The sequence below is a fragment of the Siniperca chuatsi genome, linkage group LG15, assembly GCF_020085105.1.
Source record: "Siniperca chuatsi isolate FFG_IHB_CAS linkage group LG15, ASM2008510v1, whole genome shotgun sequence".
NCBI classification, from domain to species: Eukaryota; Metazoa; Chordata; class Actinopteri; order Centrarchiformes; family Sinipercidae; genus Siniperca; species Siniperca chuatsi.
In genome coordinates, this window is record NC_058056.1 from 16,529,638 (window position 1) to 16,673,816 (window position 144,179).

The window sequence follows — 144,179 nt, forward strand, 5'->3', positions numbered from 1 at the left end:
ATCAGGATGAACTGTAATTTATTGATCCCCTGATATTTCCTCTATAGCACCATAATCAGGTCAAAATTTCAATTTATCCAATGCTTTAGTTTATGACCAAATACCTTCAAAACTAACAACATTTCCATCGGCCTCAGTTGTACTGTTGAGAGCTAATTAGTAATTGTTAGCATGCTAACACACTCAACTATGATTGTGACCATGGTAAACATTATACCTTCTAAACATCAGCATGTCATTGTCAGTGTGAGCATGTTAGCATGCTGATGTTAGCATTTAGCTTAGCTCAGAGCACCGCTGTGCAGCCTCATTGAGCTGCTACCCTGGCCGTTGTCACATATCTGTCATATATCTGGACAACATAATGTTCTAGTTGTTCACATGTAACAAGTGTCTCATTATTAAGATGCTCTCAACTGAAAGGCTGCATGGCTCCAACAATAAACCAATTGTAAACCCAGCAATAGACTGGCAGCTGTTTACATGCCAGCTGATATTGGCAAATCCAGGCTAGCTTTTTTGTTTGTGAATTGTCATATTTGGCTTATGGCTCCTCCTGGTTATAGTAAACAGAATACACTGTTTTCATGTGCCAACTCATAAACAGAATGCTTGAATGCCTGGAATGTATAATTTACATGTAAATGCACTCAGTGAATGCTTGGGTGTTGCCTAGAAATTAGCTTTGAGGCAAAAGCGGGGGAAGCCATTTAAAGATATCTCTGTATATTTTATTATATATTCATGGGGATGGTTAGACAAACACTTAGGTAGCTGAAAATGTGTGTTGGGGGTCTGTATGTGCTGATTTTCAGATGGCTTAACTGAGCTTTGTGAGAATAATGAAAAATTCACAATAAACATACAGCATGATCAGCATGCAAAAGCAGGTTTACAAAATATTATCTAGGCTATACACATATTAATTTTAACAGGTATTTTTGGTTTGAAGTGATAGTGTTCTAACAGGAAAGCAACAAGTGAGTGTAATTTACATGTTTGAGCGAAGCTAAATGCTTTCAGGACTTCAGGACCAGGCTTTAAATTTGTAAGCCTCAGAGAATCGCAGTAAAGTAGTTTTCCATTGGCTGATTCTTTTGCTTTCATTTAGCTATGCTATTTTAATCAATCAGACAGAAGCATTTGGTAGGTTGGAGAGCCAGTGATGATAATGATGTCTACTTTGTTTTTTAACAATGCCACAGTTCTCTGTATTAGCCAAGGTGATAACAGCAAGGTTACAGCACAAATACTTTTTCACAAAAATAAATAAAGTATTTTTTAAAGTTTCATTCATCTACAGTAATCTCAGTTTTTGAGAAGAAAGGTTTAACTTTTTAAGAGATTTTGATTTATAACACAAAAGTTGATGCTGCTTTCATTCAGCCTTTCAGGATAAACTTCTAGTTTCCACTTAAAAGCAGAGGGGCAGAGAAATTTAAATCAGCAATAGCTTCACTATTTTTAAGCAAGTTTATTTGTATTGCAGCTAATACAGAGTCATTTCAAAGTGCTTTACAGTACATAAGGCATTAGTATGACAAAAATAATGAAATAATATTAATATATAAAAATATATTTAAAAAAGAAATAAAATAAAATACATAAGGTCAAAGAAAATATTTTTCTACTAATTCTATTTTTGCAAGTATGAAATCCACTTTGACTGTATATAAATGCCTAAATGTATTGACAATGACATGAATTAATATTTACTGATGCCTTCATTAGTTCATTAACTTCTTTTTTCACATACAACAAAACTAGTATATCCTTTTTGTTTGTTACTTATGTCATTTCTGCGAAGCGGGAAAAGGAATGCTGCGGTTTTCCTTCTGCTGATATACACTATTCAGGAAACAGAAACACAAAATAAAGATACAATAGCATGCTGCGAACAGTAAAACGAGTAAAGACAAAGTATTTGGTATGACATTGGTCATAAATGAGCTGCAAACATGTATTCAATATGCTTGTAAAACACACATAACAAATGTTAGCATAACAACTTTAAACGATTTTGGAAATTTTGGCTGCTGAAGAACAGACTGCTTGAAGAAGCTGTGGACAGTAGACAAGCACACACACACACACACACACACACACACACACACACACACACACACACACACACATATAAATGCTAAATCATGAGTGACTCAGTTTAGACCAAATACAAACTGCTTAAACTTCAGCCACCTGTGAGATAAACCCAGCGGAATTAAAGGAGTGGAGCAGCACTGGACAGAGTAATGCTCAGACTGTGCTGAAAGGCCTCCAGCTCTTTTACTTCTGGCATTGTTAACAGGTCAAAGTAGACAAGATGTCTGCGGGAGCTGCAAACCCAGAGGAATACCAGACGTGCAGCTTTACTTTATGTGTAACAGAGGGTGTGAAAGGAGAACTCAGGGGCGACTTACCTTTTCTTTTTTTGTCCCGTTCCATGATATCGGTAGCCGTCTGCCCTCAAATACATAAAGAGAGCGCTAAAGAGCATCCAAAGCTAAATAACAGGCGCTAGACTGAGACCACACATGAAAAGAAAACAGAGGTATGCACACTTTTATACTCTGGTTAGTAAGTTAAATATCAGCAACAGGACATGACATTTCAAGTTATGTGCTCTGCACATACACCACAGGCTACTTGTCTTCCCATCTCCTCAGCTGGCTTTGCATTGACCTATAAGCCGAGAGGTCAAACTGACTCTTTCATTGCTATTCTTGTGTCTTGGCTGCTTGGCAGGGCAAATAATTATGTACGTGCATAAAACCTTTTCATTATCTTCTGTATGAACAATAGATAGCAGAATGCAATTACTTTTTCATTAAGAGAACAAACAACGAGCACTAATATTCATAGCAATTTTGTTTACAACTTTTGGTGATGAGTACAACAAAGTTTTTATCCTTTGTTTAAAAAAGTACTGATCCAGAAAAAACTACAGCAAAATATATTTTCAGGCAAAGTTTATAAAATGTAACCTCAAGTTGGAGAGATGTGAAAAGGAGCTGGAGAGATGTTTGGGGTCACGGAGAAAGGTCACAGTCTTTTGGCAGCTCCACTTGACATGTGCATGAGGTCTGACCCCGGTAACCCCGAACACACACACACACACACACACACACACACACACACACACACACACACACACACACACACACAGCCAAACATTACACATAGTATCACAGATCCCTCCTGCCATACAAAGAGTAGCTGTATTTTCATGTCAGGTCCATATGTTCATGTGGTTAAGACTCCTTATGTCCCTAATCCACCTGCAATAAAGCTCACACTCAAGAGACAGAAATGATGTGTGTTGTTCAGACTATACATTCTCTTTCAACTGCAATCATATGATCTTATGTAACTTAAATTATATGACAGGCAGCATGCAGCATGTGTGTTATTTATATCAAAAATATAAATCGGCCAGACGTGACATATCTACATTAAATATGGTTTCTTCCTTAATTTCATTTTTAAAATTCTGTTTCTGCCATCAGCTGACTAACAGCAGGCTGCCAAAACAGTTTTTAGCACCAAAGCAAATGTTACCTAAAGTTAATGTTAAATAAAGTTACTTTCCAAACATGATTGCAATGGGATTAACCTATATCTTTTCACCCTCTGAACCTGAGGCACAACTGCACTGGAGGTGAATTTAAAAGGGCTTTAACCTGGGAAGTAAAACAGGAAATATATTTTTGTTTATTTACAGGACCACCAGTGTCACAAAGTGACTGGAGGCAAGCATGTCAAATATTAATATTGATTCTTGAGCGGATGATTATTTGCATTTATTTTGTTGTAATCTGGCTTGTCATTATGCAGGCATAGAGCACAGTGTTTGAACTGTCAGTCATGCTTACAAGCCAAGAATTACAGCTTTCTCTGGAGTCTTTTACAAGCCTCACATCTATAAAGCTTGACAACTTAATACAGCTGTGCTCCCAAACACACAGAGATTTACACAGAGGGTAGTAATTCCTTAAGAGGAGATAACAGATTTCTGAAACTGTTAAGAGTCGAAGATAAATGACTGACTCTATTAAATCAACTAATAAAAAAAACACTATGACCTATTTTTTTTTAATAAATCAAGCCAAGAGATAGCCAGAGGTTTGCATTTTAAAGCTGCTATACAATAAAAAGATGTACTGTAATTGTGTGACTGGCTGTAGACACAGATACACAACAGACATTAAGCTCTGCATCATTCAATAAATGTTTAACAGAGAGAGAGACGGGGGAACAGGAGGGGGGCAGCTACAACTTTCATGTGGCTTTTCGATGTGAACTGATGCAGAACAATTCTATTGCATTTATGAGTGCTGATTCAACCTGGAGTTTATTTACCATGGTGAGGCATTATAGAAGAATGATTTTATGCTGTTTAAAATGTAATTCATATGGACTGATTGGCCTTGTGGTGAATACTAAAAAAGGAGCCAATTTATGATATATATGCATAATTTTTAGATCCTCAAAGGAGGAAAAATATGTAATAAATCACACACAAATTCACACACTGCTCGGTAATAAGGTATTACTGCATAAATAAATAGGACAGAACCACATTGGCAGGATGCCTGGCAGCACATTCACAGGAGATAATAGCTGCTGATTTGATGAGCATGCTGTCATCAAAAGTCAGCAGAGCAGCGTTCAGTAGAGACATAAAGATATACCAATAACATGAAGATGATTACTGTGGGGATTAAAGATATTTGCATTTCCCACCTGATTGACTCAAACTTTGGTTTACCATGAGGTGAATACCTTCTGATGTATTATGTTAATAACTATTTTGCTAGATGTTTAATTAACTCTCTGCTCAGTGTGTGCATTACATCTTAAAGAACCGCCAAACTGCTCTCTCTGATGTGTGAGGCAAAGCAATCTCCTGGTAACCTGTTTATTTGTTTTGTTTTGCCCTAAGCAATCAGTAGTAAATGACGTATCCATCCCACCAACGTCATTTACTTTACACTGAAATGGATCTGCGATTGCTTGGAGCAGTAACTCAAACTGGATATAACCTGCGGAAACAATTTGTGAACACAACACTAGGTCCGTTTCCATCAACCTGTTCTTATGTGCATTTTCAATTTGTGTTTAAGTACATTGAGAGCAAGTTAATTCCTTGTATGTTTACACATACTTGGCCAATAAAGCTGATTCTGATTCTGATCTCAGAAAAGAATCGGAGAATCGAAGAGATGTGGGCAGCAATTCAGAGGTCTGAAAGCAGACAAGGAGTCGTCCGTGTTGCCTTGGAGGATGGGCATGTAGGTTCATTCTTGGCCTTGGGGATGGTGATTCTGTGGGGCAGTCCCAGTTTGGGGTTGTGTATCACTGTGTGAGAACTCTTGAGAGAGATATTGTGTGGACCTTTAGTTGGAATGATCCTTTCTGTCAATCGTCTCATCAATTAATATACAAATCATTTCAGCACAACTAAATTTCTTCACTACTTGCTTTTGAAACCATACTTGACAATACGGTGTGTATGGGTTACTGTGGCCCTGTCCTGCCTGTCTAATGCTAAGAAACGCCACATTGCTATATCTGCCTCAAGGTGAAACATTTGCTGAATCAACAACATCACATTTGATAGAAGCTTTTCACTCACTTTCATTGTTCAGTGCTTCAGGAGGTGATGTACATTGGGCTTAACATCTTGACATGACCATTTACGGCTTCGGATTTTGATATTAAACCTCTGAGATTTTAAACTTTAAGTCTTTGCTGGGATTTCATTAATGTCAGGTTTTCATGTCATCTCTTTTTCTGTAGAGTTGTGCAGTGATCTTCCCCAGTGCCACCCCTGGTCTGTCAACCACATTTAATAGTAGCTGTAAGCTCATGTAGTCATTCTTCTGATCGGTATCCCACTGATGTTGCAGGGAGCAAAGCAGCCTCACAGGCAGAGAAACCCACAGAGCCGTGAAAAGAGATGGAGACCACCATAGGTGGCCTCACACACTTGAATGATGACAGGTGTAGTGAGTGGGAGCATGAACACGAACAAATGTATGCACACACACACACACAGGTTGGTGGGGATTGAGTTGACAGATTGCCTCCAGAGTCTAAGACAGTAAGCAAAATACACTTTCCATGTCTTCCATCTCATTGCTGGGAGATTACAGAAGGACTGGGGAAACACAATCAACTGCTTTCTGACAAGGATAAGAGGTGGAAAAGAAGAGAAAAAAGACAAAAACTGCTGATCTTTCATGCATAAAATTCAAAAACACATGACGATCAATCAGGGAAAGGCTCTCTGTCTGACTTTTTGCAGTGAGGTTTTTAAGAGGAAAACATGTTGAAACAGGAACATACACATCAATGTTGGTGAGGTGCTGACTGCGGCAGGTTAGTAATAGAAAAACTAATGATGGAAGTGTACTGGGTTGGAGTTTATGTGACCTTGAACGGGATGGCGGTTTGAAGTTTCACCTCATTCCCAACTCAACTCATTTCATACTTCCTCCAAATCTACTTTCCAAGTTGACCTAAGTTCAGTGTAGAAATGTCACAATGGGATAAAAAATAAAAAGTTTTTGTCAACTCCTTCTCGGACCAACCACAAAAATGCAACCTAAGTGTATTGGTGGCGTATGGGGAATCGCAACAGGAGAGCAATCAGAGTGGGCAAACAAGTCCAATGGGGCAAAGCGGGAAAGCAGGTCAGGAACAGGCAGTAGGTAAAAACCGATCATGGACATATTTACAGAACAGGATGCAGGCAGGCAGGTACAGTTATGGGCAGATGTGGCTTAAAGCAATGACAAACAGTAGCATTGCCGATTTGGCAGAAGATTGGTGTAAGTGGTCAAGTATAAATACTGGGTGGCTGACTGGAGGAGAAGAGGGAAAGTGTATTGACAATGATGGCGCCATAGTTATTCATTAATTGATTCGTCAAATAAAAATTATTATGGGTACTGTAGAATCTGATTCGAGAATGAATCATAAAAACACTCTTGCAACTTTGTCTATTTTTCACCAACCAAAAGGCTTCTCTTTTCTACTACTTTTTTATTTCCCGCATATTGGCTCATTCAAGAAAAATTTGGAGATACAGTCCTATACAGCCACACAGTAGAGGTTATTATTATTTGTCCTATAATATCAGTCTGAGCCTGAAAAGGATGTCAAACTTACTGTAGCTGTGGTCTTTCACAAACTAATTGAAATGTTTATACAACAGCTGTTTTTATTGCTCCCTCATGTCCATTCAGTTATAAGCATATTTTAATTGTCTGTTGGTGTTATTTCTATTAGCCACATTCTGTGACGTCATGAAATAAATCTATAATCAGTGTTGGAGCAAGAGTCATCACGTGCCAGGTGTTTCTCTTTTAAACTGTTACTGTTACTTAATCATTTATACACTGTGTGTCATGAGTATATGTGTATCCCCACTGGGATGTGGGGAAAGCGAGAAGTCTCGTTAGCCGAATGGAAAGCACCCAGAATGTGTCCTCATGACTTTAAGGCCACGTTCACATAGACAACAGCACTGAGTAAAAAAAAAACCCACAGCCCATCATTCATTTCAGTGAGGCTGCTGCTTTGATGTCGCAAAAGGCTCCAGCAAAAAAAAGCAGGGTCGTCCTGGTGTAGCCTTTGCAACAATGCAATGCAATCATGAGGCAAGGCGCTGTTAGCACACATTTGTGGTTGATTACTTTGTAACATGAAAGGTGCATTGCTAACTTTTCATTGGCAATCATCATTACATTACTTTACATTTATTCAGCTGACACTTTTATCCAAATCAACTTACAATAAGTGCATTGAACTATGTGGATACAATCCAGAAATTACAAGAATCATGCAAGTACATCAACTTCATCAAATATGCTGAACTGCTTCAAGTACTACATTTAGAAACAATAAGAGAAAGAGAAAGAGTTTGAACAGATGAGTTTTCAGTCTGCGACGGAAGATGTGTAGAGTTTCTGCTGTCCTGATGTCAATGGGGAGCTTGTTCCACCATTGTGGAGCCAGGACAGTAAGATAGAGCGGTATTTTGTAGAGCTGTAGCTGGGCTCCCTCGTAGTGAGGGAGTCGTAAGCAAGCCAGTAGTGGATGGGCTGGGGTGTATGGTTTGACCATGTCCTGGAGGTCATTTTCATGAGAAAGAGCAGGAAATGATTATCACCATGACAACTAAAACTCTATAAACTCATGGATCTGTTACTCAAATCATATTTACCTGAAGCAAAACCCCCATTAACAGTATTTTAATGCATTGCTGTTTTCGATTTGAACACCTGGTAACAAGCAGCAACATGCTCTGATGGTGAGGCACTGAGATGATGCTAGTGTACCATCACTATAGTCATTCAGACTTGCAGAGATTAAAACCATAGGCTTTCATCTGGATGGCACTGAGAAGTCAGTCATTGCATTTTTGGATTGTATAGATAGCACCTAAATGGCGTAAAGACCTTTATGTTGAAGTGCACAAAACAAATCTTGGCTTATGCACAAGTCTGATAGTAGTATTAGTATTTATAAGCCAGAGGAATCAGCTTCAGTATTCCCAAAGACATATCAGTCATCACCACTCAACACCAAACATAGTTCTGATGGATTGAAGCAAGTTGTCCCGCTGGAACAGAAAGTCCCTGAGGCAGAGCATCAGAGGGCGGCCTTTGAGAAGAACTTCACACAGTATGAGTTTCTGGTCAGTGACTGCTGCCACAGCAGCTGGAGTCATGGATTCATGCCATTTGGGGTTAATGCAGGGGCTTTGCAGTCCACTCCATCTCTGCAGCCTTAAGCAGGCTTCATTATTGTGGGGGAGATGGAAAAAAAGCCAACTGAGGCGTTAAGAGAAGCACAGCCAGAAGAGCAGTTAGCCACCTCGACACAAGCTGAGGCCTGATGAAACCTCAGCTGGTTCACCTGGGGGAGGATTTTCTGAAGAGCAAAGACCAGAAACAGGAACACCACTGATCAAGTGTATATGTATATAAGAATGCATTAAAGGTTTAGACATCAATATATTGATATGTTGCACTGGCATAAGATGAAACAAGACCAGGAACAGTACATTTTGCCCCCCCACCTCTCTGGAATTATGCAGAGCACTATATGTGCTGTAAGTGGAGGAGTGGACATACAGTGGGTGAACATATACACTGCATATCTGCAGCTTCTGATTCAGTTTACTGCATGCATGAGCAAATTAGAAATATGTGGAGGAGTTTGCCCTTTGCTCAACACTCGTCTCCTCACCCCACTTGCTGTCAAATATACTGTACATAAACTGGAATGAAGCTACATTATGTGAAGTAAGGTATGGAAATCTGTGGAGTTGTATGGGGTCATTTGCTCCCTTCTTTCCCAACTCTCGATCCCCTGAATCTTCATTTAGCGCCATCATCAGGTCAAATTTTTTATTTTGTCCAATACTTTGGTTTTTGACCAAATACCTGCAAAACTCATGACATTCCCATCAGCCTCCGTTTTACTTTGAGTTTAGCGCTACTTAGCAAATGTTAGCATGCTAACACACTAAACTAAGATGGTTAAAATGGTTAACATTATGCCTGCTAAAAAGCAGCATGTTAGCATTGTCATTGTGAGCACGTTGGCATGCAGACGTTAGCATTTAGCTCAAATCCCCGCTGTGCCTATGTTCAGCCACAGAGCTGCTAGGGTGGCTGTAGACTCTTGTTCAACTATAAAATGTCTTGATCACAATTAATTAAAACAAAATTTAAGGAGTCCTTTATTATCCTCTCCTGTCTCTACTATCACTAAACACATTAAATGCCTGAAAAATACTATAAAAAAACCCCCAAATGCATAAATGGAGATATATCTCTATCTGATTTCTTTAAACTTTCACATATCAGCATTGGTTGGGTTCTAATTATAAGCACTCAATTAGTTACTTAATTAAGAAGCTCTTTTATGTACTTGTTTGTACTTCCTTGAGTATAGTCTAAATTCAGTGATTCTAGATGCACTTAAACAGAATTTTTATGCACTACTCAACTACTGTAACTAACCTGGAAATGCCAGAATAAGGCTTAATAAGTCTGGGTGTTATGGCATAAAAAGGGGAATATTCCATTTAATTTGGTTTTGAAAGCATTGTCCTTAATAAGGCAACCTTTGTGACAGCATTGTTGTAAAGATGGTCACCAAGTTGGAGATCATTACTGAGCTGGAGAGAGAGTGGTTGGTAAGACGTTTTCATATTAAATGGTTACCATCAAGATGCCACATTTGCTCTATCACTGAGATGACATGGTTCTCAAGTAACTGTTACTGAGAGCGGGCTTCAAAAGAACCACTTTTATACAGCTGACTAGCTTTCAGCACAATTTTACTTCTACCTAAGAAATATTTAAATAAAGTAGTTGCCATTTTATCCACATCTAAGTGTAAGTAATCTTATAGAGATTGAAAAGCTACTTGATGCGGAGTGCTGAAAAAGCCAGCAGCAGCAGATAGTCAGAGTAGTGTGACGAGTGGACAGGTTTGCAAAGAACTTACCTCATTTAATTTTAAAGAAAATGAGAAAAGACTATGTGTCCTTCAATGATAAAGAATATTTCTGGGTGAAGAGGCAAAAAGTGACAGCATATCTGTCACCAACCATGAATAGTATTTCTAAGATAAATACGATTGGAAGAATCTTGTGTACGTCAGTTCACACTGTTTTGAGCTTCATGTCAAACTAAAGTGACATCTGCAGAAGGCATGTTGAGCCTTTAGGCAGGACCATTCAAGAGTGGATGAAGACTGCAGCTCAAATAACATGTTGTAAAATTTATGTAGCATCTGTACCCTCATATCCTGTACAGCTTAATTATACATACGCTTTTCCCACCCTGACTCCACCATGAAAAAGCATACAATACAAGAACCTTGGAGTTGTCAAGTCAAAAGAGATTTAAATGTATGTTGAGAGTGGGAATGTGGCAACAGGGCAGCTTTCTATCATTTTGTGGTCACATCATCTATGCAACATATGAACTTTTAGGGACACCTTTTAATGCAGTCACAGAGATAAACTGGGATATGCTATATCTACAACATGGTAAACCCATGTGACCAAAAAGATTATCGTTACTAATTTGGCTTTTTATTTGCCATTAAATTTGGTACAGACATTCATGGTTCACAAAGAATAGATCCTACTGACTTTGGTGATCCCCTGACCTTTTCTCTATAGGGACAACTAATGGATGGATTGTCATGTTATTTGGTACACACATTATTTTACCTCTCAGGATGAATTGTAATAACTTTGGTGACAAATTTTTGAATTGTCCAACACCAATACCTGTAAAACTAATGACATTCCCATCAGCCACAGCTCTCCTTTATGTAATTAGCAAATTCTAACATTCTAAGATGGCAAACACTTCCTGCTAAACATCAGCATGTTAGAATTGTCATTGTGAGCATATTAACATGCTAATGTTAGCATTTAGCACAGTCTCACAGAGTGGCTTGCATGGCTGTAGACTCTGTAGAGTCTTAAATTTGATTTAGGCATTTACTGACTTTCACTTTTATTCTACAACTGTGGAAGAAATGAATTAAACAGACAGGAGGAGAGTCTTTCTCTGTGCACTGTATAACTTTCATTTAGTTGGATAAGTGACACTTTTTTTCTCCTATGAAAGATGCACTACAAAATGTGGGAATGTGAAACCACACCCCTTATCTTTGCAGTTATCTTAACTGGAGTAGCAGCTGGGGTGACAACAGCTATTCATTAAATAGATTTAAGCACAAGATAAAGCATAACACTATAATGTTATCTGCGAGAAAGTATAGATTATGTAATAAGTAAACTGAAGAATGACCTTGGTCTCCCACACATACTGCCATCATCTACGAGGTCATCCCTCCAGATCATGCATGCATGAAGCTGGATGGTCTATTACTCACATCTGACTTTCATTTAAGACAAGCATCTCTATGATGTACTGCAGCTCAGAATAAATGATATGGTGTGGTTTTCAGCTGTTGGTCGTGGCAATGGTGCAGTTTAAAAGAAGATATTAGTCAGTGTAAGAATTCATATCAACTGTGGTGTTTGGCTCAGGGCAGTCTAATCACCATTTACATATTATGGACATCGTTTGGTTAAAGGAATCAAAGGGGGAGGTACTGTGATGTCTCACTGCTTGAGAGCTGCTCCTCTGGCGAAGAACACAGGTTTGACTTTGTGGGCTTATATCGTACAATAATTGTATGCAACATCTATTTATACAAGAAATAAAATGTATGTTATGATAATATCAGTGAATCTGAAGCAGAAACCTGTCCTGGGCCCTGATCCCAAAGCCATCTCAAGGCTAAGATGATTGTAAAATCCATTTTACAAACCTTCCTAAGCTTAAAGCATTGTATTTTAACACACTCGTAGAAATGGTGGTTGATTAACAAGTGCCTCCTACCCACTCTTTGAAGCTCTGGAACATGCGGGAGGAACTGAAAACTATGCGTTTCACTGAAATTTTGAAATGTATTCAGCATCCTCTTTAGCACCACGGAAAGCTGACGTTAAGAAGTTCTTAACCGCATACACTAACTCTTAAACGCTTTGGGAAACATGTAAAAAATGAACACTATTAACTTCTAAGATCAATCAATATCAGGACATGGGGGCCCCGGCATTGTTACAGTTAAATTCTTGTTTGTTCTTTTTGGTGCCGTACACTAAGAAGACTACAGGATGTCTCCATCTTTTTTCTGACCAATACAGACCAAACTGCGACTTAAGAATAAAGTATTTCTGCTAAAAGCTGCCGTTTACTAGTAAATGTGATTGGTTCCTCTAATGATGATGCAACAGAGGGAGAATTGCTGAAGTGTTATGGTCCACCATGACAACTGTGACAGGTTTTTATGACAGGCCCCATGAGTAATAATTCAAACTCACATACAACATCATATGCTCACATGTACATCTCTCTCTCTCTGAGGGGATGCAGACATGTTGTTCTTAATTATTAGATGACTACAGGCTATATAGAAGAGGAAAAAATGGTGAAAAATAAAAAACTTCAAATTTAAAGATATTCAATATAGAACAAGAAGTTGACTGGTTTGGATCTGAACACAGCTTTTGTAGAAATCCATTTGTAGCCCTCCTCATCTTTGAGGCCTGGAAACAACTTTGAAGCTTTTAATAATGATGAGTCTTCTGTGTGGGTGATGGTGATGTGGTATTCCTGGGTTACTGAGCACTCAACGCTAAATCTTCTTTCCCTCCTGTACTGATGGATTTATGACCGATGTGAAAAATGAAAAAAAGAAAAAAATGAAAAAAAGACACATTGGAAGTTGTCGATTAATTTCCTTATGATTTATGAGAGGCAGTCAGAAAATGTGGACCTTTGGTTCTCTTTTATATTAACAATCTCAAATGATATGTATAATATGAAAGGAATCGCTCGTAGTGAAAGAATTATTATCCTACTTTGCAGTTCCCCTCAACTCTTTGGAGAGCTTCGGCATTTTTTCAGCTCATTCTTTTGGTTTTATGGCCCACAACTTTATGGTTTTGGTTCACTCTCACCGCTCTCAAAGTGTTGTTTTCAGCAACACAGCAAGCACATTTGGAGCCTGCAGAGCCTGGGGTGCTTTGCACATGGGCACCATTTCAGTTGTGAAAAAGTCCCTCAAATTCAGCTTGAACCGCCCCTTCCTGCGTATTTAAAAAATGCAAACAGAGAAATGGGAGGGGGGAGGAGCGAATGACCAGCTATGACCAGCTTAAGTCGGGCTCTCTGTCTCTCTGCTGGGAAGACAGAGAGTCCGCCGGTGCTTTTACACTAGATATCTAGCTCACATATACGCCCCCTTTGAGATAGTTGCTGTGAAGGCTGGCTAACGCTACCAGATAGGGCTAAGGTAAATTACTGCATTTTATGTAGCGTTTTTATCCAAAGTGCTTTACAATTTTTTTGCCATTCACACACACACTCACACACCAATAGCAGTGAGCTACCATGCAAGGGATCAATTTGGGGTTCAGTGTCTTGCCCAAGGACACTTCAACACGTGGACAGGAGGAGCGGGGGCAGCCAGCCAGAGTTTTGCTATTTATACTTTGCACAGCAACTGCTACCACAGTCCGGGGAGTAACCATCTGAAATCTACCTTGGAGCGTGGAGTTCCTCTTTAAGCAACTTAGTGCATTGAAATCTTTCAAAGCAGGCCTTAATTCTTTTTTGCCAGTTCATCATCAAGCTCAACTTGTAAGTTAACATCGATCAGAAGTCCTAGAGTTGTTCAGAAAAACATCTACACTTCCTTGTCAACTGAGCAAACTCCATCTGCTGATGAAGACAATGTGATATGGCCAGAAGCTCCAGAAGAAGTGCGTAAGTAGAACTTGAGTTGGAACTTTGTCAACTGCTGTTTTAAAGGTCAAGGTTGTGATTTATTTCTACTAGATATATCAGAGCAGCATCCAAAGAAGTGGGTATAACTAGGTCATTATTTCCACTTTTCCCACACCACTGTATATTACTGACATGACCAAAGAGTGTCTATCTATTAATAAAACCCTCTTGGCACCTGTTATTATATTTTTTTCTCACAAAATATTTATTCAGAGGTGAAGACAAGCATATCCAGACTGCATCTAAACCAAAAACACTTCCCCACAAATTACTGTGGTACCTTCTGAAAGGTGCCACTAAGGGTTCTGTCATTGCTGTAATGGAGGTATTGTTATCTCAGGCTTCAGGCGATCAAGCAAAGGAGATGGTTTTTCGATCCTGGAATCTTCAATCAGATCAGAGGACACTGAAATTAAAAAAGTACTCTTCAGGGCACAAGGTTTCCAGCCTTGGTGGATTAGCTTCACAGATGAAGCACCTACAGTAATTTACACTTGAATATGATGATGCAAGAGGCTATTTGCTTGTACAAAGCTATTTTCAAGGGTTTCTGTGCATCATAACTTTAATTTGCATAAATTTAATAGAGAATGAGATAACAGCACTTTTAGTTTGAACAACTGAATAGCAAACATATGTGCAAATTGTCCCTGCTGCACAAATGTACACTGGTTGACTGCTTGACAACATAAGTGTTTCATAACATAAAAGGACATAAAATATTATTAAAGATGGGTTTTGGTGGGCTAAAACAGCACACAGGGCAATTTTACCAGCAACATAATTTGTAGGATGGTTCCTAAATAAACTGCTTATAATTACAGTGAAATCTAATTAAAGGTTGCCTAATAGCTTCCTGCAGACCTACGGTATAGACCACTTCCAATATTTTTCAGATCTCTCTTTGATCCTTATTAAAGCTTACTGTAATTGCTGCCCAGTCAACTGTTAATATTCAATTACTGATAATAATTTTTGCAGTTTCTCTCACATTGTCACTGAAAGACTCCAACGGGCCGATCGGTTATTTTTTAAAACATTCAAACTTGAAAATGCACATGTTCTCAGATTACAACAACAAGCACTTCCAATCAAATTAATGTATACTGCATCCTAGTGAAGAATGGAGCCTAAAGCCGAAGTGATCTGTATTCATTGAATCGCACAACTCAATTCCCCCGAGAGCCGATGAGTGGACAGGCTCTTATATGGTTCAGGGTCAGTCTTTTGATCTTGAAATGACTCTCCAATACAGCTCACTATTGACATTTCTCAGTGGCTCCTGGCAGGGACTTAGATAGCATAGACAGATAAAGGCAGGACCAAGTGTTACTGTACACGTGTGTGAATTCTGCTGAAAGCTAGAAGATTTTCAGAACGATAACTTAAAAGGATTTTCGACAAGCACAATAGAGATGTCTGCCGTGTATCTACTGTGGTCTGGTTGAGAATAAATATTAAGCTCTCTATTTTAACAGTCATGCAGAGGAATAATGGCTTCATAAAAACCTTCCTATTAATGGGCTATCTGATTAATCTTTTGTTGATCTGAAAAATCATCTTGGTTCACAAAAGACTCTGGAGACTGCAGTTCAGTTCCTGTCTCGCACCAACCTTTGCTACTTTTAGATATGAAGTTGAACTTAATCATGACTAAAAACCTTAATCAAGTAGTTTTACTTTCCTAGATCAGAAAACACTCACATCAGTTGTTGACAAAACAATGTGTGTATGTAGTAGTAGTTTTCCTTCATCTTGGAAAACAGCAGTTGACAAAACATCTCACCACAAGGTCCATTTAGTAGCTGTTTAAATAGGAAAACTCCATCTGCTAAGGAAGATTGTGTAACACAAAACCTCCGGAACAGCTACTAAATGGACCTTGTGGTGAGATTGTTTTGTCAGCTACTGTTTCCAAGCTCAAGAATGAACTTTCAGTCATTTATATCATATGAGTTATTTTTGGAGCATGGTGAAAAGGACTGAAAAACTATTTTGCTTTCTTATTATGAGCACTTTTGGTTAATCATTCTAAAGGTCTCAGTATACTTCAAACAAAGTGGTTGTTGGATCATCTAACAGCATCTGAAACCCCCTTTCCAATGCGGGACACAGGTAATCAACACTTTCCAAAGCAGTTGGCCAGGTGTGTGGAGGTGCGAAAGTAAGTTGTCTTTCAGGAGACAAGGTGTGTCTTTCACAGCTAACCTGTTTGGTGCAATTCAAATACACTCTGATGAATTTGCCTGTTTGGTTCAGTTAGTTAAGGCTGGTGTGGAAGCTGTCAATCAAACTCTAGTGTGGATTAAACAACTGGACAACATACATGGTTTTTCCCAATGCGGGTCCATGTAGAGCTGATGATGCAAAACAACAGTTGCCAAAACAATCATTGAGTTACCCGTCAGTCCATGATGTCATGTTTACTGTTTGTAAAAGGTCAGTATGAACACGAAAAATTGATTATCTTCCTTCGTCCGGACCAAATAACCCAACTATGTGTGAAAGCTACCTTAAGGTCTCTTTGTTCATTCTTTACCCAAATCTTCAAGTCACTTGTTTAACAACAAATGCCTCTGAGGAGAAACTGTCCGAAAGTGTGCGCCGTTATCCCAATTTGTATTATTCATTGCATCTAGACTTCAAAGACAAGCAAAAGAACAGAATACTTGAAGAGAAGGAGGAGAATGATTTTATCTCCATTGCCCAGTTGGACTTCTTGCTTTTAACTGAGACTTGGCTGAAACCTGGTGATCAGGCCCAGCTGCTGGAATTATGTCCCCCTTGCTATGACTCTCTTAGCTCCCATACAACCTCTGGCCATGGGGGAGGACTTGCTGTCATTTGAAAAAAAACTTTTTTGATTTTGCTTAATTGCTTTTACATACTTAACTTCAACTGAGACTCTTATGTTCAAAATCTGCGCCTCAGAGCCAATCCTGTGTGTAGTTGTTTACCGCCCTCCTTACCCAAATGCGGATTTACTGCCTGAATTTTCTGATCTTATGTCCTTCATTGTGCTGAACTATGACAAAGTTATTATAGTTGGAGGTTTTAACATCCATATTGATGATTCCTCAAACAAATTTGCTTCTGAGTTTTTAAATATTACAGAGAAAATGGAAGAAAGACAAGCTCCAAATCTCCTACGAGATGCTTAAAAACCACCTGACTCAATACCAGGACACTGTTATAGCAGCGAGAATGAAATACTTTTCAGACTTAATATCAAACTACCATAGACCTAAAGTCCTTTTTACCACTATAAATGCTGTTATTAACCCAATTGGTAATACTATTCCTGATCCCTCTATAGCAACCTGTGAAAACTTTCTCAACTTCTTTGTTGACAAAATAGTTGATATTAGAAAGCAAATCGTATCCTCCTCTGTGGTACCTCCTGATCCTCCTGTAGCCCTGTCTGATTTTAATGAGGTTGAATCTGCATGTCTCTCCCTTCAGCGGGAAGTAGTTTCTCTGAAGCCCACAACATGCCCATCTAACTGCATTCTCTCACTCCTACTAAAAGAGGTGTTTGATATTGTGGGCCTCAGCATCCTGTCTGTCATTAATTGTTGCCTTTCCACAGGTTATTTTCCCTCTTGTTTTAAACACACAGTGGTTCAGTCGCTCCTAAAAAAACAACTTTTTGTTTGAATGGTTCCCATAAGTGTGAGCATATTCCCCCGTACTTGCCTCCCTCCACTGGCTTCCTGTCAGTTTTAGAGGTCATTTTAAAACTTTACTCTTTGTCTACAAAGCAATTCATGGACTGGCTCCCCCTTACCTATCTGACCTCCTTTCACTCAGGTCCGCTGACCAGTCATTTCTGGATCGCCCCTCAGGCTTGGCGGAAGCTCAGGGGTGACCGTGCCTTCTCAGTTGTGGGCCCCAGTCCGTGGAACAAACTGCCCCACCACATCAGATCTGCCACCTCTACTGAGTCATTCAAAGCACAGCTAAAGGCCCACCTCTTTTCTTGGGCTTTTAAATGTACCTTAATTGCTATTATTTAATCTTCTCTCTGCCTGGGTATATGCATGATATGTTGTTTATTGTTGCTCTGTTGACCTGTTTTCTTCTGCATATGTTTATAAAGCACTTTGGTTAGCCCATGTTGTTTTAAAGGTGGGGTATGCGATTCAAATCCATTACACGTCTTTTTGTCAAATTCAGCGAATATCTCCTCACTGTCCTTTAGCTGTCCATTCAGTGTATGTGCTGAAAAACACACAAGTGTTTGTACACAGCCCTGGCTCTGTAAATGGGAAACAAACAAAGTGGCTCAGACCGTGCCACACAACACTATTCCAGCCATGATTTGTGTGTCAGGTAACGCTAAATGACTTGCGGACATTGAGCTTACTGTCTAGTTTGCCAAGATATGCTGTTGTTGTGATGTTATAGTACACCTATAGTACACCTATACTGCTATAGTAGCAGGATAGGTGTGAGTATCTCTGTCTGGAGCTGGTTTGCTAGCTGGGAAATTGACTCTTCCTCCCTGGCTGTTAGCTTTGCAGCAGCAACTGTAGTGACAGTTTGCTAACCCACAACCTAGCTAACGTTAGTTACATTACTTGCTGTGTTGTTGTTCGCTCTATATCAGGGTATTTGTCATGGTATTGGATTTCTCCAGAGTCGCATACCCCACCTTTAAGTAAGGATTACACTGATTTTCAGAGAAATTCAAGTGGGAATATTAAACAGCTCATGAGTACTTGGTATGGTAAATTATAGAGGTGTGGTGAAGCTTATTTTTAATGTGAAGCAAACAGTATTGTGCATACCACTACAAATTCATACTAGTAACAGCAGCATCATACATTCAGATCGTGTGCTTTTCACACACGAGCCGTCACCAATGCAGCGTGTCAAAATGAACAGCTGTCAGAACAACAACACAAGTGTGTTTTCTATTTCATCATTGGTTCAGAAGAGTAAGACACTGCTTGTTTGCAAGGGAGAGAAAGGAGACAAACCATTCGCACCATCGCACATCCTTTTTCTTTCCCAAATCTGCACTTTCTTAGTATTGAAATGGACAGGTTGCAGTTTCCTGCTCAAAGTGTTCTGTAACTGTTCCCAGCTGCTCCTGGTTTTATGTTTGCCACTCCTCATTCTTCTCTGCAGTCACACTGAGAGAAAATTCACTGTGGTTTAATATTTTATTCTCACTGCAACATTAATAACATGTTTAATAATGTGCTGAAAGCCAGCGTTCACGTAAATTATGGGCCGTTGGGATGAAATGGCATGTTGGAGTGAAAGATAACAGTGATGCTCCAACTTTCAAAAGGGCCAATCAGAAAGGATTCATAGGCTGCAGTGTGGCAGTTAGCTTAACACTGGACACTAAGAAGACTTAAATTTTGGAGTGACACACAGCGAAAATGAGCGGGAACAAATATTGTGGAAGTGGAATCTTCCATTCGCTAGTTCATTCAAGTTTGTCTTTTGCTTGAATTGCTTTCTTAGCTTTTCCTCTGGTTGAGAAATTTCAGGCATGATTTAATTCATGTTCTTCTAAATCTTCCATATGCTCAGCAGCAAGAGTTGGAGTGGGTATACTGTATCCGTTGGTTTCACACAACCAGCTGCAGAGTCAGCTGTTTTGGATTGCTCTGTGAATTGAGGCTCAGCTACAGACTTGAAGTCCCATTCGTTTTAGACTGACTATGCAGGAGAAACAAAACCAGCTGGGATTAATATGTTGCATATCCGTTTTTATTTTGTTTGATAAATGTCTGTCTTGCTATGGTTTAAAACAAATTACAGGAGCTTGAATATAAATCAGACTAGTAAACTGATTCAAAAGTTCTATCAAATTTATCACCCTTTCAAAATTTTGTATGTAATTTCATTATCATAACCTGCTTTGCTGTTGTCAGCTTCACCTCTGGGGCACACTCTGGTGATGATATTGAGGACATGAATTGTGAGCCGTTATGCCTCCTCCTGCAGTAATATCAAGCTCCGTAACATCTCTTGTCACTTAAGGAGGCAGCTGTCTTCACTGCCGTCAGCTCAGCCTCAGCTCCAGGTCTCAGTCAACTTCTAGTGATGATGTTGAGCACACAGGGTGGGAGTCTTATCCCTCAACCTGCCAGCAGTAACTCCAACCTCTCCCGTATTTCTCATTTCTGGAGTGTTGGGCATAGCATAGCATGGTAGAGTACATGGCTAAGCACAGGACTGTGTTACATTTGTGAACGTACATGTATTGATTTATTTAGTTTTATTGTTGTGATGTGCTTCCCCCTGTTATGATGCGGCCTCAGCATAGCCGCCATTTTGGATCCAAGCAGCCATCTTGGATCTCAACCCCCCCCACACACATACCCTTTTGTTCTGTAGTTTAGTGTATTTAGAGACATTGTGTGGTTTTGTTTCTATTATCTGTTAATCAATGCTTGTGTATAATTATGCTGGTTTATTTAATGTTGCACAAGAGTGAATAATTAACTCCAAATCCTTCAACCTAATAGCTATTAATGGTAATTTTGGTTATAGTTATTAATTTAACTATTAATCAAAGTTCCAAACTGATAGTTTAGTATATTATATGAGACTCAATCAATTAATTGGCTATCATTTCTCTTCAGGACTTTATTTATTACAGTTATTATTTTTGATTATCTTTGATAATTCTGATAACACATACACAAGTTGCTGCCCCTTTAACCATTGTAAATCCCAACAGGAGGAAACCTCCAAACCGACTTCACCGCCCTCAGCCACAACTGAGGAGCTCTGTCATTCTCCTGCTGCAGCTCTGAGGGGACAGAGGCGCTCAAGAGAGAGGAAAATGGAGACTAAAGGGGAGGGAAGAGGAGAGGTTTTTTTTACAGTAACAAGCCCTCAGAAAAAGAAACTTTGAAGACTGATCAGCATAGAACTGGAGGATGATACCTTTCCACAGAGGTTTAAGACCCAACATTCTCTGTTTTAAATATACATGTAAGACATTAAGGTAAGTAGATGTGATTATAAATTGAATCCTCCGCACTCAACCGCATTGCATAATTTGTCATTGCCTTCTAAAAAAACACAAATGATTCATATGACTGTTATCTGATGTGGTTATGGTATGGTTTGTTTTAAGCACAAAAACTACTTGGTTATGGTTAGGGAAAAGAAACAAACATTGACTGCTGGTGGAAAAAGGGAAACAAATCAAAGTCATACCTTTTGTTGGCCCATCCATCCCAATCTAACTCCCTAAGAGATTTTGAGGCTTTATAACAAAGTCCCACTACTTCCACTTTTGGGAAATACTTTGGGCAAATAAATGCGCTATGTCCCAGTCACACTGATTTGAATCTGTGATGAAAAACCTGAATATTTGGTTTAGAAATTAGATTTAGAGTTGCATGCTAATGATTTCTGAAAATTAAAACATAAATTCAGCAGATATCTAATTAGACTTTTTGAAGCTGTCTGACTAACTTGGTTGTCTGGCTTTTTGAATTTCCCCTCAGGCCTTTTCCTGTTGCAGTGATGCTCCTTTGGTTTAATTTTTAGTGATCCCTTTTAAATCACCCTTCTTTATTTAAATTTCAGTGTTGTTGTAAACAGTGTTCATCTGTCGCATCACTTTCTTTCACATGTTATCATTATGCTGATTATATTTAAAAAACTGAACATCATAACCTTCATGAAGATTTGTTGCAGGCCTGCTGTATCAGACTGCATTCATTTTAGCTGCTGAACCTCATAAACTAGCAACTGCAGATTTTGGTGGGATACTGTGGTTTAGCTTTACTTTAATAGAGTTAGACTAGTTTAAAGATAACTCTGTGTTTACTTTGTGTTCTGAGGAATCTTTGCTACCACCATGATTCACAAGCTGCTCCATCTGGCATCGACACCAACAAACACACCTGCAGTCACAGTGAGTATGTATGGTACTTAACTTGCATTGTGTGATTCAAAATGTGAAATATGCTGCAGCCTCTAAATATCATTATATACAGTATAAATAAATGTGGGTATTTATGACAAACAGGAGGAGGAGGTGTGTTTAAGTCGCTCTCTGTAAACTTTTGTTGAATTATGGGTGCAAACAAACTAATCTGTCTGAAAACAATAATTTGTGATAGTTGAGGAATGGGTGAAAGGTTGAAACTGCTCGACAATGACAGGCATCAAACCATCTGCAGCTCTGCCTGCTGAACTGACATACTGCTGCTGACTAGCAGAGGGTGTCATTGTTATAAATGGGCCCTGAGTGGATAACCTTTGATCTCACTGAATTAGTGATCAGACTCGCAGAGCGAGTGCACACCTGCCTGTGGTGGAGGACTCTGCCTCCCACAACCACTCTCACTGAAAACTGGATGCATCGAGGAAGAAGGTGAGAACAGAAAGTGATAATGTGTGAAATGTGTGCGAGGTGCATAGTTGGCAGAAGTTGGCATAAATGCATAAAAATCTGATATACTTTTCAGTCAGTACTTAAAATGTCATCCCTTTTATGCTTTTTAGTTGCATGGCTCTGTGGATGACAATGTCAGTCTGTTGATCGGTCCACCGCTTTGGTGCAGACTGAACTATCTGAACAAATACTCTATGGATTGATATGAAATTTTGTACAAACATTCATGGTCCCCAGTGGATGACTCCTAATGACTTTGGTGATCCACTGACTTTTCCTCTAGCGCCACCATAAGGTTGACATTTCTGATTTTGTGTGAAATGTCTTGACAGCTATTGGATGAGTTGCCATGACAATTGGTACAAACATTCATGTCCCTTGTCAGGTTCAAGATACCTAGAACATTTAAATCATATACAAGGAAAGAAAGACAAAGGCATTAACTTAAGTTTTACTCGAGGAGAGTAAGCATAGATGCATTCAGTTACATCTCCTACTCACTCTGAAGTGCATCCATGCAGCCTCCTCTTTTTTATTCAGTTTAGGAGATTCCCTGTTACATAGTTTTCTAAGGGGTGGGGGAAGTATATACTGCTACAATAAGAAAAGAAACAAAGTGGTGTTGTCAGGTCTATCTCGTGAGAGCGGCCTTGGTGGCAGCCACAACTCATGAGACCATCTGGTGCGGTGTCAACCTGCCCTGTCGGTCATGGGATGGCAGGGTGCATTCCTGTTATTCTCACAGACACAAGTTTAATAACACACATACACACACAGCATTGCTGTGTACTTTAAAGGCTACTAAGAACAAAACATAAATGGGATAACTTATGTACATTTTTATTCTAACATCCCTCTCAGGATGAATTGTAATAATTTTGGTGATCCCTTAACTTTTCACCAAGCACCATCATCAGGTCTACATGTATGACCATATAGTTGATTGGACTGTCATCAGTAAAACTAATGACATTTTGTGTTTAGTGCTAATTAGGAAATGTTAGCGTGCTAACACGCCAAGCTAAGGTGAACATGGTAAAATTATACCTGCTAAACATCAGCATGTTAGCATTGCCACTGTGGGCATGCCCTGCTAGCGTTAGCACTTAGGTCAGAGCACCACCTGTTCCTACTTGTTTAATTAATGGAAAATACAGTGAAAAGGTGATTTTTAAACAAAAATAACCCTAAGGGGGACTTTTTTTACAGAAATTAGGAGGGCTGCTGATAGTATTTGACGGCTCAGAGAACCAAACCAAATAACCAGTGACGTGTACCCCACTCTCTGAGATTTAAATAAATTCCATCACAGCATGCAAAGCAGCATTAAAGTCAGATTGCGAATTACAGAAATTACCTGCTGTGTACTAAAACCTGTAATCTGCGTTCTATGGCACAAAATGACAAGTTTTATTACCTTCTCAAGTCATTTGAAGGAGACAATTTGACAGTGAAATTAAACTAATTCTGCTACTAATTGTTGTAGCACTAAGTCTAACCTTCAAGACAGCCCGGCTAATGGCAGACTGTTGGAAATATGGAGATTCCTGACGTAAGGCACATGACTGAGCTGACTTACTGATGTGATATGACGCTTCAACCCACTCCAGTGAGCCTCAATGCAGTGCAGGTATAGAGATAAAGAGGAAGAAAGAGAGAAAAGATTGAATTACACAGGAACAGAGAAATCTAAAAAATACAAAAACAAAGAAACAAGATGAGAAGAAACAGTGAGAGCACGGGAGGGTGTAGCAAAGGAGAAAGAAGAAGGAGGTATTAAAAAACTGTAAGCACTAAAGAGTGTGTCAGATGCGAGAAATAAACTTCCTGATGAAATAGAGCTGTGACCTTTTCACTTTTCCTCAGTCTGTTAGTCAAATGTCAACTATAACATGGGGGAGTGAAAATTCAAAGTAATGAAACTTTGAGAAACAGTATTTTGAACCTTGAATCAAATCTGATTCTGCTTACTTAAAGGTTTTGAATTAGAAACATATCAAGAAACTCTAGCACATAATTTTTTACTTGCAATGAAAAAATGCTAAAGATTAGGGTACAGACAGAGACATATCCCCTTCAGCAGGAGAGGATAAAACAATATTTTTGCTTTAGTCTTTGTATTTTTTAAAGAAGTTTCAAAAAAGTAATTTAAGTAATTTTATTATTATTGAACCAGCAAAGGACTCAGGAAGGTTGGAGAAGGGCTGCTCCTGCACTCTCACCCCTGGCTCCCTGTGGTGACTCAGTTCAAGATCCTGATGCCAGCCTATAGAGCCACAGCACTAACAATCGTCAATGTTCAGGATATGGTGAAACCATGATCTCTTTAATCCTCCAGAATCGCCCTCACTCACGCCCACTCAAACCGGTAGAGAAACTGCAGAATCTCTTGCTACATCTTCTCATGCAGAGTAAACTATCACTTCTTCAAAAATTATGTGGACAGAGACCAGGACTTAATTTTTGCCAGAACACGATTTGGACCCTGCCCAAATTGGGACCAGCACCAACAACATTTTGTAGAACCTGGCACTTCCTCTGTTAAAATCTGTGAATTTATTTTCTAAAAATATAGTTCTGCATTCTGATTTTCCAAATTAAGCACTGACTGGGACTAATATTTTGGCGAGCCTGTGTGGTAAGCACCAGTTCAGAGTTATATTTTACCTACTGTGGTCAGTAGTACTTTTTACAGCTGTAAAATGGAAGCTAAAATCTACAATAATTACCACTTGTCATTTTTCTACAGTATGGAACATGTAAATGTAAATGTTACTGTATGTAAATGTTATGGCCCTCTAGTCACAAACAATATTGGAAGCGCTAAGGACTGCTTGGTGAAACAGATGCTCGCTAGCTGAGGCTGAACACCTTTTCCTGTTTCATAATTTGCATGAAGTCAATAAGTGAAATCTTGCAGCAGGTGTTTAGGAATACATGTAGGAATACATAAAAAACATAGTTTAGAATCAACTGTTGCAGCAGTTTTGCGGCTCCATATGAACAGGCATCTGCCCTGAATGTAGCCCCACTTTCAGTTTTACATGCACATGAACAGATTACTGTAAATCCGGATCAATATCTACAGTACATGTTAATGGACATAGATAACTTTGTTCTGCTTGACCTAAATATTAAAAGGATGGCAATGTTTTAGTATTGAATGAATATATGACAGGCAGCAGGTTCTTCCATACCACCTTCAGGGCTTCATACCTCAAGTCTAACAACAATTTCATATAAATGCATTAACTGTCACTTATTTCTTAATTTGCAGTTACCGGTCGTTCAGACTGCACAGTGATTTATAAGGCTAGTTGTTTCAATTAAACTATTCTATGTTTTCTTTTTATTTAAGATTTAAATCTCTGGCTTTTAACTGCTTTTATGATAAGTCTCTGAAGTATAGTGCTCCCTGATGAAACATGCCATTATTTCCTCATGCCATCCATTAATCTGTCACTTACTGTTGCATTTTATCTTTCTTATGCTTTCACTCTATCACTCTCTCTCTAGTGATTGTAAGATTGGATAGAATAAACTCATGAAGCATATGCTGATTTATTCGCCTACCCCTGCTGTTAGCTGCATGCTGTGCCAACAGCACATTACCAGGGAATTACAATATACAGTTATTGCTCATTCACGTTCTTAAAATTCAAATATCCCTTTCTCCCTCTGTTTGAGTTTACACCTATGACACTGCGAGTGTGGATTTCTTAACTGGGATGTCTGAACATCCAAATCATTTTAACATAAATAAGATGTGTAATAATGATCCCAAAATTGCATACTGTTTTATCTGAACACATAACATATCATTGAAAAGCCTAGCTGTGAACTTATTGCGGAATTTGCAACTGGTAGGATGCAATGGTCGGGAAACAAGACATCATGAAAGACAAGTTAGACAGAATTTTTACAAATCAAATCTTTTCAATATACAACTTTTCAATTACAATATCTGATGTTTGACATAGCAGTGAACTTTTGCATGTAGTATCACTGAACAGGTGGTAGTTTTAAGTTTACACTAACACAGATAATAGAGTGTTGTTCATATGTATAGGAGTTTAAACTTTTCATGGGAGCTGCATTTCTTTCATCGGTCTCTCTGAAAAAATGTGTGTTCCCAGGGTTTACTTTCCATATTCTAAGACAAATCGGCATCCACTACGGCACCGAATATTAGACATTGAAACCTTAGTGATTTTAACAAAGGTAAACAACGATTACTTTGTGAGCACAGAAAAAACTATAGCTCCCATGAAAAAACTACAAGTGTGGCAGTGTGGGTACTTATTGTAACTTGGTTTTGTCCATATCCGGCTTAGTTTGCTTCAGCTCTCTAATGGCAGTTTGCCAGTTGGCTAGCATAAAAAGCTACCTTGATTAGCCAACTGGTTTCCACATACAGTAAGTACACCCATATATGCAGTTAGCTTCAATAACTAATTCAGTGTTTCTGTTACTTTCATTTGGACTCAGTGACAAGCATTTTAAATGATTTATGTGAACATTTAAGTTAATGTGGAAAACTTTAGGAGGCTTGCGCTGCTTGCCTCAATAAATGTTGTTTTGCCACAGTTGCGTTTGACGTATCTCTCCGGAATTTCCCTTTAAATTCACATTATGCTCAATTGTGAGCTACAAGGAGGAAGCACTAGAGATTGCTGGATGCACCATCCATAAATTTACAAACAGAAAAAACACATTCACTACTTCCCGTTTGTTGCCCTCAAGTGAAAATATTGTACTCTTATTAAAGCAGCACCAAAATGAGATTGTAAACCTGCAGCCTCCTCTCTTATACTCAACCTGTAACAGCACTGACACCACAGTGAGTCTGATGAGTAGAAACAGAAGAAAAAGTGTTCCAGGCCAGTAACGTCAAGACGGACCTGTAATTTCACCTTGATGAGATTTAATGTGTGTATATATATATATACATATATATATATATATATGTATACACCTCTCACAAGGCATTTTTACAAACCACCAGAAGTTCCCCAGGTGTCTACTACTACTACAGACTCAATCCTCTTCTCTTGTTTAGGTTAATTTTAGTGTAAGAGTTGAGATAAGACATCCCATCTAAAGACTAACTTCCACATTTAGAATTCTTTGAGTAATTTACTTTATTACAGTAACTGTTGATCCTGGTGCCGGTTTTTTCCATTTTCCAGAGAAAATCCAATAAGTCTGTCCTCTAGACCACGAAAAAACATCTGTGAAAAATCTATGATGTACCCTGGGACACTCCACCCCAAAACTATGAGGCGATGTCACATTCACCCCCCACACAAAGTAAACGAGTAGAGTTGACGGGACGTGACGTGTGTATCAAGGTTCAAATGCATTTTTTTAATTTGTGAAGGAAGCCTCCTGCCACTAGAATATACCTCTGCATCAATGCATCATGTTCCTAAATATACAGCTTTCTCTGTCAACCTAGAAATAATGTGATTATTATTTGTTGTTTGTTTGTGTGGTATTTTATATTGAAGTTTGTCTATTCGCAATGCTGCTACACTGTGAACAGAGCCGTGTTACCGAGCTGTACCAAAAAACAGTATATTCCACAGACCAGTCATCTGGTCATTAGAGTGAAGTGATAGTTAAGTTTAGGTTTGGTAATGCAGGTAAGCTAGGTAATGCATTATATCTGTCCAGGTCCTCACAAGTAAAAGTACAAACGTGTGTGTGCTTGCATGTCAGCTTCAATTATTTGAAATAGTCTGCCTGGGCATTACCACTGATTTACCTATGCACTTAGTGATCCCGGCTACACACACACACACACACACACACACACACACACACACACACACACACACACACACACACACACACATTCACCTCTGCTGCTCTATAACAGCCTGCAGTGAATATTATAGCAACTGCTGAACAATTATAACACAGCAGCATGAAAGTGCGGTGTGGTTTTTCACGGAATCGCCAAACTAATTAAAGCATTTTTATCTCACAGGAAAGAGGTGAAGTGAAAATTAAGAAACACTATTAACTGTATTAATTTGAACTCACACTCAGTCAGAGGTTGTGTCGTAGGTCTGCTAATGAAAACAGGAGGGGAAACCTTTCTACTTTGGCTAATCTCATTTTGCTGACATGAACGTTTGCACAGGCTGTTAACACAACCTGAACTAAAGCTACAATGAAAAACACAAGGATGAAAGGCAACGCCTACATTTTGACCAAATACTGTATTAAAATCAACTGTATCTTTCACATTATATTGTAACCAACAGATTTTCTTCACTCAGTATGGATTTTTGTCTTGTTATATTGTCTTATCTTGACTGTAAAGGATGAGGAGTACTTTTTCCCGAGTTAATCAGATGTTTTGGCGGCAGGAATATCCTGGGGGAGATTATAGGCTTTCCCAACTACAGTAAGTGGTAATACACTTTAAATGCACTGAACTCTGAACAGAGGATGATTTATAAAGAGCCTGTCACATATACGCTTACTCACCATGTAGCCAGTCTCTTCGTCTGTCTTGGTTTTCTTGTCACTAAAACAAAGTAGTAATGAGGAAAGATGGGATTTAAACTCAGAGTGTCTTTTGCTTGAATAATCCTCCAAATTAAGAGGATGTTGGAAGATAATGAGGTTAAAAACAAATGGGATATTGGTAGTATTGAATCCTCCCCCACCCAGTAAAATCAATGCCTTTGTACTTCTACATACTGTACATCAATCAGGTTCTGTTTAACATTGCTATTTTTATTAGCATAGCCGTGCTCAATACTGATTAGCATGATAAAAGCATGATGTTTACAGCTGCAGGAAAATCATTTGTTGACATGTACACTAGTTCAGCTCTGATCTGCTGCCTAGTGAAACTATACTGTATTCTCCCAAAGCATACTCAAGCCTTGCATTATCCTTATCTTAATTAATAATACATATTAAAATGAAGCATGGAATGCTACTTTGATATACATTTATTGCTGCTGACTAATGGATGAGAAAAAGGATTCACAAATTAGGCTACAGGATGTTTTAGTGGAAAGCTTGTTTGATTGCAGTTAGATGGTGTTTAGTGTTTGCAGTAACAGACTGACACTGAAATTAAAGTCAGACTGAAATTACACAGTGGTAAAAACAGTGGTGGAAAGTAACTAAGTACATTTACTCAATTACTAAGTACAATTTTGAGGTAGTTGTACTTTACTTGAGTTTTTTTCCCATTTTATGTTACTTTATACTTCGACTCCACTACGTTTTGAAGGCAAACATTTTACTTTTCACTCCACTACATTTATTTGACAGCTATAGATACAAATAAATATATATACAAATAAATCATGATATATAATAGATTAAGCTACCCAGCAGTATATAAGTAGTAGTAGTAGTTTAAATTAGTCCCACCTTTACCAAATGAAAAAAAAATTGGGATTTTTACAAACTAATGCATCACAAATTATAATCCAGTAATATTATATACACAATTCTGAAATGGGACATTCTGCATAATGTGTACTTTCACTTTTGGTACTATAGGTATATTTTATCCTAAAACGTATGTACATTTACTTAAGTAAGATTTAACCATTTTAATACAGTGATTTTCAATGTTTATTGCTAATTTCTTCCGCTAATTTCTACTTTTGAAAATGTAATATACAAATGTAGCTAATATAAAAGTTACCTTGTTTTTTATGTGAATGAACGTAAGATGAAATTTTAATAAAAGTGTGTAGTGAAAAAAATGGGAATAAATCTTTAATCTGTCCTTAAGCCACACATGCACTTTGGGAACCACTAGTCCACACTATGAACGTACAATGTTTTTTTCTCTTTTTCCAGTCCACACAGCAGGTGGCAGGCAACCATTATTCTCTCTTTACAACATTCTCATTTGAGAAAACCCGTCTTGCTGTTGAAATCGGAAAGTGGAAGCTAGTTAGTTTAGCTTGCTAACTTTAGCACTGATTCCCACCAGATATTACTTTTTGTTCATGTTATTTTAACACTTGCTGAGTGCCATAAACTCCTGCACGCACTCAGCGTGGTGTTCACCCCACATTATAGGAAGGAGGGTGTCTGGCTACCAATAGCTGTCTCTCTTTCATGGTTTGAGATGTGATGATGGCAAATAACGTTACCAGACTGTCAAAATCCACAGCAGTGGGTAGTCCTGTGACCTCAGCACTCTAAACAATAATGGAGTAATGCAGGGAAGGATGAAATCACAGATGGACAGAACTGCCTGTTAGGTTGTTGGAACTGAAGATATATAACAAACTAATTTCAGTGCCAACCCAAACAGATATTGCACCAATCAAATTAGGTCAGTTGATACCAAAGATTCACGTCACCTGTTGAACACTAATGTAGGAGGCGTTGTCACTGTAGAAAAATAAATTAAATTTTAATTGATTCTTTTTGGTAATCACAATTTTGACAAAATAAATGAAACAAGTCAATACAAACACCAATGATATGATTATTGATATCTTTACGAAAATGAATTTTAATTTTAGTTTGACTAAATTTAATATCTAATTGCACTGGTGGGGAATTTAGTTCCATTCCATTTCATTTGTAATATAAGAAAAAACACTAGTATGATGTCAAAAAATTCCAAGTGTTCAAATTGTTTTAAACCTTTACCTTCCTAGAGAGCCACATAGTTCCTCGACATCTGGCATTTAAATGATTGTAGATTGCACACATACTGTACATGGCTAACATAATGTGGATTTCAACAAAAAGTAACACATCACCCACAAGTTCTCAAAAATCCATCTAACCCAACGGACTGAATACACTGACTGGATAGATGGAAATGCAGCCTAAACAGCGACTAATTCAGGCTCATTTGTATCTTTGGAGAGGCACAAAACACCAACAGCAGAGTGTTTACTGACAGCAGATTGTCTCTGTAAATGTCCTGCACCCACAGCTCAGCCCAGTGCTGTTCACTGACATAATGAACAGCTGCTGACAAAGGCCTCATTTGACACACACGCACACACACACACACACACATGCATAAACACACCAGCAGCCAGTGATGAAAACACCCAAAATCACCATTACAGCACACACCCATCCAGGAGACAGAACATGAACAACTCAGCTGTGACAACTTGTGTTTACACTTATTGTTAAGTAACATATTAATCTAATTGTGCCTTATCAAAGTTGTAATACAGTAATTGTCTGACACAATTGACTGTCCTGCCTTCCTTACTATTGCTACGTTTGTCAATCGTTCCATTCTTGCACATTGCATTAGCAGTTTACAACGATAACGATGGCAGATTTACCATCCAAATTTATAGTAATTCTTGAAACAATAGGTCCTTGATTTCAAACAGAGGTAGACAAAAACAGGTTTGTCATTTATCAATGATCAATTTTGCCGGCTGAAATGACACCTATTTGGCAGATTTTATCAGCTGCAGCTAGCTAGCTAATTAATGTTAGTAACCTAAGTTGGTGGAAAATGTCTCCAGCTGACTTGTTTTAAAATGAGAAACTTGTAAAAGGGGTTTTAAGAAATCACTTGATCCTGTTTCAAACAGTATGGATTGGGATGAGGAGTAAGCAATGTGTTTGGTAAACGTAATGCTACCTTGGATGAGGGGTTTGGCCGAGGTTGCAGGAGTTTGTAATGGACAGAGCTGCTAATGTGACCCTAAATGGTAACAACATCCAGGACTTGTTCCCTCACTGTGGGGAAATATCACACAGTGGAAGTGCTAGTGTGAAAGGGGCTTTTGTTTAAGGTATTTTTTGGGCATGGTATGTCTTTATTAGACAGACAACATAAAAGAGATGGCAGGAAAAGAGGAAGAGATATGGAGAACAATATGCAATTAAGGTCCCAAGTCAGATTCAAACAGGGGGATGTTGCGTTTTAGGGTTGGTGCCTTATCCCCTAGGCCACCAGGGCGCCTCGAACGGGGCTTTTTTATGTAACCTGTAACCCTACAAACTAATGTAGTTAATGATGCTCCTTGGCCTTAGAAGTAACGCTCAGTTACCACTGTAGGCAGTAATCTTGTTAGTCAGGCATGCTAATGATTGCAGCTGACTGAAGATTGACAGACCTGGCATGCCTAGTTAGGGTTGCTAAGCTATGATTAGACAATTGCTGTTTGGGGAGGGGTTTGCGAATCGTTAAGGGCGGGAGTGACCTATAACATTTGCCTATTTGTTGATTCTTTATATACAATGTACAAATATGTGTCCAGATATGCAGGTGCCTAGTATCTACGGGTTACCACAGAACAATGTGTGGTTCCTGATCGAATACTCTAAAAATAATTTAAATCAAATTGTTGAAATGACAGAATTGACAGGAAAATGTTGACTTTTTGTATGCTGTGCAAGGTGATGTTGAAGCGGAGGTGTTTTGATCACTAAGATGGGTTCAAGAAGCTGCTTTGTGTTAGCTCTGAGAAAGCTGTGTTATTTGTTAACAACTGCAGCTCAGGCACAAAAGACAATCCCTGTAGCTCTCTGGCTCACAGTCCCTCACATGGTTTTCAGCTCGGCTCAGCAACACATTCCACAAGGATGGATCTTAGCAAGAACTCTCGGCCGTGCTGGCGTCCAAACCCTTGTCTAGTCAGCATTTAAAGGTCGGTCTGCTTGGTGAGATTTGAACTGACAGACCTTGGGTGAGGAGCCAAGTTCCTGGCGCTTTCAGTGGCAGCTGGCATAAGCATTAATGAGCTGATCCTGATTCCATCATTTCCACTACACAACACAACTGTAAGGAGCAGGAGCTTGACTTGACTTAATGCCTAAGTGTAGTGTGTGTGAGTGCAGGTGTGCATATGTATGGGCATGTGACTGAGTGGACTCACCAGCGTTAACTGCATCTGACAGATGAGTCATGTGGATAAAACATTATCCTGGGGCAAACTGAGGGGGGAAGAATCCCATTGGGATTTAGACTCATGCATAATTTAGAGAGGAAAGTTTCTAGCACACACAGGTGTCTATCTCTGTGTGTGTGTGAGACTCCCCAAAATACACCCTAAATAGTTTTGTGCTGTTTTAATTTTCACATCTCGCTCTGGCTCTCAACCATTCTTCATTATTTCAGAGGGGTTTAGTTAATGGGACACATTACAGTTATTTGTAATCCATTTGGTGAAAGAATGCTCATTAGTGGCTTGCCATAGGAAACAGATTCCACAGTAAACTCCATTTACTGTTGATGTATTGATCTCAGAACACAGCACAGTTTTCCTCTGATTGCATTCATCAGGGTACAACTCCTAACGGCATCAGGGATCACACAGGCTAATTTTTATTATTTAAAAATTGATTGGTAGTCTATTACTGAGCTGCTGAACGAACACTGCTGCTGTGGCAGAAGGTTCTGCATAACCTGATGAAGTGTTTGTATATTTTTATGTGGATGCACATGTGTGCAACCAAAACAATAGACATTTTGTGAAGAGATGTAACTGATGTAAGTGATACTCTGAACCCTTCCTCAAACTTAACAATCAGTTCACAAAGTCAACCAACCGTGTCTCCTACTAGTATATACTATTAATTTGTTTTTCCAATTACGTTTTGATGGGAAATATAATATATGGCAACCTTTATCCTAGTGAAGGAAGTGTCACATTTGTGTAATACGCACTACTCGTAGGGAGGTGGTCAGGGTGGGTCGTAGTTGCTACGAGTGGATATTGTAAGAAAACAAATGAAATGTGTTGTCAGTGAACATTTTGTTGATCATCACTGATCATCAATGATCATCATTTTGCCACACAGATTGAATTACATTGACAATATTTTCTTATTATGCCGAAACGTAATTCAGGTGGCACTATGTTTAAATTAATAGTAAATAAATGTGATTTCTAGAAGACAGGGTTGACTAGTCATTCACGTTGCAGATAAGGTCATTTTGTATCTTTTTTTACTTCACACTCAGCTTCAATGATGACCCAGTCACTCTGCTTTAACAGGCCCAACTAGAGAGCAAGGTGACAATCAAGCACATTTTGCACACACCTCCACTGTCCCGAGAGCAGGTGTGACCAGGCAAATAAGGAAAAACACCAGTGTGAGTGGACTGTGGGTGTGTAGTGCCTTTTTAATTTTATTATCAATGATCTATTAATGTACCTACAGTGTGTGTGGAGGTTCAGACATACATGTTGACAGATAAGAGCTTACCACACTGTACAGCTGTCACTGTATATGTGCTGTGTGCTGCACTTCTTGACAGCTGGAGTGCGACATCAGGATTTTGTTTTGTTTGAAATGTTTTCGCCAGTGTTTTTGCCAGTGCCATAAAACTAACTCTCACAACTGTTTGGATGGGCATCGCTGCACAGTTATGGTGTCTGTAATTTCCTTTCACCTCTAGCTTTTTTCTGATCTGAACATTCAGTCTTGTACGTGACACAGGCAACAATGTCTGCACTGTGGCTCACATTCTCCAACATTCTTTTACTGCCGGCATGTTTCCTCATCGTTTGGTCCTGCATTTGAAACAGCTCTGACACAAGTAGCTATCAGAGCTGAGTGCATTGGCAAACATTTCCCAGGAGCAGACATGTTTTGTTTTAAGTTCGATTAGAGGTTGTTTTATTTTTTTGCTGTTCAAGAATGGATGAAGCACTGATTTATCCAACAATTTCATCTCATTTATTCCTATTTGTTCTTCACTCAGCTGTTGTTACATAGAAATGTGTTCTTGCACTAGCATAAAAGGGAAGTGTATGCTCACTGGTTCACATGCAATATGCTGCCCTGTACACATTAAATATGATGTGATGATTAAGATCCATTCTATACTGAAATGAATAGTACAGTCATATCCATAGCATTGTGCATATATAGTATCTACCAGTGCAGAGTTTATTCTGGTTAAACTGCCCTCCCCATCAGAGTAATCTGCGCCCAGTATGCAGGTTCTGTTTAGGACATTCAGAAACTGTCTTAACAAGTCATTTAGTCTCAAATTCATCCTTCAAAACGTAATTGTGATAGAATACAGTGGGATGAAATAATTATCCTTGGCCCCAGTGCGGTTCCTCTTGTTTTAAGAATTTTGAGAAATGAGTGCCAATATCTTTTAAACAAGACAGAATACATCATTCTGCACTCGAACCCTGATTCTTAAAACAATTTGATTTGTGAAACACAAAATAGCGATGCAATTTGAATGCAAGTTAATTAGTTTGCAGAAATATAGCCTTCTCCATAAATATTGACAACATTATATCAACATTGAACCAGCTCTGAAATAGTTTTATGTCTATGCAGGCAGGTATCAAGGGGCATCATTACCATTAATATCGCAACAACAAGGCCATGGTTAACAGCTGAAGTGAAAGCCCAGCATATGAAGAGGTGAGACGCTGTGAAAAGACACAGATGAATTGAACTGTTATTGTTTCTGGTTTTGAAATCTTGAATCTACAAAATATGACTGTGGACACTGATGGTTTGGTTTTTAGTGGATCATTATAGTTACTTGATTTGAAACAAAATGCTGGCAATTTTTTATCAACATATTAGGACCGAATGCAATCCTGTTACATTCATTTTGATCACATCCGAACATTGTTAACTGTCTGTTTGTGATTCCTACTCTATATGCTCATAGCAAATACGAATGGTTAAGATATAGTTAAGTTTAGGCAACTAAAACAACTTGGTTAGGGTAATTGAAAGGTTGTAGCCGGTTAAATATTTCAAATGTCAAGTCAGGTGTCAAAGTTACTCACCGTGTAGTTCTTTCATCATGACTAGAGGTAAACAACTATAATATGTCTAAATTGACTGTAGGACATCCCTAGAATTTCACAATAAATTAGTCTAAACTGAGCATTTTGAGAAAAATTAACATACATAATTCTAAATTGTTTATGTTATAATCATCCCATTTTTTTCTGACTGTTTTGAGTACAGTATTTCCAGTTTTGTGTTCTATTTTTCTTTTTTACAACAGTCAGCTCTGCAGCCAAATTGCCTTTGGGTTATCTTTACACAAGAAGCAACTTCTTTTTTATTTCTTTTGTGTTGTGTCATAATTGATAAATTATGAAACGTTCTTGCATTCTTGGGAAAACACGGCCTTTGCAGATAAAAAAATGACATGGTGGCATTAGCATTGTGTGAAGAATCCACTGGGAACTTCTTTTTGCAAGCAAATGAGCTCCTTTGAGCTCTCAGTGACAAATAGTGACCCATGCGGCTGACATGCTGCCATCAGTCTGATATCTGTTGTTGTAGCTGCTCCAGAGGGCGTGTTGTTTTCAACAAACAAAGGCAGTGTACTCATACAGTCAGTGAGACATTGGTGCGTTCAAGGCTCCACTATTAGTTTATGCCTAAAGGATAAGGCTGGCATTATTCTATATTTTTCTTATTGTCAAGAAATCCCATGAAAAGACAAAAACCAACATTGTGTTAGTCTATCTCTTGATACTTTCTGACTTTCTGACTCATGCCACATTTATGTCATATTGGAGTTATCATAATTACCACTTTCTGACTTTCATGTTCATGTCAACAATCAAGTCATGATTATGACTAGGCAACTTGGATTTTTCTTAAAGTTCCAACATGTCCAAGTTGATATTAAATAATACGGAAGTGCCTGAATACCAAAACAGAGAAGGACACCTCACATCACCAAAAGTCTGTTACTCAAGGTAATTAAACCCAAATTTAATGGATATAATGTTGAGCCCCGTTTAATCTGACAGCAATTTAACATGTCGGTCTCATGTCTGAATAAGCATGTCAGTATAAAATGGCCTGTCATTCAATGCGTGTGCACTGTTGGATATTATAAAACAGGCATCAGAATTCACCCTCTAATAACTTTAATGATGAATGATGATAGATTAATGTAAGAGGGTCGAGCATCCACCACACTCATTAATTAAGGCTTCATCTGCAAAATACGTTTTAAACTCCATCAGTGATGCAGCCTGTGACTGAACAAAAAACAATCTTCCTCCTTGCTTTAACATTTTTAACTCACCATTCTCTCTCTCTCTCTCTCTCTCTCTCTCAAGTTGTTTCGACAACGTGAACACTTGCAAGTCATAAACATAGAAATCTTTCCCCCTGCCAACCATTCTTTTTTGGCGAGGGGCGAGTGGAAAACACAGCTGGATGATGAATACTGAAATCTTTCTCTCATCATGGTAAGTGCCCGGTGAACTTAAACAAACAAACAAACAAAAAATACTCTATTGATCCTTAGAAAATGTAAACAGGTATCCATGTTTTTAAGATCAATACTAATATATATATGTGCTATTAAAAAATGTTGTTGCATTGATCCATTTGAACTGCAGGTTTCAGAGGGAGACAACGTTTGGAACGTTATGAATTTCAGTTAAAGTTGAATGAAACATATTATGTTGTTATATTATGTTATGTTATGCTGTAAGGTTTTAAGGTTATTAAAAAAAATTAAAACCTTTCATCCCCCCCATCCATTTAGCAGCTTGGCTTGATGGATATGTTTCTGCCTTAATATGATAATAATACAATAATGCCTTTGTTCTGTGCTTTACAAACAGGGAAGGGTTTTAAGTGTTTAAATTGGAGAGGCAATAAAGATATCTGGTTCCTTCTTGGTAAATCTCCAGGACACTACAATGTGCACACTCATCCTGCTTCATTTCCCACTAAGTCGTTTATCACTCTGTCAAATAAAGACGTGACAGGATTTATTGGAGTCTCACTGTTATGGTGCTACTGTAACAGCCCACAAGTCACTGAGAGGCAAATTAGGATTCATTGAATGTTTTCAGACTGAGTCCATTGTTTGAGTTTATAAGTTTTGTTTGCATTTTTCATGCGTTGAATGCATTTCTTTTTCATAAAGATGACTAAGTTCTTTAGTGATTTTCATCCACTTGTTCAAACACTTAGATAAGAATCAGTGGTGGTCTAGGATGTAAAATAATAAAAACAATTTGAAGATCTATATGCCAGCCAAAATGTTTGCTGTCTCTTTGTCTCACAGAAGAACCTACCAACCCACTCAGTCCTGTTGACAGATGTAATATGGAGTTACGTATTGGATTTAGGAGCCAACCATAAATTGTAATGTGTCATGTTCTGCCTCTCTGTCCCCCTCTTCAGCTGCATTCCCACTTCCTCAAAACCATAAATTGTCATTCCCTACCTGTCCACCAGATGCCTCAGACTTTTTCACCAGACTTCCTCATTCACCTGCTCACCTGTTCTCACTTCCCTCCGTCACTCACTACTCATACCAGCCCAGATCCTTTGTTCCTTTGCTAGTTCATCATACTTGCCATGTGCTCTGTACTTTGGGTTTCGAGCAACCTGAACCCGACTCTTACTCTACTCCTTTACCTGGACCTGAATTTGAATCTGCCTGCCTGTCAGCTTGTCAACCAGTACCAGAACTTGTACCTGACTGCCTATCAACAGCCCTGTACAAAGAACCCAGCCCAGCTCTTAGTTTTTGCACTGTACAAAGAGCCTAGCTCTTTGTAAAGTGTACTCTTTGTTTTGTACCAAAACCCCAATAAACAGAAGTTGAAATTTTTACTGGTCCACCACAGCTTTCACCAGTTGTTATTTGTCTATATTATTGTAGTAATGTCGTGATATTATTTCAGCCCTATCATCCAGCCCTACATGACAAATGTAGTATGACTTAGCTAGAGGTAGTACAAAATTCAAGTTGTCCAAATACAGGATGTTGCCCCTTTCTCTCTATTTTTGTGTTCTCAGCTTGTTTCTGTTTCTGTCATAAATGAAATACAACACAATCAGTCTGTCATTTTAAAAAAGGACTTAAACGATGCAATGAATTCATAATTCTGTATCAAACAGCTGTATGGAGGTAGCTGGCAGGTTTAAAAAAAAGGATCAAACCACATGGGACATATTTAATCTTTTCGTATCAGTGATGCCACACTCACCAGTTGACCTGTCCAGTGTCTACTGGGGAGAGAAAAATATGGCCTCTTCTCCACCCTTCAAGATGAAGCATTGTAGTTCCTCAAAGTGTTGTAAAAGCCGAAATTTTCAGATAAATAAGAACAAGATCAAAAATAACTCGCAAACTCATCAATTGAGCCTTTAACTGAAATCTCAGAACATCCCACCACTGCCAGAAAAACTCAACACAAACACACTTTTGACCCTTCATTTAAAGAGAAGTATTTCAAAGGGCTAAACCGAAAAACAAGCCTGCACTGTATTTCATTCCCACGTGGTCGCTCCGTTTCCCCAGGATTGAGATGATGGGATCAAAGACAAGTCTGTCCTTTTAAAGCTCTGCAGTTTTTATTTCCACTTAAAACAGCCCATAAAGTGTGTGTGTGTGTGTGTGTGTGTGTGTGTGTCTATACTGTATATGTGTGCCTACATGTGTGCAAGTGACGCGCTCCATTTCTTCATTAACATTTCTATATTTCAAGAGCATTCTAATTAGCTTTCAAGGAGCTGGTATCGATTCAATTAAGATAAAATATACAGAAGATGGGCGAGAGAAACAGCAGTTCAATCACAAGTATTTAATGAACTAACAAGACTGCTCTCTCTGTGAATTAGTATAGATCATGTAATATCATTTTAAGAGACTTTATTCATACTTAAAAGTAGAGCTTTTCAGAGAACTCTCTTGAGATGAATTCTCTAATATAACTGAGCAGCAAATGTAGTTAACGAAAAATATCAGTTTAAAGGGAGGTGCTGCTGACAGACATATACATGTTTAACCGTATTGTAAATAACAGCCAGAATTGTGCATGTTTAAAATGTATTTGGGGAAAACAGGAGAAACATGGCGATGGTGAACACTGCACACTTCCTAAGGCAATGGCGTTATTTAGGGGATTATTTTTGTCATTTTCCCTCTGATTCAACTGGTGTTATTCTCTTGCCAGTTTATGTTAGAGATATGTAATATACGTTCTTAAACTTTGATATTCGATGTCCAATCCCTAACCCTCAATGTCGGTCATGTTTTCACATGGGACATATTTAATCTTTTCGTATCAGTGATGCCACACTCACTCTCATGTTTTCAAGAAGAAGCTGTCAAGTTCCACATCACACAGGCTTCTCTTAATGTATGTGGGCTCTATGGCTGTGAAATATCTGCACATGTATTTTGTTTGTGCCCTTTCCATTCCCTCCATCCATCCAAACTGAAGCTTCCCCAGGGGTCAAAAGTTTTCTTATGGCAGCTACTTATTCTCTGTGACTGCTCATTATTGCCACCCCTGCAGAATCTCACTAAGTATCTCTGCAGTGTGGTATAGTTAATACAAGAATGGCTGAGATGTGGGTTTATCATCCAAGACATTTTCAAGATTTTTCTCTGCAGGTAGTTCCCTCATCTTTTGGAAATAAGTAGAATTCATCGCAGTAGCCGTCAACAACCAAGCTTCTGCAACCTCATAACTAAACAGCCCCCTCTTCAAGAGGTGGAGGAGGACATATCAGCTGAAAGTTGCAGTTTTCGACATTATTCTGCTTGAATATGTGACGTCTGTGACATAAAACTGCTCAAACACCCTGAGCAGAGTTAGTATTAACTAAGACTATTGTTGTGCCAGGAACTACTTAATTAACTTAGAAACTTAATTTGTTTGTCATTTTGTGGGTTTTGCCTTCCTTTAAAGATACAACATTACTGCTGCATTGCAACAGTGAATATGCGTTACTGACACATACAGTTTCACTGTAAAACTAGTACAAATCCACTGCTGCATCAGCATTACAGTGCATATTATATCAACACTGTATCAACCTAAGAGTAGGCTAATGTGTGTGTGGATGGAGGCTTTAGAAATCATGAAATTTTGATGAAACCAATGCATGCAACTACTCTCAAGTTCAACAAGGTTGTTGGTGCATCATACGGAGTATGAGGGACTACACCGTCATACGGAGTATGGACACTATGCTGTAGGAATGGTTTGAGAAGTTTCTTTAGATGTTGTCATAAAATCTACACCAAGTCAGTGTTTGATACTCAATAGGCAGATTTAGGGTGCAATATCCCTTTAAAATTAGGAAAAAATTAATTACAATAAGAAGTCTGGGATTCTCTCAGTCACAGCACCCGATCTAGAGAGCCTCTGGGCCCGGGGGGGCGGCGCACAGATGAGGCTCTGCCGTTCAGTCCCATCAAGCCCTCCAAGAAACGCAGATTTGAATGCAACTTGTTGACGTTTCTGTAATCGGAGAGCAGAGTGGATCGCATCAGCACCGGGAAGCCCCCGTGTCGCTCCCCGGGGGTTTAATTGTTGATGGAGACACAATGAGCTGCGCCTTGATGCATCAGATGGAGCTCCGCACTTTTTACACTTTTCACAGCTTCTGGCGATTGAACTCTGGAAAAAAACATTTTTGATGTAGGCTAACTGTTGTCAACTCGTTTAGTGAGCACTGTCATAAATTCGAATCGCTCAAGTTTTTAATGCTTAACTGTGTTTATAGCAGATAGATGAGATGTGAAGCAGTCTCAGCACTTAGAGCAGCAACACCTACAGAAGCTGTCCGCTGGTGGTACCCTATTGAATGTAACCAGTCCGTATTTGTTTGTACTGGACGTGCGTAAAGGAAGGACACCGCTGACGGGATTCCCTGATTGCTTTTGTGCTCCGCTTTTATCAAAGAGAAAGAGAGAGGAATTCACTAAATTAAGGAAAACGTGGTAAGTTTTACGATCTTTTCATTTTTTAAATAACCACACCACCAGTCCGTGTTTGTTGCCATTACGCACGGATCTGAGGTCGCAGAACAAATGACATTCGTAGCGGAGTCCACAGTGAAGTAGAATCTTTTTACTTACAAAAAGAGCTGAACTAACGCAAATAACACATGTAAAAATATCAAAGAAAGACCAACCAGCTGCGCAGATAGTCCTGAAATAGTCCCATACACAAGAGATGCAACAGAGCATGATAAGGTCACTTGTGATTACTCCTGGCATCGTGTAAGTCCCGATAGGACTATTTTAGTGACACCATAGTAGATGAAGATGTCACAAAGTAGGCAATGATAAGGTCACTATAAGCTGTAGAGCACCACAGACACAATATATGAGTCCCTATGGGAAGTAACAAGAGCTTTACATGGGTTTAAGGGTGTTATGGAGTGCGAGACACGGGGGGGTGGATTAAGTCCACATGGATAAAACCTACATGAAGGTCCAGTGTGTCGAGTAAACAGCTGGAAGATGCTGGCTTCAAAGGAAGGACATAGCGAGAAAAAGCTAAAAAAAACCCGCACCCATTTCAGTTCTTCAAGGTCATTGATTGCAGCTTTGTCAAACTTTACAGAAATGTCCTTTAGCTAACAGAGTAATTTCTATGAAAATAATGATAATATGAAGATTATTGTGACTTTTTCTGACTTGTTGTCTTCTTAGAGCTGTTTGGACCTCTTAGTTAACAGCTTAAGGTTAGGCTGATGGCAGGTGAGGGGTTAATAATGTCATAAAGCTTATTTTCATTTCACCATGAGGTTTACATTTCTGTGTAATAGAGTATAATATGCTACGGTATGAAAGAGAGAAACCACTGGTTGACCGGCCATGATGCTGACATTATGTAGAAGGTGTTTACCTCCAGTTGTGGCATATGCTGCTGAATTCATTAAACAAATGTAGGGCAGGAGAGTGGAGTTACATGGTGATATTGTTTGTGGGAGACATTAAAACATGTATGTTGTGGTAACTTGGCACTATGAAAATAAATATAATTTTTATATCATTCTCAAATTGGCTGTTTGTGGACAAGAATGACAAAAATCATAATTTTTCAGCCCCTTTCTGTCTGATCATCCTCAGTTTTGAAGAAGAAATTTAAATATTTGAATAACATGAGAAGATGCTTCTGTTGCCATTAGGAGCTGCTGGTGAGGAGGAGAGGTGAGCAGCCCCAGCATTAAGTACATTTCAAGTTAGAAAAAATAGACCTGTCCTCTGTGCTCTCAAGCTTTTCAGAAACCTGCCTCAGGCTCTCGTCGCAGAGAGAGCGTTGCATTTTTGCTTTAAGTAGCCAACTGATGTGAGAGATAAAATGAAAGAGAATCAGCATCATGGTGCTCTGATGAAAAGTATTTTTCAGCACACAATGTCTCTCACACACATGTGGGGTTTCCTCTCTCGCTCCCCCTTTTCTCCCCCATCCTCTCACACTCAAGCACACCTGCTACACACACACTCAGAGATGCACACACACACACACACACACACACATACACACCCACGGCTGCGCACATGCACCTTAACTATCAGGGTGTGACTGATCTGAAGACAGAAAACTGAATCGACAACCCATTAAAATGACCCCTATTCATATCATGCCATCCTCCTCTCCCTATGTAATAATGACACTGAATCAAAAAATTGGATACAATGGATCTGGGATTATGATAATGTTGAATATGTCATTTTCTTATATAATGATGGAGGAGTTTTCTCCCCTCATCTGGGGCACGAGAGAGCATATCACAAAGAGGACTAATTTGTAGCTCATTAGGCAAAATATAAAAATCTGGTTTAATAATTGATGTAGAAAGAGGCAATTAATGCCTGATGGTTTCAAGAGTGCAGCACACTCTCTAATAATATATTTTTACATGTAGAGGTTGTAGGGGTTAAAAAAAATCACCATCGCTCGCTCTCTCTCTCTCACTTGCCTGGAGTTATATTGTTTTTTCACCTATAGGAAATCGGGCTGAAACTGAAATCCATACCTCTGCCAGGACAAGTGGAGTGATGCTGAGAGTCAGGGGTGTATAAGATGAGTGAAATATAAGGAAAATTAAAACTCAATTTCATCACTTTTAAACTGACCTGAACAGATACACCTACAAACACATAGGCTACTGACACCTAGTTATTTAGTAAATGACTTAATTGTTAAACCCCTCCGCAGAACAGTGTTATATAAACAGGTATAAAAAGAATTTGGAGGGTAGTGTATTTTTTTTCTTTACGGGGAGGCCTTTCCAAAACCAAAAATACAAGGGCATAAGTGTAAGCAATGGCTTAAACTGTTTGTTTATCTGCTCTAACCTAAGCTGCAATCGTTAGAATGTGTGGCTACCTAGCTTACTACTTACAGTTGTAACGCTAGCGTTAAACGTTGCATCCAAGGCCAAGGAAGGCGCATGTCATACTACATTATTTTGTGTTAGGTTACATTTTTAAAAAAGCCCTGTTCATAATAGCACATCCACTGTGTGGAAGCTGGTCATGGATGCTACTATATCAGTGTTTAGGCTAACGTTAGTGGGTCTGTCGTGTTCTTTATTGGATTTGGGCAAGTTTACACTCCAGCAACCCCAGCTTAACCCCCAGCTAAACTTGATACACCAGATTACTAAACACATTGATTAGTCCTCATCCTAAAAGCTTTTTCTCCTATAACATTAAAAGTGAAACATATGTCTTAATGTAAGCTAAGCAGCCAAAAATCAAGCCTGAAATCAAGGGCCAATTGTTTAAAAAATTACAAAGACTTTTGACTGGTAAATCTGCCACTATTATCACTGTAAACTGCATGATGTGCCGTGGGAACGGAACAGTAACAGTAGTAACAGTAACTATGGGGGGCAGATCTTAGCGACCGGTCAATTGTAAAATCATGATTTATATCATAGATATGATGGTCAGTGCTGAGGCTCCCAATGAGGCATATACTGTAGCTTCCATTCCTCTCCATAGATATACACAGCACACACTATAATGTATTGCATGTTTGCTTGGGTCTGGCATTGCATGACAGGAGTTTAATGTGTCTCAAGACTTAGAGATAATTCACTTGCAGGACTGAGTTGAAACTGAGAGAAGAAAAAGCAGATGCATCCAGTTGAGTTACAGCTTTATTCCACTATTTTAGCATTTGTCACTACTTGTGTAAACTGTGTACCTTCAAAATGTCACGTTTTCAGGATCTGTTGCGAGACACAACATTGCAAACACACTAAAACACTTGAGTTCATTTAACACAGAATCATCATTACATTGTTTGTCCTGCAGAATGGCTCTACTGTTTACAGTGCAGCTGAGTTTGCTGAGTAGCAGCTGAGCAGATGGTGGGGCAGCGTCTATGAAGAAGACTTTACCATTCAGCTGTAAAACACCTAGCCTGACTACATATCTTTGTCGCAACTCTTTGAAGTATCAGAGAAAGCTATACTCGTGTGGTGGGAATGTAAATATTAGAATAATGACCAGGAGTTACTGGAAGTGCAATGAGGAAGATGAGATGAACACAGACACCATACTCATTAACTGGCCCAACTGCTGACATGAGAGAAAGCTAAGTACCTTCAGACAAACTAGATTTCCTAAAGTCAGTGTGAAGCTATCAGACAGTGTGACAGCAGGTCTCAGTGCAACATTACTTACAACTCCCACAACTACTATAACTGAAACCAATATGTTAGCAGTAATAATACTCATGGCAAATAGATAAACTTGGCAAGCTGTAGGCAGTGTCTTCCACTGAAAGTAAGATCAAGTAAACAAGTCAAGTTAAAGTAAACATGCAAAAGGGTTAGGAAGCTGTGGCATCAAAGGCTGAAACTAAACAGTACGGGAAGAGCAAATGGAAGAAATAATCATCACATAACACCAATCATCAGTGGCATCCAGAACAGGAACCAGTCACCCTCACAGTATCAGATATCCAACTATGAGCAACTATGAGCATAAAAACAGCAGTACCAAGGCCTAACATGATCCACAAAAAAATAAAGGCACTAATGAACATGTAGCAGTGTGAACAAGTTACTAAAGTCAGGCTAAAGACTTGCTAAAATAGCACCATTACACTCCTGACCCCCAACATGGAAACTCCTGCCGGCATTTCAATCAGGCGAGAATAGTTGAAAGAAGGGCTGAAAGAGTTGTTAAGATATGAGTTTATGTGATATAGTGTGCACAATTGGAAAAGGAAGAGTGGACAACTTTAAACTGTGAGTCAAGAATGACCAGGATCTACTGCCATAATATCAGGATGTCGTTCTGACTGGAAACGTGGACAGATGGAACCAAAGCCAGGGGTTAAATGAGTAGTAGCCCAGAAATGCCAGTCACAACATCCAGGGTTTCCTGCAGTGGAGGCCTCACCGGAAATAAAAAGCATCAGAGGAAAACATTTTTATGAAATATATTAGGCTTGCGAAGCATGAGGGAAACCATCACACAGCAAAGGCCATGTATTTAAACTAGGGCTGCAACTAACAGTTATTTGCATTATCAATTCAGATTATTTTCTCAATATAAAGATTAATCGTTTGATCTATAAAATGTCAGAAAATGGTGAAAAATTCCAATCACAGTTTCCTAAAGACCTAAGCTGGCATCTTTAAACTGCTTGTTTTGTCCGACCAACAATCCAAAAGAGTCTGTATTATCAATGACTTGTGTCATGAATAACTGTGATTAGACCGGGGGCCAGTTTCCTTTACTTCTAATATTTCAATTTATCAGACCCAAAAATCCAATATGTTGACTTCACATGTTGGCTTTCACATGCATTGTTAAAGTTTTCTATTTGAGTTTCACAAGCATGAGCTTCAAAATATAAAAAAATACTCAAACTGGGAGTAACAAGGTTTTTTAAGTGACAGTTGGTTCTATATAGTATAGAATATAGACAATTTGCAAATGCATGTGAATGTGCACACAGATACACACATTGCCTAGTTCAATCAACCCAGTCTCTGTTTCATGGCATGCTTCACTTCTTTCATCAAATCCTCTTGTCACTGTTTATGCTGCTGATTTTTCTCTTTGCTCTGGAATCACAGCAATCCAGAAAATTGAGACTGTATCAGAGATAATCCCATCGGATTTACAGGCAGGATTATTCGCAAGGGATTGGACTGTGTGAGAACACAGTCTTCCACTCACAAAACAACATCCCTCTACCAGTCTCCCCATCTCTCTCTCTCTGTCTCTTTTCATCATCATTTACTACACCATTGTTTCAGCAGAGGGGGCAATCAACCACATCGCACTGTCTCAGGGCAATGTTAATCATGCTTTGTTTTTATTCTGGATGATTTTAACGTCAGAGACCTTTGCGTTTTCGTCTTCCTCGATCGAATGTTTGTTGCATTTCTCAGTGTCGTCCTTTTCTGGTCTTGTCTCTTTTTCTTTCCCCACCCTCTTTTTATTCCCGTTCCTAACACATCTCCTAGTCTTGTTTTTTTCATTGCCGTATCCCTCCATCTCTGACCAATCTACGGTCAGGCTCCCCATATAATTAGAGCTGAATCCTAAGATGGGGCCCTCCAGTTGTAATTATAGATCATGACAATTTGTCACCATGAAAATGACTGCAGGGGTCATATCAGAATCCATACAAGTCTGTACTCCCTACTTTCACAGTAGCAGCTCTGCCTCTCAGGCCATTAGTGGTCAATATTTCAAAATTGACTACTTGTTGAAAGATGCCTGTTTCCATTACTTGAAGCCAGTTGAGGGAGGTAGCTCTCTCGCCTCATCCAAGAGTCTGTGATTTGCTGACTGAAAGCCTGTAGGGAGAAATGTTGGAGAAGTGGAAAATACCACAACACAGTACAGAAAAATACAGTGTCTGTACTGTAGCACTCACTTGGATTTGCACAATTTCCCTGCTTCTACTTGAACCACGATACAGCATCAACTGTACAGAAAAAAGTTAAGAAAAGAAGAAAATACCTACATACTATAGACCATTATTATTATTCAAAACTTTGCAGTTCCAGCCCTCATACTGTAGCTCTTTTGCTATAAAATATATATACTATACTCCTATAAAATATAGTAATGATATAAGTAGCATTTCATTTAACAAAATAGAAGACTTGCCTCATGCAGGAACCACTCATACAAACAGATTTGTTCTTAAGTGGCACATATGAGTAATATGTGGCATTCGAACGCCTGCCTTCGCTCCACAGTGGAAAAAAATATTTGACCAGAAATCATAATGCCTTAATTTGGAGTTGGAATATGATACCAAAAAATTACTATTACTACTTATAAACCTGTAATATAAACTTAATGTAAAATGTATATTCTGTTAACAATATTATTATTATCTTGGCTTTCCAATTTATTGAGGCGTTTCTTAGATCTTATGATTTTATTGCCATATTTTGGCACACAAACTTATACATTCCAGTAGCTGCTAGAAAAATGCTCAGTCTGACAGCTGCCTCAGGGTCTTTATGCAGGTCTCTGTCCAGTATCAGCCTCTGTTGTCTGTAACATCACCTACTGTGAATGAAACTTGCCCACACACAGAGTGGAACAGCTAGCCTTATATTGCAATTTTAGGGCCGTCAGTTGTACCAATGAAGAAATCTCACAAACATGCAAATTATAGTCTTCTGTAAACCAGTTAGTGCACTACTAAGAGTTGTGAAACAGGTACAGTCTTTGAGCTTTGGAACAAGACACATACATTATGTAAAATGAAGCTGTAATGTTCTCTGCACCTTCATCCTCTACTTGTGAGGTTCAAGGGAGGTTTAAAGTTTGCTTAAAAGATGGGTTGCCCCTGTGTTATGGTGTTGAAATGTGTGCTCCTGTGTTTTAAGACTTAAGGTCGAAAGGTTGCAGGTAAAGGTTACATTCCATATACAGTATTGAGCTGAGCCAAGTTGGTTGGAAATTTGTTAGGACTATGGTCATGTCTCTTTGTTTAGCACATTAGCATATAACAGAGGTTTCAAAGCCTCCAGCATCGTTTCTAGAGGTTGATTTCAGACAATCATCTACACACAAAGTTGATAGCACCCCTTTGTCACTTGTTAGTAGTTCATTGTGTTAACTGACAGACCCTTCTTCCTGTCAGAAACTTGATTCTAATTTTGTTCAACACTTTATCCAAACTCAGATTCAAGATGTCAGAGCTCTTGTTTTTACTTACAAATGGGCTTCCACACAATTTCTCTGGGGTTCTGCAATGCTATATGGATCCATCCTGCTTAATTGACAATACAATCAATACACCATCTCCATGAAAGTTACAGCTGTCTGTGCAGTACTCACCAACTAGCCTTTCCTGTCCATTTGCATAAATATTCAAAACTGGTTAAAGATACATGTTTTGTTGTATCTTTTGACTAAGCTTCTAATAAGAATTGTGACAGTTTACACTTTTAATAAATTCAACAACGCCATTAACTCTTTTCCCAGAAAAGGACCGTAGTTTTAAATTGTTTTGAATCTAATTTCATGTCAGAAAGAAGTTTATTTGCATAGAACGTTTCAACCACAAAGGCATCTATTTCAAAGAGCTTTACATAAGGAATAGAACTGCATAAGAAAAACATTTGAAATCACAGTGAAGAGGAAAATAAAATAAAACAACAATCAATGCAGTTTCAGTGTAGTTTCAGTGCATAAAGAATAGACAATTTAATAAAGGAAATAAAAGTGGGTGTTAATATGTTGGTCCCAATAATTCATTTAGTCCATCATACATCTTTTTGGCCACTTTGTACTCTTCACTTTAAGCCATTTTTAAAAAACAGTAATTCATATGTGTATCCTTAACAGTGTCTCTAAACTGATATTTATATGAAAAACCCTAAAAAGAGTATTTCTTATCCAGCTGATATTGCTTTTTAACAACAGTTCTGAGTAATTCAAGTCTAGTAGAGCTTTAAATAGCGCAGAGAAGACAACTTTTAAAGTAACTCATTACCCTTTGATGTCAGTAAATGCTGGCTTATTGTTTAATGTTAATCGTTTGACAATACTCCAATTTTAATTGAATGCCTGGAGTTATAACCATCATGTTTACGCTACACAAAACACATTAGTGTTTTACTTGGCACGAACCATACAATGGGTTGGGAAGATTGTGCACAAGCTGCACAAGATCAAATCAACCCACATGTGAGCGTCTCTGCTAAGATCACTCTACACTGGATCATCCACTGCTGTAGCAACAGAACAATCAGCAGTTCACCCTCCTCACAACATGCACGGTGCTGCAGGGCTCAATTCTTGGTCCAATTTCAGCGTATATGCTAACCCTCTGCCATATGAATCTTGAAATGAAATTGTTTTATTTCACTGCCATGTTGAAGACAAGAAACAATTTCTCCTGTAAAAGCTTCTCTCTGTATTACCAAGTCTGACTTCTGAGGATCAGGAAAGTAACTTCATCAGTGCCACTCATTTTGAATCAGGAGAACACATGTCTGACTGTAGTATCTTTACATGCGTTGCATGCCAGTTTTAAATGTCCAGACTATCTACTTACAAGTGCATGAAAATGAACAGGCACATAATTATTTGCATTTAACTCTGGTTGTCTTAAGGGTAAAAAATGACCCTTTCTTGGGTTTAACAGTAGAAAACGGCCTAAATATTGTACATTTTTCAGCAAGCAATTTGACGACTTTTCCTGATCTAACCATATTAGAAAGAGAGGATGTGTGTGCCTTTGCTTGAGCAAACGAAAATGTTCTTATGCATATGTAGCATCTCCGGGACAGGTAGTATTCCAGTATGGGAGTACTGGTTGGTTTCTGGGTCTCAAAATATCAGAAATACTTTATTGATCCCCAAAGGGAAACTCTTATAATGAAGCTACCATCTATAGTATGCCGTGTGCACTGTACTTGATGGAGCCACAGTGATCAGGGAACTGAATCTCCTGACTAATATACGCACATCTCAACAAACTCCCAGAAAAACTCTCTTTACATCTAATTTTCTTTTTAATGAAACAGTACATCAGCAATGGATCCACTGGCCATTAGTGGAACTAGTTTATGACACATCTGATGTGGCTTTAGTATTCAATTGTAATGGTCATTGCTTATTCTCTGTCTTCTTGTATTTCTTTGGGTCCCTTGACATATTCACTTTTTCACTCATGTATCCCATGTCTTTAGTGTCTATGTAAAACAGTTTATTTTTAGTCATGTGCTATCTTTATTCTTCTTCTCTACATTCTTTTTCCCCCACTATCATTACTTTCTGTCAATCTGGGAAAACTAAACCTCTAATAGGCTTTCATGTTGTCCTCTTCAGCACTCTCAAAACAAACCTCCACTGTTGCCTCCTGGATGGATCATTGTTTTCCAGCCTCTGTTGTATCACTGCCCCTTCACTTTTATGACTCATACACACATTCAAACATAGGAGATAGATAAAGATAAGATAAAAGCCCTCCTGTTCGTCATTATCCATTCATATGAATTCCAACTGCAGAGCTTCTTCACTTACACACATAAAATTTTAGATATATTGATATTGTTGGTCAAGTGTCATGTCTAGAACTTGTTCTTTCTTTTTTTTGTTTTTATAAGATTTTGACAAAACCTGGTTAATTGATGCATATCACCACTGTAGTATTGAATTGTTTGTTTTTATCCCTGCACATTATTTCAGACACCGCACGGCTTTGGTGAACAGGTGCTAACATCTGTTAGGGATGGTAACTCTGCTTATTGTTATTGTCATTTAAACCATATTTAGGCTCTGGGACAGACTGAATAGTTTGAAAAAACAGTAGGACAAAGAAAGAAACAGAGAGAGAGAAGGAGGGACAGACAGAGACTGCATGAGTGGGCAAACTTATTTTATGTAATGTAATTCTATGTGAGTATGTGTAATTCAGCAGTGATGCTTACAATTTTAGACTTGAGTCTGTAAACAGTGATGACCGGTGACAAACGTCTCTTTTGCAGGGTTAAATGTGGGTTGAATGTGTGTTCAGTAGCGCCTGTAATTGTTCCATGTCATCTACTGTAAGAAATGGGTATTAGATATATATGTACATTGACCATTTGATCTTAAGGCGAATTCTAATGCAAGGCAGTTATGCCATTGTGCAGTGCCCAGGGACCAACTCAAGTTCTAAACCTGTGTCTTGGTCAAGGACTCGGTCAATTAAATGTCTATCATCTCTTTATAGTCGTGTGCATTGTCAGTGGCAGAGTCAGTGTATGGTTGCGATGAACATGAAGTGATTCATTTGAAGTGGTGTATTTCTGGCAACTGCCCCTAAACATTTTTGAATGAATAATTACCTCAGTCATGTAAACAGGATTAATGTGAGAAGCTCCAGCACAGACATTGTAGTTGACATTGTAGCCTGAAACAACTGAATCTGCAACAACTTTTACGAAAATTTGCATTCCATTTTATGTTATTTTGCAGCACTGTTAACATTTCTGAAGTTTTTGCATAGTTTTACTTTGTAAATGTGAGGTATACTGTACAGATTCTGTAGCTAGTTAGGCAGCTTACAGTCTGTGTTTCACTCCAAAAAAATGGGCAATTTAAGGTTAGATATAAGGTTAGTTATAGGTATAAATTTGGGTATAAGGTTAGATGGCTCAGTATAGGTACAAGAATAAAAATGGTTTGCTGAGACAGGACTTGGTGGAGCTTGTTGTAGGTGATACAGCACCTGAGAGTAAGCACACGTCAGTGAAGATGACATTGGGGGAAAGAAAGTTTCCAGGTATTCATGTGTTTGCAAGGAATTTGGTTTGTTAGAGGTGAGGTTTCATTTTATTTGTGCTCACACAAGTGGGTGAAAATTGGATTATTTTATATGGAAAATTGCAATTTTATTGTACTGGAGCAATTTCCTATATTTTGCAAAAATACTGCGAGGATTGGAAAAATTGTAAACTCACACAAATAATGCAGACTGGTTGATTCTGCATTGACTCCTGTGATCCTGCACAAGACCACACATTTTAGGAGGGACTACCTCTTTTGTTTTGTTAATACTCAGTTAGCACTAACAACGTGCTAATTGCAAGCTTTTTTTTCATCACTCCAGATTTAAACCAGATCTCTAAATGTCCTGTCTGTTTCTCTCTGTCTCCTCCTAACACACACACTCACACATACACACACACATTTGCACATAGCCGGCTGTGATAATCTCTGCATCAGCTCATCCCAGGCCCACTCTCAATGAAGGGCCTCTCAGGTGTTCTAGATTTGCACTGGACCTGTTCCACTTTCTAGGGGTCATGTACATACAGTGAGGAGTGTATTACTGTGGAGTGGTGCAAAAGACACTGGTGGGAAGGTTGTCTCTGCAGTAGGAGGCTTTGATGTGTTGGTAACATTTTTTTTAGGCAGAAATGGAAACAGGAAAAAGATGTTAAGAGCTGCATTTGAAACTGTTTTAACATGCTGCTACATGTTAATAAATTGGGGGGTTTTATTAACAGAAAAATCTTAATTTTCCTGGTAAGAAGTGAAATTGTCCCATTTTCAACAATCAGTCTTCAACAATCCCTTTCTATTGGCTTACAGAGGAGCTGAGATTATCCCTCTCAGCCTCTATAATGAGTCCTGAGGTTTGTACCCAGAGGTTTGAGCAGACCACTGTCACTGTATCACTGGTTAACTTGAACTCCCTTACACACTCTCTGTAATTAATTTGCTAGCACAGGAATCAGTCACCATAAATCAATATGAACCTGTGAAGCCCCTTCAGTGTCCTCCAGTGCCAGTTCCTGTAAGGATTAATTGTTTGGTATTTTACATTTGTTTATGCTTACATTTATGTGTGTGTGTGTGTGCATGTGTGTGTGTAGGTGGATGGTTGGAGGGTGTTGCAAGTGGTGCATGTGTGATTGTACATGTGCATGCTTGTGCACACGTGCAGCCCACGCAGCTTGAGAAAAAACACCCACTCTTCATGCTCCCAGGCACCTGCAAACAATGGAGATAAGAAAAACCCTCGAGAAATAATGCGATTTAATTTGCTATTTCCTGAATTGCAGTGCGACATACCAGCATGCTGCAATCCATACATGCCAGCCATTCATGAAATGTGTTCCCATCATTCTGCAAAGCTCACTGGTATTGCTGTTGTTGAATCTGATTTTATAGGCACCTCCCCATTGTCTGTTTTGACTGTACTGTATGTACTTTAACCTTTAGGCTGACAGATATCAGTTCTGAAGTCACGCTGACTGTTCAAACATTCCTACTAATCTATATTTTATAGTTTCATTTTTCCACACATGATGCAGCCCAGCTATCTATAATTCAGTATTCTCATGGTGCTAAGCAAACTACGTTGTAAAAATGTATTTATGTTGCTTAATCAAACAACAGCATGCTGGACCGCATACTGATTGTAATAATAAGCAAAATGAGCCAAAGACTTTGGCAGTGAATGCTTGGCAATGGAACAGTTAAAAGGCAGTTCACCTACCAATTGAACATAATTTTTGTTTGCAGCCAGGATGCATCGGTTTGGTTTCAGAAGTGGGGACACCATTTCTATTAATATAATGGTATGTAAATCTCTGTATTGTTAATGCACTAAATAATTTGTTAGTTTCCTTTAGATCATAATTTCTGAGATAATGTATTTGTATCTTTACTATAGAAGCAGTGTAGGGATTTCTGGCACAACTTCGCCCACTTCCAAGGTGCATGAATAGGTTAAAACTCCAGCAACACTTGTAGTATATAGAACAACTTTATTATCAAACCAACGCATTTCAGCTTGTGGCATTCATCAGGGTCATCGATCCATCCATCCACAAGCCGAAACGAGTTGGTCTGACAATAAAGTCAGAGTTTTGACCCCTTTAGATTACTACAAAGAGTATTGTGCTTTACTATCTTATATTTGACCGATGTACAATTCTAACATCTTTTTAGGAGAATATTAACTGTAAATAATATAGATTTAATATTTTTTAACCCAAAAAAAACCAACCTTTTTTAGCCCTGCGTAGTGTCTGCAGGCATTGCTTTCACACTGCATACAGCCCCTACAATGTTCACCAATAAGGTAGAGCAGCCTGTATGTAGCCTGAGAGGCAAAACCAAGGGTAATAAAAGTCTGCACTTGCACCACCAGCCACTGCTCATTATGCTAATTGCTTTGAGCACGTGGTAGGCTGATAGCGATATCAACTCAGATCTCTCATCTGGACTGTAGCGGCAGGACAGTAAAAGAACAATGTTCAGAGAAACTTTATTAAGAAAATCAATCAGAAACAATAAAAGTGAGGGGGACAATAAAAGGGTTTTGAAAAGTGAGATGGGCATGTCCCCAGTGGAAATGATGCCCTTGTTTGTAGCTGTACTGGTTACAAAATGGTTCACAACCTGATTCTTTGAAAAGCTGCAACTTAACAGATACTCTGACTCATTCTTCCATTTACCCCACCACCAATCCCCAACCTCTCTCTACAGTGATGTAAACTTCCTAACCCCACCCCCACACACACAAACACAGTACATCCTTGCTCATCACTACTGTTTAGAGCACGCTTGAGTAAACACCAGGCATTAGCTGACAGCAGAGGTAGCGATGGCTCTACCTCCTCTGAGCTAAATCAATTAGCCTATCTCCAGTGGGGCCATGCGGTGTTTGCAGGCCTCCCAGGTTCAAAGGGTATTACTGTTTCACCCAGACCAACAAACAGGCTGCTGCACATGCTGCAGCATCTGCTTGAATTAATTGGATTTGTAGTGAATGGGGTGTGATGCACCGGGACCAACTGGGCAAAGCTGTGATACTGTATAGGGCTCCAGTTCTGCTCTTCATCAAACCCACATGAACACATTTAAAAAATGTTTTATTGTGATCTTGCTTTGTTGTACCTACTTTTCCCTTGTTTTAAGGATGATAAATGCACGGCTCACCTGATTGTTCTGAGACATCCCTCGCTGTATTAGATCTTCCATTTCAAAGCCAGATGTAGCTAATATAGTTCATACAAACAGTATACAGTCCAATTTAGGCAAAGCCTGTTCTTGATCGAAAATCTTTTCCTCTCACTCATTCATTATGGAACTCATTACCTCATTGTGCTGTAAACCAGACCCTTAGGAGATAAGCTGTGTCCTTGACTTGTTTGATGTGTAAACAGATAAGCTATTCAGCCATCTATCAAACATGCTACCATATGTGTGTGTGTGTGGGGGGGGGATGACATGCACCAGGAACATATCAAAGTATGGCAGCTTGCAAAAGAGACAAGTAAATGAAGTCCACACTGTCCACGACAATCTTATTACTTAGATCACTGTGTGGTGCATTCAATATTACAACACTAGGACTGAGCACAGTGCTTAGCAATCTCTTCTCCACTGATGCAATGAAGCGTGACTGTAAGGTAGTCATGCTGTGTGATGCTTCACCTGTCAGTAGTTACAGCTATCTCTAATACATCTGCACATTATGTTTTGTTCTTAGAATCCAGAAGTACATGCAAAACAAAAATATTCCTAACTAGAAGAGTGTTTTAAAGGGGCACTCCGCCGATTTTATACATGAAGTTCAGTTTACTCGTCATGAGGAGTACTATGCAGCCTGTGAAAACAGTTGTATAACGTCTCCTGGTTCTGGAGAGAGCTTTCTAAAGTCTGAGAAAATAACCCTGATGATGTCATTGTGATGTCATCAGAGTTATCTCTGTTTTGGCTTGAGACTTCAAATTTGTAACACAAAGTCGACATTACAAACTGGGGATGTGGAGTTTGAAGGCATTTACCAGGCAGGGAGGGTCAAACAAAAGATGTTATTCAGTTGCATTTTGGGCAATGTAGGATCCAGGTTTTTTGGGGCGAGACTCATAGTAGGGACTTAAGGTCAGGATATCTTGGCCTCTAGTGCTTCGATTTAGACCCCCTGTCTTTATTTAAGTACTCCTTTAACTTCTGCCTGGTGTTCAGGAACGAACAGCACAAAAGATTCAGAATTTTAAATCAAACAGACACTTACCTTTACTGTGTCGTTTACTATGGATTAATGTGATTAGCTTACGGTACTTGACGTCTTTGAATATAAAAAGTAACATGCATAGCCAGGGAGGTCTCATGGAGTGTATCCTTCACACTCTCACTATGGATCGATTGAATTAACTGAATGATACTGCGGATGTCATCCAGTTCATAAAAACTTAGCTGCAAGATTCTGTAGCACTTGTCATTAATATCTGACTGAATGTGCTGCGGAAAAGGCGCTTTTCGCTTATTTGATTATAACAAGTTTTTTGTTTTTTTTTTAACAGGAAAAATGAGGCAACATATTTTTAGCAAAAGCTACATTTTGTTACTTTATGTTGCATGTTTCCTTGACCACTCCACAATGATTGAACGATACACAGAATGTAAATGTATGTCAGAATTGCACATAGTTAACAAAAAGTAACAGCAAAAAATACTTCTTTATAGCACAAATGGCTATTACAATGAGCATAAACCTATCAGGAACCTCAGCCTAATCATCAATGGTTCTCAATATAATCCTATACAATGTAAATAACAAACTGTAAACATAACTCTTCTTCCACTGTTTCCACATACAGAGTTTGAAGGAATGTGTCTTGATCCTTCATAACAACCTCCTTTGCTTTTAAATTGTCCTACATGAGGAGAACAAGGCATTTGACCCGGTTTTTGGGCACATTTACAGAGCAGTATAGGACTAGCACATGGTTTTGGAAACAGCAGGTGATACTCACACACTGTAAGACAGTTACACTATAAGATTCAGAGCTATTCCTGTTTTGCAACATTATTAAAATTCATAAAAGCTGTACTGCAGATCATCGGGGCTCAGTTAGACCATAACTTGTGTGTTTCAGTCTGTGTGGATGTTAAGCACGTGTTTGCCTGGGTGGGTACGATCAATACTCAGTGCCCTTTTCTTTGCTGTTAAACAGTATGTACGGGCCTTTGATGGAGGGCAGCCAGTAGTCGACTTGAATGTCATGGTGCAGGAGAGGCAAAACAAATGCTTACATACATATCGTATATATGTATATATGATGTGAGGAAGCTTTAAATGAATGGTTTTCACATGTGCTTGGGTTCTGTTGGTTTTCTATCTTATTAGAAAGTTAAGAGCATGTCACCGGCATCTAAGGTTTAATTTGTCCCTTTTGGACAGCTATTATCCCTCTATATAAACAGTTTATTAGAGATGGGACCTGAACAGACATTCATGGTTCCCAGATGATAATTTCTGATGTTGGTGATCCTCTGACTAGCACCAACATGAGGTTGAAGTTTGTGGTTTTGAGTAAAATGTCTCAGCAACTGTTAGATGGACTGCCTTGAAATTTGGTACACACATTCATGTTCCCCTCAGGATGAATTGTAATAATTTGATGATCCCTCATCTAGCGCTATCATCAGGTCAAAATTTTATTTTGTCCAGTACTTTGGTTTTTGAGAGATTAATGTTTCCCCCAGGATGAATTGTAATAACTGGTGAATCCTTAACTTTTCATCTAGCCCCAACATCAGGTCAAATTTGTCCTTATTCCAGTATTTTGGTGTATGACCAAATACCTGCAAAACTAATGACATTCCCATCAGCCTCAGTTGTACTTTGTGTTTAGTGCTAATTAACAAATGTTAGCATGCTAACAAGCTAAAACTAGATGGTGTACATGGTAAACATTATACCTACTAAACATCAGAATGATAGCACTGTCATTGTGAGCATGTTAGCACACTGACATTAGCATTTAGCTCAAATCACCACCGTGCCTAAGTACAGTCTCACAGTCTAAGTACAGGAAGGAATCTGCCTGAGTATCTGTTAATAGCTAGTTTACAGATACTCAGGCAGATTCCTTCCTGAGGGCAGGGCTTATGTAACACAGAGTAGCTTAAATTTCTAGTTCCCGTCCCATTTTTTTCACAATTGAGAATGACTTCCGGATGGGAGCCGAAACGTCTTGATTCTGAAAACAGTGTCCAGATGACTACGACTGAAACCTTTTCTACAATAGAACACTCCTGGACGAATGAGGGAGTACACCGTCTCATTGCACATAAAGAATACACAGGGCTCCAAACCGATCAACTAAGTTTGGTTCATAAAAATGTTCATGCTCACCTGAGAATCTGTAAATGGATGCGCTAAGCAGACAAAGCTGTTTTCATCTACTATTTAATATGCCTATATATTGTCACAGCTGAAGCACAATAATCGCCCTCAAGAGCCCAGCTGCCAAACAACACTTCAGTTAATGGAGAATTTGCAGAGTTGTATCGGGAACAAACATGCACTTGGAAATCAGTCTTGACACTCGTAATGTGCCGGCAGAAGGATGTGTTAACTGTGAAAAAGCAAACATTTGTAATTACTGTGGCAAACACCATTGTTTGTTTTTCTGCAGCTTTGTTTCTTAATTTTCCTACATCACTTCATAGCTTGTTGATGTGTGAAATACAAAATAGTCCTAAGAAAATAATTAACAACTATACAAATCTTATTCCAATAAACAAACCTTGTATATTTCTCTTCCTAATCCGTTCCCATTTTAATTGAGCAAAATCCATCTCTTGTAAACACAGTAAACATCAGTCACTTTGGCTTTTGTAAGGCAGAACATTTTACAGTGCACATACATTTTGAAAAAACTACATTTTAGTAAAACATTTACCATTTGTTACAAAGTTCATTAAGGTGTATATTTAAGTCTCTGTTAAGACTACTGTTAAGCAATATTTGCTCTGTGGGTTGTGATACAGTGACAAGTGGTTTCAACAGTCATAACTTGAAAGTGAAAGTAAGTCTAAAATTTTCTAATCCAATTTCTGAGCACCATTACATTAACATGTGTCTTCTCTGTGAGGAGTTCCACAAGGTTCTGTGCTTGGACCGATTCCATTCACCTTATATATGCTTCCTTTAGGCAATATTATTATGAAACATTCCATAAACTTCCATTGTTATGCAGATGACACCCAATCATGTTTATCGATCAAGCCAAATGAAACTAATCAGCTAGCTAAACTTCAAGCATGCCGTAAGGACATAAAAACCTGGATTTTCTGATGTTAAACTCTGACAGAAGTGAAGTTATTGTATATGGCCCCAAACACCACCGAGACACATTATCTAAAGATATAGTTACTCTAGATGGCATTGCCCTGGTCTCCAGCCCCACCGTAAGGAACCTTGGAGTTATCTTTGATCAGGATTTATCCTTTAACTCTCACATGAAACAAACTTCAAGGACTGCCTTCTTTCACCTAAGTAACATTGCAAAATTCAGGCACATCCTGTCTCAAAATGATGCTGAAAATCTAGTCCATGCATTTGTTACTTCTAGGCTGGATTATTGCAATTCCTTATTATCCCGTAAGTCCCTTAAGATAAAGAGATCATATTTTTCCAATATTAGCTTCTCTGCACTGGCTCCCTGTAAAATCCAGAATAGAATTGAAAATCCTTCTCCTCACCTACAAAGCACTTAATGGTCAAGCACCATTGTATCTTAAAGATCTCATAATACCATATTACCTGACTAGAACACTGCGCTCCCAGAATGCAGGGTTACTTGTGGTTCCTAGAGTCTCCAAAAGTAAAATGGGAGCCAGAGCCTTCAGTTATCAAGCTCCTCTCCTGTGGAATCAGGTCCCAGTTTGGGTTCGGGAGGCAGACACCATCTCCACATTTAAGTGAAGGCTTAAGGCTTTCTTCTTTGATAAAGCATATAGTTAGGGCTGGCTCAGGTGCGTCCTGAACTATCCCTTAGTTATGCTGCTATAGGCCTAGACTGCCGGGAGACTTCCTATGATGCACTGAGCTCCTCTCTCCTCCTCTCCCTCTGTATGCATTTTTATCCCATTGTTGCATGTTACTAACTCGACATCTTCTCTCTCCCGTAGTTTTGTGCTTTCTCGTGTCTCTCCTTCTGTCACTTTCCGCAGGTATTTCTACCTCCGGAGCTGCAGAGTCTGGATCTGTGGCTGTGGGCCACTAGGTGGAATTTGTATTGTGCTTCCCCCTCCCCCTTCTCAAAGGAAGTTTTTCCTTGCCACTGTCACCTAGTGCTTGCTCATAGTTGTGTTTGTTGGGTCTCTGTAAATAATATTATTAAATTATTTAATTATTATTAAAGAGTACGGTTTAGACCTGCTCTAGGAAAAGTGCAATGAGATAACTTCTGTTGTGAATTGGTGCTATATAAATACAATTGAACTCAATTAACAGTGATGTGAAACAAGTAGTTTATATGTCACAAGACCAAAAGTCTATCTGGGTTAGGGTCTAAGTGAGAGGAAAAAGTTGTTACTGTCATGTTTTAGACAAAGAAAAGTATTAAATAAATTGGTCTTCTGGTATTTTTTTTATATTTACAGTCAATCCAAATGAAATCCAGAGGGAGTCAGACTGAGATGGAAAGGTGTGAATCAATTGCACATTTTTCCTAAAGTGTTTTTTTGGAGATGACATTTTTTAGTGACAGAAGAGACAGGAAATGAGGGGAAAAGAGACAGGAAATGACAATGCAACAAATGCCTCCAGCCAGTTTCAAACCAGGGATGTTGCAATTACATGGTCACCATCTCAAACCACTAGGCAACCAGGATGCTGCAAAATTATACATTTTTAGTGTAAAGTATTATATATGGGAAAGCATACAGTTGATAAAATGAACTGCCAGACAGATAGTCTAAACAATTTCTATGGCAGAAAATATTAATTTACACCAAAATAATCTGAAAGAATATTAGTAGTATTAATTGCTTTTATGTTGAGAATTTACGTACATTGGATACCTGCGTAAAGCACCACTGATTATATTATATATGTTTCATATAGTGTGACTAGCAAAGCAAGCTGGTTATAACTTTGGTGAAATGTTTTATATTTACCTCTCCTGGAGATTTCAATGTCAGTCTTACAACAAATGTAATAAATTAACAGAATGGCTGGAGGTGTGTGGGTGTTAATGTATCAAGTCATAATGCTCCGTTTACAGGTCAAGGTTGAGTTTATGGGTTATTCATGTGCATTTATTGCCCCTTATGTGTGGGACTTGTCATGTACGTGGTTTCCTTGTTTATGCATGTATACAGTATGGGGGAGGGGATGTCGGTAAAGTTGAAAATAACTAATCTTCCTTCTTATTTTTCCCTTTCATTTATCTCACCTAGGATGAACATGCTCCAGAGAGGGATTCATGAAAATCTGACAAACCCTTCTTAGCTATATGGACACGACAACTGAAAGTTTATCTGACTGACAATGCTGTGAAGAGGAAAAGCTAACACAAGCATTTAACACTGGGAACCTGAAAAAAAACGTTGCTGATCACAGAATTTGAGCAAACTTCTATATAACTTCCAAAAGCTATATGGATATCAAAAAATCACCTACAAGCGGACTGGATAACTGGTCCTCGTCTGGTTTTGATGTGGATCACGTAACTGTCATGTTCTGGCTTTCCAATATCATCAAAGACATGAGGCACAGCTAAGTTTCAGTACAAACCTCTATTTAGAAGGCTTCATGTGGACTTGAGAATAGATAAGAGAGGCAACAAGTGAACCTGTGTATTTGTCGTCATCTTCCTACATGCAGCTCCCCGCTTAGCTTTATTGAAAAGGAGGAGCCCATTAAAGCATTTGATAGATAGGAAGGCTTGGTCTGAGGGTGTTGTTGCTGGCTGGTTGCTGGTTGGAGATGAGATAAGAGCACTGGGAAGAGAGAAAAGAAGTGCCTGTCTGACAGGAGCTGAATACAAATTGGGAATCGTCTCTCCTACAGTTACACCAGTGAGGCGAATCAATATTGGAGAAGCGAAATGGACAAATTAGTTGGCTTCAATTACAGGAGCATTAGTTGTTAACTGAAATGATGGAATTAGATGTTTTCTAAAGGTTGATATGAAATCGCATTGCAATACAAGGGATGGGAAATGAGGGAAAATAAGAACCTTTTTTTTTTCTGCAGCTAAAACCAGCAGTGCCATGCCACTGTACAGCCTTCCTCAGTGCCATGCCTGAACTGATCCATGTGCAATTTTAGATAACATTGATGAGGCTAGTCTGAACCTTGGAGAAAATAAGGTTTAAAAGGAGAAGAGGCGAGATGGAGCTGGATAATAGCTCACTGGACTACTTTCCTAGCAACTTCACAGAGATTCCTGACACCACTACAACTCCACCCTGGAGTGAGGCCAGGCTGCTCGGCCTCCAGATCTCCCTGTCTGCGCTGTTAGCTGTTGTCACACTGGCTACTGTGCTTTCAAATGCCTTTGTCATCGCCACCATCTTTCTGACCAGGAAGCTCCACACACCTGCCAACTTCCTGATTGGCTCCCTCGCCGTCACAGACCTGCTGGTGTCTATTTTAGTCATGCCAATAAGCATAGTCTACACCGTCAGCAAGACCTGGTCACTCGGGCAGATTGTTTGTGACATTTGGCTGTCGTCCGATATCACGTTCTGCACGGCCTCCATCTTGCACCTGTGTGTGATCGCATTGGACCGCTACTGGGCCATCACAGATGCGCTGGAGTACTCAAAACGCCGCACCATGCGCCGAGCTGGGATCATGGTCGGGGTGGTGTGGGTGATCTCCATATCGATTTCCTTGCCTCCACTTTTCTGGCGGCAGGCCAAAGCCCATGAGGAACTGACAGAGTGCATGGTGAATACAGATCAGATCTCTTACACCCTATATTCCACCTTTGGCGCCTTCTACGTTCCCACAGTGCTTCTCATCATCCTATACGGACGGATCTATCTTGCTGCCCGCTCCCGCATCTTTAAGACGCCATCATCCTCGGGGAAACGTTTCACGACAGCACAGCTCATCCAGACCTCTGCAGGCTCCTCTCTCTGTTCTCTTAATTCTGCCTCCAACCAGGAAGCACACCTACACTCTGGCAACGTGGGAGGTGGAGGAGGAGGAGGGGGATCATCACCTCTGTTCATGAATAGTGTGAAAGTGAAGCTGGCAGACAGCGTGCTGGAGAGGAAACGTCTGTGTGCAGCTCGGGAGAGGAAAGCGACCAAGACATTGGGCATCATCCTGGGCGCATTCATTGTCTGTTGGCTCCCGTTCTTCGTTGGCACGCTTGTCATGGCCATATGCAAAGAGTGCTGGTTTGATCCAGTGCTTTTTGATATATTCACCTGGCTGGGATACCTGAACTCCCTCATCAATCCTGTTATCTACACCGCATTCAATGATGAGTTCAAACAGGCTTTCCAAAAACTCATCAAATTCAGGCGGTGCTCCTGAAAAACCTTACAGTGGATTAAAACTCTATTGGAAAACAGGGAGTGAAAAAGACAAAGAAAAAACAAGATAATGATATTAAAAGTACAGCACACTTAAATGTTCCATCTTGTAAACACATGCTAATTGTGATATGTTTTTTATATCAAACAGCTTTGTGCCATAGTTCTTTAGATTCCTACAGCATATCCTTCATGTAGACTTATGCATGCATGCAAAAGAAAAAGAGACAAATCTTGACCCCCAAGAATTGTGGAACTCATCTTAAAAAAATAAAGAAAGGGGATTTGAAGTCTATTTCATTTCACAGGGGTACCACTATTATTTCTTGGACAAAAGCAAAGAGGATTGGTGTAACTATATGGAACGAGCAAACTCAGAGTGACTGGATTTAATCCAGCGGAAATGAAAAGCCATGAAATATATGTTGTCTTAATCTCTGTGTCATACTGTATGCTGCTGCTCCCACATGTTTCTGTGGAACAGTAAAGTACTTAGAAAGACTACAAACTCTAGAGATTCAGTAAAACTGTCGACCATATATGCAATTATATTTGAAAGTGGTGTGTGTGTGTGTGTATCTGTATAAGTGTGTATGTGCGTGTATGAGGAAGGGAGGATCGTCAAGTGTTTTACATTTATACATTATATTCTCCGGTGAGGCTCGTCTCGTCATTACAGAGGGTGAAATGGAAACAGAATTTTCACTCTGAATTTTAAGTAACACCCAATGCCATAGCAACAAATAAACCCCTCCAAAAATCTTGTGAAATGCTGTGCTCGAGCAGAAAGGACAAGTTAAGGGCAATTTCAGTGTCTTTAATAGTGTCGTCATGAAACTGCTGTCTGTAATTTTATTCCTCTATTGATATGCTCATTCCTGACAAAAATGGGCTCACAGGATGCAAAAGTGCACTAACATCTATGAGTTGACAGTAAAATTGGCAGAAGACACAAACGATTTGATAAAAACAAGTTTGATTTTATAAACATAGCCATCACACTGTGTATGCCATTTACCATTCGAGAGTTACATTTGACATGCAGTGACTAATTTGGCCACATCTCTGACCCCTCAGTGTTCTTTACTCTCCTCTTCCAAAAGGTCCTGACATGTATCTTAAACACACTGAAAACACTGGTCATGTTTATTTTCTCAGGTGCCACATTTCATCCACTTTTGTGTATACAGCATTAACAGCATAAATAATTTAGCACCTTAACGTGAGTTTCTTTATTGAATTCTACATCAGATACAAAGAGCAATTTTTAATGTAAGAGACATTCAATGTCAAATTACCAATTAGTCATTCTGATTGTCAGACAAAACACGAGGAATGCAAATTCAAAGCAATTTCTTAAATGAATGTCAGAAAAGATGAGAAACTGTATCATATCCACCATATTTCATTGAAGATATTATGGTAACATGAAAGCTGTGGTTGTGTTTCCCAGTTAACTTTTTATGTGTGACAGGCAAAGGGAAATTCCATCAAATTATGTAATACAAGCTGGTGAAAAAAAGAAGTGATGGGTAAATGGATTTTACCTCAGTTTGAGGTAGAATATAGAAGAACAAGTAAAAGAAAACAAAATAAAATATAAACTTAAAAGACAGCTCCCTGATATTACATCAAACATGACCTTTGCTTGACAGTGAAAGTAATAACAAGAGACCTCATTGGTGGAGAGTGGGAAATTTGTGACCTTAATTTCTATTATATTTGCTGCAGGTCGATTTAGCATCTATTGGAGCCCTGTCTCCTAGAAATTACGTTTATATACAAGTTATTTGCAACAGTAAATACGTTTTGAGGGAAACATAATTTTGACCGAGTTTTCTAATAATATTAAGAGGAAATGTTGTTAATGAACGTACCTGGCAAGTAGCAAAAATGTTGATCCTGACCGTATCAGTAAAATGTTCACTGACAACAACTTTTATTTGTTATCCGCCAAAATACGCAAACTTGCAATACACTATCCACTCAGTGGCTACAGCATTATTCAACTTTTTCATGGTTTAGGCACTGGCACTAATACAGAAAAAGTCAGCAGTGACTTGAGACAAGACCTTTTATTAACATTTAACCAAAATCACAATCTTTCCTTAACCTTAACCAAAGTGCTTTTGTTGCCTAAACGTCTGGTTGCGAACCCTGGATTCTGGTGTCACAGTCTTGTACTTTGTATCTCTGCCATTTTTGTCTGTGCAAGTGACTCAGTCCACAGATGCACATCAGAGCAGAGTCAACCATCACCACCTCTGGAGCAACAACACAGAGTGACTTAATGGACCTCCACCTGTTTCTGCCATCAATTCTTTATGTCCGTCTCTCCGAGTGTCTTCTGTGTATACATATATACATCTCCGAGATAGCATAACCTGCAGTGCTCTCACTCTCTCTCCACTGGTCTGAAAACGACTGGCTGGATGAAGCACTAGAGTGGAGAGTCTTTGATACAGTCAGTCCAATCATGCTGGATGAGACCAAATTTAGTCCACAGGAAACTGAACTGAAGACCAGCTTAGACACTTACAATACATGTATTATTAATGTGCAATTTATTTGTTTACATTTCCAAAGAGAGCTGCGGTTGAACCACTGTCCCTCTATACCAAACAGTACGGCTCTCATAAGATGTTATAGATGTCAGAAATCCAGTGAATTGGTTGATTTTTAGCCATGCTAGCAGCATCTATGGATGACAATGTCGGTCAGTCCGTCCACCGCTTTGGTCTAGACTGAAATATCTCAACAACTACAGGATGGATTGTCATGAAATTTTGTACAAACATTCATGGTCCCCAGATGATGTATTCTACTGACTTTGGTGATCCCCTGATTTTTCCTCTAGCGCCACCATGAGGTTGACATATGTGGTTTTGAGTGAAATGTCTTGTCTTTGGCTGGATTGCCATGAAATCTGCTACAAACATTCATGTTCCCCTCAGGATGAATCGTAATAACTTTGGTGATCCCTTATCTTTTCATCTAGTGTCATCTTCAGATTATTTCAATTTGTACAAGTACTTTGCAAAACTAATGACATACCCATCAGCCTCAGCTGTACTTTGTAATTTGTGCTAATTAGCAAATGCTAACACGCTAAACTAAGATGGTAAACAACACATTAACAACCTGCTAAATATCAGCATGTTAGTATTGTCATTGTGATCATGTTTGCATGCTGATGTTAGCATTTAGCTCAAAGAATCCCGTGCCTCAGTACAGCCACACAGAGCTGCTAGCATGGCTATAGACTCTTACGCCGTGTCCCAAATCTATATTACAACTGATTCTAAGCAAAGCAGACAGAATGTGTACTCAAAAATATTTTTGAGTGTGCTGTTGATGGACACTGTTTTCCCACAATGAAATGCACAAAGTGGAAATGGAGGAGCAGCTCACAGCTGGAAAGAATTAAAATCAACTGTGGTTGATGGTGAAACAGCTCCCAAAAATTGTGGAAAACAAACAAAAATAAGTCGTAAATCTCAAGAAAAACATTCAAATGTTTATTTGTAAAGTTTAACTGGCAGTGACATTGCAGTTTGCAAGTCACAGTTTGATTGACAACTGACGTCTCCCATATTGTATCATTTCCTAGAATAAGATGGTAAAGTATGTTGATATTTTTGTAAACTAACTTCTAAAACAGTATACTATGACAATTAGTATGTAATACATACTCAGTAAAGTAATTTCCATACTAGGTGAACATTAACATGTAAAGTATGTCCTTTTAATGTAATTTTTAGGTTCAATTGTCTAAGAAAATTAAAACAGCCTTTGGTCGGAGTTGTCACTAGACTGCTAAGTAGGACAGAAGTAAGAAGGGGGACAATATGCATTCATACTTTTCCTTTTAACATACCAGCAGCTTTAAATAAATAATCAATTGTTATAGAAGCTAATGGCTAATGTAACCTTCACAGTGTCAAATGAATTACACTGTGAATATACCAAGCTTAGTGAAGAGAGCCCACATTACGCTCGCGATGTAACAAAATGAATGTTCTCTCCCAATGCATAGGTGGGTCACATTTAACAGTGTTAGACAAATAAAACCTAATTATTCAGGATACAGTGTTAAAGATACCACAATTAGACCACCAGCTGTTGATTTATGCAATTGGGAATCACTGAGGCATACAAATGTGTCTTAATTTTTAGTATGAAGAGAACAAATTGATAGAAATTACAATAAAGGAATACGTCCCAAGATACTGTAAGACACAAAAAAAGCATCCTGAGTTGGTTAAGCAAATGCCACGCAATCGCTACATCTTGGGTTTAAATCAGGCTGCATGTGTCTCTCCACTGTGAACTATTAAATAAAGGCTAAAATGCCAAAAAATTGTACGCTTAAAAAAGAAAGGGGGCCAAAAGTAGTTCTGTCACTCTGGATCAGCGTGGATAGGAGATGACTTCAGATAATGTTAGGCTGCCTTGAGCAGTGAAACCAAAAGGCCAGGATGCACTTAACCTCATGGGATGGGGACTGTCACTTTTCGACTCATATAAGGAGTAAAGCTGAAAGGGACCACAGAGGAAAACAGTTGGAGGACGGGAAGTGAATGGAAAGAGAGCGACAGCCCTGCTAACAAACAAAATTACCCCCCTGAGACCAACAGGCACTGTTAACTAAGGAAGGCCAAAGGGCCATATACATCACAAACTTAGCCAGCTAAAAATATCAAGTCCAATAGATATTTCAACTCCACATCAGCTGCTTTTTTATAAAATGTCCATGGGATTTGTTTTTGTGCTGCTATTTATGAATGAATTGTGCACTGTGTCACCTCAGTCTATCTCTGTAGTTGAAGCAATGCAGGTCACTAAAGTAGAGGTATGTCAAAATGGTAGTAGGGCTGGCACCTTTAAAAAAAGATTAGGTTGAGACGAATGAAACCTAACACATAATTAATTAGAATGAATGTGAATGCAACCAAAGCAGCCTGATTCTAAACTATAGTGCATAATTGGCATGGTTTGTTTATTCATAGAGCCTCCACTGCCTTCAGATTTGTTGTTGTGGCAATGTCACTGTAAGGCAGTTGCATTTTAAAAAGTCAGCATGCAAGCATTTTTCCATGTATGTATGGTGTTGAATCCAAAATTCCTTCCACATTAATTTTCAGATGGTTTGGTGTCACGATTACTGTTTTTACAATTTTCTGCAATTTGCTTTAACAATTGGAACAACAGCCTAGTTTACAGAAAGGGCAACAGGGTGTGCAATAGATCAGAGTGACAGTGTATTTGACGAACGTTCTCTGCTGAAGCACGAGGCACGGTCTGTTGCACTTATACACAGTATATTTGGGATTTCAGTTAGATCCTTACAGATTGAATATTTAATTTTTTCCCACGTTCAAACAATAGTTCACATTTCAAATAACAACACTAAGAGCTATGCTAGTGGCTCTGTGAGGCTGTACTCATGCACAGTGGTGCTTTGAGCTAAACGTCACCATGCTAACATATGCTCACAATGTCAATGCTAACAGGCTGACGTTTAGTAGGTATAATGTTTATCATGTTTACCAATACAAAGTGCAGCTGAAGCTGATGGGAATGTCATTAGTTTTGCAGGTATTTGGTCATAAACCAAAGTATTGGAGAAATTAAAATGTATCCTGATGGTGGCGCTAGATGAAAAGTTAGGGATGACCAAAGTTGTTACAGTTAATCCTGGGGGGTACATGCATGTCTGTACCAAATGTAATGGCAATCCATCCGATAGTTCAAGAAGTTAAAACCACAAATGTGAACCTCATGGTGGCATTAGGGGAAACGTCAAAGGATCACCAAAGTCATTATGATTTATCCTCTGGGGACCAAGAATGTCTGGACAAACTTATACATTTTATATTATTAGAAATACATTTTATAATTGTTGAGCTATTTCAGTCTAGACCAAAGTGGTGTGCTGACCGACCAATCGACCAACTGACAGACATTACAATCCCTAGAGCTAGCCGCTAGCATGGCTAAAGAAAGTGACAGCCCTTAGAGATCTAATATTCTCACTTCAAATTTCTGCATTTTTTGAAAGATTTGGCTGTCAAAATGAATCTTTAACCTGACAATATCCTTACCAAAAACCCAAATATCTAAACCCTGTCTAAAAGTGTCAACATCCTTAGAGAGACACACTGTCAAATGCTCCTTTCTTACTTTCTCCAGTGTGAGAAAAAGAGTTGCAGTTGGCTAGAAAGAGAGGATACAGTATATAAATTATGCAATCGTTCTCAAAATGAGAATGAGAATGCTGTCCACAACTGGCTCACATTTTGATTAACAAGCACATATGCAATCCGACAAGCTTCTCACCACCAACACACATGCACAGTCACTTAGAGAATAATTAAAACTGCCCTTGCAACATAAACTGAATGAAGTGAACAATCACAAGATATTTGAATCCTAGCTGGGATTCAAATTGAATAAACTTAGTCAATACAGAGATCAGTGTCACCTGGGTATACTTGTATATCCAGGTGACACTTTCTTGCACTTTCTTGCAGTATTTAGAAAACAAATGAATAAATAATGCTGATAGATTGTTTCAAAGATTACTTTGTTCTTTTACCCTCTCCAGCATGTGTACATACACGGCCAACAGTCTTTCCACACAAGCCGAGAATTCATATTTTATGTATGGAGCCGGAGCAGCAGGAGTCCTTAAAAACATTTGTTTAAAACATGTATGAGCTTCAGACACATTGCTGTAGATCTCTGTCATATGGCACGGGGTTAGTCTGAGTTTCTTTTAAGGTGTCATGGTTTATCTCATCTACAACATGACAGTGTGATGTAAAGTATACTGCAATGTCATCACTACAGTAAGTTGTATGTACAGCAAGCTTCTTGCCAGTTACGCAACTTACAATCTTGACTGAGGCTTTGATTTTGACAGGATGGTGGTGTAGGATACTGTAAGAAAGAGTTAAAATCAAGGAGTACGGGGCGAGCACTGTGTATTTGCTGATTCCACAAGAAGCTACAGATTGGACTGAAGGCTAACCAAGCAAGAAAACTGACTCAGAGGCAACAGTGTTGTGCAGCAGGAGGAGCTTACTTGGGAGGCTGAGGGACTAAAAGCATGATAAATAGCTGTAGGGGCAGAATTCATAAGTGAGTAAATCAGTGTACTAAGTACAACTCAAACCATCTCTCTCTCTAGTTATCTTCGAGCAATGCAGAACTCACTTTTACCAGATCAGTTGTTGATATTGGTTGTTTGGATGTTGGAAAAACATCCACCAAGAATCAAATAAACCCAGAAGAAGGAAGCTGGAGTTAGTGAAGTATGGTGTGTAGTTTAGGTATTTATGACACCCAGTAACCAAACATTTTGATTTAAATGGAGCACTGTATTTGGTTTGAGGCTCTGAATAATTACAGGTTGATTCAATTGCCTGCAAAAGATTTTGGTCTGTACCCACCAAAGATGCCCCAAAAGCAATAGTTAGATAGCCAGACCAAACGACTTTTGTAAAATTTATTGGTCATCTTTCGTTATGTTTTTCAGTCCCAGCTATACCTGCCTGAGAGGATGCACATACTAAATAGAGCAGTAGTGGCTTGCCCATTCATTAATGTTCCTAAAAAGGTGAAGTATTTGTAGGGGAAACACCATTCATGATCTGGGTGGCAACATGTTTTCTGATGTTCAAATGACAATCCTGAAGATTTCTGTTTTGTTGGATTTCATCCTTCACTAAGGTGAGACATTTTTAAATATTTCTGTGCTTTGAGTTTCAATAAGTCATTATTGTTCTACTTTCAATATGAAACCACTATGTGTGAAGACAATTGGGAACACAGGGCCCTATGCAAGAGCATTTTCATATTGGTATCCTAAATCTCTCTTACTTTTTTCTTTAAGGTTTGCTTATATGACTGTTCCAAGTCAGATTCACAAAACTATCTTACACTGGACAAAGTTGTTGTAAATCGCTCATTTCAGCCTGATAATAATAATAAACTTTATTTATACAGCACTTTTCAAAACAAGGTTACAAAGTCCTTTACATGGTAAAGCCAGGAGCAAAAACAACTCAGGACTGCAATGAAATCAAATCAGGCAATTACAACAATACAAAATAAAATGGAAACAAAATACCCAAAAGTAATATAAAAAATAAAAAGCAGAACATTTAAATAAAAGAACAAGACATGTTGGAAGTAAAATGGTGTGCTTGCATTAATAAATAATGAATACCAGCTGTTAATGAGGAGGCTGGTATTTGTGAGATTTGATCATTAGCATAATTGCAATATAAGGCTGCCTGTACCGCTCCCTGTGGGGGCAAATTTCATTCACAAAAATGTTGCCAAAGAGTAAAAAAAAGATTTCCACATTTGCGACGCTTAGTTATATATTTTATTGTAGTTAATTTCAGTATATCATATTAAAACTGCAAATTCAGATTAAGGAATTAAGATTGGTCTGGACCACTTGTGAAATTCTAAGTACGAGACAATTAGTGAACATCACAAATTCTCTCAAATCACTTGTACGTGCCACAGAACAAATCTGTTCGTAAGAGTAGTTCTTGCATGAGGCCCACTGTCTTTCTAAATTAACTGCAATGAAGTGCAGTTAACCCCTGCATATAAGCAGAAGGTTTCTGAGAATATAGTGTTTGTAGAGCACTGTTACACAGAAGTGATATGCATAAGAGGCTTCTCATCTCTTCTCTCTATTTTAAACCTCTGATACTTTCAACACTCAAAAAGCAAAACTGTCTAGGCCCATTTGCAATCAATTTGGACCTGTTATCCTTTAAAATAGTTTCCATAAAAGCCGCAAATCTTCGAGTAAACATTCAGAAAGCACTCCCTCAGAGAGCTGCCTCTTTCTCCTCCTTCAAAAGGATTTGTGATGCAGCAGTTTAGTCTCATGTACTTTCCACAGTCAGTGAGAAGTCTCATGATTATGTTTAGAAATTTTTAAAGCAAGAGGATATTAGAAAGAACACAAGAATGAGAAACAGATACATAAAATAAGCATATGGGTTAGGAAATAGGGATTATTAGTGAATAATTTAAAATATCAACAATACTTAAAATCTCATTTTGAAACAAAAGTTTAAATTAGGACTAACAGATAATATCTTACAGACTTTCCCGAAATTTTACTTTTGTGGGATTAGTCTCAGATTTTGGTGAAGTTAGTTGCCAACCGCAAATGCTAGAAATCCAGTTCATGATTGTCAAAACTCCAACACAACTGAGCTGCCCAAAATTGAAGCTGCATTCAAGTTGTACTGTATAATGTCAGCCTTGCAGTTTATGTTGCCATGACACAATTAGCCTTTGATATTCTCTTCTTTGGGCAACGGTGAGGTGCTGTACAGGAAAAGGTCAGGATATTAAAGGTGACTAAAGGTCCCTGTAACATTTTGGTCACTAAGGCTTCAGCAATTAGTCAACACATGGCAGGTAAAGCCTTTCATAAGGGAAATGGGCAGTCACTATGGAAGAACAGATTACCCATATAGACCCTTTTGCACATTCACCTGTTTACTCAGTAAGGGCAGGTGGGGGATTGGTTTGGGGGAAAAAATGCTGTCAGCTGTAATAGCAGCTACCATAACAAGAGCGAAAGATCCTGAAACTGAATATATCTTTGGCCATACCTGTACATCTTTACATGCACTGACCCAAGAAGATGAGCTTGCATGCACAGGTCACAGATACAGACACACAAAGACAGACTGATGCACAAACATAAGCAAATAATAAAATAGCTGCCCTAACAACTCCGCAGTGACAATGTATACTGCTCACAACAATGTTAAATCATGCTGAGGAGCTCCTGGCAGAGAAAATGCAAAGTTTTAAAGTGAGGGGAGAAGAGCGAGAAAGGGGGGAGGGTGAAGGAAAGACACACACACGCACACACACGCACAGCCCAGAGGTTGTCTGTTCCAGTCAGTGATCTGTCAATTTTAGAGCAGATGAACCACAGTTGAACCCAAATGGAATGAGGCATGGCAATCATCTTTATTTAATGAAGAATTCATTGTTCAAATTATTTAAAGCAGATGTTTTCAAACTCTGTGGATCCAGAGTTGGGCAATGAAACAAATTTAATAATCTTCCAATTCCTTTTTAACAATATTTTTAATTCTTTTTTTTATTTGACTGGAGATGATGAGCAATGGAAGAACTATCATTTTAATTATGACCTCCAGGTAATTTCAATAACATTTTGCACAAAGTTAGAATCAGTGCCTTATATAAATAGCCACACTAAAATACTACTATTACCCTTAACTTGCTGCTCATATACCAGATGTAAAACACTAAACACCTGGGACTGCAACAAAGCAAATACATGGCTGCCTTAATGTTTTTTTGTAATACACATTGTGAAAATGAGACATCAGACCTATGATCCTTATCTCATAAAGACAAGAAAAGATCCTGTAATAAGGAGAAAAGATTTTATTAATTATTCAGAGGCAATTTAATTATAGACAGATCCTTTCTCACAACATCAAAAGATCTCTATGATCTCAACTATGTTGATACAACATGATCTTGATATAAAATATATAGATCTCATACTAAGACCTGGCAATATTTTTACAAAGATGATTGTATTCACCCCTTCCAATTCCCCTTTAAAAGTAGTAATACATCAATAATAATATTTTATAGGAATATTGGGTAACACTTTATATTAAGGTACACATATTCACCATAAACTAGTTACTTATTAGTATTATTAGCATGCATATTTGTAGCATATTGGCTCTTTATTAGTCAGTATAAAGCACCTATTAATGCCTTATTCTGCATGACCATATTCTACAACTACTAGGCCATTAAGTATGGGCCTTATAAGGTGGTAGTACTACAAGAATAGTCATTCTCCCTTAATAACAATAAATATGGTCTATTCTTACGTAACAAAACACAAAACTACAAGTGTTAATAGTGTCCAAATAACTCTAAATTAAGTAATTGTAACTCAGAATATGTTCCCCATTCTAAAGTGAGGTCTTGCTAATAACTAATTCACTAGTAGTTTGACACTTACTAAAGTTGCCTCCTCTTCACACTTTTACACATTATAGTACACAACTACTGCAATTAAGAGACCTTGTTCTTAAAGGTCCCATATTGTAGAAAGTGAGATTTCCATGTCTTTTTTGATTATAAAGCAGGTAGCTAGGTGCTATATAAAAACTGTGAAAGTATCAAAGCGTTCAACTATACAGTCACCGCCAAGCGGTCATTCCGTCACTGAGCTAGAGCTGGAGGTTGTTTAGTATGTCTTGCAGAAAGTACTTTTTTGGTTGTGAAGGAAAGTTAAATATTTTCTGGTTTTCCCTCGGCTGCTCTGCCTCAACTCTCTGTGATTTACGACATTTTCTGATGGGCAGTTAGCGGTTACTTTAGCCACTAACTGCTGCTAGCTGTAGCTTCCGTTAGGTAATTAGCTCAGTAAGCAGTGTAGCTAGCTGTGCTATTGGCTGACTCTAATAGGACGGCTAGCTGCACGGCTAACTGAGCTAACGGAAGCTACAGTTAGCAGTAGTTAGTGGTTACTTTTGCAACAAGGAAGGCTATGAATACGCACCTGAATATGGGTTGTGTGCATTTCTCTGTGAATAGAGCGTTTTGATACTTTCACAGTAGGCTATTTATATAGCACCTAGACCTGCTTTTTAATAAAAAAAAGTCAAGGAAATCTCACTTTCTACAATATGGCATCTTTATGAACAGGGTCTGTTAATTGCAGTAGTTGTGTTTTCCCAACTGTAAAACTTATTTGGAGATTGTGGAATACATGTTTTTTGGTAGTCTTTACTATGGAGTTCTCTTTATGGACACTGGCAATAGCTGCTTCAGTTGCAGCTCGAAATTAAATTACAATAGGATGTATGCCATCAGTGGTGGGCGGCAACTGCACTGCTGAGTGGACAACCCAACCACAGTGATTCTCCTACGCTGTCCAGTGACATCTCCAATAAATACTTCAGAGCTCCTGCTCCTTCAGGAATAAAAAATAAAGGCTTGTTTTTCAGACCTACACTGCAGTAGTTTTGTCAATCGAAATTCACAACAATGCCAATGGAGTTTTGTTTCTTTTGCTATATATATATATATTTTAACAGTTAACAAGTTGGCTGGTACAATCAAGTTAGAACATAGGAAGGTACTGTATGTGGTAAGGAATGTTAAAAGCTGGAGAAAAATCTACTTTATTGCGTTAATGACACATTTGTCTTAGTATAAAACATTTTAAAAATATGATTAAGAGTCTATATGAGCATGCTAGCAGCTCTATAGTGTGTACTTAGCATGGATGTATTAAGAAGAACTGGATACTGCATTCAAAGATTATATAGATTCCTATAAAAGTTGCTCACTGGGCAGATACACTGAAAAAGCCTCCATGGGCTCCCTACACTTCCGCATTTTGGGGTCCAAATAGCATGCTCACTAGAGTCCTTCTCCAGCTGAGCCTGTTGAGAGCATGTGCGTTCAAGACTTCTGCTGGCAGAGCTGGCTGACTTCTTGTTGACTTCCTGCACACATGAATGGGATGAAATAATTTAATCATACTTCTTAACTTTCCAAATGTTATTGGGCCAAATGGAATTCTGACAATAAAAAGTCATTTGGGGGTGTTTGTGAAGCTCCAAAAAATGTATTAACTGTTTTACAGTCGCTCATTTGCCAGTGTGCGTCACACAATCAACGCAGAAGTTGCAATACCCCACTACGCCAGAATCACTTCACAGCCCAGCTCCATTCACAGCGGTGCTTTGAGCTAAGTGCTAATGCCAGTGTGCTAACATGCTCACTATAACCATGCAAACATGCTAATGTTTTGCAGGTATAATGTTTACCATGTTCAACATCTTAGTTTAGCACATTAGCATGCTAACATTTGCTAATTAGCGCTAAACATAACGTACAGCTGAGGCTGATGGGAATGTCATTAGATTTGCAGTAATTTGGTCATACACCAAAATACTGGAATAAGGACAAATTTGACCTGATGTTGGGGCTAGACGAAAAGTTAAGGATTCACCAGTTATTACAATTCATCCTGGGGGAAACATTAATCTCTCTACCAAATCTTATGACAATCCATCCAATAACTCACTCAAAACCACAAATGTCAACCTCATAGTGGGGCTAGAGGAAAGTCAGGGGATCACCAAAGTCACTAGGATACATCGTCTGGGAAGAAATAATGTCTGTACAAAATTTTGTGCCAATCCATTAAGTAGATATTTCACAGGATCCGTGACAATTTCACCAGTGAAAAGTCACCACAGTCATTAGGGTTCATCCTCTGGCCAATTTTTTTGGAAATCCATCAAATAGTTGTTGAGATATTTCAATCTGGACCAAAGTGGTGGACTGACAAACTGACAAACCGTTATTGCCATCTACATGGCTAAAAACTACTTGTTCACTGGCATATACACACGTTACAGTACATAGACATACACAGTCAACTTTTAGGACTGAACTATCCTGAAGATCTTGTGTTCCTTTCCAGCCAAGTTGTGCACACACACTAGAAAAAACACACACAGGCAGCCACCAGATCATTGCTCTACCTAAAGGGCACCAGAAATCCTCCAAGAATTCTGTCTCTGCCTAACTTTGCCAGAGTGAGATAAAATGGTTCAGCAATTTCCATACTTGCTATAATGCCTGCAAAGTAACAGTGGGAGGAATGGCAAAATGAAAAGTCTGGTTTTCTGCACATTTTGAAATACCTCATTAGGGCTAATTATGTGAATCCATACTTGGCAAGAATCACATTTTACATTTCTGAATCTCTGCCTTAAGCTGAGACGCAGAGCCCAAAGAAATGTTCAGTGCAGTGATAAAAGGTTTTAAACATGAATTAACAAAACCCTCATTAGCAATCTACAACTCCCACACATACAGAAACGTGCAATTATGTAATTACCCATTCAAAAAGCTGTTTATTTACAGACACATGATGGATGTAAAAATGCTTCATATTATTATTTTTATCCTCAACACTGCCAATACACAGCATCATCTTTTCCATCACTCTGAGGTCCTAATGTCAAATTTAAATTTCAGCTTCAGCAGGGTGATTTTGAACTTCATTCAGGCGATGAAGCCGCTCCAGACATGAAGTTGCATTTCTTTTTCTGCGGCGGTCGAGTACATTTATAGGTCAAGTTGGATGGTATCTGATTTGAGACACGAGCACAGCCTTTTATCAATGTGGAAAAGCTGGCCTTTCTGTCAACCTCTGTCTGGGTCTCCAGCCGCCTGTATTCCCCAGATTAGTCCGCACAACTGGCTCATTTTCTGACCCGAGTAACTCACAAGTAGAGAGCAACTGAGATGAGGCTGAGAGAGAATGCAGAGGATACAGTGAGGAATAGATAGGATGACGAATTGTCAATAGGACAGAGAGAGACGAGAAACGGTCAGAGATAATCACAGGTGCAGAAGAGAGGGGTCAGAACGACCGCTGACTGACAGAAGCACGTAGGAAGTTATCTCTAATGAAATGTGGTGAAAACACCAGAAAATGTGCATTTTTAAAAGCTACCATCATAATCCAATATTTTCCCCACTCACTCGTGATATTGGTAAAATAGAAGAATGAATTTATAAGGAATGCTGCTTTTAGTTAAAAAAAAATAGAGTACAAGAAGATTAGCATCCACAACATCCGCCTTATAGTCAGAAGCAAGTTTTATAGTCCTGCTATCTTTCTTTGGCAGCACAACCCTCAACAAAGTCTTACATTTGACATCAGCACAGCAGACACAGCTATGCCATCACAAGCTGTCTCTAGGGAAGTGACTGGCAATGCACATACTGACTAGGACAGAGATCTTTTTAGTTTGCTGCTGTGTAAATATGGGTCTTTATGTGTGCATTCTTTTATAAAAATTGGGTAAAGCTAAATGCTAGCTGTCTCTCTTTATTCGGATGCTCATGGGTTACTATTAAAATGTGTAAATTTTAATTCTTCAAAAGTTGAACCATAGAACAAGTTTAAGAACCATTAAAGCGTCAGTATGTTTCAACCGTAGTGCTTGTTAGATGGTCGAACAGCGTCAGAAATTCCCTACCCATACATCTTTCTTTTCTTTCTTCCAAGAAAGAAATTTTAATATTCTCTGAGATTCTAAAGTCATAAATCTGCGAGAAATAGGTTTGTTAGTTAGTGGATGAATTGAACACAGATGCTAGGCTCAAGCAAACTTTTTGGGCTCAACCCGCAACCCTCCGCGTCCAGCTAGCGCATTACAACTTGTATCCCCCTTGGCCATGCTGGAAGGAGACAGTGATTTCACTACCCCACCCCTCCCCCAGGGCTTAATTTGTGCCGGATCCTGTTCCCAGACTGGGACCGGCACCTATTTGATTGGATCCAGCATCTCTTTTGTCACTATTTAATCTGCAAGCCTCACATATACCGGTAGATGCACTGTATGCTGGCAAGTGGTTTAATGCTTTTTGGTGTCTAAATATTTTGGCATATGACTACTGTAAACCCCACAGCTAAGCAAGTGGGTGTTTATGCTGTGAAATGAGTATGGATAAATTAGGGGGTGCGTGTGCAGTACTGTCCATAGCACTGAAACTGAGCGGAGGAGATCAATAGACTGATAGACAGACAGAACAAGTCACTTAGTTCGGTTTCTTAACCTGCAAGATTTTTGTGGTTGTAAATAGAACTTTCAGCCCTAATTCCATTGTCCCCCCATTGTAGCAGCGATCCACAGACATGTAGGGACAGAAGGTGGGGGGCTGCAAACTGTAAACAGCTGTTTCAACACCCCCTGCTGACTAATTTTGAGTGATTATTGTGAATGCTCTGATTAATAAATGTAAATAAATAATGCTTTGTTTGTGATGACACTTTTGTTTAGTTTCAACAGCTAGCACCTATGCATTGTCCAATGTACTCCTGGCACTGTGGCTCCTCCTAAATGTTACACACTTGACCTTTAATCGCAGAGAATTTCTGAGTTTTTTCTTGTAAATTTACCACTTAAATCTCAGAAAATATCTGTGTGGATGTTAGGACAGCTAAAACACTCATGACTAGATGTGGTTGGACAAGACGACATACGAACTGGTTCGTTTTGTGCATATCCCAGCCTTAACCGGTCACAAGCCTTCTTCCAAACAGCTTTTCCCAGAAGTCAAATGAGACATAGAATGAATTCCTCAAAGGGGAACTCCACCAATTTAACCCATCAAAGTCTGGTAACAGTCATGGGGAGTACAACTGCATATGTAAAAAAAGTTGTATAAAGCCTTTTGGGGAGCTGCACAAAATCTGAATGCCTCAATTGTGATGTCACTTGAGGCACATCGATTGGGGCTGAAGACTACAAGTCTGAAAATGAAAAAAATATTGGGTGGTGGAGTTAGAAAGAAGTGAGTTCCTCATCTCTGCTGGAGGCTAGATGAGGAACCAACTCACCAGCTGAACTGTCGAACTGTCTTGCATGGTGGGTAATGTAGGCACCAGGAGTTTGAAGAAAAAGAAGAATGGAGTAAAAAAGACGATATATCTGGTTCTGCTGCATCCTTTTTTAAAATGTCCAGAAATTGACTGATGTGTTCTCAGAGCCTACATAAAAGTGTTTCTTCCCAATCATGTAAGACAAAATTCCAGTGAGTAAACAAGCAACAACAAATACGCGTGGGAAAAACACAGAAATTCTCTGTGGGGTGTCAACCAATCAATCACAGCGACAAAATATACAAAAAGACTATACAAAGCAAATAAGCTTTTATATGACAACATTGCTATTCTTTTGTAATCTGAATTTATAGACTATTGTATTAAAACTAATTAAAATTAATCAAAATAGAAATGGATCTTTGCAATGTTTGCAGCTAAATCGGATTACTAATGTAGAGCCTCTCTCAAGTCTGAGCCATTCCCTCTTTCAGCCTTTCCTCTCTTGCTTTCCCTCCCCGTACTCCTTCTTTTAATGTACTGACAGCTGCAGCTGTGACAGGCCTTTGCATTCCCCTTTCCTACTTTTTTATGATAGATAAAGGGAGGTAAGGACAAAAAAATAACTAAAAAGAAAGGTCTGACCCACACACAGAGGGGATTCAGTTACATTATTGACATGTCCCCCATGGTGTTAGAGGACCCTGCAGATTTCATCTATAAGAGTGATCCATTCACAAGAAATAAGTCAGGAACTTAAACTCCTGAGCTTGTCTCCTTCATAACAACCCAAGACTGATAAACCAGTGTTAGAACAAACATCGCAGTGAGATGACAGCTGTAGCTGCAGACTGCCCTCCCAGCAGAAAGAGCCAGTTAAAAACAGATGACAGCAGGTACTGTATGAGGTAACTTATAGAGGGTTTACCCTGACCTTGTACATTTTGCACTGTACAGTAACTAGGGCTTGTCAAAGGGATTATGTGTGTTTGAGAGGATGTTTGTGGGTGCATGTGCTGATCCATGTCTGTCCGTGTAGGCATGCGTGGGTGTGCTGATGCTATTATAAAAGCAAAAGACATTTGATCTATCTTGGTGTGTATAATCGTCACGGTTAACATTTGAATAAAATAAGCTCTTGAAATACCAACAACTTGGCTCAAGTTATCTTACAATTTTTTTCACAAAATGAAGGTTGTTTATTTTTTTTACAACTTAGACCTCATTCGTCAACATGGCGTAGTGGTGAGATCCACTATTATGATGAAGCCATGTTCCTGATATAAAGCTGTTGAATTTAAGGTTTAAAGAGATAGTACAACATTTTGGGAAATACGCTTTTTTGCCCAGAGTGAGATGAGAATATGGACCACTTCTCATATCCGTCCGTTCAATATGAAGCTGGAGCCTGAAATTGGTTAGTTTAGCTTAGCATAAAGACTGGAAGCAAGGGGGAAAAAGCTAACCTGGTTCTGTACGAAGGTAACAAAATCTGCCTACCAGCAACTCTAAAGCTCACTAATTAACCCATTATATCTCGTTTGTTTAATCCATACACAAACTGAAGTCTAAAAACGACAATTTGTGGTTTTATAGGGGGTTGTGTGTGGATCCCCAGAGCCAGACCGTGTTTCCTAACCAGCTGCTGACTTCAGCTTTACATTAAACTGAAAGATAAGAGAATGGTATGATTTTCTCATCTAACTCTTGGCAAGAAAGCAAATAAGTGTACTTCCCCAAATGTCGAACATTTCCTTTAAATAGTGATGCAGAGCACAAGTGGTCCTACTGTAGTCTTTTAAATTGCAAACCCTGAGATTAAAAATAACGTAACTGCAACCAAAACCCTTTTAGTGGAAACACAACTATTATGATGCGGTCATGATTCAAATGTGTGTTTGTGTGCGTTTTTCCCCTTGTATCACATATACATTTAAAGCCTGTGTATGTTTTTGTGCATGTATATGTGTGCAAGCAGGTGGGGAATCCATGTGTGTGATGACAGTCCCTTTAACCACCTGACAGAAAACAGAACTCTTTCAGGCTTTTCTTCATTCCTGCAATCTCTGACATGCCTTCGTATAGAGCCCTTACAGACAAAAGGCAAGCAGTAAAATCATATTATCAAATCAGTCCCAGCTCAGGGGAAAAGCTGAAATCTCAGGTTTCCTCACAAAGACTTAGCTGTGCAACAAGGATTCAGCCAAAGTATACGGTTTCATTCAACACCGATTCAGTATAAGCTGACGACCTGGGCTTTTGTGGTTCTCACAGAAACTTCAAGAACTGAATTTGTTTCTTATATTCTACTACATATTGACTTTTATACAACATTTAAAATCAACAAAGTTTTGTAGCAAATGTTTAATATCGTGCACGGTGGCAGAGCGGCTACAGCTCCTGCCTCCCAATAAGGAGATTGTGGGTTCGTGGGTTCGATTCCCGGACCGGACCAACATCACACAATCTCTCTGGGTGGAGTCTGCATGTCCTCCCCGTGTTACCGTGGGTTCTCTCCGGGTTCTCCGGCTTCCTCCCACCGTCCAAAGACATGCATGTGTAGGTTAATTGATAACTCTAAATTGCCCGTATTGAATGAATGTGTGAGTGAATGGTTGTCTGTCCTTGTCTGTGTCTGTGTTCGCCCTGCGACGAGTTGGCCACTGTCCAGGGTGTGCCCTGCCTATGTCACCCGCGACCCCCTAACGGGGACCAAGCGGTAGAAAATGGATGGATGGATGTTTAATATCTAGAATTCCTTAGTTCAATGACTGTACAATGCTACTTAATGCTTTAAATTAAATCACAAATGCAGAATTGTGTTGAATAAATCAATTACATTTATGTACACATGCAGAAGAATTTCTGAAAGGTGAGACTTTCTGTTGAGATTTTCTCTTTTCAATTTTAAGATTGCCAAATAAATCAAAATAAATTCCCATTTCAGACCTTTATAATACATTCTATAGCCCACACTGTGAGTCTCTTAACTTTTTCTGGTGCTGAAATAAATGAGGAGGTCAGGTACTGGCGCCTAAGCAAATGTACGTTCTGATTCTGAAAAGGCCTTTAATTGCTACAGCGAGACAGAGGTGAGTGTGGTGGTATAACTCTACTGAAACAAAGTGTAGCAAGTCAGCCAATCAATAGCCATTATGTCTGTTTCCGAGCTGAATGGTTGGCGTAATTGTTATTAATGAAGTTCTGGAATAGAGGCGACTTGTCCATATAATGGATGGGAGAAAAAAAGCAAACTTCCACTCTGAGTCCTTTGAAAACAGCTTAAAATGTAATTTACATTCAGTACAATATAGGTTTAATTATCCATATTTTAGTTAAAATAATAATTCAAATATCTTCACTATGGCAACTTTGTTTTGTGTGTATATGTGTGTAGGTTGTGGTTACAAACTTTGTTGCCATACTGGTCAGAGTATCACCATTGCTTAAAGTCATTTTTGAACATATAAATTTAGAGTTATATTAACATACATAAGCCAGCATTTTGTGTATTTCTTAAATTCTCATAATTCAAAGTATTGTTGTGTTTTATTCCAAGGAATACAAAACAAAATATGTTGACATTTGCATTAAAAGATCTGTCAGTTAATCTGACAGTTAAAATATGTCCTGCCTTTAAATTTTGGTATCAAGATGAGAGTCAACATTTCAAAATTAAGCTTTTGAAAAAAAAAAAAAAAAAGATTTTTTTTCGTGAAAGCTAAATGTGCTGAGATGCGGTCAACCTAAATCTTTTCAGGTTGAATGATAAAAGGTGTGTGAAAGTACAACATCTCTGGAAAAGGCAGAAATCAGGCTGCAACACAAATGCAAAGGGTAGAGCCCAGGGAAGAGCTTTCTGGGGAGCACTCCAACACCCCAGGGAAAGGAAAAGAGGTTGACGCTGGTGCAGCATGAGCCGTAGGCTGCACAACACGAGGTGAGATCCAGTAGAGTTGGCATGAAACAGCAAGGTGACTGTAGAAAGTAGCTACAGGCGAAAAGACTATAAGGTCACCTTGGAGAAACTGGAAAGTTGAATCCCAGAGGAGGATGTTCCTGAAGCAGGCGGTACATGATGTTCTTCCAAGCCCATCAAACAAGCCATCTGCTGGGGCAAGGTGAGGGCATCAGGATGCTATCTCTGCACACAGAGTGAGAACGCTCCATCATGCTAAACATAAGCATGTCAACATCCGCTGCTAATGTGCATGTTAACATGCTAATGGTAGCATGCTGGTAACAAGAATGGCTTTTCCTCTTGGCCCATCCTGATGGCCAAATTACATTTTTGCTCCACTAGTTGTAAGGAACTAAGCAAATACTTTCAACGTGTATTAATCATAAAGTAAACATAAAATAATTTAAGTATTTAAAAGAATAATTGTAATTTCATCTGCTGATGAAAATTGTGTGATATGATGAATGTGATATGTGATATGAAATCTCCAGAACAGCTACTAAACAGTCCTTGAGGCCAGATTGTTTTGTCAACTGTTTCCAAGGACCAAAATTAACTTTGAAACTAAACTTTTAAACTAACATGGATGAGAAGTCCTTGAAGTGCTCAGAACAAAAAGAAAATTTGAACATCTACAATTCACTGACAACTGATAAAGGTCCATCTGCTGATGAATATCATGTGATATGATTTAAAGCTCCAGAACAGCTACTAAATGGACCTTGAGGTGAGATTGTTTTGTCAGAAAAAAGAGCAAAGTTGTTGTTAATCATCTATCCAACAATTTAGTTTGTTTGTGTACTCAGAGCTGACAGGGCTGCAAGCATTCTTAATCCCGCCTACTAAGCTCTGATTGGCCAACTGTTTCTCCAACCGGCAGAAACAGCTGTCACTGGACGCAACATTAACCAACAAAAAATAAATCTGAGATATGGAACCAGGCTAAGTAAGGATCTAAGTATAAATTAATTAGAAGTCATTGTATAATGTGGATTTTTCTTTCCTTTTTCATGGCTTCAGATTTAATCAACATACTTAAGCTTTGCAGAACGGACACCTCCGATATCACTGCTCACATTCACTTGTTTTTACACCCTGAACATTTGAATATATTTGTTAGTTTTAGAGGTATCTGGGTCATGAACTGAATTGTTGAACAAGTGGAAATTTCAACCTGTTGGTGGCACTTGATGAAATCAGAGGATCACCAAAATTGAAAACATGAAAACATGAATTACCCTCTAAATCAAACTGCCAGGCAATGACGGTTCCCTTTCACAATGAAAACAGGTAAACAGACAGGCATGCAAGTGTGAGCTTGTGTGTAAAATGTCGAGTCACAATCAATGCACATTTATGTGTTATCACTGGGGATCGTGCACCTGCGATACAACACAGTGATTACAGTCAACGAAGTCATCTTTCCTCTATTACCCCCTGGTTCTCCTTTGTTCTCTCCAGCAATCTTCTTTCATCACAACAAGCTGTCCATTTCTCTCTCCCTTTACCACTTTCCCTCTCCTGGAAAAGTAAACAAGCTGCTGTTGAGCAGCCCACTCATTAGCCCCATGGCTGGACAACTGTCTCATAAAACAAGATGGTGTTATGGCAACTCACACTTGACTGCCTGCTGCACAGCACTGGTGTAAAATAGGTTCAACTGTTGTAGCAAAGGTTAAAGAATTTAAACCAGGTAATTCTCAAAGAAAGCTAAAAACCCAAGATAATGAAAATATTAAATAAATATCTGAGAGAGAAAATTGTTCTCAGCCTGAAGTCAATAAATAAGAATAGGCTTTTGGGCAGATTTATGTGAAAAATTCATTTATTGAAGAGTGGTAAAAATACAAATCTTCCCTCATATCACTAGTATTCCTCATTACACCAGCTGCCTGTAAAATACCAGTTATTGCATTTCTTTGTGAAAAAAAAGGATATATTATGCTGTCTCACGCACAGTCATCCATCCACCCAACCATGTACGCACACATGCACGCACAAAAAAAGCAAACCCTCCTCCCCCCATGTTGTTGCATTCACTGCTGTTGCTGAAACAGGAAATGAAGGGAGCCGTATCACCCAGTAACACCACCATGTTGACGATGAAGCTCTGACCATGGATTGAGATAGAGATGGAAACACAATGATTCAAAGAACAGAACACTCTCACATCCTGATCAATACACACCAGTGTACTGCATCGACAACCAGAAGAGAAAACAATCCTACTCTGTTTGCAGCCCACGCATGCATTCATTGCTCATGTCAATCTGTACTTTCTTCTCCAATTAGTCATGATAAAACACGTGTCCTGTGTCAAAAAGGACAGGTAAACTGTAGTTTAGACTCTCTGGATTAAGTAGGAGTTTTTTCAACCTACAGGCTGAAGTAAAGACATTCAAGAAGAATACCTCTCATTGAGGTTGTTTTAATGTAATGTTTTAATTAAATTAGTATTAAAGGATCATGGGTGGTTTAGGTTTTCACCCTGTTTTACTGAAAAGAAAATCTGATTTGGGGCTGTCAAAGTTACATTATCATTGCATGGCTAATCTCTATATGACAGAATTTCCTACAAACTCCTTGGCCCCAAATGTAAGATTTATCAATTTCTTAATGTACACCTGCCTTTAGGTTAATGAAAACCACTAGGAATAAATGTTACATGAAGTTCAGAATCACGCAACACTGCCACCATATGGACTGAGTTATGTATTACAACAACATAACAAAAATACATGGGGAATACAAGCACAAGCAATAAGACAACTATATCCCATTGCTGTGTCCATGGAAAGACAGCTCAACTAAAGGAGCCAAATAAATAAAATCACACTTGAATAAATCAAATATGGATTTGTAGGTTCCATATATGGGATTTCATCTTTGCAATGCTATTTGGTTACTTGGGTGGTGTTTATATTCAGCGTAAGCTAGTTGGAGACTTGAGGCTCTCAAGACCATATTTATTGCCAAAATCTTGTAGCATTAAAGTATAAAAAGTTTTCAAAGACTTGAAAATTGCATCAGGATAGACAGGAAACATGAATTTGTTTTGTGAAAGTTTCTGCATTTTCATTTATTCATTTCCCCCTATTTAAGCTTTTCAGCTATCTGTTACAATGCTATTGTTATGACACCACCATGCTCCATAAGCCAAAGGTAGGCTGCAAATCAAACAAATGTTACCTTACAAGCTTTAAATCCATATGACACATTATTAGCCAAGATAGATGTTAATTTGAAGGTGACGCCATGATAAAGTTTGTACTGTTTGAAAAATTCTACATATTGCGGTAGTTAGCCTCTTTGTATCTTAACATTACCCATCATTCAGTGAAGTTTTAGCCACACAACAAGTCCTGCTTCTTGGTGCCTTCACCAACAACTGCCACAAAAAATGTGAATTGAATGAATTGGTTAATTTGCAAAGCACAGCAGGCCAGAACATATTAGCTAGATTTTACAGTAACTTTAGCTTAGCTGTATATGGTATGTGGTTGACGTTTGCCTGCCAACTGGTAACATTAGTGTATTTGGTCAAGAAAGGTGACAGAACTTTATGTTTCTTCAAATGTTCCCTTTCTTTTTTTCTGTGTGTACACTGCAAAAGAACATATAACTTATGCTAACTTCAGCGTAGTCCTGATATTGATCTATTGATCTATTGATCTTTATCTGTCTAGTAAATTGAGAAGCCACTAAGGGTTAACGGTAGATGAACTACGGGAAGAAAGGCGAATTTAATATCTATCAGGAGTAAATAAAAAGTCAATGTAAAATTAAAGTTGGCGCACACGAACCGTTGAAATAGAGCTAACTTACCGCCCATGCTTGAAGCACTGACGACAACTCTGTTCAAAACCGTGAGCGAGAAAGAAAGTATGCGCCATCTTGGATTTTACGTGCATTTTAAAGTAGCTATTACAAAGACTCACACCCCATCGGAATAAGCTGCGTTTTTTCTACTTTACACTCGCCTGACATCGACATTTTTACTCATGGTAGGTTGCTGAGAAGTCCACTTCCATTTTGGTGAATCCATATGTAAAATATCTGTTGTTACGTTACTTAAATGAGTTGTGAACGCCTGAAATGAGTGGGTCACTAGCATAGCAATCCAGGACCCCGATGACATAGCGTGACGGCCGTGAGTCAGAGCTAGACATCCCGGTCATCCCCTCACCTTTGCAGTGATACCTCTACCTCATCCTTTCGAAATACAATACTGCCCTCCTGTGGCACTTACCAAATATTACAACCGGCATAGGACACACGTCTCTCGCTTAGGCAGGAGGATACACCGGGTACCAGAAAGTGTAGCCACGGCAGCAGTAAGTTAAGTTGGACGTTGATAGCGAACATAATCGGTATTTTCTTCAATATATGAACTATATGTTTTTAACAACGCATGACTTGTGGTATGCAGCCAGCGCGGAAATAAGATGACATCTTGCTGTGGCTCTGTCTCTGTCACATGGTGTTTGGGTGGCCAGTCGTGAAAGCCACATCAGTGTGGACAGACGTGTTAACCAGGCATCTGCTGTCAGTGTGTGACCAGTTTCACCGCCGACCTGCTGACACTGGGGATCCCCATCTCAGCATGCCTCACAAGAGCAAAAAAGAGAAGGTACAGTGGATTCTTAATGCAAATGTACTTTATTAAATGTTAGCATAATATACTTTATGTTTTATTTTGTTTGATTGATTCCTCGCTTTTTAGGAATCCTCTAAATCTGGAAAACCTAAAAAATCTGGAAGTAAAAATGGGCCTGCAGACGACCAAGATGTAAGTATTTTTGAACTTTTCACTGTCCAGAGAAGACTTGCATTGGCTACTTTATAAAAATGTACAATACATATAACAAATGCATTACTGGCATGTAGAAAAAATATAAACTAAACTGCACAAAGTGTGATCAGTATGATTATTGTAAAGATACCACAGGATACGACAATAAATACCTCAAAATAAGGTCAGTGTAAACTAAGTATTGAGTATTTCACTGGAAACTTCTTTTGGCCTTTGCGTAGCCAATTTTTAGATACCAGCTTCACTGTCATGTTACACACACCCACACCCACACGCATTTTTAAAAATATCACATGCTCATGCAGGGATATTACACAGATTTGCATTAATTCTCACATTTTTTACACAACCTTAACCTTAACAATTGCTTTTACACATGCTTTCTATCGCCAATTCTTCCCTAGAAACTCACTATTCATCCATTGTTTTTAAGTTTAATGACCTTTTGTCCTTATGAAATGAAGGCAAGGTTGCTCATGTGACGTCACAGCATGATCTTATGACTTTATTTTCTCTGAAAATACTTGCTTTCAATCCCTAGTTCTCCCCATCATGACTTGTTTGGCCTCTGAGTATAATACCAGGCATTGTAGCAGCTATTTTTGTCCTTATCATTTCTGGCATACACCAGTGATGTTGAGTATAGTACACTGACATTGAAAGAGACCTGATTGATTGACTGCTGGACCTGCTGTTTGTTCCCATTGACAGCTTTATCAGCTCCATCTGTGCTCAATTATTCTGTCCACTGAGGTCCATCCCGAACTCTGTCAGCAGATGCAGTACAGTACACCGCCGACTGTGATCAGGTTGCTACACTGAGAATCACCTGATCTGATTTGGAAAGGAACTTGACCCTTAACCACAACACCCTCACCCCTTCTCCTCTCCTCTCCCCTCACCTCCTCTCTTCCCCTCCTTTGAACTCCACAGTGACACTTGAATAAAGTGATTCCTGTGCCATTTCCTTTTGGGCAGGAACTACCTTGCCCTACCGTGCTCCAGTAACGGGAGCCCTTCCTCTGCGACTCTTGTTTCTGCAGGGCTCCAGTAAGAAAGTGCCTCCCGCAACTCAGCTGATGAGGGTAAAGCAGCCAGGGTCGCACTCGGCCGTGAAGAGGGAGAAGAGGTTCAGCACTTCGTCTTTCCCCCTCAGTGCTAACAGGGAGCTACAAAAACTACCTGCACTGACAGGTATGCCTCCCTCAATATACAGTATCTCCATGCAACTCCTCTACATTCTGTAATAACTCATACACATAGATAAGCTTTTACTCCTGGAAAATACTGGATGACCTTTATCTAAGATTGCATGTTTGGCCTATATGGATGAAGGGAATCATATTAACAATTCATAGCCTTGGTGGATCCTCATAACCGCCTTTTTAACCTTGAGATCTCTGCTAACTACATAATTTATAGCTAAGCAGACTGCCCATCAGCTTTATCTGTAATGCAAATGATGTGCAATCAGCTGTATCTCCAGCCCTACCTGGAAGAAACAGATACTGTATAACCCCCGGAGGGCTCGCTCATGTAAGACAACTCTGATTCAGTGGTGGAATCTAGGCCATCCAACAATAACTCAAAATGTAAGCCCAAATCAAACATAAACTGTAAACTCCGACATATCTTGAAGCATCAGGCATCTTAGAGTCCTATAAATAATCTCTTCTGCACTTTAGCATAAGCTTGTAATAGAGCCAAGCAGTATGAATAACTGTGATTGGAGATTTGAACTTGTTTCAAAGTTATTCTAGTTATCACCAATTAGCAAACTAACCATAATAACTATAGCAAGCTAGCTGGTCGCACTGTCAGTCTTTTAATTTACCGTACTGATTGACTTTATTAGTATGTATCACACTGATGCCGATTCTGAGATGAAACAGTGAGATTGAGGTTTGAACATTTACATCAATCTTTCATGGCTTCTTTGTTTACACACAGCATTACAGGCAGTATCTGGCCTAAGTGGTTTCCTGTAAACTATACCCAGCTATGCTTTGTCCTCATACCAGGATGAGCTGGGTGACACTACGGAAAAACAATAAAGGCGTACAGACCAGAGGATTTGCAAGTTTGTGGGAGACACAGCCACAGTTGGGAACGTGTGACAATTCAATCAAACAAATACTGATTAGCTTGGTGTTTCATTTGAAGAAACACTCTATTTCTGTGAGTTTTGAGAAGAAGCTGAGGGAAAAGGGAGTGGAAGGAATAAGAAAATAATCTCCCTGACCTGTCAGTTGATGGTAGTGACCTGAAGAAACATGCAGATCATCACAAATTACACTCCTGACAGTTCAAGGACTGCTCTGTGATTTTAGGCTCTAGAGTTAGTGGTCAGATGCAGTCAACATAACTACTTTGCTCAGTCACACGTGAACATATCTGAACTAGAGCTATTTTGATAATCAATGAATTGGTTAGAATTATCTTTTAAAGCAGAAATGCCAAATATTACCCAGTTTCAGCTTCTTTTAGGTGCTTTTCTCTGTTTGATATGACTGTAAATTGAAGATCTCTGGGTTTTGGACTGTTGGTTGGAAAAAACAAGACATTTGAAGATGTCACCTTGGACCTAATGAAATTGTAATGGCCATTTTTCTGACACTTTATAGACCAAACAATTTATTGATTAGTTTCAACCCTAATTTGAAAAAAAAAAGATATTTAATTCAGACATTTTGCATGGGCATCCATGTACTAGCGAAATCTTTATTTTGTATGATTAATTTATTTTTAACTTTTTAAAAACGAGTTTCAGTGCAACATTCTTGACACTCATGTCTCATAAAAAACAACTATAGTGTAGAGCCTTGTGTAAAAATCACAGTTACATTCAGTTACAGTACTAAAAGCTATAAACACATATAGTCTTCCTGAAAAGGAAAGGAGTTGCTTGTTATGTGGTTATGGTAAAATTGAATATGAAGTCCATTATATGTTTTTTTTCTCCTTATATGATGACCTAATGACTGACTATACGTTTTATGACTATACTGTACATTTCTGCTGAGTTTGTCTGGTTGGACTTGAGTTGTGTTTTAGGGAGGCTATTTTGTGGCAGATTTTATTTGTAGAGTTTGGGAGATGAGAGAAAATTCTTTACTTTCAATGTAAAGTTATATTTTATGTTGTTTTCTAACAAATTTTGCTTCACCCCTTCCCCATGGTAAATTTGGTGTGGGCTTGGCACTTGTGTGCGCATGGACATGCATAACAAAGAAAACTACTAAAAAATATTATAAAATATCACATCTCACTGAGTAGTACTTGGAGACCAGAATCAGGGCACAGACAGAGACGTCAGATATTTGTAAATGGATTTTGTTTCTAGCTACAAGAGATATCCATGTGTACACAGACATCCTAAAATGGTCACTCAGTGCCACAGGCTTCTCTCTGTATCTGTGTGTGTGTATGAGAGAGAGGAAATGTAGGTCTATAAATCATCGTATCAAATTAAATGTCACAAATATCTTGATTATGGATCAAATATGAGACATTTTATCTCACTTTTTTGTCTGTAATATCAAGTGAATACAGTTGACAGAGTCTTACTTGCTGGTGTGGACACAATTTTGTCAGTAGGACAGTAGGTTTTGTCAGTAGGTAACAATGCATGTTTGATGAAGAAGAGTAAACAGTATGTTGTTCCAAGTGTTAGTAAAACATTTAGTGATGGGTTTGTGTTACATATAGCCACAAATGGCCCAGCCTGTGCTGCCATCTTCTGGCTGAAAATGGGAACTGTTGTTTCCTCGGCCAAATCAGTCAATTTTATAGTAAAATTGTTGTTGAGAATTTTCACTTTATTTTAATATGATGTCTAGCCTTTTATTTGAGTTAAGCTGTTGCCATATGGCACTCTGTTTAAAGAATACGGTTGGCTGTGTTATTCTGTGTATGTATGTTTCTTAGTGTCAACAAAACCCTTGGAAAGACCAAAACCAAAAATGTGGTAGTCCAACTCTCAGTATCTTCTGACTTTCTGACCCTACCCTGTCTGTGGCACTCAGCTGCAAGACTATATACTCCTAGTGTAAAAACGGGTCACATGTATATGGTTTCCTTTTAAAAAAGGGCTCAGTAATTTGGTCAGCTCAACTGGTTACTCAAACTAAACTAAATTGTGTTTTCGTTTGGGACTATTTTCAACTGCAGATTAATATACATTTGGTGAGTTAGTCAGTATTTACGGCATCAGGATGGTGTGTGTGGGCCTGACTGAAAATAAACTACAGTGTGTGTGTTCATGGACATGAAGGAAACATGTCACCCACTGCAACACTGTGGCTCACTGATGTGTCTTTAATTGTTTCTGGACAACAATGGAGGTGTTTGGCACAGAGGAATAATGTATATCATGCTACACAGATAATACTTCTTAGTAGGATCAGTTATTGTTGGTTTTGGTCTTTTCATGGGATTCCAGAGTTATTTTTTGTCTAATAAAAATCCAGAAGGAGTCCTGGGGTATTTCTGAACCTGTACACACTCCTGCCCAGCCTGTCTAACCAGTAGGAAATAAGTGGCAGCTTTCAGAAAATACCAGCGCCCGTTGTCATGGCTGTGGAATGTAATGGCATCTCTTGGAGAGGTTTTGGCCCCTCAGTGAGAGAATGCCAATAGTGAGAACTGCTTAGTGATACACTTGGCCTTCCTCTCCTCTCCTCTCCTCTCCTCTCCTCTCCTCTCCTCTCCTCTCCTCTCCTCTCCTCTCCTCTCCTCTCCTCTCCTCTCCTCTCCTCTCCACTCCTGCGACACATATTTTTGGGTCATATATCTTTAAAATATATGCTATTTTGTTTTAGAATTAGATATGCATTTAAACAAGGTGTTCAGACCTCAAAATGTTTTTAGGATTTGCTGCTTAGTAAGTGGTAGGACAACTGTGACATGACTATAAATCCTAGTAAAACCCGCCTCCCTAATTGGTGGAAAACAGCCCAATCCCTTTGTTATTAAATGACTGTGAAATCACTGTGAAAATGGTGTTGAACCCCACTGATATGCAAACTCTGGTCAGCCTTGTGGTGTGAATGTGATTTCACTTCTTGTGTTCTCTAATAAATCACATGAAACGAGGGAAAGCTACTTCATTATGCAAAGATGAAATGCATTTGCCACCTTGGAGTTGGACTTATTTTGGTGTGCAGACTCATGAAATAATTATTCACTAAAGGGTTAGTCTAAATATACATAACCTATATAATTGGAAGTGTGATACACTATGATGTTCAACTTGTATGATGTATATATTTTTAAACAGATGTTTAAGTCACTAGATAAACTTGCAGACAGGCAGCAAAATGCTGCTTGGAGCTGCAGCAGTTTCCTGCGTTGGGTGCATTTAATTTTCTCTCCTCTCGCTTTCATTTCCTGTTTACAGCTAATTTTGCTAAGCACATGTATGTCACCCAGAATAACATAATGCAGCAAATTCTGCCATTGCCCCGAATAGTGTGTGAGTCATAAAACCCTCTCACCAGATTATATAATGTAAAGCCACTGAAGATGGTAGCTTCATTTTGTTCTTATTGGAGAGTACAAAGTGTGTGGACATCATTTTTATATCTTTTTAAACTGTCTTACAGGACTGCATCTAATCATTTATTTGATTTCACATTATTTTTGTATATTCAGGATGACACTACACCGTACATTTACATGGTCTTTCATCTTGTGTAGTGAATAATCACACCACAGCTTTCTACTGAATTTCTTTGGTTTTTCTTGCTAGAGAGCTGGAGTTTGAGTCCCCAAGAGTCCTGTCCTCATCCCCCAAGTGGTTTCTTCGTGCCTGCTTCTGTTCCTCATTGAATCCAAAGATCTGAGGCCCCCTCTGACCCTCTCCTCCACCTCCCTTTGATAAAGAACCAAGCAGAGATGACAGGAGGAAAACAATGAGAGACTTTGAAGATTCAGCCAGGGCTTCTCTCTCTAAGAACACAGAGTAAGTTAGTTCCAGCTGCTTATCCAAAGTCAGATAATGTTGAAAACCCTGCCAATAGTTAAACTCTGGAAAGGACTTAAGTCAATCTGATCTAAGATCTGTAGCAGGGCCTGCCTTGCAGAGCGTCACCAGGGACCAGTGAGTGGGGAGGAGGAGCCGGACCAAAAATTCCAATGCATGTCCCGCCCCCTGTGGATCCTCCCAGCCAATCACGCTCCCTCTCTCCCCGGCAGCCTTTGCTCTCATTGCTCCAGAGCAGTCAGAGCTCAGCCAATCAGCTGGCTCCTTCACTGCTTACATCACTAACTAGCCAGTTCCCTCCAGCAGCGGAGAGCTTCATTTTCTGATCTGCTTTTGTGCTAAAATGGAGGCTGGCCTCTCGCCCTGAGTGGATCGCCTTCCTGGTTGAGGTTTAGATGTTGACATGCAATAAATCTGGAGACAGGATGGTTGTGGATGCACCTAACTCCAATGGGCCTTTTCAGCCGGTGGCTCTTATGCACTTCAGAGGTACGTAAGGACACATTATTCTTGCTGTATTGTCCTAGGGAATGAAGGAGAGAGAGCTGTGTTGCTGTGCTCCTGTTCCCCTCCACTGGTTACTGCTTGGTTAGTCAGCATTCAGACGTTTGAGATAAGATCATTGTTTCTGTGGTTTGGAAAGCAGCTCTATTGTGTCTGAAAGGGAACTGAGGAATTGTTGTTTGTAAGGCGTGCGTGCATTACTGTGAGACACGGGAGCTACATAAAAATCTGGTTTTACCAGCTAGCTGCTCTCTCTGCCCATCCCCCCGCCAAGCTTGTGATGTCAAAGGAAGTGAGGTCATAGCCTAGGGAAGGGTCTTCTCCTTAGTTTTTCGTGTTTGATTGTGAGTTTCTGGATTTATGTGTGCAATTATTAATTGTAGCCTTTTGAGGTAAAGCTCAAGAGGGATCAAATATTGTCTTCCCTCTTCCCTTCTTGGCTGTTCTACCCAGCCCAGCATTTTTGTCACACTCCAGTTCATCTGAGCACAAATTGGTCATAGTGTGGAGGCTGTAGACAGCCACTGCTCTGCAGCAAGCACCAGCCCCCTTCTCCATCTCCCCACCCTTTCCCCCTCGTTATCCTCCTGTGAGAGACATGGCAACACACACTAATATATATATATATATATATATATATATATATATATATATATATATATATATATATATATATATATATTATATGTGTGTGTGTATATATGTATGTATATTAGAGTGTGTGTGTATATGTATGTATGTATATGTATGTGTATCAACAAAGCACCACTGTCATTATGACCCAGCCATTTTTTTTGTCAGTGCATAGTAGTAATGTTTTAGGATTACAACATCGAGCTCAACCTCTTAATGTGTGAACAATGTACCCAGTCATGTTTGAAAGGCCCAGCCTGTTACCACTGTACTGGGGTGCAGCCCAGCGTTAGATGAAGCCTCTGGCAATTATTGATTACACTCTATTGAGCCACAGAGGCGACTGCCTTGAATGACAACTCAGTGTTTGGGAACAATCAGACTCTCTCTGCCTCTTTCTCTTTCCTCTCTTTGTGTGTGTTTATCATTCTGACCCTATTCAGACCAAATGTCTTGTATCCAGATCTTTCCAGATTGTGTGTAGCTTCAATTGAAGCAGATTACAGTTTATACCTAGCATCTGAATGTGTCTCAATTTAATGTTTAAGTGACCACTTATGAGCAGTTTTCACTTCCCTTCTCACACCAAATATTTTACATGGGAAACTGAAACTACTACTAAACCAAACAATGTATATATGTTCATTTGCACATGCACATGTATATGTACAGGATTGTGACATCCCACCTTTAGGTATAGACTTAAAAACCAGCATCCATGTTTGTTTAGTTTTGACAAATTAGCTGTGTTTTGGGATATTTTTCTGAGCTTCACACAAACACTATAAAACGGATTTAGGTGGACCTTAAGCGTTGTCAGGAATGCATTTGCATTCACTACCCATTTTGACACATGAATCCATGACCAACCCTGAATCAGGGTCCACATCCAAACATTTCCTCAGTATGTTTTAGGTACATTCATGCCTGTATTTAGAGCCGTGTTATCAGACAAAATGTGTCACTAAACATGCCTTTGGGTCTCTGAATCTCTTTTTTTATTTATGTCTGTTTCTTTGAGATGCACGACATCACCTTAATAACTAGCAGTGCAAAGCACTTCTTATTAGTCACAAGGGAGCCTCCAAATTGCAGATATGAATGTGTCTCAAGGGTGTCAATCATGCATACTTTTTCAACTACACACAACTATTTCCAAAGAACACATGGGCGATGATCCATGAACTGTACTCTACTGTATATATCCTGGATGCATTCTCAGGTGTTGCTTACAATGCAGCCAAAATGACTTTCATAAATGAATGTGTCCAACCTAGTTGCCTTCAAAACTGCAACACACTCTCCCTCTACATAGCTATAAATAGTAATCAGTCAATGTTTGCATTGATCATAACATACTGTCGATAAAGCAGATTGCCAAACCAGTCCTAACTCCAGACTAGCAGCTGTTCATTTGACCCATTTACAGAGAAAAAGTAGAGACTGTGGTTCCACTGTGACTCCAGTTATTTATTATCTTCGTTTTGAACATGGGGCTATTAGAATAAATCCTTCTCTGTTCTCCACAAGACACACTACGTGTGTGTGTGTGTGTGTGTGTGTGTGTGCATGCACATGCTTATTTCCCTCCTAAGGCTTCTGTTAGTTACATTGATAGAGGTCACATTGTGGTTAGCATCAATTTTGGGATCACAACACTGGTCCTTTATCTGTTACACAACAACCCGTTGGGTATTTTAGGAGTGTACAGAAACTTTATAACACAGGCAGACAGACTTATGTAATAGGAGCAACGCAAGTCTGACACGGTCAGGGGTGCAAGGCATGGCAACACATTCCAGTCCAGCTTCATGTCCCAGTGCAAGCAGCACAAATGACTAAATATGTTACAACATAAACCTTATGCCAAGGAGAGAGATGGTTCACTAACAGAGTTTAGTGTTGAAAATTGAAATAAACACTAATAAGTAAATGGTCATCTAATCCTTCTTCTTACTGTTGCTTTTCCAGCTGTCTCTACCAGTCTTCTGGCTTTTAACTGGTGCACCTCAGTTGACCTAACAGGCCTCATTCTGAAATGTGCTATGTCCACTTTGGAGACGAGTCTTAGTTGTTTTTGACTGCATAATAATAATGAACATCTTGGATGAACCTCTCTCTCTTATGTGTTTTTAATCAGGAGTACTGGCACTCGCAGTGTTTTCCCCTTGTGACAGTGACAGCGCTTTTGGCTGTCAATCCTGTATGGAAATGGCTGATAATGGCTGCTCACACACTTACCCTCTCTCCTCTGGAATTCCCAACTTCTCACCGTCATCAAGATAAATTGGCTGACTTGAAACTGACACTGCAGAAGTGTGTGTGTGTCAGAGCCAAGTCTCCATTATGTCTGAATAGGATATCTCTCTTCTTACCTAGAATCTGCCTATTTGCAAGAATGTCAAGCACTTGTGTGTGTGCCCTTCTCTATTCTGTGGTACGGCCTTTGTGTCACTCTTCGTGTACATTCATTGGAATTAGGGCAGGAGTGAATAGGTTTAGCTGCCTAATATTTACAGTGGTAAAAGTATTCAGATCTTTTACTTTACTAAGAAGTAACAATACTACAGTGCAAAAATACTCAATCAAGTTCTGCAATCAAAATCTTGTGTGTGTGTGTGTGTATATATATATATATAAATAAATACATTTTTTTTTTTCTGGGTTGTAAGTAGTGATGTATTAATATTAATGTGTGCGTCACTTCAATGTTGCAGTTGGTAAGGTGGAGCTAATTTGAATTACTTTATATACTGTTTGACTTCATCAATTGGTTATTATTCATCCTTTTTCCTTATCTAAACCCTGTGCCAAATTCATAAATCATAATTTGTGTCTCAACCTAATTTGCTTATCTCAGTAATTGGAAGCATTCTGTCCACAGGTACTGACAGTCATGGAGGAAGAATGGGATCCATCTATTGTGTTTCCCTTATATGCCATGTATATAACTGATCTAATTCGGTTCACCCGTGGCGTCAACATCCTCATCATGTTCAGACAGCCTCAGAGCCTCAATGCTAGCCCATTGCCAATGCCACACCCTTTACTGATTAGTAATTATGGGGTATAGGAAACACAGCTTTTGCCACACTGGTATGATTTGTTGAGGTTTAACACTGTAGACGATGGATATGCTGTAATCTGTACTCTTACGTCCTTCTATTGCATTGTAACTATAGATATCCTTGTACACCTAGAGTATAATTTCCTCTTCAAATGAGGCCATTCTGGTTGCAGAAATACAGCAAAATCTTACTGTAAAGCTTACTGTACTGTAGGTGTCAGGTGCTGTGTGTATGGGCATAGGCAGTGATTGCCATAACCCCTCATCTACCGATCAGATACAGAACGTAGGTTACCAGCGGAGACAGTAACGAAAGCATAAATTTAGGCTAAGTCTAGCACAACCATAATTTAAGTATGTTTTGTTGGTGCATTGTTAATCACTAGCAACCAAATGAGAGCACCTTGATCTGACAGACCTCTTGTCTACATCGCGTGAAGCTCTTTCTGTCACTTAAATTAATTCACCTGACTTTAGTGAAGGAATACGTTGACATTATGAATTTGCCTATTTTACTACAGCTGCTGCTGGGCTTATACAGAATCAAAATTAGATCAGTGAGTCGGGGATGAAACATGAGATAACAATCTTTTAAAAAAAACGTGTCTGTTATTTTATTGAGAACTATCTTAATCTCTTAAGGGAAGCAGAGGCTAATGTGAAATGTAATTTCATTTAACTATGAATCATAATGCCTTATTTGCATATTATTCTACAACACCACAAACCTGCAGATTGAAGCCTTAAACGGAGCTTCTTCCCCAAAGCTGTAAATAAATACACAAAAGGCGGCCTAATTGTATGTGGAGTTGTGTACTGTATGTTTTTTTTTTTTTTTTTTTCTTTTTGCATTTATGTCCTTTATGTTTGCACTTATGTTGTATGTGGTGTACTGTCACAGCCATTCCATCTGAACTGAAATTAATTCCACCAGCCTAGCCGTGTGGTAATAAAAGAAACTTGAACTTGTATCTGCAGGACACAAAACTTTTTATTTGGATAAATATGCTTATTTAGCAAACATAAGGACAGACGTGAGAGACATAAAAGACATAAAAACTGGAAATAGGAGGAAACGACTAGCATGGCTCAGTCCTGTGATGAGACGACGAACAACAAGGTATCATGTGTTAATTAGTGAGCTTTCAAGGTGTTGGTAGTACCTTTTTGGACAGAGCCAGGAAAGCTGTTTCCACCTATTTCCAGTCTTTATGCTAAGCTAAGCTAACCAGCTGCTGTTCATAGCTTCATATTTAAAGGATAGCGAGTGTTGTTGATCTTCTCATCTAACTTGGCAAGAAAGATTTCCCAAAATGTTCAACTCTCCCTTTAAGCACTTTATAGCATCATATAAACTAACTAAAATAAAATCAGCCTTTTGTATTTTAGATGTCCAGATCCTGATTTCATTTTTTAAATAAATGAATCGTGCCATAATAGTGATTATTTAGGTAGCTGAGGAACATGTGTAGATTTTCCTCGAATGTGAAACCAAACAGCATAAAAGAGAAATAAGCTACATTAAAGTTGTGTCACATAACTACATAATTATGGTGTCACTGTGTGTCATTACTGCACCACATGAGCAGGTAGGAATATAGCGTCACTGAAATGGATGTGTCCTCTTTGTGTTGTCATGTGTGAAGTGTTGACTCTGGCAGAGATTGTTTGTTTGTTTTACAAGCCTGTGCTCTTGAGTGCTTGGGTGGAAATAAAGCAAAATAGGAAGTCCTCAAACCACCATGGACAAATATAATGACAGACTTAACAGACAGACCTAGGGTAGGCAACATTGGAGAAACTAGCAAAAGACAGCTAGTTTTTGAAAGTATCCAACCAAACAAATCCCATCCCCTCGCTTCAGGTCTCCCTCCAAAGCCACTAACCTGAAACACATTTTTATGGGCAACGAATGCACACTGGTAAGCAGGCAGGTAGGCCTGTCTACCTAAGCCAGAGCATTTGATTTATTGACTGCTGTCAGGATGTAAAGAGAACTTCAACAAATATAACAGAAAATGCTTCTGAAATACGTCACCTACCCTAGCTTTAAATAGCTAGCTTCCCTATTATAATTTTTTTTTTTTCTCAGCATGTGTCAAATGGCGAGACTGTGACTGTTCACCTACTTCCCAAATCCTTCATCCTCTTCTTCATCCCATCTTTTCTCGTCCACTCTGCTATGTACTTATCCTCCCCCTGGGCTCTAACCATTTCAGCCTTTCTCTCAATGCACTTTAGTCTTCATGACTCATTTGCCAGTCTTCATCACTCTCTTGCTGATTTGTATTTCTTTTTCTATCACATTGCTGTTTTGTCATCCTTGACAGTTAAACTGCCCCCTGCTTTCTCTTGTGACCCCCCTCTCTATGAACATGGCTCCATTTTCCTATATTTTCAACCGCCTCATTTCATCACCACTGCGTAGCCTTGTTAAGCATTCAACTTTCTTTCGGTCATCCCTGGACTCTCTTTTTTTTTTTCTCTCCTCCTTTTCTTCCCTTCACCCACCTCACTTTCTTTCCTCTTTGTCTCCTCAGATGTTGCCCCCGCAGAGCAGGAGAAGCTCTTCATCCAGAAGCTACGACAGTGCTGTGTTCTTTTTGACTTCCTGTCCGACCCGCTGAGCGACCTGAAATGGAAGGAAGTGAAGCGGGCGGCGCTGAGCGAAATGGTGGAGTACATCACCCACAACAGGAATGTCATCACAGAGCCCATCTACCCGGAGGTGGTGCACATGGTCAGTATAACCCGAGGGGTTAACTTTGCGGTTAAAGCTGAAGATGAGAGTGAAACTTAGGCTGAGAATAGAGGCAGGCTGTAACTGCGGGACAGAGCTGGTAGGAGTTGAGCACAGATTATATGATTGAACAGTGGGTTCATGTCCCAGCTGATGTTTGTGATCATGTTTTAATGAGGCTTTTTGCTTAGGGCGGAAGATCTGGTTTTCTTGAGGCGTGAACTTGATAATCTATTCATTCACTTTTTTTTTTTTTTTTTTTTAAAAAATGATTTGTGCAGTAAGTACGTTTGCTATTGCCTTTCAAATTATTTTTCAAAAATAAAGTGGGCTAAAGTCAAAGAGGAGAGGGAAAACACGTAAGATACATTTCCCTTCCATCATCTCATTTATTTCTTGCAAAAGCTGTAATGATCCACAAGATTTTGTGCATACAAATGTTAGATTTTAGCCATGCTAGTGACATGGCTCTATTGAACTGGACTTAACTTTTCATCTATAGCCATCATCAGGTCAAAATTAAATTTGTCCAATACTTTCGTTTATGACTAAATACCTGCCAGTTTAGCAAGTAATAGGTTACTTGCTAAACATCAGGATGTTAGCATAGTCATTGAGAGCATATTAGCATGCCGATGTTAGCATTTAGCGCAAAGCACCGTTGTGTCTAGTACAGCCTCACGGAGGCTATAATCCTAAATAACTAATTAACAAATGATGATCCCACCTGCCTTTTCACCTCAAGTAAAATCAAACAGATTTTGAACAAGGGGTGTTTACACTATTTGTACTGGACCAGTCTTGTTTATACTCTGCATTGACAGTTGATTCAAGTAATCCTCTGTACATGAAAGCTTTTATATTATAAGTTAGTCTTTCCCAGAAAAGTCTTTCCAATGGTACAAGGGATGTGATGAATGTTTCTTTTTCAGCATAAGCAATAGAGATTTGTTTGTTTGTGAAATTAGAGGAAATTGTGCCTTATCTATGATTTACAACTAAACTTCACCAGCAGATAATCCAAACAAACCAAAATGATCATGATGATAGATGTTCTGCATACCATCTCATCACAACCTTTAGTGTGCAGAGATACAGAAGTGGAGCTATAAACATGATGGAAACACTGAATCTAGTGAGATACTCTTCCTTCACCACTAATACCAAACTCTTTTCATCATCAAAGCCAACAACAGAATTGCTATAATTGCAGTTATGACATTTCCATTTACGGTTTCCATTGTGGAGTTAATGCTTCATCATCTTCACAGCCTTTTCTGGGTTGAAGTGCAGCACAGCCCAGACAGCCTATCTACCTTGTAGCCTGTCTTTTCAAACAAGGCTCCCAGTGTTTTAGTAGGCCACCTGCACTGTCCCATGATCTGCCTGGCAGAGAACAGCAGCCCACAGGGGAGTCACTTGACACTGTGAGAGACCAGAAACACAACACACTTGGATTATTGTGGGCCAAACCCTTGGAGGCCAGTTGCATGGACAAAGTTAACATTAACCCAAAAAGAACAAATATTTTAGAATACCTAAAATGCATTTACAAACACGGCTAAAATTTAATTAAATGTATTATAGACTTTGGCATCAAGACAGTTATGCTTTTGTTTTTGTTTTGTATTTCCTTACTGATTATTATTATTTTTTCTTTTTTTGAGCAGTGAGAAATCAAGACAGAAAATTGGAAAATAAATCATGAAACGTGACACTAACACATATTCCTAATCATTTAACACTAGGGCTAGGAACTGAGTGAATGCAATGTACTCCTCATGATACCAGCATTTATAATTGACCTTTAAACAAACTTAACGTGTGTCAGACTGTGTGGAGACTTGTCCCAAAGGAGGCTGTGCTGTGGGCCTTGGTAACAGAAGTGCTGCTGTTACATTGCTTGAACAATGCACTGTTTTAAAACAATCTATGCAATGAAAGTAGAGTGAAATCTAACAGAGTTTATGAAAGTAATTAAAAGATCTATTGTATTGAAAATGTTCTCCAAAGTCAAGATGCAGGCTTTGTGGTTTCACTGTGTCATGAAGGTAAACATTCAGTCAAGAGTGGGAAACCTCTGACAGGAAGTAAAGTTCTAGCTGTGTATTAAAATCTTTTGTAACCTATTCTGGGTAGAGCTAATGGCATTGATATTGTCGCAACATGAACTATGACTACGGGTTATTAAAACAACAAAAGGAAGTTAACTTAAATAGCACCCTGTCCAGTGGAATAAACATGGCATCACTTTCATTTCTCTTCCAGTTTGCAGTGAATATGTTCAGAACATTGCCCCCATCGTCCAACCCTACTGGAGCGGAGTTTGATCCAGAAGAAGACGAGCCAACACTTGAAGCTGCATGGCCACACCTCCAGGTTGATATTTAAATCATTTAATTGCCTGCAAAACAGTGAGAAGTTTATAACTGGTTTTTCTCAACCTAGAAGAGCCTGAAGCATGCAATTCTGTAGTGATTAATTTTATGTACATGTAAAAAGAACAGAATGGCCAACAATCTTAATAGTAATGCCCACGAAGAGTGAAAAGAAGAATTCAGAGCAAGTTTACAAAACAGCATGTCTGTATCAGATTTTAAATTGTGTATTTGGTGTTTGAGCATTTGTGAACTACCTCAGCATTGAGCAGCTCCCCATTTATCTTGAATTTCTTCCCAGCATTCATTCCTGTTTTTTTTTTTTTTTTGTTTCTGTTACAGCTCGTCTATGAATTTTTTCTTAGGTTTTTAGAATCGCCCGACTTTCAGCCTAACATAGCGAAGAAATACATCGACCAGAAATTTGTTATGCAGGTAAGAAAATAATATTCTGGCAAACTCTGACTGTATAATAGGAAAAACAAAATTACAAGGCACAATTTGCACTGTGACTATCATTATGGTAACATTACTCTTGTTTTGCATTGTAGCTCCTAGAACTATTTGACAGTGAGGATCCCCGAGAGAGAGACTTCCTCAAAACTACCCTCCACAGGATCTATGGAAAGTTCCTGGGGCTGAGAGCGTACATCAGAAAACAGATCAATAACATTTTCTATAGGTCAGTGCAGTTCTCCCACTGCTCTGCTCATTTTAAAAAATGTATACCGAGATAAATGGTCAACATATGAAAAGTCTGTGTTGCCTCTGAAAAAAAGTCCCTGTTTGTTCTTACAGGTTTATCTATGAGACAGAGCACCATAATGGTATAGCTGAACTACTGGAAATACTTGGAAGGTACGGCCCTTAGCTAAAGTTTTAAGCTTTGGTGAATGCAGCTGTAACTGTCCTTGTGGTTTTTATACAACTTTTACATGACATTCAATGCTTAATTGCATTTCATTTCTGTCCTAAATGTAAAAGCTTCCTAGTTATCAGCAGTTTTAAGTCCATACTAGCTATTCAATCATGACAGACTACTTTTCAGGTGTCCTGATAGTAATTTTGTGTTTATTTTGTAGCATAATCAATGGATTTGCCTTACCACTAAAGGAAGAGCACAAGATTTTCCTGTTGAAGGTTTTATTGCCTCTGCACAAAGTCAAATCACTTAGTGTCTACCATCCACAGGTATGTTTGTTCAACACAAAATGAAACATGAGAAGCTTGATTTGCTTTTGGGTTGTTTTTTTTTTCCAACTGTCAAGCTGTATGAAATTATGGAAATTATTTACAGGTCACATTTTTTTGAAAATGTATTTAGATTTTCAAACCAGCTTTGAATAAGCTCCTCTTTTTGTGAGAGCAGCAGGTCATTCTGCAGGTTTAGTTAAAAACTGGTGTTAGATCCAGTCTGTCCCTCGGGCATCACATGTCCTCTGCCGTGTTACCTTTAGTTTGCATGTGTGTAAATTCAAATACTTTGACACTTTAATGATTGTATTTGTTTGTGTTTTGCAGCTGGCCTACTGCGTGGTGCAGTTTTTAGAAAAGGACAGCACTCTAACTGAGCCGGTAAGTCAAAAATACCTCATCTCTTTGCATAATAGTGCTTGCTGAAACTCCTTATTTGATGCTCAAATTTATTTTAAAATTTGAAGTTGTAAAGCCTTTTTTGGATTGATTATAAATTATTATGCCAAATATTTTTTTTTTTTTAGCCAGTTCATTAACTGATACTTCTTTTTACCCCCAAAGCTGCTATCCCTTTATCCTCCCTGATTGGTCAGTCAACAGTATCATTATCTTTCTTCACTATCCCAACAGGTGGTAATGGCTCTACTAAAGTACTGGCCAAAGACTCACAGTCCCAAGGAGGTGATGTTCCTCAATGAGCTGGAGGAGATCCTGGACGTTATCGAGCCCTCTGAGTTCGTTAAAGTGCAGGAGCCTCTTTTCAGACAGCTGGCCAAGTGTGTGTCCAGCCCGCACTTCCAGGTAATTGATGGGTGATCACAATCATACCTTCATAACTCAAGGTTGTTCAGGTGAAGTGGTGGTGGGTGTCATTATGTGCCTGACTGAGGTGTTTTGTTTTCTGTAGGTGGCAGAGAGAGCTCTGTACTACTGGAACAACGAGTACATCATGAGTCTGATCAGCGACAACGCAGCAAAGATTCTGCCAATTATGTTCCCTGCTCTTTACCGCAACTCTAAGACCCACTGGAACAAGTAAGATACTCAAATGTAGTTTCCCCACACCGGCTGTACTAATATCATAAAAGCTCTATACTTCACACCGCATGTAACACCAGTCTGACATAATAGCTCACATAGTGATATCTCTCAAGAGTGTGTAGATATTTCAGCTTGGTCACAGAATGTACTCTCCTGCACGTCAGACACTAGATGTGTTTATCATAAAGAACCTCTAACAGGCTGTTTATCATAACCTATGATCCATTTATTTATTGTATCTATTGCTGCACATCACCTTTTTATACATGATTTTAAATTTGCTGCTTTCAGTGAACACAATACTTTCAATTATCTCTAATATCTAATATGTTGAAAATAAAGCTGAAACAATTAGTCAATGAATCGATTAGCTGATGAACAAACAAGTAATCTGCAACTATTTTTATAATCTATTAATCGATAAAGTAATTTTTCAAGTAGAAATGCCAAAAAATCAATCAAAATCAAATCAATGTAAACTGAATATCTTTTAGGTTTTGGACTGTTGGATGGACAAAATGAGACATTTGAAAATGTTGCTTTTAACTCAAGTTGCTTTACATTAAACATAAAATGTGCTTAAAAGTGTCACAACCAACATTCCATAGCTTTATTTTTTGTAATAATTTTGTCAGTAATTTGCAAGTGCTCGAGCTGTTAACTGTCAGGCATAATTTTTTAACTATATTGTCAATCTGTGATATTAATTTAGGTTTGGCCTTTACAGTGTGTGTTTGTAAAGATTTGACTCTTGACCGACTTCTCTGTGTGTGTGTGTGTGTGTGTGTGTGTGTGTGTGTGTGTGTGTGTGTGTGTGTGTGTGTGTGTGTGTGTGTGTGTGTGTGTGTGTGCATGTGTGCATGTGTGTGTGCATGTGTGTGTGTGTGTGCGCGCTCACAGGACCATCCACGGCCTCATCTACAACGCTCTGAAGCTTTTCATGGAGATGAATCAGAAGCTCTTTGATGATTGCACTCAGCAGTTCAGGGCTGAGAAAAACAAGTATGCACCACAGACTCTTCTCCCACTCACTCAGTATTTTTTTTAAATGATGTTTGAGTGACATAATTACAATCAGCCACAGTGCAGCTAAAGTAGTGTTGAGTGGGACAGATTAATGACATGAGGTTTGGTGCTTTGTTCGACAGAGAGAAGGCAAAGTCAAAAGAACGCGAAGAGGCTTGGATCAAGATCGAGAACCTCGCCAAGTCAAATCCACAGGTGAGCAGTGTGTACAATCATTTAACCACACCTATTTTTCCATTACTACCAAAGTGTGTGTGTGTGTGTGTGTGTAGAACTTATATTTATATATAAGTGTCTTGTGTTTTCTGTAAGCCAGTTTTGTTGTTGAATTGTAGTTCCCTTTCCATCTTATCCCATTTACGTTTGCTTAGACTCTGTTTGTTCGTACTCTGACTTGGTAGTTAATTACACTGCTGGTAAAGATGGAAAGATCTTGATGAGTGGCCCTGCTCTAAGAATGTGCTTAATTGTGGTGTGTGGTTGAATCAGACATCTCTAAAAGTCTCTCTGAAGTATTTGATTAATTTAAATAAAGTAACTATGTACAGGTTGAAAAGCCTGCTTTTGAAATTCCAGTCCTATCCTCAAAGCTGATTTTAGCATTTCACTGTAGGACAATATTACTTCAGTGTTGGACATCTAAGGAATAGTTCAACATTTTGGGAAATATGCTTATTGACTTTGTTGGGGTTTTTTTTAAGCTACAGCCAGCTGTCCGTTAGCTTAGCTTAGCACAAAGACTGGAAGGTGGGGATGGTGGGGGATGACTAGCCTGGCTCTGTCTAAAGGTCACAAATCCTGTTAAATCCTAATTCTTGGCTGGGCGCAGTAACTTCCTGGAGTCTAGTGGTCACTGTGAGGTTGCCGGCAACCAGTGGAGACTCTAAGAAGTCTCTGCACCCAGCTTTGTTTTTTGTATGGATTAAACAAACAAGATATAATGTTTTAATTAGTGAGCTTTAGAGATGCTGGTAGACAGATTTTGTTATTGTTGGACAGAGCCATGCTAGCTGTTTCCCTCTGTTTCCAGTCTTTGTGCTAAGCTAGCCGCCTGCTTGCTCTAGCCACATTGAGTATTTACAATGCAGACATGAGAGTGGTGTTAGAATCTTCTTTTCTAACTCTCAGCAATAAAGCAAAGTTGAACTATTCTTTTAAATGTGCAACAAAATTAAAACTTTCAACCCAAAGAGATCAGTGCAGTAATGTTGGTATGCCGTAAAAGATTTTTGTTTGGAGTTGGTTTTTAATTTATATTCAAGTGTTACTGGCAACTGATGATCTCTTAACATCATTTGACACAGTTGCTTTTTCATAATCAACACTTGTAAATCCCAATAAATAATGAATGAAAATGTTTTCAATCATTTTGATTCTAAGGCATATTAAATTAACTGCAATAGATCAGAGTTGCTTGTTTTAATAAGTTCAGAGTCTCTTGATTCATTCTTCTTTGCATGCGACTGAAAGTCTTTTCTCCATCCTTTTTGTGTTTTTGTTTTTGTTTTCAACATAGTTCTCTATGTATGTTGATTCCTCTGACCTCAATAGTCCTGTAGCAATGGAGACGGATATCCCTTTGATAGAAGATGTTCAGAGGTTAAAAAAGACAGTTGAGGAGGGCGCGACTCAGGTAAACCTGACTTTCTCTCTGTCTCTCTATTCATCTTTCCTCTTATAATCACTCACTTATATTAATAGATTTGATACCAAAGCTTGCAAAGTCTTCTAATTGAAGCTACTTGCACTACAGTAATTATCAATAGGCGTTTTTTATAGTTCTAAGAACAGTTTACTGTGTCCGCACTGAACAAAACATGAGCAAATGGACCAACAGTGAAGTCGCGCAGAAGTGACGTTGCTATACCAACCGCTAGTTGGCTCACGTCACTTCAGCGTTCCTATTGGCTGTGCAAATGCAAAGAGAAATAAAGCCCTTGAAGGTATATAGTTCTCGGGAGCTCCCCTGTGGGCAGTTCCTCTCAGGGAGTCCCCAGAACTGTTTTGTCTGAAAACGCCCATTGTATACTTTCTGTGTAAATTATACTCTGGGGGGTTTCTTCTTCTTTTTTTTCTTTCTTTTTTTTCAAATCAACCTACCAATAAAACAACAACAAAACAACAACAACGCAGGAACAAATCTGGCTATGGACTAAACACTGGAATCAAGAGCTTTCTTTTTTGTGTGCCTACTTCCCCTTGCATGTTGTCTAAGTAGTATGGAGCCCCAAAGCTCAATATTCTAGAAATAAATAAGTAATTATGAAATGAATAACCGCATAAATTGTGTAAAATATATATGAATGAACCAATCATTTGTAGTAATAAGATGATAAATTATTAAAACTCTTAATTGTGAAATGTTATTTCATCATTTTATTAATGAAAAATGTCATTATGAAATAAAAACCTCTATAATAAAATTCAAATTTACTCCAATAAAACTCTATTACTATGAAAATGAGAATTTTAAAAAATATTTCATAATAATCAGTTGAGTTTTAATCATTTCTTAAATTATTTAACAATTTATTGGTTCATAGATATTTGACACAATTTATTCATATAATTATTTATCTTACAATGTCTTATTTATTTAATATTGAACACTTTGGGGCTCCATAAATGTAGTGCAGGACATCTGATGTTGTATATTTAAAGTTGTCGTTATAATATTTTTGTCCAGGTACGGCTGGCTCAGAATACCATACCTGCAATGCCATTTTAATTCAGTGTTGGTTTTCCTCTGTAAATTAGATTTTGAACTGAATTGTGCTTCATCTCAAAGATATGATCAGAACAGGGACAATTTGACATGACAGATGATGATGACATGAAATGTTGTAATTAAGCCTAACTTGTCTGTTCTCCTCTCAGTTGCAGCATGACCAGCGGAAAGAGCGGCCTATGGTGCGACGCAAATCTGAGTTGCCTCAGGATATCTACACCACAAAAGCCTTGGAGTCCCACCGCAGAGCTGAAGACATGTTGACCACCCACGATGGACTCTAGGTCCCGCCATCTGCCGGCTCTTGGTTCAACTGCCCCTTTTACCCTCGACAGCCATGGACATTCTTTTCGCCCAGGCGCCAGAATTACACTGACGACCCATGTTGGGCTCTCCATCCCTCCTCCCACCATCACTTTACCCAGAATCCTTAGTTCTCCTTCATTCCTGCTGCCCCAGTGCAGAAGCCCTGTATCCGCCTCCCTCAGATTTCTGCTTTCTCAGGTTTTAATCTTTATTTGGAGAGGAGCTGGAGTGTGTTTGTGTGTCTTTTAGCCCTCACCACATTCAGTGTGTTCTCAAATTATTTTCCCCATCGGTTCCTCTTACCTTCCCTTCTCCTTCCCCTGTGTGCTCACTTTAACTTTGGAACCTGGGAGAATGGACGCCACAGCGCTGGTTCCTTCATTCCTTCTTGTAAACGTGTTCACAATGGGTCGGACATGGAAACATAGGAACTGACTGACTCACTGTCAAGGATCGTCTCTTGGTCTCTGCTTTGGTTTTCTTTTCTGTCAAAGGGAACAAAAAACAGAACCTGTTGGTCAGATGAAATACAAGACTTTCCTGTCATCTGTTGTATGTTTTCTTTATTTTGTGCTCAATCTAACGGACATCTTGTCAGTGCCAAGACCGTTGTGTTCTTTGTTTGTTTCATGTTTTTATCTGTGACTTTAACAGAGACACATGCCTTTGTTTTTCACTGGTGTTTGAAAGATTTGTTGTTGTTTTTTTGTTTGTTTTTTTGTTTGTTGTTTTTTTTGTTTAGCACACCAGACCAAACTGAGGCCTGTCCTTAGCCTTGCAATGTCCAGGAAAGATGGCGAGGAAAGTAGAAGTTGTCCTGTGGATATCTGACACTTTCCATTTTATTGTTTTGTGCCATATGCCGCTCTTTTATATGCTTGCTTCTTATGTTCCTTGGCAATATTTGAAAACCAGACCATAGTGATGCCTAAGCAGTTCAAACAATGGTACTTACTGTTTTTGAGTTTAGTAGATGAAGATGAACCTGAATGAAAGCTATATGTATATATTTGCTACCTAAGTTGCAATAGCAATATCCGGGGCTTGGATGTAGCGATAATCAGATTAGTTTTTGTTGAATGGGAGGGGAGGCACAGATCTGTACTGTCGCACACAGTTTGTGTGTGACACCTAAAAACGCCACTCACTGACAGTTTTCAGCAGCCGTTATTGGTACTGTGTGCTATAAAGATTTTCATGTCCTATAATTTAAAAATAGAAATTAATTTATTATCAAACATAAGAGCCGGTGACCTCAGTAGGTATTAACACACTGACACATTAAATGATTAATACACAAATTACTTGATGAGAGCTACCAAAAAAATGAGAAATTGAAAGGTGTGACATGTTTGTGTTGCTACCATTCCTAATTTCAGGTGTTTGGTTTGTGGGTTATGTATAGTGTATCCTTCTCAGTGAGGAAGTTATTTAAGGTTGGAAAATATCTTTCAGTCAGTACCATTGTTTAAACTAAGGAGGTCTGCTAGAGTTCTTCATATTTGATGTGTTGTATTTTTTTGTCTTGTCTCTGGAGGTTAGTAGCGTGGATGTCAGGTTTTGGATTTTTTTCTTCTGGCCATTCAGGATGCCCAACGCTGAAACACACTGGTATCAAATGGCCACAAAAATGCCAGATGCTGAAAATAAACTGACATTGTGACTTGGCTTGTTAACTGTATTAATACTGTATTTGCTTGAATGCAAAAAGATGTAAATTAAAACTACCATGTTAAACATGTACCTTTTACCCTGGAGGAATGCCATTCACCAAATTGATTATTTCTGTTGTCGAGGTCATTGCATTTATGAAACAGTCCTGCTTGCTGGGAGAGATGTTTTATGGATTTTATGAGTTGAGTCAAGAGATGTATGAGGTTTATTTTAGTGCTGAAAAACAAGTCATCTGCAATAGCAAGAGATGATTTTAAAAGTGATTTGGTGGCTTGCTCTCTTTCTGCAGGATGTTTGCAGATCTTTTAATTTTAACATATTATTTCCAAAACATGATAACTTAAAGTGTCCTTTTTGTATGTGATCTGTACTATATGATTCATTTAATATTGTATATATGATTTACCTTATTTCATGTAGTGTTATATATCTAGATTAATTTTGTACAAATTGTCCCTCTGTACAGAATAAAACATCAATAGCAAGTGAAAGAAGTCAATCTGGCACATACCGTCTTATTTCTCCTGTTTTGGATGTACTTTCAGCAACACAGGATTTAGAAAATGTTCTTATTTTTTATTAAAATCTGCAGTTTCCTCCCTCCCCTACATAACTGACAAATGTTCATGCCCATTGTGTGCTCCTATCACTGTCTTTAGTGGTGTACAACTATATAGAATGAATAAAGAGATTATTTGACTATATATTTTCAACCATGCATCCATTTTGGCTTTACTTTACTAGAAGGGCATTTTGAAACATACTTGTATACTACAGAATATAAATTAGTCCATTTGCTGTAACAAGGAGAATAAAGCTAGTATTAGCAATGAGGGGATTTTATGACAGAACTATCAAAATCATGTAGTTTTTGGATTACATTTGGTTTAATGCACTGGTAATGTCACTAGCAAGTAGCCACTTTGGCAATGGGCTGCTTTGAACACAAGGTGGAGCCAGATACCTGAAAATGGACATTTACTAACAGTAGTCTATTATTACAATGCAGAGAATAACATCTGCAACACCACTTGTTAATGCAGATTGGGATGTAGCAATCATGCTGCAGGTCTCAGTTATTTTATCTATGACTGCATATTGTGCTGTTCTGGAACTCAGTAATATATATATATCTCAACAAAAGCTAAAATGTACACAATAATCATTCATTCACATACACTGTAATGAAAATGTCACTCACTGATTTCCAGCAGCACACTGACATGAAAAATTCTTATGTGACAGCAACTGAAAGCTTACTGTGAAATCATTTTAAGAGGTCCAGTGTGTCTTTTCTGTGGTTTAGGACAGATCTTTGCCATCAGCCATCAATTCTTTTCCCAGCACTAGAAACAAAACTCTAATATGTCAACAAGCTTTGTTATCTGGAACTGCTTCACTGACAAAGAAAGTTTCATAACCAAATGGAAACCTTTGTAACAGCCATAACCAGTTTAACACATTCAATGTTATCATCTGTTCCTCAAACCAACTTTTCTCCATCTATTTCATTTCATTCATTAATTCATCTTGTATTTGTGCAGTATAATAGTATCAAACAATGTCACATTCTGGGACATATTGTTTTGTTCTTGTGTATGTATTATATATATATATATATGATCACACAACTATTATACAACTATTATATATTATCAATATATTTTTTAAGATTCACTTGTTTTTGTTAATAAAAAGAAGAGCAGAAATAAGTAGAAACAAAAATGCCAAACATTCTCTGATTTCAGCTTCATAAATATGACGACTTGCTGCTTTTATTTGTGATATATGATAATAAACTGAATATCTTTGGGATTTGGACTGTTGGTCGAACAAAACAAGAAATATGAAGATGCTACCTTGGGCTCTGGGCAATTATAATGGCCATTTACACTATTTCATATACAAAACGATTAATCAGTCAATCAAGAAAATAATCATTAGTTGCAGCCCTACATTAAATTCAAGCATATTCCAGGAAATGGCCTTAAATCCATCAAGTATTTAAATGACCAATAAAAGTAAACTCCTGCATACATTTGCAGAGATAGAGGGGGAGCTGTTCACTTTCATTAATCAACTTAATGGAGTTCCAAATAATTAATATAGACACTCTATAATTCTTTTGCATTGAGCAGATTACATTTGAGAAAGTGATGTGTGCAAAGCTCCTGCAAAGGAAGAGATGAAGAATTAGGTTTTTCTCAAAAGTGGAGAAAAAAAGGGTCAACCTTTTTTTATTACAACCTGTGCGTTATGGATTACTTCCTGTTTCGGTAATGAGAGTGTTTTTGTTTTGATGTTGTTGGCCTTGTATTTCTGTAACAGTTGGCTGTAGTAGCTTATCTCTCAGTGCGGAGAGAGTATTAAATCTTGATGTTACACAAGGTGAAGGTGAAGCCGTGAGTCACAAAGGATTGGTAAGCGGAAGGCCAATTGTAAACAAGCGTGTTTGTTTTCGGAAGGGGATGATTTCAGGAAAACCTGACATTTGTTGTTTCCCCAAGACATTTCCGCAAGATCTGTTGCCTTGTCCCGAGCTGACACTGCTGATGGAAATAACCCTGGAATACACAGTTGGCCTGAAGTACCAATTTTGTAAACTCACTTCTCCTTTACTACATTAAAAGCAAGTAAGTGAGGAAGAGGGATGACTGGAGTTTTTATTTTTGAACATTTACGGTCCTGTTAGTTGTTCAGAAGTGTAGCATCAACTTTCTGCAAAATCATCAATAAACTAATTTATCCAAATGATGCATATATATGAAGAAAACACATTTTAAAACTCACTCTCTTCTCATTCACAACAGTGTATTAAAATGGGTAGTGCATTTAGTTGCCTATGCTTACCATTTCAGGTGGAAACAGGATTTTTGGCAGTTTTGTGTCAGCCATTGCACCTATTATGCATGCAAAAACCAAAATGTTAGAAAACCACAGCAAAATTATGCAACGAAAGTTACTATTGGGGCATCCTTGTGGTCTTGTGGTTAAGACACATACTTTGGTCCAAAGTTCACCCATGAAAAGCACATATTTATTTACTTTTCTCCTGACTCTGGTAATTTCATGGTTATGTATTACTGTGAAAGGTGTTAATTCTGTGCAGAGGCGACTTTCATCCCCTCTAACAGTTGCCATGCTCATATGTTTACCATTATTCTGTATTGAGTCCTGATGTTTGAAGAGTTCATATGATCACATGTATCTCCACACTAGAAAGTTTCTTTTATTATATTAAGTAATATTAATATATTCAAATGATGACTTTAATAAAAGCTAATGCACAATAACTGCTTTCCATGTCCCACAACCAAAGGACTGAAAATTTGTATCTAATTTGGTCTACTCACTCAAACATTAATACATATGAGTACATTAAGTTGATGTGTCTTATGTGTGTCTTAAATTAGTGCGTGACCAAACGTGTCCTAAGATTATCATTGATTCTAACTGTATGCAAGTACAGAAGTGCAGTTTTTATTTTATTTTTTGAAGAGTTAATGATGTGACTGTATTTATTTTCTTTATTTAACCAGGTGAGACCCACTGAGGGCTGGAACCTCTTTTGTAAGGGAGAGGGAGCATAAAAAGTTGCAGACAAAACAAGACACAATAAGGGCCTGTGTATCACAGTGTATTGTTGCCAAGCTGTCCTCACTTGCCCTACCTGACTCACAGGCGGCTTAGAGCCAAGACTGACAGACTGCTGGAAGGGAAACCTGCCACCATCTGGAACATCTCAGGCTGCCAGTAGCAGCCGCAGCCAGCTCACAAACAAAATGTTACATCCCCTCACTATCTACCTACCTACCTACCTACCTACCTACCTACCTACCTACTATCTATCTATCTATCTATCTATCTATCTATCTATCTATCTATCTATCTATCTATCTATCTATCTATCTATCTATCTATCTATCTATCTATCTATCTATCTATCTATCTATCTATCTATCTATCTATCTATCTATCTATCTATCTATCTATCTATCTATCTATCTATCTATCTATCTATCTATCTATCTATCTATCTATCTATCTATCTATCTATCTATCTATCTATCAGTAAATGATTTAACTCTGCAGAACACATGTCTATAACATAAAAGGGAGGTTTGTGGTGGAGAAAAAAAGGTCCACGTGAATTAACATTTATTCCAAAGACACAACATCAGAAAAACAGCGTGCACCATGAACTGCATTATATTAGTTTACAAAAACAAATTATGAATATTGTGAATTTTTCTGAGAAAAATAGAAATGCGATAAATATAAATGAATCCTCACTTGGGGGTGAGGAGTTGTGGTTATGGTTGTGGCAGTGCCTTGTGTATATTTTGTGTGTCTTTGATGTGTATTATTGTCTCAATTCATCCCTTATTCATTTGCCAAGAAGATGGTTCATTACATTAACAATACCATCAGACCTACAGATTGGGCTATAATACACATGTATTTTTTTCAGTAATAGACACTTTTTCTCAAGTGGAGTTTCAATTGTGTTTCACTATAAGTGCTACATGCAGATTGTGAGCACAAATCGAATGAAAGGCATAGTGCAAATTTGCCCTGCACTTTCATGTTAGACATGTTAACAGTTTTAAGGTAGAGTTGTATCCATAATGACTTTCAAGCGTTTATTCCAACACTTGAGCTAGGGTAAGGTACTTGCCTATTCCTCAAACTGCATATTATCATTAGTATAATTTTTTACCGATTATTTTTCTGACATTTTACCAGAGGTGACAGCAGAAAATGAAAGGTATTACAGGCAAAAAACGCTCCTGGATCTTACACATGAAACGTGTCCCAGATCGCTGATCCCCCAAAACTGCCTCTCATTGTAATCATATATACTTATTCTTATACTTATATATAATCTCATTCTAAGATTACAAATGTCAATTGAAGCAGAAGCTATACTGTTTCTGTTGTGCTCTCTAATTGAAATGTCTGTAGACCATCAACTAAATGCATGAAAGGGCCAGCAAAGCTTTAAAACAAGCTTCGGAACAATTACATGTTATGATGGAGGATGTTTTGAGTTGACAGAGATCTTTGATGCTACCCATGGGATTTGATTCCCACAAGTAGCAGACAAATTGCAGCTTTTCATTTCACAGTCCAATCTGCCTGAGGTATTGCCTGACTATATTTTTAGGAGAGCCAGTATTGCCTGACTATATTTTTAGGAGAGCCAGTATTGCCTGACTATATTTTTAGAAAAGCCAGTGATGCTTACGAGCCTCATATTCCTTCAGATACTGGGCTGAAAAACTGATGTTTGAAGTCATAAAGACTTATTCATAAGCTACCTCTAAATGTCTTCATTGTTGAGTAATGAATAAACTAATATACCGTTCATCTCTGGACTCCGCGCCGCTGTCATTTCTTCAATGTGAATGACATATTTAAGTAGGACATGAGTCAGTCTGGAAGACCTTTTAAGATCTTGACATTAACTGGCAGTGGCTCTAACCTGACACGTTTTTGTGCACCTGACATTTGTGTACCCTCATGTGTTACTGTAGGAGGCCATAACACACACACTACCTACGGATCATTGTTTAGGCTCATTAATCAGTGTGGTGCAGGACACTTTAATTTCTCAATTTCCTTCGCTGACTTGTCACTCTAATTGCTATTATTAATTACATGAAGGCAGCCACGGAAATGGAGTATGTTAACCTGCCCCGAAGGCACAAAGTTGCATTAGACAAACTGTCAAATACAAAAAATATGTATTCTAACTGACGTTGGACATGCTCTTTCTCTAGTTTTCCTTACAGCTCTCCACACTAATGAGACATGCAGGATTTTTCTAAAATGTGCAAATGTTGGTATCAGTGATGTCTATAGGATGCACTTGTCTTTAAGTGAGATTTTAATGTTATAGAGAAGCTTTTACAGGGGAAAACTATAGAGGTACATGAGAGGTATAGAACATGCACCATCTGTCTCCTGATTGGTCTTTAAATGAAAGAAAATGAAAAAATAATCTACTCAAAACATGTGCCATGGCAGTTTACTCACCCCAGGAGCCTTCATGAGATGCGGCCAGGCGTTATAGGTTTCTGGGTTGAAGTCATGCCTTGATCCTACAGGGGGAGGTGTTACTCTACAGGGATTGGACCCGGAGCCTGGGATGAAGGGAAGAAGAGAGATGGAGGAGAGGGCATCTGAGGTGAGTGGCGGTGTGGCAGCCGCAGCCTAAAGCCTCACCACAGCCCCAGCAGGGTAATCTAATCAGCTGTTTCAGAGACTCTCTTGGCCTCTGCATCTCTCTCTCACTTCCTGGGAATGGAGAAGAGCCCATTCCTCGTTTTCAAGTGATGTGCCACATCTCATTATCTTCAATCAGGTATGTAGAGGGTTGAAAACAACTGATAAACATAGACGTTTTTTCCCTGCAGGAAGACATGGTTTAGTGCATTTTGTTTGTGGGTGATTTTAATCCTTGCTTGTCTTGTGGGTGAAATTGCCCTTCACATATACTGCTGTTTCCCCTTGCTTAAAAACTACTTTAGTGCAAAGTAAATGTTATTAGCATACTGTATTCAATTTAAAATAGCATTTCTTTCTGGTGCAATTTAATATGAACCTCCATTCACTATTGCACTAAGAACCACATCTATACAAAGCTTTAATCACAACGGGGCATGCTAATGTTCCTGTTGATGTTCAGGCAATATAGCTGATAACTGGAAGGATTCCCTCATAAACAGTTTTTCAATCATAATGCACAAAGGGAACAGCTGAGGGTTAAAGCTACAGTACATCTATATAATATGTCAGTTGCACAGCCAGAACTTGAAATTGACGTAATAACCTCTTATAAAAAGAGGAATAAAAGAGGTTAAAAAAATAAACAGAAACGTAATACAGCCACAGGAAATCCACTATAGATAGGCTCAACAGCGATTCAATCAACAGCGATTCAGTCAAGGAAGTAAAGAATTAGTTTTTCAGCACCTCTGCCTTACCAACAACAAAAGGCAATGCAATAACTAATTCTCATTTAACACAGACATCTAGTTATAACGCAGTTAATTTTCATCTGTGCTGACTAAGCTGCACGGCATCAAAACATCTGTCATTGGGTCATGCAGCTGTTAAAATGACAATATTTCTGACAAAAGTCAGCTGGAACCAAAAATACCCCTTAATGAGAGTGGAAATCTCATAATCAGACCGGATTAAATTGTGTTTGTGTTGGCTAAACAACATGCAATCCGTTTAATTATCTACACACAGATGGTTTTAGATTAAGGTAATCAAATTCAAGGTTCAACCAACCTTAAGACCAGAATTGAAACTGCTACATCTATCAGAACATCTAGCGAGAGAGAGACAGCACTTAACACAAACCATTTAACACCTTAAGATCTCTGCTGGCACACCCTAAAAACAGGAGCCCCCTCACCCCAGAAGAAAACTGGAGTGGTGTATGACATCATATGTAACAACTGTGAGGAACAGTGTATCAGTGAAATGCCAAGACCCTGACCAAGAGACTGTGTGGACTGGGAAGGGGTCAAAGGTCATTGACCAGGAGCTGCAGAAAGCTCAAGAGGCCATCCACATCCAATGCCAGAGACAATCTAAAACAGAGACAAGGATGCCCCCCACCACCACTATATACACCATACTTTGTTTACATGATGACAACTGATCTATCTCCTTCAGCTGAGGAAGACCGCAGATATATATCTCTATCATATCATATATGCAGGACAGAAATTTCAAAGACATATTTGAGGTCATTCAGAAACAGTGACCTAATGACACTGTTTGTCCACCAGAGAGCACTGACAAGTTTATTTTTCAACTGTGAAGTCCTTTCTCAGCAAGTCCTTTGGTCGCACCTTTTGACAACTGTATGAGATCCTTAAGAATTTTTAAAATGTATGTTATGTTTTGATGTTAAAAAACAGAATATCATCTCTCACATGTTGACATCATCATCATTTACACCTGTGCTTTTCTGTCACATGTCAAAATGTCTTGTGTGAAAAAGGCTGTATGTAACAAGAAATCTATTTTTAGCCTATTTCTAATACACCACCAGTATGAGGACCAGTGCATGGTCATTTCATAAAGCTAATAACTTATTACAATAACCAATAAATGTTATTGCTGGGCAGCTACACTCAACCATGTCATACTGTACTTGCTGTAACCTTCATGAATGTTTAATGTTCAGTTTTTGTTGAAAGGTTTTTAGAGAGGTGTTGATTCAACTGTATGGTAATGTTTTGACAGGTGTTATTATTTTGTCCACCCCATTTATATCAATGAGGGTAGGCCAATAACATAAACACCTCTCTGTATAATGCAATAATATTCAACAGCACCACAAATGACATGCTCCAAAATGATTATAAAGTTGAATCAACACCTCTCTAAAACAGAACATTATAACCTTCATGAAGGTCGGATTTATTGCAGGGCTGTTGTGTCAGACTGGGTTAATTTTAGTTAGGTGTACCTAATAAATTGGCAACTAAGTGTATATCCAACGCACACTTTTCAATATGGCGGGATATTTAAACCGTCGTTGTGCCACACCCTCTTTTGCGTTGCTAGGTTACTGCTGCACTGCTAATGTAGCATGTCATAATCAAGCTCACCTGCCAACAGTGAACCACGTCGCTTCAGGGCAGTTTTGTGGGCAAAATATTCGTGTTTGCACTCTTCTGCTGTCGTTATTCTGTAACTCAGCTCGTCGGTAGTTCCTCACATCAGCTGCCGACCTCAAATGCCACTTCTGGCTAAGATTTGAGATTTCCTGTCCTGCTGTGGGCAGCTTAAGACGACGGAGCAGAGACCCTTGCTACACTGTCCACTGGGCCGCCGAAACATTACATTGCTTCACTTCAAGAAGCTAAGTAGCTAAGCTAAGTTGCTCACGCTAACGTGTGTTATGAGCATGTCTGGGTTCTGGTCAGAGTTTGTGTGCTTTACTGGCACTATCAATTAGCTAGGAAGCTGTTGGTTTGCTTATTTGCTTTGGCTTTAATTGTGAATTCGCTAATTTCTTGTAGTTTCTGAGCTTATTTTTCTGTTGGTTGTTGTTTGGCAAACATTATGATGCTTCCATGCTGCTGATTAGTGGTGACATTGGAATAGTGTTATGACTGTTAAGGCCCTTATTGGTCTTGGGCGCATTTCCCTTATTTGCTTTAAAATCTTGCATCTCTAGAAGTGAGTAATATTACAACATTGTTTGTAAAGAAAACAGAGAGACAGAGAGATGGAAGCACAAGCTAGTCATAGACCTGAGAGAACAGGTTGGTCTGAAGTTTGCGCTTAAAAGACGACACCGTTGTGGTACATCCTCTTACTTTGTAAGAGTGAGAGTGGGCCCATAATAACAGAATGCACCATCATCAGATTTACTACTGATCATGGGTACAGAGAGTTGTGGAGGGTTTGTAAGCAGATCTGAGATGTATTTAGGAGCTAGACCATTAAGTGATTTGTAGACAGTGAGCAATATTTTGAAATCAATTCTGTATTTTATCAGAAGCCAGTGAAGTGATCTAAGTATAAGAGTAATATGTTCAGTTTTTCTTGTCCCAGTGAGTACTCTGGCTGCAGCATTTTGAATGAGCTGGAGCTGTCCCACAGTCTTTTTGGGGAGTCCAACAAGAAGGGCATTACAGTAGTCTAGCCTGCAGGAGATGAACCAGTTTTTCAGCATCTGACTAAGACTAGATGGATTTGACTTTGGAAATATTTTGTGGGTGGTAAAATGCTGTTCTAGTTATACTTGTAATGTGGCTTATGAAGTTGAGTTCACACCTAGATTTCTAACCTGCTCACTGAGTCTCAGAGACAGCGAGACTTTGCATGGATCGCCTGTCTCTAACCTCTTGTGCCTACGACAATGATCTCAGTCTAGTCTTTGTTTAACTGCAGAAAGTTTTTGGTCACCCAGTGTCTAATGTTACCGATACAGTTGACAAGGTAATTTATGGGGTTGAGGTAACAATTTGAAAGTGAAATATATAATTGTGTATCATCGGCATATGAATGGTATGATACATTGTGCTTCTGTATGATGGAGCCAAATGGCAGCATATAGAGATTAAACAGTTGTTGTTGGACCCCACAACAAATGTTAAAATTGCTTTGAAGTTGTCAAGAGACACAGAGCATGTGCTGCCTGTTAGATAGGAAGAGAGCCAGTTAATGACATGGCCGGATAGGCCAACTGAATTTTCTATTTTCTTGTCTATTGAGTAGAATGTCGTGGTCGACAGTGTCAGAGGCTGAGTCCCCTGAGATGACTATGCAGTCAAATTCAACTGAAAACTTGGATAGTAGCTCACTAAATTCCTCCAAGAAACCAACTTTTAAATTTAGGAGGGTGATACAGTCTTACTAGTAGTGTAGGGGATACAGATTTACAAACCATAGAAACTTATTCAAAGGATCAGAAGTTGCCAAAATCAAGTCATTCAAAATCATCAAGAAGAAAGGGCTGATACCTTTCTGTTGCATCTTGTGCAGTGTACAAAACTGGAATTTTCAGTTTCTTCTTGAAAATTTTGAATAACTTAATTTGCTTTTTGAACAAAATCATCTTCCTCGCTTGATGGTGTTATGTCCAATACAGCTTTTAGCTGGTTCTTTCTTTTGTAATACCTTTTTTTTTTTAGTTTTCCCGCCACTCTGTTTTTCTTCTTTTCATGTTCCTTCTTTGTCAGATCTTGGGTTTTCTTGATTTTACAATTTTTACAAATTTTTGATATCTGGAAATGGAAAGGAAGCATGCCATTAAATGCGCATGTCTCAAAACATGGGAAAAATCTTACTGTTATGGTCTCTTCATCCTATAGTAGAGACTGAATGGCTTACGGACTGTGTGTGTGTATGTGCTAGGGATGCCACGGTGAGACATTTTCCTGTTCCTACGGTGGCAAGTTTACATACATTAGTCAGCTATAACTGACCACACGATCAAATGTTAGACTGACTTTATGAATAGTTTCATCATGTTGAGAATATTACACAGCAGTCAGCCAAACATCTAGCTAAGTAGTATTAGGCGATGCCATGGATGTAGTAGGTTGTAGTTAGCGTGGCATTAAGCAGTAACTTAAAGGCAAATGAACACAAGTAGTTTGTGTTTTGAATGATTTCATTTACTTTCCTGTGCCGAGCAAATGAAGCCACATTGGAAACCTCCATTCTGAGGAAAAGTTGCAGTGCAGACAGAGGTCAAGCTCATTTAATAGGCTAGGCTATGAAAAGCAAGCTTTCATTTCCTGCAGGCATTGTGGATGCAGCACAAGCTGGCCAAGTTTAACAGGCTGGTTTTGTAATGTTTCTTTGCAAATGCATCACAAATAAAGAAACTGTCAGAAGAGTGACTGACTAATGAAAGGATGTTTACTGCCTTTTCATCTCTGCTAGTTAACGTTAGCTAGCTATAGCCTGCTGCTCAAAGACTCCTGGCAGCTACCGGCAACCTTTAAGGTAGAATGTTTTTCTGCATGTTACTCACTGCATGAGTTGACGTTGTGAATCAATCATCACACCTTAAATGTCAATATGACCATTCCATTTGTTTTTATTGGCTCTCTTGCATGGCATATGCTTTAGTAATGATTGGATCTTTACTATAGTACAAACTAAATGGCTTACTGATTTAGTGTATGTGTGTGTGTGTGTGTGTGTTGTGGATGTGTGCACATGCATGTGTAGACTTAGTTGCATGTTTATGGATGCCACCACGGTTTTAGGCAAAAGTGCTATGAAATGCCCTCTAAACTAGAAGGTTGGGTTTGGCTTAGAGATGGTGTTATGAATAGGTATGAGCCCTGAGATAATTAACTTGAGATACAGTATAAAATAAAAACATGGTTAGGTTTAAAGGCACTGAACAGTTTTGTTCAGTTTTATTATAGTGACTTAACAAACTAAACCTCAACAGAGCTGCATGAAATGTACTGTGTGATGACCTCTTCAAACATGAAATAAACACGGCTTAGGATTGCTAAATCCTCAATGAACATTTGTTTTGCATTTTGCTCAGTGGGTTCATGCACTAGCAGCAACCAGGACTTTGAGCGTTCAAATCAGAGCAGAACAAATTAGAAGCACATGTCTAGCTGTCTTTGTATGGTGTTTACAAACAACTTAAATGTAATTTTTAATATGTAATTTTGTGCACAAGAAGCACTGCATAGAATGCTACACACTAAACCTCAACAAAAATAAAAAAATTTGTGTGGTGGTGTTTGGTGTAACTCAGAGCACATAACACAGAGCAGTCAAAAGTAATCCTGCTAATCAATTTCAGGCTAGTCAGTTCACCCATCATCAAAAGGAGACCAGTGTATACAACTTTACTCTATAAGTCTTTCCAGCAGAATACATATACTGTGTGTAAAAACTGCTTTTTTTGCTTGAAATAAGCTATTATGTGTCTGCTTGAATATGAAAGTTCAGGTCAGTCGAATTCTGTGGCCCCTCCATAACATAATGTAATAGGAGAGACTCCAAGATCAGGTCGTTCTTACTGCCTAAAGATTTACAATAACTCATCCATGCTCTAATATTTTCAAGACTTGACTACTGTAACTACCTATTATTTTTATTATATTATATATTATATTTTGGTATCAACCACACACATAACTCTAGAAACACAAGATAAAATGGCGTCATATGTCAATAGTCTTTTTGTCAATTTGGCATCAATATAATCCATAAAGAGAAACTGTATTTCTGTACTTACATACTTTCTGTACTTCACATTTTGGATTTTGTCACCTAAACTCGCTACCAGCCTCTGTTGTTTAGCTGTGCTATTTCAGTGGGAAAAGACTGTCAAAAATTAAGATTTCTCAATAAAATATGTGCTGGTTGGTGGATCAGATACACGTCGAAACACCGACTCATAACGCTGTTAATTCACTGTCCATCATATGTTTGTGTGAGACGGTATTTATAATTAATTGTGTAATACTGTGAAAATCTTTTACTGTTGCAACCCTACACTGGTATTGGATTGGAAATGGGTATTGGCAGATACCATGACTTTAGGAATTGGGAGAGAAAAAGTTGCATCCCTAGTTTGAGATTACTGGCACATAACATTGAGTATAGTGCAATTTTTACTGGAAAGAATATTACATTTTTATTTAGAGAAAAGTATTTATTTGTGCGTCAGTTGCAGCCATTGACTTCAGTGGCTCCAGTCCTATCCCTAATACACAATTCTGAGCTACGTCATGGGAATAGTGTTATTTAATAAATTATATTACTGTTGAAGCTTTCTGCATACATTTAATTAACTGAATGACAAAAACTCAAAACAGGTTTATAATTTCTATTTGATAAAAAACTATCTGTTAACATTTTCTACAGATGAATTTAGCAGTGATGGAGAAAATGTTCAACATACTGACTAATGATTATCTGGCATGCACTCCTCCCACAAGCAAGCTGTTTTTCTGACATTTCCTCTTTACTGCATTCATGTCTCCTGCTGATCTCTCCATATGGTTTATATGTTTGAGTTACTGCACATGTTCTGCACTCGGCCCCTCACATATCTCACACATCTCCTGCATCACTTTCCAATCTGAGATGAAACAGAATGTTAAAGAAGAGCATATTTGAAAGTTACTGATGGCCACTGAACAAAAATGTTGAAATCTGTAATCATATGGAAGCCTACAATCTTTACAAGGCATCTGTGACAAACATCTGAAGGTGTGCGATGTTAATGCATACTGCTTTATGAATATTGCTTGAATGTGGGAGGTTAATGGCTTGAGCTCTAATTATCACCTTAATGTGAAGGCAAGATTTTCTGACACCTCAGTAATGACCATGTTTGCCGAATTATATACATCCACATCCTACATGGCGTGACATACTGCCAATTTAAGTCTGGGTGTGAAAGTTGAACTGTGAGCCGGAGTCGTTCAAATATTTAGATGCCCTTCCATAACCTGCAGTTTCTCTCAAAATATGAGGATGTGGGTTAATTTGTGTCTTTTTATTAGGTGCAAAAGGGTACCATTTTCTTTTATGAGCCAAATATCCTGGAGATTTGAATCAGATTTGAGTCAGCTAATGATGGGAAGGATGGAAAGTTCATTCATCACCAACTGTCTTTTTTAGTCTTGTGTATAGTTATTAAATGTTTATATACCTCTTTGAAGAAAACTTTTCAAACAGCACAGATGCACACATTCTTTACTGTAATTGCTGGAACTTTGGCAATAAATTCTCATATCCATAATAACAGAGAACGTATATCTTCAGTGTTAACATTTTGAAGTCTTGCCCCAACGCTAGCAAGAACATACAGAAAGGTATTATGACTTCTTAAGTGTGACTGGCAGTTTACATTTGGAACTTGTCCAGAGATAGACTGCATGTAACAGACAAACAAACCTCTTGGGTGGTACAGAGACTGGAAGAATTCATGACAGCATTCCCTCTACAGCATAACATGTAGTTATTGGTGTTTTGTATGTTGATGTCAAAGTAATGAGCACAACTGGCAGTAAACTCCTAATAAAATTCAGCATGTTCTTAGACAGCTGTTGAAGATCACGCTGCGAGCAAATACCTGGATTCTCACTGTGTCTCCAGGTGTGCTCATTTAATGTCCAGCACCATCATCTGTGGTGTGGACATTAATACCTTACGTATGTGCAAATCGGATAAGGTTTAAAACCGCTTCAATGATGCATTGGTAATTGTTCAAAAAGCTGCTCATCATACTGTACTTCTAAGATGTTGCAGCTCTGGTTTAGGAGTCTATTTGTATATATTTCTATTTTGGCAGCTGTCATATGGATTGCTTTGAAATTTTGAACAAGCATGCATGTTCTCCAGAGGTTGAATCCTACTGGCTTTGGTGACTGGCATGGCTGCAGAAAGGGGGAATCAATGTAATAAAATTGCTGCTTTCCTAGTGAGTTGACATGTCAGTGCTGGGAAATAGGACAGTGGCATATTCTGATGAGTTGATGCACATCAACCTCAGATGGTGGTGTGGGCTTACGTAGAAAACATTTGGTGCGGGTGTTTTGACGCACGCTGTATGCCCTGTTGATATGACACATATGATATGTCTTCTGTTTATTATGGTGTGTTTAGAACATGTCATATGATTAGAGGTTGGCCAGCCCTGTGCTTGTCTCCCTGTATGTGGGTTTCCTCTGGGTACTCTGGCTTCTTGCCACTGTATGCCAAAGATAAGATATGCACCTCAATTGAAAATTCTAAATTGCCCATTGCAAATGTGATTGTATCTAGCTTTCTGGTCTCAAGTTACTTACATGTATCTTGATTCAAAATTAGGCAAGGACTAGTTGTTGGCTATTCAGTTAGTTCAGATAGTGTTTCCAATTAATTCTACTGAAGTTTTTCAGTTTAAACACTGTTAGAGTGAGACAATTGGCTCACAAAATTGTGTTTTAACACAGTATTAAAATCTCACTTTTAAAACTGCCAAATAACATTCTCATCTTGGCAGTTACATGTCAATATATGCTTTCTGTGTTCCATTCTATACTTTACGTCTAAATTATTCAAATGTCGATGTGTAAAAACTTTATTTTGATAGGCTAAGAGTTACCAAACAAGCATAATATAGTGTCACAGTATGTAAACAATTAATCAATTTCACATGGTTCTCATTGTCTCATTTGGGCTTATTTTGGTGACACATCATTTTTCACCCCACTCCACCTTACATATGGCTATAATAACAATATGCTGTATTAACTAAAACATAATGGATTTAATCTTTTAACTATTGTTGATAATGTTGCCTGTGCAATTTGAAATTCTGACTTGTTTTGGATCTTTTGCACTTTAATCGGTGGTTATAAATATGTGTCTGATAGCCAGTTTAAATTATTACTGATATATGATAAGGCTTCAAGTGACTGTCAATACCAAGATATGGTATAGGACATCCAAAAATAAACATCTTTTTCAAGATCAAGTCTTCATTATCCCAGTCATGCAAGGCTATTCGTAAATGCTGGAAGATGTGTGGTGCTTCAGAATTCAAATTAAGTTCACAGCAGCAAAGCTGCCTCTCTATGCAATGGAGCCATCACTAGAACAGCAGGGGTATTGAACAGACATTCACTCTAATTATAAATCAACCTCTTGCTGCTCAGCCTGCTCAGATTGCTCACACTGGTCTCTCTCTCTCTCTGTCTCTCTCCCTCTTTCTCTCTCGCCCACATCTACCCACAGCCAAATACTTTGGTTCATCCAAGGTAAATCTGCACTGGGTAAACAATCACCACCATAGGGGATGCAATTTAGACCAGGATTCTGAAATGTGGAATAAACAAGTGTTCTCCTACCTAAGGTGGACACTTTATCAATCATTTAATATATAATTTTAAGGAAAAAAACAGCTGACTATATGTACATCAAAACTACTTGATCTCAGTCCATGTAGTACTAAAATATAACGAGCCCAAATGTCTTGGAGGCAGCCCATAAGGCTATAATGCTCATAATAGGGTTGGACGATATGGCGGTATATACCATGCAACGGTAGAAATGAGTCCACCAAGATTTGGCAATAATGTAAATACAGAGCAGGAGGAGTTGTTTTTTTTTGTATGGAAGTACCAAATAAAAGAAGAAAATAATCAAATGTGATGAAGTATGGTATGGTTATTTTAAACCATTTCTTAATTGAATTTACAGACCAATTGCTGTATCGTGTTACCGTGATAAAAAATTTAATAGCCTATACCGTGATAGAAGATTTTGGCCATATCGCACACACAAAGCATAACAGACAAAGCTTAAATATTTACCACTAGTTGGACAAAAATGTAGGCCTGAGGATGGTGCCAGAGGAGTGGATATCAGGAGTCAGCTCCTGTACTGTAGTGTTGCACAAGTAGAAATTTAAACCTGTTGGTGGCGCTGGATGAAAACACAGGGCATCACCAAATTAGTATTCATCCTTTGGGGATCATAAATGTCTGTACGAAATTTCACAGTAATCCATCAAATAGTTCTTAAGTTATTTCAGTTTGGATCAAATTGTTCCAACCAACCAAACGAGCGACATTGACATAGTTAGATAAACGCTACTAGCTTTCTGTACTTTCTGTTCTATGTGCACTAAACATTGTGGGTCATAGAATAATCCCTGCTGGTCTGAACATTAGTCTATGTAATCAAGTTAAGATTTACTTTTTCTCCGGTATGTACTTATAGAGCTTTACCATTTTAATTTCATCTCCTGCAGTTATGATGGTATTAATGGGGCACTATGTCACGTTCTTAAGTGATTGCTATTAATGCACTGTGACAACTTGTCCTCTGACCTGAAGGTGCAGATCCGTAACCAGGTCACCATCCTAGTTACCTCAGTGATCGTGCTCGTCGTGGCTGATGCCAATGTCTGATGTAATCTGCATTTTGAGTAAATCTGTCCTTAATTACGACAAACATCAGCTGTGCAATGTGGCACCAGGTTTTTCTTTTGAATAACAAAGCGAATGCTGGCCCTAAAAACATTTTCCAATTAATTTTGTGTGTGCTACTGTGCATGGCTGTCGCTTAATGTGATTCTTAGAGGAGGAGTTGTGTGTGTGTGTGTGTGTTTTAGTGTTTGTCTAAGGTGCATCTGCTTGGCAATTTGCAGCTATGCTGTGCTATAGTAAAACTTAGACAAGTTTTCTACAAAAACAGTTAGTAAAGGTTTCATCCTTTTTTAAGGCAAACAAGATCAGGTAGAGTGGCGAGTCCTTCGGGAGTCCTTCAGTTATCAATGACACACAGTTACACTGCGGATTGAAAAGTCACATTAGCTCAGTGGTTCTCAAACTGGGGGGCGGGCCCCCCTGGGACAGCGTAGAGCCACTGCAGCGGCGGCGTGGATGTTGAGCAGACCTAAAGTTGCATGAATATGATTCATGTGGTGACATAAACAAAAGTTCTCTGATACTAGCAAGACTATTTTGCTAATCTGAATCTTTTGTTTATTTCAATCGCCCGTGTTGTTAATGATTGATAAAAATTAAATCCACTTTTGCTGGGACTGGGGGCATGAACTTCGGCTTTGGCTTCTGAAGAGGGGCGTTGTCAGAAAAAGTTTGAGAACCACTGCATTAGCTAATGATACAGCAGTTAAGCCTTTAATAGAGTCTGCGTAACCCACGATGACCCTTGAAACTGGAGCTGTAGTAAACAAGCTTGGCTAAACAATTAAGTGAAAACCAAAGCACCAACACCCAAACAACCACACTCATTGGTTATGGGGTGTGAGGAATATGTCATTCAACATACCAGCAAATGCAAGAGCAAATACTGTCTTGCACATCCATTCGCTGTAACTTCCCCTTTGCCTTTCCAGTTGTCCAAACCATACCCTGAGGTGAAATGAGTCCACAGGAGTGTAGGGGGCCCTGCATTGTGGTGGCTGAGCTTAGGAAGGATTTAGACACTACTACTTAACGGCTCTTAACCTCACTGACCCTTTTGGGACTAATACAAATCCTGTTGTGCTAGAGAATTACATTAAGCCCTTGCTTTGAACCCAGGCCCCAGTGAACACATGGACTGGTACATTTACGGTAGATTTTTCTTTACCGTAACTTGGTAAACTATGAGCCTTGTGTTTTGATATAATTACTAGACCACACTGGTTGGAGAGGTTTTAATTGGTAGAGATGGGCCACACAGATTTTTTTTGTGTGTTTTTTGAAGCAACATTTACTGCCAGTAACAAATCACTGAAATGCTAACTCTAGAGGAGCCAAATTAGACAAGTGCAAAAATCATTTGTGCACATCAGTGGCTATGTCTAGTTGCCTCATTGTCTGTCTGTCTGTCTGTCTTTTTTTTTCTGTCTGTCTCAATTTCATGAAGTCATCCTATAAAAGTCTGGTCTCACCTCATTCAGTTGTGACTGAAACGAAGTGGAGCCAGTGCTGCAGGTGATGGAAGTGTTTTGTTTGGATTTGTGTTTTGTTTGAAGTTTCTTTTCCTTTCCCTTCTTTTCTTTTGCTTACCTCAGAAATTGTCTGGAGCTCATTTCGTGAGTAGGTGTCAATTCTCTCCCCCCCACCTAATGATTGGTGAGATGGTAGATCTATAACAAGCATCATTACTGCAATAAATTTCAAACTGTGTCTGTGTCTTTATGCCAATAAGGTTATATTTTTAAAAGGGTATTAGCTGAATGACTTCTCAGATAGTCACATACCAGAGAAATTTAGAAGAATTAATGTAATTTCAGCAACTCTTTAGCAAAGGAAATAAATAATAGGTTGAATTGTAACACACGCTTTTTTTAGAGCAGACTTGCTTGTGAAACAACCAGTGCATTATACCAGAACCAGTGTTATTTCCGCTGAACTTGAGTGAGTCACGGTGTTGTCAACCATTATTTGATTCTGCCAGTAAAAGTATCTTGACTAGTCCCAAGCCTCTACTGGAAATGCATCACTTCTTCATTAATGTAAGTTGAGACATGGCTGATGCAACAGCAAATCACAAAAGCATGCCCCTTTTCAAGAAAACCTCACTGTCTTCTGAGAAATGCTGACATTTTCCTCCAGACAGTAAAAATGATTAGTCATGGCTTAGCCCTTTGTGAAATTTACTGCAAGTGATTCGCAAAGTGAAGGAGACCTATGTCACACAAGCGAACTTTAAATATGAAAGAAAGATGCCTTTAGCTTTTTTAGTGCCAAATGATTGCTAATGTAAACTTTTCTATCAAGTAGGTCAGTGTATTCTTGTCTCACGCTGGCTGTTGAAAATTAATTACCATATTTCTTTATTTGTTCTTCCTCTTATTTGACAGCATCTAAATTCTACTAGAAAGGTATAAAACACATTTACATAAGTAATTGCAGCAGCATGCATTTGGCAGTGTTTTTTGTTTTCTAAATTCACCTCACAAATGAAAACCTGAACATTTTTAGGTGAAAGGCTAATGTGGAAATCAACCATGGGCTCTCATTCACTCAGGCTCTTTTACTGGTTATTTCAAGGACAAGCTGTTGGGCTGACATTCAAACATTTTTTTTTTTTTTTTTGGCAAGGGAAAGCTGTTTTAGGTTAACAGGCCCCCAGATTCTTGGAGAGGTCCATACTGTAGGCTATAGAAAGAGGGCCTCACTGCATAGTTTTATGGAAACCTCAGGGAATAGTTCACAGTTAATGTAAGAGACGTAACAGAGAATGTATAGGCTGGCACACAGAAGGGCAATCTTTTCTGTCAATGTGCAACAAGCTTCAACATTTGGGAGGACGTTGATTAGTGCTTTCTGAACATCATCTGATAAACAAAATATGAGATATAAGATAATCTGTAGGAAGAGAGCAAGGTCACAGAAGCCAGTTAACAAAAATGCTGGCCCTCACACATGCAGAGCACGTAGAAGCCCTCCACATACGTTCTGCTTCTCATTATGCTTACTTACATGCTTCTTATGTTCAGGACATCCTTCCCCCAGGCCTATAGCCTTTTAGCAATTTATGTGTCAACAGAATTACCACAGAGTAGCTTCTCTGTCTCAGATAAACGTTTTCTCCTTCTTTAGCCATTTGTTCTGCTCTGATGTGTAACTCCACATGTGATCCTTCCCTAATGCTTGATGAGCCCTATAGGTCTCCCCTGTGGTGCCTACATATTCATTGTAAACCTTAAATATGTTACAGGAAGAAATAGTCAGAAAACACTGAGATAGGATGTTTGGCGTGTGTATCATTACATAAAAATAGCTAAATTTGTTTCATATTAAAGATGGGATGCATTTTGTATGGTTGAAATTCACTCCTTCTCTCCTGTCTGCTGCCTTCCAAAAACTGTGGCTAATCTCAAGGCAGCGAGTGTATGAGTCTGTCCTCATCTGAACTTTGGGTGGATGCAAATACACAGCTGAGTCCTGCCGCTGCATAGTCTCTCTCTCTCTCTCTCTCTCTCTCTCTCTCTCTCTCTCTCTCTCTCTCTCTTGCTCTCTCTGCTCAGCATTAGCTTGCTTTGCTCCATTGCCTCCTGCCTGCTCACAGCATGTCAACAAGTAAGATCTTAGATGCAACTGTGTCAAGTTGGACTCATATCAGGTCTAAATATGTGAGAGGAATGTCATTTGGGATTCACAGCAGAGGAAGGAGAGACAGAGCTGCAGACAGAGTCGCAGAGGGATACAGTCAATCAGGAGACACACATGCATACAGATGTGTGCGCACACACACATACACACACTGACGCACACCCACGTTGTATAAACAGTAGGCAAAGATATCTGGTCATCTCACTCCTAATCAAAAGTACACTGATGACATGGATGTAAAAAGGGGGCTTTATTTCCGTGGCAACCAGTGCAACGAAACGAGCAGGAACACCAAAAATACTGCACTGCGTCATAGCATTAAATCCCAGTGACTTGTGTTTCGCTTGACCACAACTACATTATACCTTCACACTGCTCCTGAATAAAGTCCAAAACAAGGATGATGATACTGATGATACACAAAAGTAATTTAGCCTGCAGCTTCAGAAGCCACCAGCAAAATTAAAATAATCTGCTAAACCCGCTCGAGTGCAAAAGGCCACAGTCAGGGAAAAGAAATCTATCCCTTTCATAATTTCTTAAGATTTAAAAACATGCCTCCACATGACCTCAGATCACCATTTGTTTTAAGGAATGTAATGAATTATATATTTTTTGCATCTGTGGGGATGATTACAGTGGCGACATTTCTCGATGGGCTTTGCAATTGTGACTTGCATCAATCTAAAGAGTTATTTAGACCGTCAGAGGAAAAGCGGGGAAATCTATAGCCTACATATCTTTTTATATATGTTTTTTTATTCCATACGATAGACAGTAAGCTCAGCGGCACAGTGTCTCTCCTCGTGATGTGTGCGCATGTAGGAATGGCTGTGTTGCTATGGTAATGAGAGACGCTCAGGGCTTCAGTCATTACAAAATTATTTCAGTTTTTTAGGGGGGAGAGTATTTTTTCAATGTTGTTAAATATAGGCTAATAGGATATATTTATTTGAAAGATTGTGTGATTTGATCACAGTGTGTGTTTCTTTCACCTCTTCAGCCTCTATGTGTGCCTCTCTGTGTGTGTTGAAAATCATAGGTGTCAGTCCCTCTTCATTTTCCCACTGGGAGGTATTATTTTTTTTCTTTTTACAGTATCATTTGTATGTTCACACAGTAGCTACATTGGGACAGGATGCTAATAAAAGACATTTAGGTCTATTTCTCACAGGATAACGGAGACACACAGCAGGTGTATGGGAGGCTGTGAAGGGGGGAACTTCCTAAAATACTGTCAAAAAGATCCAGCAGACAACAACAAAGACATCAAAAGTAAGACAGGTGTGTGGGGGAGAGCAATAAGGCCCCAACAGCACGTTTCCTTGAGGACTCTGCGTCGATTTTGTCTCGGTCTGAAGACAATTCAACTAATCCCTGCATTCTGTAGAAAAATGGCCGTTGTTACTGGTGAGTACTTACAAAACTTCGTAAGTTGTTGTTTTTAAAATGTTATAGTATCTTTTTATCTGACGTATTTTTATTTTTAAAATATATAAGTATTTTCAAAACAGCACTGAATTGCACGGCAGAGTCCCAGGGACAGGGAAATTGAATCAGTGGATCAAGAAAGACGACATATTTCTTAGGTAGTGATATAATGATCTGTTTTATACACACACACACACGATATTGTATTTGTCTATGACAAATATACACTATTCATGATTCTTTTAAACGAACCTGATCTATATTGATTTTAAATAACTTTCTAAATGTTTCACTAGAGGAACGCCATATATTTGATGAAATTCCCCAAAGAAATTGCGGCATATGCTCATGGTTGTTAGAGACAAAGAAGAAATATCCAACCAAAAAGCCCCGGAGTAGAGGTCTGTATTCTGTATCCAAAATTGTACACTTAAAATTATTCTAAAAAACATAGCTTTTCACAATTTAACTTGTGTATATGTCTGTACATGTGTGTGTGTGTGTGTGTGTGTGTGTGTGTGTGTGTGTGTGTGTATGTTTATGTGGTCAAAACAGACACTAATTGTGTCCCAGATACTCCAGTGACAAGGGCTATTGAGCAGCAGGCACCAGAGGGCATCGAGACACCGATTGTGATATACGATACACAGGATTTGTGTCAGTATTCTGTATTCAAATATGTACAATGTAAATTGTTTGTTTAAATAACATACTGTTCATGATATTAAACTTGTGTAAGTATCTGATTGTTTAAACAGAGGCATACAGGAATTTCAACAATCACCCCACATACAATTCCAGATCCATCATCCCAGACCATATGGATCACTGATACATCAGTGCCAGGACCTTCTGAACAGCCTATTGGAATTCTGCACACCCCGAACCTGAGAGAGGAGGCATTAATAATAGCCCCAAGTCTTCTGCCTCCTGAGTCTGCATCCGAAGAGCCTTTAGGGTTACTGGACTGGACAGACACCCAGATCCAGTGTTGGGACCATGCAGATGCAGGATTTAATCCGAACCACAAAGTCTCATTATCAGATGTATCAAAATTTGAACAGCATTTGCGTGTTAATATTCTAGTTTTTCACCACAATCACAGCACAAAAAAACTGTATATATGCCAGACACGAGAGCAACCCCAGAAAGACACAGTATGACTCTACCTGTATGAGGAACATTACTACACGATACAAAACAGGATTTTTTGGAAGCGACTATGTGAATCCTGTTACCAGGGTTATAAAAGCCAGGCTTACCACAAAGAGTGTCATAAGCAGCAGGATTTGAAAAACACAGGATGTCCAGATTGTCAGCGCATTTACAGATCGGTGTCTTGCAGTGTTGTAGTCAAGACCACCTGGACTGAGACAAAACCAAGACTTTGAGACCAAGACAGGGCAAGACCAAGTCAAGACCAAGCAAAAACGTAACTCAGGAACAACAATTTGTCACCACATGCCCTATCCCCTCAATTTATCACAAAGTTAACACCGCATTAGCTAGCGTTGCATCCCTCAATATACAGTATGTTAACTAAATTAGGTAGCTTGTGCACCTAGCTATGTGGCAAATTGGTGGCAAGCAACTGAAACTAACGACCTGCGTTTATTTGTCAAAACGTGTAGCCACATCCAGCCAGTAAAAGGGATCGGTGTCCAATTGGGGCTCAGCTTTTAATTGAAGTCTTACGGTAGGTAGCTAATATGTATAGCTAATATTCGCTAAATCTCTTTGGGTGAGGCAAAGCGTTTTGGTGCAGAGGCAGATTGCTGACATTAGCTAGCTAGCTTTGCTAGTGTCAGTTAAACTTATATTACCTTTCTTTATGCTTCCTTTTGGAGGTCTGTTAAAATCAGACATACAACATCAGCGTTTTGTACAACCTGAAAAACCGTCACCACCTAATATGTCTTTTATGACTTTGAAACGCGAACACATGACAACAAGCACAAAGCCGTTTTTGTCTGAGTGATTGATTTTGAGAACCATAAATGGTGTGCCTCTGGTGAAAATTGCATCAATGTCTTGTGAAAAAATGTAGGCAGCCAAAGTACAAAAACTACAAGTTAATCGCGCACAACGCGTCAGGATTTGATAATTACATCATGTTGGAATACTAAACCAACCAGATCACCCCGAGATGAGTGCGCAGTAGTAAAGTCATATCAATGAGCGACGGCGTATACAAACGAAGGTGGCTCGATTCTTTCAGTTTTCTCCCAATGCTTTTGTTGAGAGCTCCCAAAGCGTTAGGGTTCGAAGATGCCAAAAAAGGCTATTTCCCACACCTATTCAGCACTGCCAAAAATGCTACCTATGTAGGTCCGTACCGTGAGCCATTCTTTTATGGATATGACAACATGTCTGACAAAGACAGAACAGCTTTCATGCAGTAGTACAATACAGTGCGTCATGGGGTGTTTGATTTCCAGGCTGAGCTTCATGCATATGGGATCAGAGATGTTGTTGTGTTGCGTAAAGCGTGCATTGTGTACCATGTTGTGTTCATGTTGCATGGCTGTGATTAAAACATATTTCCTGCCCCCTGACACACTGTCATTGACATATGATGGTGCTTACATCAATCAAAACAAGTCTTTCTAATGCGTCTATACAGTGGCTTGAATTTGAGGCTTTCAAAAACAAGATAGAAATTCGGCATGCCCTCAGTCATGGGGAAGAACAATTTGCAGAGCATTAGAGCCTTAGCATGAGCTAGTTTAACAGCAGGAGATACTGTGACCTTCTTTACAAACAGGCTTGCTGATAGAATATTGACTCGAAAGTCATCTACAGTGTTACACGTTAAACAAAATTCATTTTTAGCTCTAATAAATTTGATCTTAATATCAACACTGTTTATCATTAACTTGTCCTGAAAAAACAAATCAGAATGTAAAGGAGCAATTAATTCTACCACACAGCCTCATTCTGTATACTCCATTCTCTTAACAAGTCTTTCGTTATCTCCTCCAAACTGCGTCTGCAGAGTATCCTTCCCATAATTTAAAAGACATTCTACAATACATCGATAAAGATAGGTGTTTGACGACTGTGTTATGAGCCTATCCCCCAGCGAAATGTCCACTTGTGAAAATATTGTATAACCCGGGTAGTTAATAAATCCCACTTCGTCTCCTTGTGCCAGATTTCCCCCGTTAGCTTTAGTGATCTTAACACGTGTATATAGAAAAGTATTATTCAGATCCAGATAGTCCTCGGTGCTTGGCGGGACAAAAAATTCTATTGGCGCAGAGTGTGGGGAGGGGGGATTTTGACGTAGATACATTTCTCAATACTTGTTTGTGTCTAATTCCGATTAACACATGCTTTCGACATATTATGTACCAAAGCCATTCCTGCTAGAATATATCTCTTATGACGTTTTGCCGACTTGCTTCTCCTTGCTCATGTATTTTTTTCTTGTCCTAGTTTCGCTCTTTTTATTTAATATTTGGCAACGCCTCTTTGGTTGGGAACTCCCCCTTTGTCCAGGCGGACGTTTTATTGGTCAATGTGATATTTCCATTATTCCTGACCCCTCTTGCTGTTTGTTGCTATGATTCATCAGAAACAATGTTTTTAGCTGCTGTCTTGCGGTGCTGCGAGGGTAAATCCTTTCTTGAGCAGAGGAAATGCAGATTTAAGCCGCGAAAAAGACCAGCCCCATATTGAGAACCAAGGCTGCTGTATTCTGCTAAATCACCACCCACTTGCGCTGTATAGTACGCAATGTATCTATCCATATTGTGCATATACGCTTGATAAATGGTCACTCCTTGTCTAAAAGTGATATGTTGCGGGTTGGAAGTGTAGTTTTATAATTACTTTTCCATATGTAATAGAAATATATTGATTCTGATCTGACTTGAGAGATATTTCAATGCTGTCAATGTGTGTTTTACAGAGCCTAAGGTAGTGTGGCCTATCGTACGTTTTTGTGATCATATGATTGTTTGGTCCTGCAATATATATGATTCTTAAAAGAGGCACATGACTGTGTCCTACAGTTTGATATTCTATAATATCGGAATAGATGAAAATGTTGGACATCCCAACATTAATATCAGCTGGATGTGGTGCGATATACACATTGAGTGATATACGATATATCCTCATTGATTACAGTGTCCTCAGGGGTTTCAAAGACTTCTCCAGGTATAAATAAATAAATAAATAAATCCCAACATTTGAGCAAGTTTTCCTTGAAATGTGAATTCCAGGCCTCTTAATGGTAAAACAGACACTCTGTTTGTGATGGTGTTGTAACAATGTTTGATGTACTCCATATCTTTCATAGATAAGTGGGTGTTTATTTCCGTTATTTACTGTGACATGGTTGTGAAGAATCCTGGTGTCACAGTTAGACAGGCCCGCAGGTACTTTAATCTGAAAAGGTTTGTTCTGAAATTTGCTATTGTGTTGTTGGGGTAAAATAATGCAGAAGAATTGCTAAGGTAACGTAACAAAAAAACATCAGACAGTAATGTCAGTATGCAGTACACTTGAAAAACCCTACAGTAACTGAATTACCTATTTTTCTGAAATCTGAAGGTTAAATTTATCTAGCCAGCCCATCCATTTGACTAGTACCATATTCCGACCCTGTCTTCTCTTTCTAGATAAGATCTTTTCTATTTTAAACGTTTTGTCTTTATCCACAATAACTTTTAGCAACTTGGGTTCATAGAAGGTCCCCCTGTATTACCTCATCATCATAATCTTTTAACTTATGAACAGGAGGTCTCCGCAGTACACATTCCATTACCGTGAACTATTCATTATAATTTTGCTCGTAACCTTTTTTAAAAGGTCCCCTTAATTTTGAAAATTAAGGGGGACGACTTTGAAATTTCAACGACATTATATTTACAATTTCTCCTTTTTGTCTTTTTGTTTTATATAGCTTGTTAAAAACAACGTGCTCGTTGTCTTTTGTTACCTCAGATGGTTTCATTTTAATACCACGATGATAACTCTGATTGTATGAGCTAACTAAGTATGCAAAATGTCTCCATAACCTTTAGAATTAATGGCTGTTAAATAATGCCACATTTTAGATTTCAGAGTCCTATTGAAACGTTTGACAACAGTGACCTTAGTCTCATTTGATGTGGTGAAGTGAATAATTCTATTATCAATGTTTCAAACTCTTTGTTTAAGAATTTATTTCCTTTGTCTGTTTGTATTTTATGGGGTATTCTACCTTTATCTAAAACATCTTTAAAAGCTGCTGAGACACATCCACCAATTTTGTTTTTCAAACACAGTGCCTATGCATATTTTGAAAATACATCTATACATGTTAATAAATAATGTACCCCATCGTTTTCTGAAGAATAAGCTGACATGCCCACTAGATTTAACTGGATCTGCCAATCTATTGTATTCACTAACACTTTATGTCTCTTAAAATGTACAGGAGCCGTTCTGAGTATGAGTGTATTGTTTTAAGAGCCAGTTTTCTATGTCAGAGTCTGCCCAGCGAATTTCCTATGCTGTCAAATAGAGTGTTTTTAAGCTTTTGTTTACCCCCATATCCCCCTGTATTTTCTGGCGCATAGTATATCTTTTTCATAACCTCATCCATGGCTGTTTTCATAAAAATGAACACTCGCTGTCAGCTTTTCGGTATTTTATTTCCAAGGCATGTTTACATCATCAACAATCGTGTCTCACCAGACAATGATGTTTACAGGTATACACAAAAAATCAATACAGGCATTTGTATTTTTACTGAGCAAAGATTCTACTAAACATTACATTACATTATCAACATCCACATATTGCTTTCACAACACACAGATCAATACTAAATGTACAAAAACAAAACACATGACCCATGTGGAATTCAATATCGTTCAAAGGAAAAGAATTAATAATATTGACTAGAGTAGATTTCACATCTGCGTATTTATCTACAATCATTTGTACCACAGCATGCCAATCCTTTTGTCACTTGTCTAACACATTCAGTCTGCTTTTCTAGGACAACATGGTAATCTATCAGTGTCGCATACTGCATTATTAACAGCATCACACAGCAAAGTTCTCATCTTATACATGACATATTTCTTTTTGACAGAGTTTTGCAGACTAGATATGCTCCCCATTATTCTGTAGTGTTTTTTTCCCCTCCAAATGTTCAGAGAATCCTTAACTACAGTATTCACCCTATTATCCACTGCAGTTATATTTTAGTGTTGCAATGAGAAACGGGTTCATCAACCATTTCTGCAAAGAATCTGCAGCAATGTCATGAATGCCGTGCATAGAAGGTAATATGATCCCAAGAGAGTCCAGTATATATGCTTGCGAATCTGCATAATTTTCATCAAAAACCTCTTGCTTAATTTCTCCCAGATGACCTTTGATATAATGCAGAAGTATGTCAGTGCATGAGTGAGATTGTCTGTCTGTACAGTTCATCCGTATAATTACAATATGCACATGTTTTTTTTTTAGCTCTTTGCGATATTATAGAGGTAACAATAGCCTATTATTTACACAAAATTCTTCAGCAAACAGTTGGATTAGATGGGGTATCATGATCAAAGTAGTCCAGAGTGTCCAAACATTCGGCCACTCAATGTAGCAGTCGTTGTCCAAAATCAACGCAAAAACTCAGTCAAATGTAGCAGCCGTTTATGTCATGCACAATTGTAATTTCTATGCCATGGACACTAGTGTTTTTTGGCCCGTTGTTGGAATTTGTGATGGCACTATACAGGACGGTGTAGTCCCTCATTCGTCCACGAGTGTTCTAGCGTAGAAAAGGTTTCAGTCGTAGTCATCTGGACACTGTTTTCAGAATCAAGACGTTTCGGCTCCCATCCGGAAGTCATTCACAATTGTGAAAAACTCTAAGCTAAGCTACTCTGTGTTACTTAAACCCTGCCCTCAGGAAGGAGTCTTCCTGAGTATCTGCTGATTACCCTGCCTAGTTTCACCTGAAACTGACCTAATTGTTTCCATGATGGCCCAGTAATCAGGCCTGTTGTTTTCTGGCTGCACCTCCCTCATCACTGTTAAGTACCTGAATAGCATATGATTGGCTTGACCAAGGTGCTAATACACTGTGGTAAACATTCAAAGAAACCCCCTCTTTGAACAGAGATGATGGTCTGAGATTCAATCTGCCCAACGTTTACCACAGTGTATTAGCACCTTGGTCAAGCCAATCAGCGGACAGTAAATATAGTGCATTAAATAGTATATGGAATGATTTGGGACACAGCCCTGGTAGTAAAAATGGCATGGCCCAAGAGTGGACTAATGCTGCATTTACGCAACGTCAGCAGAATGGGAAGAACAGGAAAGCCTCCTGTCATTCCTGACTTGGGAGTGTTCATTTACTGCTAGCCTTGTAGTCACATAATTTAAATAGCCTAAATTCGTTACTTTTGCCGTGTTACATCTTTGTAGCAGTTCATTAATAGGTGAAACCAGATACAAACGGAACAGTGTATAGTGCAACTCCTTTTTAAACTAACTGAATTGATTGTATTAGTGTTCATTTTGGATTTTCTTTTGATGTAACTGCCAGTGGTGGTGCATTTACAGCCATTGTGCCAATGGTTTGTTGACATGTCGTTCTTTTTGCCAAATGGGAGATATTTTCATGAGAAATGTCAAATATCTGAATGCATGAATAGTTTTTGTGACTGACTTGCTGTTACTTCTTTCAAACTTGTAATGAATGAAGCACCATAATATACATGGTCTGCAACCCCAAAACTTAGTGAAGTATGGCAGCCATAAAAGGCCAGAGCTGACTCACATTTGATTACCAGTAAACAGCAGAGTATGCTGACACTCAGAATCAACCCGATTCTGCTGGCTACCTGGGGAACCTGGAGGGTCATAAGACACGATTCTTTATAGCCTGTATTTGCTTTCCATGTGAGACAGACAGGCTCAGTTTTTGACTCAATCAAACAATGAAAAGTCATTTGTTGCCACAGCAGTGTTTGCAGCTGCAACTCCTTCACTATGGATGAGAAATGTAAGGTTAGTGATTTATGACCTATCTACTTTCTTACAAATGTAAGAAACATTAAATTACACCTGGCGGGCTGAGATATGATAGTAGTGTGAGCCAGACCACCTCTGGAGGTTTGGCAGGCCGGATCACATTCTGATCACATTTTCGATTCAGATTCAAATAGCACCACGTGTAAATTTGGTCAAGCCAAGTTGAGCTATTTTCTGTTCTTCTCATGTGTGGTTTAACCAACCCTGTTAGGGCTTATTTTGTGATAATGATCTTATACAGCGTATTCTCTTCTTTAAAGCCTAATTCAAAAGTGTATCTGTTTTTGTTTCACGGGTATGTTCCTTCTGAAACATAAATAGTCAATGAGCTTGGGGCAAAATAG

At 38.7% G+C, this 144,179-nt stretch overlaps 2 protein-coding genes and 2 long non-coding RNA genes across 13 annotated transcripts; all 4 read left to right on the plus strand.

The window, feature by feature from the left end:
• The first annotated feature begins 13,772 nt into the window (after positions 1–13,772).
• LOC122862206 lies at positions 13,773–39,412 on the plus strand. 4 transcript variants are annotated; one of them, XR_006374650.1, is made up of 6 exons: positions 13,773–14,378; positions 21,103–21,372; positions 22,220–22,293; positions 36,058–36,144; positions 37,821–37,952; positions 38,106–39,412. It is a non-coding gene; the product is annotated as an uncharacterized LOC122862206 (long non-coding RNA). The 4 variants fall into 4 exon arrangements; XR_006374647.1 differs by lacking the exon at positions 36,058–36,144; XR_006374648.1 differs by lacking the exon at positions 36,058–36,144 and having other exon boundaries at positions 38,783–39,412.
• A 2,482-nt stretch (positions 39,413–41,894) lies between these two features.
• On the plus strand, positions 41,895–65,073 carry htr1d (5-hydroxytryptamine (serotonin) receptor 1D, G protein-coupled). Of its 4 annotated transcripts, XM_044167174.1 has the most exons (3): positions 41,895–42,460; positions 61,877–61,920; positions 62,675–65,073. In XM_044167174.1, the coding sequence occupies exon 3, from the start codon at positions 63,612–63,614 to the stop codon at positions 64,767–64,769; it is 1,158 nt and encodes a 385-aa protein (XP_044023109.1). In that variant the 5' UTR covers positions 41,895–42,460; positions 61,877–61,920; positions 62,675–63,611; the 3' UTR covers positions 64,770–65,073. The 4 variants fall into 4 exon arrangements, with proteins under 4 accessions (XP_044023109.1, XP_044023107.1, XP_044023106.1 ...); XM_044167172.1 differs by having other exon boundaries at positions 61,877–65,073; XM_044167171.1 differs by lacking the exon at positions 61,877–61,920.
• Positions 65,074–88,667: 23,594 nt separating this feature from the next.
• Positions 88,668–113,991, plus strand: ppp2r5ca (protein phosphatase 2, regulatory subunit B', gamma a). 4 transcript variants are annotated; one of them, XM_044166304.1, is made up of 16 exons: positions 88,668–88,737; positions 89,685–89,818; positions 89,912–89,977; positions 91,045–91,195; positions 102,729–102,928; positions 105,197–105,307; positions 105,649–105,741; positions 105,858–105,988; positions 106,105–106,164; positions 106,389–106,497; positions 106,828–106,881; positions 107,134–107,304; positions 107,411–107,538; positions 108,445–108,546; positions 108,693–108,765; positions 111,448–113,991. In XM_044166304.1, exons 1-16 carry the CDS (start codon positions 88,683–88,685, stop codon positions 111,580–111,582), a joined length of 1,773 nt encoding a protein of 590 aa, XP_044022239.1. In that variant the 5' UTR covers positions 88,668–88,682; the 3' UTR covers positions 111,583–113,991. The 4 variants fall into 4 exon arrangements, with proteins under 4 accessions (XP_044022239.1, XP_044022238.1, XP_044022240.1 ...); XM_044166303.1 differs by lacking the exon at positions 88,668–88,737 and adding an exon at positions 110,087–110,203 and having other exon boundaries at positions 89,760–89,818; XM_044166305.1 differs by lacking the exons at positions 88,668–88,737; positions 89,685–89,818; positions 89,912–89,977; positions 91,045–91,195 and adding exons at positions 96,268–96,473; positions 110,087–110,203.
• A 21,777-nt stretch (positions 113,992–135,768) lies between these two features.
• On the plus strand, positions 135,769–140,654 carry LOC122862249. The gene is made up of 4 exons (XR_006374659.1): positions 135,769–135,953; positions 136,092–136,196; positions 136,351–136,452; positions 136,597–140,654. It is a non-coding gene; the product is annotated as an uncharacterized LOC122862249 (long non-coding RNA).
• Positions 140,655–144,179: the final 3,525 nt, after the last annotated feature.

Bases quoted from the DNA above. Each gene is read 5' to 3' on its own strand.
- htr1d (XM_044167172.1), top strand. From the start codon at position 63,612: ATGGAGCTGGATAATAGCTCACTGGACTACTTTCCTAGCAACTTCACA.
- ppp2r5ca (XM_044166304.1), top strand. From the start codon at position 88,683: ATGTGGTTGACGTTTGCCTGCCAACTGGTAACATTAGTGTATTTGGTC. The intron at 102,929-105,196 runs GTCAGTATAACC...TTTCTCTTCCAG, and splicing joins ACCCGGAGGTGGTGCACATG to TTTGCAGTGAATATGTTCAG. The intron at 106,882-107,133 runs GTAAGTCAAAAA...CTATCCCAACAG, and splicing joins ACAGCACTCTAACTGAGCCG to GTGGTAATGGCTCTACTAAA.